Source organism: Tyto alba, unplaced genomic scaffold (genome assembly GCF_018691265.1).
Source record: "Tyto alba isolate M040663 unplaced genomic scaffold, T.alba_DEE_v4.0 Super-Scaffold_9, whole genome shotgun sequence".
NCBI lineage: Eukaryota > Metazoa > Chordata > Aves > Strigiformes > Tytonidae > Tyto > Tyto alba.
This window is the reverse complement of record NW_024881330.1, coordinates 24,555,611-24,675,759: the sequence shown is the minus strand read 5'-3', so window position 1 is coordinate 24,675,759 and position 120,149 is coordinate 24,555,611. Positions and strand designations below refer to the sequence as shown.

At 40.7% G+C, this 120,149-nt stretch overlaps 3 protein-coding genes, 1 long non-coding RNA gene and 1 other non-coding gene across 10 annotated transcripts; 2 read left to right on the top strand and 3 right to left on the bottom strand.

The window, feature by feature from the left end:
* Positions 1-12,977: 12,977 nt before the first annotated feature.
* MATN2 (matrilin 2) lies at positions 12,978-89,513 on the top strand. 6 transcript variants are annotated; one of them, XM_042785861.1, is made up of 27 exons: positions 12,979-13,079; positions 22,482-22,650; positions 36,548-37,117; positions 42,619-42,741; positions 46,630-46,752; positions 53,422-53,544; positions 60,620-60,742; positions 64,636-64,758; positions 66,763-66,885; positions 69,243-69,365; positions 69,522-69,644; positions 70,003-70,125; positions 70,218-70,340; positions 70,551-70,673; positions 73,749-73,871; positions 73,966-74,088; positions 74,179-74,301; positions 74,474-74,596; positions 74,801-74,923; positions 75,066-75,188; positions 75,355-75,477; positions 77,578-77,991; positions 80,568-80,720; positions 84,788-84,859; positions 85,410-85,514; positions 85,761-85,856; positions 88,892-89,513. In XM_042785861.1, exons 2-27 carry the CDS (start codon positions 22,518-22,520, stop codon positions 88,942-88,944), a joined length of 3,810 nt encoding a protein of 1,269 aa, XP_042641795.1. In that variant the 5' UTR covers positions 12,979-13,079; positions 22,482-22,517; the 3' UTR covers positions 88,945-89,513. The 6 variants fall into 6 exon arrangements, with proteins under 6 accessions (XP_042641798.1, XP_042641800.1, XP_042641799.1 ...); XM_042785864.1 differs by lacking the exon at positions 74,801-74,923 and having other exon boundaries at positions 12,978-13,079; XM_042785863.1 differs by lacking the exon at positions 64,636-64,758.
* A 1,340-nt stretch (positions 89,514-90,853) lies between these two features.
* RPL30 (ribosomal protein L30) lies at positions 90,854-94,783 on the bottom strand. Its single transcript, XM_042785867.1, has 5 exons — positions 94,638-94,783; positions 94,475-94,528; positions 93,434-93,579; positions 92,189-92,319; positions 90,854-90,961 (listed from the first exon to the last, which is right to left on the bottom strand). Exons 2-5 carry the CDS (start codon positions 94,493-94,495, stop codon positions 90,912-90,914), a joined length of 348 nt encoding a protein of 115 aa, XP_042641801.1. The 5' UTR covers positions 94,496-94,528; positions 94,638-94,783; the 3' UTR covers positions 90,854-90,911.
* On the bottom strand, positions 91,192-91,326 carry LOC116960473. Its single transcript, XR_004406423.1, has one exon. It is a non-coding gene; the product is annotated as a small nucleolar RNA SNORA72 (small nucleolar RNA).
* Positions 94,784-103,256: 8,473 nt separating the features above from the next.
* LOC116960468 lies at positions 103,257-104,383 on the bottom strand. The gene is made up of 2 exons (XR_004406420.2): positions 104,003-104,383; positions 103,257-103,455 (listed from the first exon to the last, which is right to left on the bottom strand). It is a non-coding gene; the product is annotated as an uncharacterized LOC116960468 (long non-coding RNA).
* A 122-nt stretch (positions 104,384-104,505) lies between these two features.
* On the top strand, positions 104,506-114,714 carry ERICH5 (glutamate rich 5). The gene is made up of 4 exons (XM_032987949.2): positions 104,506-104,511; positions 107,964-108,377; positions 110,365-110,478; positions 113,283-114,714. Exons 2-4 carry the CDS (start codon positions 108,107-108,109, stop codon positions 113,303-113,305), a joined length of 408 nt encoding a protein of 135 aa, XP_032843840.2. The 5' UTR covers positions 104,506-104,511; positions 107,964-108,106; the 3' UTR covers positions 113,306-114,714.
* The last annotated feature ends 5,435 nt before the right edge of the window (positions 114,715-120,149 follow it).

Genomic DNA, 120,149 nt, shown 5'->3' with positions numbered 1-120,149 from the left:
GAGATAATTCAAGCTTTTAGTTCATTGTACAGAACTGCAGGCAGTTTTCCAGGTCTGATGAAGTGTGTGATACAAAACAAGGCCAGACTGAGCTACGATGAAAGCTGGGGCTTCTTTTTCTCCACATCATTATAGGGATAATGTTGTGCTAATTCACATGAAATTTCTGTAGACTTTAGCTTGTCTAACTAAAGAATCAAGACTTCTTCACACACACCATACGTGCACAAGTGTGAGTACATGTGTCCTGCCAGTACTCCTAATACCTTTTGGATTTTGTCCAATTTGAGTTAAAGAGGGCAAGGAGGTTATGGTATCAAGCCCATGACATTCCTGCATATGTTGTAGATAGACAGCTGGGTAGGGGGAGCAGATAATGATGTTCAGCTCCGCTGATGTATCAGACAATACACGTGGGAGATGAGTTGCCCCACTCCCAAATAAAATTAGATTCTCTGGGTTACATGAAGAGACATGAATTCCAGCTGAACGTTTTTTATCCTCAGTTGTTGAATTCATTCTCCATTTCCATGTCTAATCCTGGGGAATTTACACCACAGCTTTTCTGCAATTCATTTTTAATAGTCATCTGTGACACAGAAACCCATTAAAAATCTGGCTTCTTAACAATGTTCCTAACAGTGCTTTTTTTCACTGTTTCTTGCATTTTTTGCCTTTCTCCCAGATAGCATGTGCTTACTCAAATTATCTCCTGTTTTCTTATCTTTAATATATCAGTTTAATAATAATAACTTCTAGTAACTTGAGTGGAAAGAAAATATTTTCAAGGTATTTTGACATGGAACATCATAAATATGGGGCTAAAACCAGCAAGTAGGAATCTAAACCTTGATAGTACCAGAAATCTAAGTATTTCTTTTGCTGAAAAATCTAATTTTTTGAAATATCTGGTTTAAGGCATTGAAGGCTTCACAAAGCCTACACACACTAAGGCACAAATCCCATTTCTCTCATCTGTGCCTGATGCTTTTATTCCTGATGGAACAATGCAACTTCCCTTCATTGTCCACTCATTCATGCATCGTATTGGAGAAAGCAAAGAGGAATTCACAGTGGTGACCCAACAGTGTGGCACTCATGCTTCTAAGTACATTAAATTTTCTAAAACAATTATTAATGACCATTATTTTAGGTGTTAGCCTATCCACACTTCTTTGGGAAAACTTCTGTTTGGTAAAAACAATCCAGATGTGATATGTTACCAAAGGCCACATCAGATTGATTTATGGCCAGAGAAAACTTGGCAAGGAAGCAGAGGGGATGATAACTAGTCTGAAACAAATTCCACATTCTGTGCTTTCAAAATAGGCCATTCCTCACCACTTCCCTGTTGGCCAAAGTATAGGAACAAGGGACACCATGGACAGTTTTAACAATTTTTTGCTAATATCAACAAGTCCGCAAACTGGTGCTTGGAATTTTCCAGATGGAAGACTTCTCTACGAATAAGGGCAAAATGGAGAGAAGAGCGGCAACAGGGACAGAGCATGGGAGGGCAACACTCATGCATGTCCTTTAAACAGCACAGCGGGACAGATGTCAATGCATTGACAGGGTTCACTGCTACAAACCTGGTTGGCTTATGTGCTCTCTTTCTCCCGTGCTATGGTCAGGAGGAAATATATTGCTCCTGTAAGCTGTTATGTTAGCTGTTATGCCAGCTCTGGATTTTTATCACTGGAGTGAATGATATGTTGGTCTTACTTGTTGTAAGGCAAAGATATCTGCAGATTTATTTTTCTAAATCTGAAGAAGTATTGGTTAAATTCCTCCCAAACTGTCTAGCTTGACAAAAGACTCCAAACTGCTTCTCTGGAGCTAAATTATATCCTTAGAGGCTACTCTCCTTAGAAGCTCTTTCCTTAGAGGCCGTTCCTCTGGAGTTAAGTTATATTATTCCTATTTACATGTCTCTATTAGATACAGAAATTGCAGTCAGGTACCACGAAAAATTCTTTCAAATTTCAGTGCATATGGCTTCAAAGATGTTCCAGCACTATCTCAGTTCACAGCTCTGAGAAACCCAAAACAGCAGCCATAGCTATCTAAAGGAAGCTTGGCTCTGATAAATCAGTACTAGAGCTCTCTCAGAGAAGGACTCTGGTATTTGTAAGTGATGTCTCCACACCCATGGATTTGACCCAAAATGGTTCTGCAACGTGGCCAGTTTTTCAGCTGAATAGCTCATCAGGGTGTGGAAGCCAGATCTGTGACCTTCTGCCTGCAGCCTCTGTCTACCTCCAGCAGAAGAGGATATCAAAGCAACAGGACTGAAAACCTCATTGTCACCCAGCAGATACAAAGTTATTTCAAAACAAAAAGGCAGTTCTACAACTATATCCTGGGCAATGAGCTACAACAGTAGTTTATTTTAATGAAGAACTTATGTGAAATTTAATGCAGTAAATTACTTTTTTTTCTTTCAGATTATTTAAACCTTTCAAACAGGAGGGTTTTCAGAAAGTCATGAAAGGTTTGTCCTTTATAGGCAGAGCTGGACTTAACTAATTAGTCTGAGCAGAGGACACAGGGTCACTTGGAAGGCTGAATAAACAGCAAGGACATGAATCAGAGATGCAGCAGGGATGGCTACTTGGCTTACACGAGGAAGCTAGCTAGCCAGCAGGGACAGAAGAGCTGTGAAGCTACTCTGAGAGAGGGAGCTGCAGCATGGTGGAATCTCTGCAGGCACTTCAGAGGACTTCTGTTTGCTCTTTTTGGTCAGTGTGACCAGCAATAGCAGGGATGAGCCACACACAGCTTTTTAGCCCAGAACTTGGGCTCCATTACAGTACCAAAGTGCATCCAGCTAATAACTCTAACAGGTTTCTGTTTTCATATAAACTTTGCCCAGGTATCCGAGTACTTCTGGGTTTTGGAGGGGTTGATAGATTTTTTTTTTAAATTCCTTCTACTTCATCATCAGGAACTCTGGGGAGTTGATCACCTGTAATTTTGAAACTGTTTCCCTCTACAAACTGCCCCATTTCATATCCTTTCATGATAGCAGAGGCAAGAATGCTATTAGAGACAGAGGTCCAACACTGGCAGACTTAACATCGAATCCTCTGAGCACATTCAGTGTCAGGATGGGCAAGGTGTTCTTAAAAATACAGATACCATCCTAATAAGACAGACAGGTTCTACTTTACAAATAGCAGATCTTTTGGGCTCCTCTCTGAGCCAGAGGCAAGTACAAACAGGTGTCCTGTCTCTTATGGAGAAAAGGTGACTGGACAGACAATTACTTTTATAGTTATATTTTGTGTATCACCAATACACCAGTATAAGACTGCTAGATAAACAATAAATAGGCGGACAATCAGAGAGATTGGTACTACTTATATAAATGCAGTCATTCTTGGCAGTATCAGATGCACCCACCTGAGGGCAGTAAGGACAGTGCAAGTAAAGGAGCAAATGGAAGAGCTGGCAATTAGTTACAAATATTTATCTTTCATGAGTTCATAAAGTCTTCTCAACATCAAATTGTTAGAAGATTGGAACGGGTTTCATTTCCTTCATCACATTAGAGCTGAGGATTAAATTAGCTTTATCGGCTTCACAGGCCAGCTTAAATTTCCTGCTATTGTGTGATCCTGCTTCTTTGTTTCTCACAATGAAAAAGCAACTAAAGAAGTTTAAAATGCTTTTAATGAACTGAACTAGTTGATATGGTAGTTTTGGGAGTATTTTTCTCCAAAAATATGGAAGTTTTATTCTTTTTTTAATGGAAATGTTTTTCTCTTTAAATACAGATATTTAGTAAAGGCATCTGTGGCAACAGTTTCATCTTAGACACTGGCTGGTTTCTATTTCAAATGTATCTTGTGAATTAGCAGCAAAAAAAAACCCCAAAGTATAACATAATACTTTGTTATCTTTTGGTTGCTTCTTCCTCTCTTTGCAATTCCATTTTTCAGCCTGGATAAAAAGTCCCGACACAGTAGTTTGAAAAAATAAAGTACAGTAAAGGCAAAGTATCATTGTGCTGAACGAACACCGTAAACACTCCAGAGGTCTAGAAAAGTAGACCCCCTGTGAAAAAGCGAAGCTCAGAAAAACTCATCTGTAACTGTTGTTCTCCTATTAGCACCGAGCAACACAACATATGTTTCTATAATTGCCTCTGTGCAGCTGTGCAGCAGCACCATTTAGATGTGGGGCACATTTAACTGCTGGAGCTGCCTTAGCTGTGGCCCTTGTACAAGAGGCTGCACGGGCAGCAGAGTCCCAGCTGAGCTGGGACCAGTTCATTTTATGTGAGCAGCCCGAGGATGAGCTAGAAAAACGTGTGTCTGAGAAAAACAGGTGTCTGAGAAAAGGAGGGAGGTGAATGTTTGAGGGCGAATGGGTTTGTCTCAGGGGTTATGAGACCAGATAGAGTCACAAGCTGGAAAAGTTTCAATATGTGATCCCTGATCATGTTTATGATGTCTACATACACCCAACATGTGATGTCTTTGGACATTTTTTAATTTCTAACCAGCATTCCTGCATTATACTTATCACAGATAACAAAGTAGACAATTGATTCTTCTTTGCTTTTTGAAGCAAAAAGAGTTTATTCAACTTATTGTGAGTGTAACCTTTTCCTTTGGGTTGGATTCAGTGGCAGTATTAGCAGTATTGTTTTACTACCTAACCAGGTTTAACTCAGCTAAAAACAGCACCGAGCTTACTGCAGATCTTCTTTGGCATCTCATACTTTTTCTTGTATTGCAGGTTTGCTCTGATGATTTTCTCTGTGAAACAGCATCTTACATTTGGATGGATTTTCCAGATATTTAGGGGCAGAGAGGGTTGAGGACTTTTTTTTTTTTTAACATTACTAGGAACACATTAAATTATTTAACATATTGTATATCTACAATATCTACTACTATATCTAGTAGCATTTTCAAGAATCATTTCACCCTTTGTCCTTTCACTACTTCTTTTTCTAAGTTTTCTTCCTCTTTGGTCTTTAAAAGTACAGTGATCTGCTGCAGAGCCAAAAAATTGGCAAATGCCTCCACAACCATCAGTGGTGGTACTCAAAAAGCAAGTTTTGGAGAGTTCATGAATTCAAATGTTTAGACTTCAGGTATAACAGAAGATTCATCATACAAGGCTGCGACTTGGTGAGGCTGAACACCATCCTTAGGGATTTTGTTCAGGTAATTTCCTACTTAATTTTTTCCATAATTCTGTCATTTAGTGCACTACTCAGAAAACTGATAATAGAACACAGGACTGCTTGGGGAAACAGACTTTGTCAAACTATCCTTTTTTCTTTTTTTAAAGGGGCTATGAAATAGATCAATATGGGGTAAGGTGTAAACATTATACACTTGGACATTTCTTAGGCACTTTACCTGATACAGCACAATATTTTGACTAGGGAACTAGAATGGTATAGCAACGGTGTTTCACACATGAAATAGTTTGCAAAACAGCCAATAAATCTCAGCTGTATGTGAGCAAAGAATACCCAGTAAGTGAGTGTGTTTCAAGAGAAATTCTGCAAGGATAAGTTTTTGACTCCATGGTGCTTAACATTCTTCATCCATGACTGTAAAGAAAGCATAAATCATCAATAAAAATTAAAAAAACATCTATTTTGCCTATACCTTAAATCTGCAAATAATTCTAGCAGAATGCTTAAAAACTTTGCAGTGGGTTAGCAAAGAGCTGAAAGAACCATTAGAGAGATGGAAAATATGCCATCAAGCAAAAAACTCAGGAAACGCAATGCCCCTAACAACTCAGATTTAGGAGGTGACTTAAGGACACCATATAAGTACATAGGGAACAAAACTTCAGTGAAGAGTATCTTCAAGGCAGCCAACAGAAGTGTGACAGCACCTAATGATAGAAACCTGCAGATAGAAAAATCTGACTAGAAACAAGATGGTTTTCTGCTATTTTACATCTCTGTCCTTCATATCTGATAATGTTTTGTAAGGGTTTTTTTTTCTCCTTGGTAATTTTTTGAGTAATAAAGGACTGTTTTTATAAGGCAATCCATAAATTAATTCAGGAATTAATTAAATGAGGGAAATTATGTATCTTTTGGTATATAGAAGGCTTAAAAATTATTTTGGATGTTTAATTCCAAAACTGATGTCTAGACCGCATGCTCAATGGCTGCCCAAACTTACAAATGCTTCAACTTGCTCCCTTGGTGCCTGCAGTTCCACATTGTGGACCAGGTTTTTCTTCAGCCTGTGGAGCTTGGCATTCACCTCCTGCCTTGGCCCCAGGGGGATCTGGTATGGAGAAGAACGTGGTAATTATATTTAACACGTCACCAGTTTGGACAGGGCTGAGCAGGCTGGTGCCCAGCTCATGCACAAGCTCCATGAAGCCGTTCAACCACCTGTTGCTCTCACAGCACACCCAGCACAAACCAGCAGAAATCTGCTCCTCACAAAATGCAGAAGTGGCTCCTAGTGTCTTGCAGTACAGTCTGAGGTGCAGGTGTGGCTTGGCTGTTACTAACTGCTGTTTGCACAAGGCTTGGAGCATCTGCCCTGGAAGTGTGCCCGAGAGCGAGTACAGGGTGACCAGCACAAGGACTCGCAGAGAGCCAGGCAGACCTGCCGCCCTTTCTTGGCTCCCAAAGTCCTCTGTACAGCCCTGGCAGCAAGGACCAGACTTCTTGTCTTACGGCTGTTGGAACAGGATTGGCAACAAAGGGAACTAACATCTACATTTCCTTATGGACTTCATGAAGCACTAAATTTTCCCGGGGCCACTGCCACAAATCTAGGTGTTGCACGGCCAAACTTTCAGGAGTCAAATATTTTTTAAGGTGACGATTTTTTTAAGAAACCACCAAAACATCTGAACACATGCTTAACTTGAAGACCACGAGTAATCTCCTTTAAATCTAAGTTCAGCGCAGGCTTTTGTGACTCCTATTATCTCCTCAATATGGTTCACAAGTCACACTTAACTGGGTGTCAGCATCATAGCTGTACCATAGCCGAAAGAAAAGATGCTTCCAGTATGCAACATTTAATCAACACCAGATTGGTTCATAACAGCCACAGTTCTCTCTATTAATTAATATACATTACCATAATAGCCTTTTAACAGAGGTATTTCAGCTCAGTCATTCAGAGGCTGGCAAGATTCACTAATCACATTTTTTGTATTAATTTTTTTTTAAAATACAGACCAGTGTATGTGTTTAAGTACTGCGCTTTTGTTGAAATCTGCTATGAGACAGTCTGCTTCCTTTTTAAAGTAGCAATATCATCAGCTAATTTCACTAAAGGTGAAATCAGGTTAAATCTCAAGTCAGGAACCACAGCAATGACAGATCAGTCAAGCAGGTATTTCTGCTGCAAATGATACCACAAGAGCACCCAGGGATCTGGCTGGATTGGCTACCATTTGGTTGCTTGGCATCTGAATCACTAAAATTTAAATGTTGATGTCATTTCTTTTTTTAACCTTTTATCTACAGAGTTCTCTATGAACACCACTAGGTCAAGAGCCAGACTCTCTAAATTCTGCCAAAACTGTAGCTCAGATGAAATTTGGGTGCCTATTTTGAGCACAATACGGACATTACCTAAGATTCAAAAAGAACCTTGTTATTTCACTTAAGATTCGGACATAGGTGAAAATTCAAACACATCATTACATTTTTCATTGTGCAAGGATTGATTTAGTGCTAGCAACTTGTGTGCTTTCAGGACCACATTCAGATCTCAGTTCAGCTCCTTGTGTATGTGATCTCAATTTTGTCCTAAGAACTGAGTGAAAAAACATTGACTTGGATTTTGAAGGAAAGGAGAGTAGAATTTAAGTGTGGCATGGCTCAAATTACCAAGGGGAATGCTGAAAATGCAATTTTACTGTCCACATGTTGAAAGTTACAGCAAAAGTAAAGCCTGTGAATATACTTGGCAGAATGACAATCCCAGGACAATTTTTCAGCTACTTAAAGTAGGTGAGTGCTGTCCACAAACGAATTCAGTATGTATTTTATCAACAGTATATAACTTCATTGAGTCCTGCCTCTGATGATATATAATTTTTTTTTTTTCAGTAGTAAACATTTTCCAGTCTGAACAGTAATCATAAGATACCACACAATTATTCTGAGGAAAATGAAGAAAGGATGTAACCTATATATAAGGTAAATGTTTGCTTTTCAGGTACCAGCTGCAAGAGTTCTCTGAGTCAAATGGAGTTTCCATGAGAATTTCAGTAGGAGAAATTTTGTTAATTGCAACATCTGGGCTTCAATAAGCAAAACTTTTGTCTTTTGCCCATTTCTGTGAGCCACTGGAGGAGACTTTAGCTGCTGTCCATGGCAACCAGAAAGTTTGAAGTCTGCAGTGGTACAGAGACAGCAAAGCAAAAAGGGCTGAACTGAGGCTGTATATTGTCTGGCCATGAACACCAGTGAGTTATTCGCCTTTTTCAGATGCCTTAAGAATATGAAGTGATTCTTAGAATTAAGTACAGAGCCAGCCAAGATCATAATCCTCAAACATCTGGAACTAAAACACAGCAAAATCAACACAGAAGTGTGGAAGAAAAGTACACGCTCTTTACAAATCCCTAGTCCTTCAAACCCTTTGATCTGTTTCAGTTCCCCTGGTTTTATTTATCTATAGTGAAGTTCACAAACCACGAACTGTGAACAGAACTGTGCAATTCATGTATCGCTGGTCCATCACTAACGCTCAGGTGAGTCCTTTTTACCACAAGTGAGAAATAAACACTTTGTCATCTTATCTGTGTTTGAAACTGTAATGAATTTGTTTTTAACCACCAGCATGTTCCTGGAATTATGGAAAGTGTCAGCTGAACAGAAAGGAACCATGTATTCTGTTTTCAAAAAAATATCTCTCTTCATTTATTTTCAGAGGCCATATAATGTACTGTGTACAGATTAGAATCATGTCAGTGTTAAGGAGGTGGCTAGCTATGGAAGAGATGCTCAAAACAGCAATGAAAAGAAGTTAAGCGTATGCCTGAAGTAGGAAGGACTTGTGGACATAGCAAAAGGATAATGTTTTGGGGGGGATGATGAGATATAGCATATTATCTACCTACTTCTTCAAGAAAACAGATTAGATATAGCCTTGAACCCTATATATTCATCTTTTATTTAAGTGATTTTAAGGGATAACAGTGAAGAATCATAAAGTAATTGACAGCTAGAGACCAATCGTAACATACCTTCTTTACATGACAGTAGTTTTAATAATGACAGACATCTAAGCTCAAAAAAAAAAAATCTTTCTCTTTTGGAAAGAACTGAAAAGAATGAAAGAACTAGAAGAGAGATGAAATATCATAGTATAAAATGAAAGGTCGTATACTAGTTAGCATTTATCCACTGCCAAACAGGTGCAGCTGTATATATAATCTGAACACAAAGATGACCAACAGCCATCAACGGCAATGCGGACACTGAAAATTAAAATTAAATCCTAGACTGCATCAGGCAAAGTTTTTTTCTACAAAAATAAATGTTCTGGTGAGAGCTCGTATGGCATATCATGTTCAGTTCTGCCACACGCACCCATAGGAACCAGCTCAGCACATATAAGTGAGAACTTGCTTGTTGAGCGAAACAAGTGAAGACTGAAAGAGAAGATGATTGCTGTCACTAAATACACTAGCTAATCAAGCCTTGGAGAAAAAAAAAAAAAAAAAGAAAAAAAGAGCTGTTTATGTTGAAAGACAACATTAGTACTAGAAAATAACTATAAAATGGCCATAAATACATTTAGGCCAGAAATTAGCAGGAAGTGTCTAACTACCAGGAAGGTCTGAAACAGTCCTCTAACAGCAGGAAGAAAACCAATTCACTGATGTTTTACTAAAGTAAAAAAAAGTAAAGTAAAAGCCTTTAAGATGGAATGTACTTTCTGAAATGTGTTTTTTATGTTATGAAGTTGCCTGTGATAATTCAAAAGCAGCCCCTACATCACTGGAAGTTTCTTCCAGACCAAGAACTATCCTTCCAGGTACTGAGAGAAGCCAGGAAAGGAAAGAGGAGACTCAGAAAGCCTCTGGTATCCAGTTAGCGATCTTCAAGAAGCTTAATAATTGCCTGCAGATTAAAGCATGGCTTGATAGAAGCCTCCAGTTTTTCCTAACTTAATATAGTTCACCTTTTTTCTACCCATTCTCCCAAATGTTGACAGACTGAACAATGTCTCTCCCAACCTGAAAAGTCACACCATGGGAGCAGAGGACAGCAGCTCGTCGTTTGAGGAAGGACAAGTGGCAAAGAGACAGCAAGACTGTAATGTGGGAAATACACAGAACTTCTGGTACAGTATTAAATAAATAGCAAAGTTGATTAATCAAGTCAAATGAAAATCCCCCCCATCTTCTAAGCTGTCTCTTATGAAACAAATAGATGCCTTATTGTGCTGACTCACTGCCATCATACCCCTTCCTCCAGTCTCCAGCTGGGATACCCTCCGTGTGTTCAACCCGCCAAGCGCGGCAGGCTGCATGGCCTCTGGGAAGGGGATTTCTTATGTCTGAGTTGGAGCTGAAGCCACCAAACAGAGCCTCTGGGCGCTCACATCATCTTCTCATCACCACACTTTCTCTCCTGCCTCTTGTTGTCCTCTGGCAACTCAGCTGGTGCCTCAAGCACAGTGAAATCTTCAGGGGTACAGATTCTGTATTTTGAGATGATGGAGCATTACCTGGGACTGTGGCTGGGGCCTTGTCCTATGCTACATTACAAAGGATGGAACAGAATGGGGGAAGTGTTCTGCACTTGGCTCTGCTGGGTTTGATATAATGTCTATCAGTGTTCATCTGCCTTTTAATTTTTTCCCCTTTCCTCTAGCTACAGGAGAGGTTGAGGAGCTGTTGCTCAGAATGAAAGTTGGGGTGAATCCAGCCCCTCCTAGTTTGAGATTTTCTCATTGTTTATGCCTCCCTTTTCAGGGATTAGATTTTGTACACCCACCTCACAAACAATTAATTGTGTCTTACAAAACATACCCAAATTATCTCTGATGATTTCCAAAGTTGGCTCACCACCTCAGCAACCCTGGAGGGTACAAATTTCCTCTCTTGGAGCCCACTGGCACCTGATGCACTGGAATTGGCAAGACTTGGTGATTTTATCCCTTTCCTGTTGGGAAGTGAGAGTGAGCCCAGCTCACCTCTGCTGTTTGGAATGGCTTTCACTGTTGTTTTTTTTTTTTTTTTTCCAGGAAACAGAAATTGTAATTGCTTTGGAGTTTTATTTTTTCTTCTTCATACATGGTAAAACCATAAATGTTGATATAAACCCCACACAGCTTCTCCCACCTGGACTACTGACTGTGCCACTACCGCTGCTATCCCAAAAGAAGGGTTCTTTCACCCAGTATGCATACCAATACACACAGGGTCCAGGTATTTATTTTATGTCTGTGCAGAAATGCGTGCTGGGTGCTAACTCCACAAAGCTAGCACACCACACAAAAGAACTTCAGTGTATTTATACACTTCAAACTACAGAAATGTACATTTACTGTAATGACCACTGGTTAGTTTCTTATCACTTTGTCCCTCATTGGTTAGTTGTATTTAGACTCACTCACTATGTAAATTAGCACACATGCTTCTTACAGGGGTGGGGGGGCAAGCCTTTCTGGTCTTTAATTAAGTCGGTGGTCTCAATCTGTCCCTGCTGCCTTTACCTTTCTCCCCGTTTTTGCTTCTTGGGCAATCATCCAGCCTCTGGCGCCTTCTGGGGCAGGATGTGCCTTTTTAATTAATCTTTTAGCTTCTCTTCAGGGACACAGTTGTTAGCAAGGCCTGCATTGTTTATACAAAGCATTAGGCTTACACAATAAAGCCAATGTTTAGTGGTCCTCCTTAGCAGATTTAAATGTGGTATATCTAATTCTAACTTGAATAGTGTCACTATAACTTGGGCATTAACCCAAACATATGGTTTTACTCAGCCTACACCGCTACAGCTGAGAAACGATGGTCCCTGCTACCTGGCCCATTTATTTCACGCTTCCCTCAGGGTGTTCCCCACGACGGAGGTTCCCACAGTCTCGCCGCGGTGGCAGACACACGCATGATTCACCAGGGACTGTTTGCCTTGGCCCGGAGGTCCTCCGCGAGGGGAATGGGATTTCCATTCCCCGACGTTTCCCTTGGTCGGCTTCCCTGGAAGGGAGCGCGGGCCGGGCCCGGGGAGCAGGGCGCTGGCCGGGGAAGGCTTGCCGCCGGCCCGCCGCCAGACCCAAACCACGCCGCCTTCCACCAGCGGGGACCCCACGGCCCTCTCCTGCGGGGAGAGACCCCTCAGCCGGGGCAGGCACTCCCCGTCGGGGCTGCAGGAGCTCCCCTCGCCCCGCCGCCGGGCCAGGTCTGAGAGGGAGGAACCGACGGCGGGGCCGGGTTGTGCGGCGGGGCCGGGACCGGGCCACCGCAGCCGGGAGCCCGGCGGGGTGGGAGGGAGCGGGGCCGGCATCCCGCGTCCCTGGCGGGGTTGAGGGGAGGGAGCGGGTCCCGCGTCCCTCGGGGGGCAGGCGGGAAGGTGTGAGGCCCGCGGCCCGTGTCCCGCGACGGCCGTCGGTCCCGCTCCTTCCCTCACAGCGGGCGGGAGGGAGCGGGAGGACAGTCCGCGTCCCTCCCGCGGGGCAGGAGGAAAGGAGCGGGACCGCGTCCCTTACACGGGGCAGGCGGGCGGGAGCGGGGCAACAGCCTGGGTCCCTCACGGGGCAGGAGGGAAGGAGCGGGACCGCGTCCCTGACGGCGGAGGCGGCTGAGGAGAGAGGGGCCCGGCCACCCGCGGCTGCCTTCCGGGGCAGAGCCGGCTTTGGCGCTGCGGGCAGGGTGGCCTGTGTCCCCCCCCCAGAGGGACCAGCCCCCGCTCTCCCTCCCCTCAGCGCGGCTGAGCTCGGGGACGGGGCTGGCGGGAGGCGGCAGCTCCCCTCGCCCCGCGGCGCTCCCGGGGGGGCGGGAGGGGAAGCGCCGTCCGGGGCCGCGCTGAGGGGGGAGGAGGCGCTCCCGCGCTCGCTCCCGGTCGCCGCCGCTGCCCGCCGCCGAGCGGAGCGGCCCCGCCAGCCCCTCAGGTAAGCCCGGCTCTGCTGCTCTGCCCCGCCTCGCCTCTCCCCGCCCGAGGGCCCCGGCAGCCCCGCCGCTTCCCCCGCCGCCCGGCGGGGCTCGGCATCGCCGACACCTCCGGGGCATGGCACAGCCTGCGGTCACCCGGGGCCCCGGCTCGGCGGGGGGACGGTCCTTCCCCCGCGGCGGCGGTGCCCCGGGAGCCCCTCCGGGTGAGGGGGGGCGGCCGGGGAAGGGCCCCGCGGCCGGCGGGGCTGCAGCGCGGCCGGCGGGGGCCTGGCGGGGAGCGGGAGGCCGAGGCAAGGGGCCGCGGCGGGGTCCGGGGCTGGGATGGATGCTCGCTTGCTGGGTCCTGCCGGAGCGGTTTGCTGCTCGTGTTTCGGCCGCAGGAGAAATGTTTCCCCGTGGACTGCATGGGTCTGAGCAAACTCCCAGCATAGCCTCTTCCCCGTGCATGCTTCAGTAACTCATTGAACAGTGCGTGTGCTGTAAGGAAAAAAAAAAAAAAAAACACTATGTTTTAAAATCAGTGCAGAATCGGAGCCAAACTTCACCTAGAAACATTTGTTAGTGAGTAGCCTGCAGGTGTCTTTACCAGCTTCCAGCAGGAGAGGATGCGGCGTATCCCCGGGCAGTGGGTACAGCCCTGCAGGTACCCCTGCGCTGGAGCGGTCCCCTCGGACACGCAGCGTGGGAGCCGCCGAGATTCCTGAGAGCAGGGCGTTTGCTGGAGATGGGAGGAGTGGGGGACGGTTTGCTGCGTGTAATATATTTACCCTGGAAACCCAACCTAGATGGTGCTCTTTAATCTTATAAAAATTGTTGTGGCATCTTTAACGGCCACATACTGCTTCAGAAGGCAGTTCTTTCCATGTCAGACTAGTTGCTGTCACTGCTTAACCGTAAGTTAGTGTTGATTGAGAGGGAAGAATGCAACCTACTGATTTATGTGATAATTCCTAAATGCTTGGGTTTTCTTTTGGGCCATCAATCAAGGGATAAATGATCCAGACTGAGACCTGAAAAGGTGACATGCTGTGTTACACGTTATAGTTGTTCTACTGGCAGGCAGCAGACTACTTCAGAAGAAATTATCATACTGATTCCCATCATAAATTCTCCTTAAATCAAAAGCTGAATAAAATACACATATGGCTTTTCCATAAAATCCTACAAAATCTACAAAATAATTTTTGAATTATACACTTTTCACATAGATGTATCAGCTTTAAGCACTGGATTTTTTAAACTTCTCATTTACTGCATATCACTATAACTATATTCATCAAATTCAATTTTACTTATATCCTAAGAAAATGTATCATTCAGTTACCCAGGGCTGCAGCTAAGATCCTCAATCTTGCACTCAGTATTCACACCTAATTATTTTCCGTGAGTCTTTCCATTGACTTCACTGGGATTTCTCACAAACAAACTAATGCACGTTCTAGTGATTATGAGCTGGGACCCTGGGACTCAGCTGTAATAAATAGTAAAAGATGTTTTAGTCAGTCCAGGCAAGCTAGGGAAGGGCTAATCAGATCTAAATACTCTCCCATGACTTATAAACTAACTCCATGGAAGGGTAAACCACTAAACACTGCTATTTAATTATAATCTGGACATCATTAACAAGCTCCTTTTATATTGTGTACTCATTGTTAGATCGTGTTTTCCTTATGAGCAAGGAGTATTTGGAATGGAGTGCTTTTAATCCCCAAATTACTGTTTTACACTGGTGCTCGTACTAGGGTCAGTGTGGGTTTGCAAATAAGTTTCAGAACTGCTGTATCCTTCTTTCATAAAAAAAAAAAAAAAAAAAAAAGCGCCTTTCTGTTTGGAATTAAGCCTGTTATGGTTTGTGACTGTACTTCACAGAGACAAAACTAAGCAGCTCACACATGTATTGTATGTCATATAATATATGCTTTCATATAAATACCTACTCTTCATGGTAAAAGTGAAGTTTCTCAGTTTTCCCATGCTCTTCTTTTGGGAACTTTGTGGAAACTCTGATGTCTAGATCAGATTCAGAACCAGAAAGTGCAAAGAGTCTTCCCCAAAAGAACAAGATAATGAAAAGGTCTATAGTCCAAGTGGCAACTGAAGAAAATCATAACATGGAGATTGGTGTTGTCATAAAATAAGAATTCCCACTGCTAAAGCTTGCTGTCTGACCACTGGAAACTCTGGTGAGTAAACCATACTATGGGTGCACTGTTTTACAGCATCACTGTTAACTTTTATGTGGCGAGTTTCTGAAATTACTGAAATGGTCAGCTTCAGCTCTGAGCAGGGGTTGGACCTGATTACCTGCAGAGGTTCTTTCTGACCTAAATTATTCTGTGATTCTATGATTTAGTAGTAGTTAGTTTTACAACAGTGATACCAGGAAGCCTATATGTGATTTAGAGGAATGACTTAAAAATAACAAATAGATCCCTTAACGTTCTTTGTTTCATTAGAGTTGTAGTAAATTAAATTATACATGTAGTACATATACTCTAAGCCCTTTAGATAACTGAGTCCATTGTGTAAGAGTCCTACCATGATATTTACACCTCACAATAAAATTTAATGCTGATCTTTGCTCTTTCTGATACTCTGTATGCTTTGGTGTGTATACTCATGAAGATGTGTGTGTGCATATCTGACCTTTGTGGTTGGACGGACAAACTGTTCTTCCCCCATCCCCAGTGCTCTTCTGATGGTTTCCAGAAAGTGCTTGCCCTCATGTATCCTATAGCACCTTCAGCTGCACTCTGCATACACATACTCATGTACAGTGTTGGGTTTGTGGGAATATTTGGCTGACTACCAAATATCATCCACTTCCCTTTTAGGAACTGCTCCATGCTGGATTTTGGGTCTTCCCTTTACTGTTTCAGAATCTGAGTTTGTTTAGTCCACTGTCACATTTGATTTTATTAGTCCAAGACACAACTCAGCTGCGGGCATTTGTAGCAGCAGCCAGAATAATTAGGTAGTGGTGGAGTTTGTTTCAGCTGCAGCCCAATTGCTGTACAAGGCAGGGGGATCTCTCAGAGAACACTGGAATATCCTTTTAGCTGCAGAAGTGGGGATGCGTGCCGCACAGGGCAGACCGTGTGAAAGCATAGGAAATAAAGCTGGAAGACTTTGTGAATCTGTCGTTGTTGTCCTGTCCCCATCACTATGCAGACATGTCTGGAACAGGCCAGTTGCCATCACGTGCCAGGATTGTACCCTTCTGCAGACACAAACCAATGTGTGGCCATAAAACTTCCTGTCAGTAAGTAGACCTTTGTGGACCCATCCAAAGGATTTATCCCAGTCTTCTTGTGCTGGAGTACACCACTGCTGGTCCTAAACCCCCTGCAGATTTGGGTTATTCTTAATGTCTGGACATTTATTGAGATTGATAAAAGACTGATTTGCCAAGTCAATGGTTAGTTTTGTTATGGTGGTGGTTTGCTGTGCTACTATGAAAGCTGTATTTGGGTTGTGTGTCTCAAAATACACCTGAATTACTAATTGACTTTTAGATAATGAGTTTCCTAGATTGATCTGATACTACTGACAGCATGAATGGCCCAAGTTAGCCTCTTAAAAGGAGCTAAAGAATGTGTTAACAAGGGAGTACCACTCTGCTGCTTTGCAGAACCTGGTGTGTTGATGGGTAGGTTCATGTGCAGGTAGTGCCTGCCTTCAGGGTTGAAGAGCAGATGATGAATTTACAGACGTAGAGCGCCTGCAACCTGTTTTTCCTCATGATTTAACCATATCAGTGAAAAGCAGTTAACAGCCATGATTTAGGGGAGTTCTACCTGTCCTGTGCTGCTGAGCCTCGTGAAGCCCTCCTTGTGCAGCAAGGAGTCACAGAAAATCCAGTGCATCCTCTGGTGGAACAAGATGACAACAGAGTGATCTTTTGTAAGGATAAAGGCAAGATGTTGCTTCTTGCTGATGTGCTAAATATCATCCTCCTGACTGTGGCCAGCTGCCCCCACATGCCACCTGCATAGTCAGGGACGGATATCTAATGATGTTGGACTCTGTGGGTCTCTGTAGCTATTTTTCAGAACTGGAAAATGGCTGTGTCAGCAAGTGGTCCAGAGAGATGGAGGAAATTATTAATATACTATGTTCTGATGCCTATGCCACACACAGTGATTTTAATGAGTAATGGATTAGTAATGCATGTGCTGGCTTGTGGATGGTAAAGTACTTTGGAACATGTTATAACTGATAGTTAACAGGGCTTTACAGTGCCTGCTGTCCTTATTTTTTTAATTTTAGAGGTGATAGGGTTGTAAATGAGATATTTTGTGGCTCGTTTAATAAGAGCTCATTGGTTTTCCAAGTAACTCACTGTGCTTGCTGACTTGGGGACACAGACTCTGATTTTATTGACTTATATAGATCACTTGCAGTTCCTTTAACTTCAGTAAAAGCTTTTGATTTGATCGCAGTTTCCTCTTATCTTAGAAATGGGTAGATAATGAGGAGTGCTGAAAGAACTTCAGAACGTTTTCCCTTTTATGCTCTTATGTTCTTTATAACTTAAAAACACTGAAGTTAGATCTGCTGGCAGCTTAATGAAAGTAAATGGCTGTCTCTTTTAACTGTCAAACAGGGAAAGCTGAAGGCAGCTCTCTAGTGTTAATAACTGCTGCCTCTGGTGCTATTTTTGTCTTCCCTTTCCCTCCCATCTACGATGGGAAATCATATAGGGTTCAGGAGAGGGAATATGATCTGCCGCTACTGAAGGTGTTGATGTTCCAGGTAACTGCTGAGAATTTCTCCTTCTGTGTATTGTGTCAGTTTTGGTGGCAGCTGGAAAAGGTGGAGAGTTTAAGGGTTTGTGGAGTTCATGCTTCTGATTTAGCCTTGGAAGGGAACTTGTACTGCAAGTTGAGGAAGGAGACCACCCAGAGGAGCATGAGATATGAGCTGAAACATATTACTACCCTGGTTTTCCAATTTCTTTTTCAGCATGATTTGCCCAGCAAAGACAGGTACATTTCTAAAGTACCTGAATGAAAAAAAGGTGGCCTTCCAGACCAGTGGAAGGATTTCCCAATTCTACGTGAAAGAAATTTTCCTGAAGTGGTGGGGTAAGAGATAGAGGGATGCTGACTTCAGCATGAGCCACAGAGCATCTCCTCTCCCTTGACATTATTTAAGAGTTATCACAGTGAAGAGGACAAATCTTATTAACATGCACTGTGCAGTGGTGGAGGTCATTGATCTATCACCACTGACACTGAATATTCAGTAGTGTCTCTGTCCAAAACAGCCAACAATCCCTTATGAGGAGACTTCCATGGAAAGATATTTGAAAGAGTAGGAACAGGCGTGTGTTGCTTGAGTGCTGTCCAACAAAGGAAATAGGTATTTTAAAGGTGAAGTCACAATTTCATTTTAAGCATTCTTATACTGTAATTCATGAAAATTTAAAATCCATAACTGCATCAGAAAAATGATTCTGTTGCATGGGTATATGGCTAAGCAAGAACAGGTAACATGCATAAGAAAACACCACGGAAATATTTAGCTCTTGAATAGCAGCCAGTTAGGGAGCAAGGGATGCCTGAAAAGAACAAGAAAGCCTGTCTGTTTACTTGCTGTCTTCTAGGAGAATCTCCTCCTTTTTACCAAACTTCTTCAAGACAGCTGCAGATATTGCAAGCAGCCCTCACCAGATTGTACTTCTGTGAGCAGCAGTTGCCTGTTCTCTGTTAGGAGCTCCTGCACACATCCAGCAGAGCAGTGTGCTGCACTGACTGCTCCAAGGTTGCTTTGAAAGCCCTGCATAGGACCCTCTTTTTCCTTTCTCCATGGGTAGAAGAACGTAGCAGTGGAAGCCAGTGCATCTGGTGCTCAACCTGGTTGAGCACCACGGATTGTCACACCTTCTCTTGGTGTCTTTTGCTTTTGAGGTGTTTGGGATGTTTGTCATATAGTGACTTGGTCTTGGGTCTGTCCAGGGGAGTTGGCTCCCAATGGTATAATGCTGAATACTCCTGCTGCCACAGCTGGAATCAAAGTGCTTGAAACATATTTTCCAGGTAGCCACAAAAATACGTGTTTGTAAGTTTGGTACTTTGGGAATGTGTTCTCAGCTGGTAGAGCAACGGTTAGCCAGCAATGGGAAGCTACAAAGGGTTGTGCCAGCAGCCTGGAATAGCCTGCTGGGAAAATGAGGTGTTAAATACCAAATGTGGTGCAATAAACACCATCTGACTTCTGGAGCGAAGACAGCGGACCTTGCAGAAGACCCAGAAAATAAACAGAACTGCCGGAGGACTGTATGCAGAGAAGCTGTGCAACCACAATACAAACTGGTCATGTAAAAATACAAGCAGCAGTGAATGCAAATATGTACCTGGAGCTAGAGCAAAGAACGCAAGTCCAGATTCTCATCACCTCAGGAAAGCGGCACAGAAGCTTTCAGTGTGGATGACAGCGTGGCTTGGCTCAGTGGCTTCTGTTATCACATAGACAGCCTTTGGCTTTGGGAACTTCTTTTCTTTTCTCATTGAAAATTGATGCAATTACAGTTTAATTTTTATTTTAGATTACCTTATATATCAAAACTTGTAAGAAGAGGCAACTAAAGCTCTCCGCTGTTAAGCACTGTTTTCTTTTGAAGCAGTATTTCGAAACACTGTTTGTGGGGGTAGGAGTGTGTTGATAATCTTTTTTTAATAAGAATTTGATCTTTTTTGGTGGAACTATTAATAAGCTTATTTTCTGGTTATCAGGCTGATAAAGATATTGAGATCTATGGGCATAAAGTTTCTGAATCAAGACGAAATACTGTTGAACAATAGAAGTGATCTTAAGTTTGAATAAAAAGGTCCCCAGAAAACTAGGCCCTGTTATTCAATGCTTCTGTTGCTGTAGTACTCCCAACCTTACTTTTCAAAGGGACTGGTAAATTCACACAAAACTGAAAATGTACTGCTTTCATATGTTTCAGAATTCAGTGACAGCTAATGAATGATTATGTAGGCATTTCGGTTTATATGGTCAGCTAATCATATGATATTTGCATGCTATATAAATATTTTTCTAACAGAGTTCAAAGACTTAAAATCACAGCAAACAAACACTTTTTTTTTTTTTCTTATTTCTGAAGTTGTTTGGGGACATTTGTGAGCTTAGTGAATTTGAAATTGCAACCAAATATCAAAAATTGCTATAAGTGCCAGAATGTAAGAGGGTTTAGTTTGGGTACTTTGCAGAACTGGTAGGACTGTCCTGAGTTACTTCTTTATCACAGTTTCCTTTGGCACTCTGCTGTTACAGGATGGTTCAGCAACACGTTGTGAAGGTGCTCTGCCACTGTATCATTGGTTCTCCATTAACGTGGCATCAGGAACAGGTGAAATGGCTTTACTTAGAGATTAGCCCAATCTTCACAGCTTTTTGGGATGGATAGGAAGGAGGGAAGAGTTAGGCCACTGATAACAGAGTAACAGCCAGACAGCCCTCTTGAACAAACTGTTCATGCCTGGTTCCTGTGACAGCCTTGTAAGGAGCATATTTCTCTATGCTCCTTAACATTCTGAGCATGGCTTCCATGTTTCTAAAACATTGGTACCAGAACTGGCATGTATCCTTGAGGTCCTGTTGACTCGTGCTGAAGGAACAGGCCAGAGAGAGAGGAGGCCCCCTTGCACAGCCCTGTGTTTGTTGATGATGTTCTGAGAAGTGAGGAGACAACCTGGGAGAAGCTTTCATCAGTAATCTTCAGCAGCAGCAACAACTGTTGCCTCCAGCAAAATTTGTTCCATTTTCAGTGGTGTGTGCTGCTTGCAGTGTCCATCTGTTTCTCACTAGAGCACTGGAAGTACTCTACCAATAATACCAACCACTTGTCTATGCTGCTGGGGCTTCAAAAATTTATTTTTTTGTGACCAGTATTATAAGCACCAACTATTTACAGCTCTTTCATAGTTTGAATGTCCTTTAATCATGTATTGCCTGTTACTGGATGATATTGAGCATTTAATGAAGGCTGGGCATTTTGAGTGCAAAGACACAGTTCATTTTGCTCTCCGGCATATACAGCAGAACATTGTGTTCACATTTGGGGATGCTGACTAGGATGCACAGAAGGAAAGATAGATTGATAGACAGAAAAAGAGATCAATGTGTAATGGTTGTGCAGGACAGATTGAAGAATAATGTATAAAATCTCTTTATTAGAGAAAAAAAATATTTACTCAGAATGTTATTTTCTGCCAGAGAGTATATCATGATGGGGAAAAAAAAAATCAATTCTCTTTTTGAACTGGGGCATTTAGTTGCCTTCTGTTACAGATCTGTGGCTCTATCTGCTTATCATGTTTAGAACCCCATTAAAGTTATTTTCAACATCATACTTACTTAACCAAGAATTAATATTAAAATTTGCACTGCTTCTAAAGTTTCCACTCAGTTTCAGGTAGAACAGTTCTTTGTTGTGAAAGTAGGTAGTTTTATCCATCTCTTGTGCACCTAGGGGAGCTCTTGACTAAGCTTCATCATATCACCGGTTCCAAGGCTGAATCAAGCTCCTGTGAGATGCTCTCTTCACAACCTGCAACAATAAAGTTTTGGGAGAAGGTGGAAGGAATTGGCATCTGAGGAAGCCCACCAACGAGGGACATGGCCAGAAGATGAGCCTCTGGCGTGTCTTAGCTTTCTGGTTATGGGCAGTCAGCCATGGCTTTTGATGGTGCCTTAACAAACTCCTGGGCAGAAATCATCTCTCAGTGTAGGAATTTTGCCTATCAGTTTGTTCTTCTTATGAGAAAACTTCTCCTATGGCAAGCTCATTGCCACTTCTCAGAAGTCTCCTTGAGTAAACAAGGTTCATTCTGCACTGTTATCTTCATGCTAGCAGCCACAGACAGTCTTTTGGAAAGGAAGCACAAGCTGTTGCCAGTTCTCATTTATAGTTGCTGGTTTTGGAATATATTCCCTTCTCTTGTTTTAATTCTCCAAGACTTTCTGAAGCAAGTATCCCTCAGACTACAAGAATCATTAAACTTCTGAAAAAATGCAACGGAGTGCTGAGTAAAATAAAGAAAATACATCTGTGTCCTCTTTGAACCTGTTTATGCTGGCAGGCTGACTGAAACAAAGTTCCTTTTCTTGCTTTAAAAATACTTGATTATTATGAATGATTGTAAAAGTTGATATAGTTTAAGTGTTAACTATGAGTTTCAACTAACAATATTGCTAAACACTATGCAGGGTCTGCTAACTGCTTCTTCATTACATAGATCTTTCTTGCAGGTGTAGGTGTTATTCCATGCCAATATATCTGCATGTTCGGATGTGATGGAAGGGAGGCAATGCAGCTGGGTGGCTGACATGATTACAGTGTATCTTTTTGTGTAATCAAAGAGCTCATTTCCTTCTCTCCTTTATTGCAGTTTCACATCCTTGAATGTCCCTCTATTTCTTGGAAGATGAAGAAAATAATTGCAGGCTTCTTTCTGTTATTTGGACACACTCTGCTTTCCACTGTATCTGTCATGGCAAAAGATCTCTCTGGAGGACATTTCACCCGAAGAAGAGATGTTAACTCACAATATCTACTAGGTAAGTTACAAAAAAACCCCAATAAACCCAAGCACCACCACCAAAAGACATCTAAAATACAAGTGATAAAAGACATGAGCAGCTGGCCAAACCTTGGCTGAGTTAGTTTATAATAAGAAGGAGACTGTCATTTGCAAGCAGGAATATGAGAAAGCTTGTTGACCAGTTAGCAACTGTTGAAAGAAGGTGTTTACTTTATGTAAGTGCTATGAAATAAATATTTGATACAGGACTGATGTCTTGGGAAAAAATACTTTAGTATCCCTGTTTAGAGAAAATACATATTGGTCCATGGAGGTTCAGTCAAAGCTGCTTTTTACCATGCCAGCAAATTTTAGCTGTCTATATGTATGTGCTCTGCATAAGGATGATTGAATGGAAATCAGTAGCTATCAAAATGAGGCTTGTCATTACATTATTTGATGCTAATGCCTTTATTTTGTCAGGTTAATTTTATTTATGAATAGCTCATTTTTCCTCTTGACAAAAATCTGAGGACAGGATCTAGCAGTTTTAGCTTGTGGCTGTAATATTTTAAAATATAGGGTTCATCTCTCTCTTGTTGATCACTGCCTGTACATCATCAGGCAGTTTGCTGGTCAACTTTTTCATCTGCTAACAGTGTGTGACTTAGAATAATTTTCTTCTGCTCATTGTTTAAAGTAATTGTCAGATTATGAAAACATAGCATGGATGGGGTTTGGACACAGCCCATCGCTAGGGATTCGTGATACACATCAATAGTAGATCTAATCAGAAATCTCTCTCCACCTACTGGGAGATGTTAAGTGGCTTGCCTTCCCATAAAAGCCACCTAATCTAGGTGAACATGAGGAATGTGAAATGTCCTGCAGAAGATGTATTGGGAAGAGAGAAGAATAAAGCAAGCCAGAACATGGGAGAATGGGTGACAGAGAGGGGAGCACCAAGTATTATCAGTGAAACTCTTTTTCCAGACAAAACATAATCCTTTAAATATGTAAAATTCCATGAAGTAACATTCACAGTCTGTCCTTTTTTAACTTAAAAAATTTGGTTTTAGTTCCTATAGAACAAATTTAAGCCAAATGACAACAGATTTCCCTTTCTTATTCATCTTTCTCAAAACTAATAGATGTGGTCTTGAGAGACTTGGGGTTCTGCAACTGAAGGTGGAAAACCACAGCTCTGGAGGTCTAGTCCACAAAAAAACATGGATGTGGAACAGCAAAGAGAAATACCCATATTCACACATTACTAAACAAGACTCTCAAACTTTCTAAAATACTAAATTCTAAAATGTGATTAAATAGCAGCCCCTCCTGAATATTTTAAGGTCCTCAGCAAACACCCTAAGTGACCTTATTACTTTAAGAAATAATCTACTTGTCTGTCTAGAAAATTAACAGAATTGCAAGGTGTTATGTGGAAAAACTAGAAGGTGTCACACTTCTCAGTTTGCCTTTTTTCCCTATGATTTTTTAAATTGCTTTTATAGCCTCTTTTTCATATTTTAAATAGTGGAGAATATATAAAAATAATTAGCACTTGATATAAATTAAAATGTGTGGATTAAATTATTTCTTTCTTCTTTGAAAACCCAAGTGACTTGTGTTTCCTGCATTTGGAAAATTCTGGATCACTATTCAGTTTGGCCTGTGCAGGATGCAAACAATTCTGGCAGCTCTGGCTGAAAGAACTTTTTCAAGACATTAAACGATGCAAGGAACTTGGGACATTCTCTGGTCCAGCCCATAAAAGTACGTGGCAATTTGGAGTCAGACACTTGGGCCTTGCATTCTGTTACAATAAATTAGGTCACCTGTTTCAGATTCAGCAGTGCATATAAACAGTGGCATGGTTAAAACGTGCCTTTCTGTAAAGAACTGAATGTGTAAAATGCATGCCACTGCAGGAAAGCTGTAGTGTTTCTTAAATGACATGAGAAAGAATGGGGCCAAACCATCATCTCAGTGACGTCAAGTCTATTAACTTAATAAAATCACTGCAGAATTACAGCAATTTAACAGGGATTAGAAGCTGTCCCGTTCTATATAATACATATATTATAAACAGTAGTGGCAATGACAGTTGCTGCTATTGTGGAAAGACTTGGCTGGCAGGCAGAAGTGAGCAGTATCACTGCAAAGAACCAAGAGATACCTGGAAAAGTAATAAAAGTTCAGGTTGGGATTTTTTGGGTGGAGGTATCTATGTTTTTAGGACTAAAATGAAGAATTATGCTATGTGAATATTAGTAACATTAACATATTTTTATTAATTTCTACTTCATTTTACCAATTTTTAAAACAAAAGTGTACTGCTGTGGTAACTATTTACTAGTAAAATACTAGTAGTGTGCACGTACAGAAGTAAAGTTCTTGCTCCAGGAAACTGACAGCGTAAATAAGCAAAATGGAATGGATGAAAAATCCTGTGGGATTGTCCACATAGAGATAAGAGTACTTCGGGATCCAGCTTTAGAAGGATTTAATTTTTCAGCAGCCATGCACTAATACTTCATGGATTTCTTAATTGTTTTCTTAGGGCTAATAGCCTATACATTTTAACAAAGCTTTCAGAAGGAATGAGCTATGTCTTTTCCTATGTTTTTCTTATCTCTAGTCTTTCTGCTAAACCTCAATGTGTGTTGTTTTAATTTGGCAAATCTTTGCATTGCTTATTATTGCTTAAAATTATTATTGCTATAGCCAGTAATTTCCATTAAAGATCTGAAATCTTTTGTACAGGGATCAACTGGACATAAAGTTTTTGGAACTCCGTCTGTGTCCCTTGAAAGCCAAACTGCTCTGCAAGTTTTCACTTCTTTAAACACTGAATCAAACTTCAAAGTACTTAAAACTTGTCAATTGTGCCAATTTAATTAAATTTGTTAACATTTTATTAATTCTTTCTTGTAGCATATTAGTTGCAGAACACGTAGGTGCTTTAGGGATAGAAAATATACATGTATTTCTTGTAATAACAGAATTTGTATTAGATTGCTGTAAAAAATATTGTTTTAATGTAGGTATATTTATGTTTTAAAGGATCGTTTCCATAGTCCTGCAAGATCTTGTGAAATAACAGAAAGAAATAGGGTGGTTTGTCTTTCCTGTAGCAGAGAGCAGTCACCTCTCCCCTTATTGCCTTTTCTTTCCCCTCATCAGTAATTTGATCCTGAATATTGGATCTCTGGCCTTATCCCAATTCCTTAAAGTAAATTAATAATTTGCTTTAGAATCTTCTCTTTTAAAGGTTTTATCAGAACTCTGAATAGTTTTTAGTTAGCTCTGACAAAATCATTACCCCTGCTGAGCACAGCTGCTTTGTTAGATTACACACAGATCACTGAAAGTACAGTTTGCCAATTTAGCATTGCTTTTTGGATACTAAAGAAAAGCAGTAATGGAAATATACTTGGCTACATGGTTATAAAGATAAAATTATGTTTGTTACATTAGCTAATTCCCTTCAAATATAACTGAAATGGACTTCTGCGGCTAAACAGACTGGTGAAGAGCTGCATCAGTTGTCCAGAGTGGTGATTTCCATACTGTGATTTCAAGGCCACAGTCCTTTCATCAGTACCTTTCATCGCGTTCCATGTTCAGAAGCAACACATGCCCAGTCCTTGCAAGATACAGCTTTTTTTGGTGTTTGATGTTGTCAGTTTTTTGGTGGAGCGGATTTGGGACTAACGCCCTACTGCATCTTAATCATTTATTATAAAACAAAGCAAAGCCAAATTTCAACATTGTGGAAAAAAAACCAAGGTGGGGTGGTTGGTTTTTTTTTTGGTTGTGTTTTTTTTTACTTGGTGAACTTTTGTAAACTGGGCATGTATTTCGTGTCACATGAGCATATTTCTTTGGAGAGCTCTGAAGCGGGTGCATGGGAATAATTGGATAAGCTGTAGAATAATATTTTAAGCAATAACATTCCTTCTTTTCCTTAGCAATATAAAACAGGCACCTACCTGTATTTGAAAATACTATTTATGAAGCTAATTAAGGGGGCATTCCTCTGGATACTATGTGGTACCAGAAGAAAGAAACTATAAGAGATTAACTGATATTGCACAAAATTGAAACAGAGAGGGGAAAGGAGGCCAAGAAGGAAATGTACTTGGCTCCTGTTCAGTAGAAACTGCTGCTAAACACAAATGTCCTTGTCTGTGTTAAGTTATATTTTGCAACAAAATATATAATGATTTATCTCTTGGTTATATATATATGATTCCACTAATAACATGAAGGGAAGTAATATGAAATGCACAGAGTGCTCACTAAATTTATGAATCCCTCACTACGGTCAGTTAAAATTATTCCAAACATTCTTATATCCAACACAGTTCTTAAAATTGTGTGTACGTAACTTTAGGGCTCAAGAACATTATCAGATTAATCATTCTGGTTAAATTTTAGCCATAAATCAGAGGGGAAAATACGTGACAAAAGTGAGTATGGTCCATATGCTTCTGTTGAGTACAGATAACATTTCTGTTTAGTTTTGCTTGAAGTCATTGTACATTTATACACTAAGAGCTGGCCAGAGATCTCTAAATCCTGCTAATGTGGACTGCTGAACCAACACGGGATGATAACTGCTGTAAGAAACTCATTCACAGCCTCAACATAAAATGGTTTGGGTTGGAAGGAAGCTTAAAGATCATCTAGTTCCAATCCCCCTGCCACGGGCAGGGACACCTTCCCCCAGCCCAGGTTGCTCCCAGCCCCGTCCAGCCTGGCCTTGAACCCTTCCAGGGAGGGGGCAGCCACAGCTGCTCTGAGCACCCTGTGCCAGTGTCTCACCACTTTCACACTAAAGAATTTCTTCCTTATATCTAAATCTCCCCTCTTTTAGTTTAAAACCATGACCCTTCATCCTATCCCTACACCCACTGATCAAGAGTCCCTCCCCATGTTTCCTGTAGCCCCCTCTAAGTACTGGAAGGCCACTAGAAGGTCTCCCTGGAGCCTTCTCTCCTCCAGGCTGAACAACCCCAACTCTCTCAGCCCGGCCTCATAAGGGAGGTGCTCCAGCCCCCCGAGCATCTTTGTGGCCTCCTCTGGATCCTCTTGAGGAGGTCCATGTCCTTCTTATGTTGAGGGTCCCAGAGCTGGACACAGCACGGCAAATGGGGTCTCACAAGCACAGAGTAGAACATGTAGCATATGTGTGTATGTTATTTCTCCACAGAAATGCAACCTGCCAAGTTTTTTTGTTCTCAGACGTGCTGAGTAACTCATTGTAGCTGAAGTCTGCATTGCAGCTGAAGTCAGAATTTGCGTCATGATAACTACACTGTGTGTTTGACATACTATGCTGGTATAGTTTTTGAGGAAGTCAAAATTATTCCAGGCAGTAGGTAAATGTAGGAAGAGGTAAATTACATCTTCTGAATTATCTCATATTTAGTTAAAATATAAGCAAATTCCTAACCAAACTTTTATAATGATACAAGGTCATCAAATATGTATCAGTTTAGAATCTCTCTCATCAAAACATAAAACTGTCAGGTAAATAAATAGGTGTTATATTTTGAAAGAGAGAAAGCAAAACATTTTACAGTCTGTGAAATCACCTGTTTCTGCCTTCTGAGGTGTGTAGGTACACCTTGCAATAGTTGTGCCTCAAGGCAATATTAGTAATTGTGGGCTTTGCTTCTCAGTAGTGATTGTCTCAGTAGATGAGACCTCTCCTCTGGCCTTTATGCCAAGTCTTGAAACTTCAGCTTTCATCTTAATCTCTCAGCTGTCGGCCTCTCCCCTGCAATAGCAGTTGTCCATTATCTACCTGCCTGAGGTCTAAAAGAGTAGCAGGAAGGTTGCACTTGCTCAGACCACCCTGCTCTTTCAGGTTTCTGGGTTTTGTTCTCAGTGGGAGACCCTCTCTCTGCAGCTCTGAGTCTTGGTAGCCTGGCTTGTGCTGAGGCTGTGCCTCCCCAGCCCCTAACAGGGGACCTGGAGTCTGAGGTGGTGAGAGCCGAACAGCAACCATACCCCCGCCTGGCTGGTTGGTCCCTGCAGAAGCTGTTATCCTTTAAGCAGGCCCAACTTGATGAGCCATGAGGGCTAGCTGGGACCATGACAGACTCCAGGGATTCGTGTCCTATTCTGAGTACACTCATCTGCAGCCAGTTATCACGGAGATCAGAAAGTTTGGATTTTGGTCTCTGTTAGCAATTTTTAACCACATAACAACACCATGCTTGCCAACTGTCATATTTAGTATTCATTATTAATTTTCAAGTCATGTATCAAAATAGCATTCACTTTTAATCTGCTTAAAGGGCAATTCAGTAATTAATGATATATGGGATATAATTCTATTTCTAGCAGCACAAGAAATTTACTTGTATTTCTTTAATGTACATTCCCTCTAAAAGAGCCTTTTCTTTTCCCTCCTTCATCCTTCCTCTCTTCTCTCCTTGTTTTGTTTTCTTATTGTTTTATCTCTTCCCCCTTTTTTCCTTTTCCCTTTTTCCTTCACTTTTCCTTTTTTTTTTTTTTTAGCGACTCATAAGTTTTCCATATGGAGGAAAGAGTATCTGCTGCTACAGTAAAACTGAGTCATGCACTAAACTGCAAAAGCTCTTTGTATTTCTGAAATTGTTTGTTACAACCCCCACAAATTACTGTGAAATACCATTTCTGTTTGAAAAAGAGTTTGCCTTGACAGTAATTCACTGAGTAAAATTACAAACTGTTTTTATGTGTCTGTTCTCAAAGAGCTCAAAGCCTCCTCTGTGTATTTTGTCTTGAAGGAAGATCAGGACAAAAGAACGAACACTAAATGTTCAAAAGTGTAGTGTTTTATGCTTCATTGTGAGTGCTTTAGCTTAATAATTTAAAAAGCACGTATGTGCAAAATTAACTTGAAAATCCTGGAAACAGCATTTGCTTAACTTAAGGAACGTCTCACTTTATAGGCATGAAGTGGGTAATCAGACACTATTGTGAATGAAGACAACATGCCTTTAAATTGCTTTGGGAGCTAGAAGGCACTGTCTCCTTATTTAAGTACTGCTGAAGTAGTAGAGCTAATGGTTTTCGAGTGGGCATGATGTTCCACATATTTTGAGGGGCAAGGGGAAATGGTATACAGCACTATCCCATGGTGCTGTTTCTGAAACTATTCTGGAAAAGAGTCTGATACTTAGACCGTTACAAATGGATAGAAATATTTGGTTTCAGGTCAGCTGATCAATGAGTAATGTTGAAGTTGCTAACAGCTTTCTCTGTAAACAAAGACATGGGTGACTTTAAAAAAAAGTATGGTTAGACGTTTTTAAAATGTTAAGCTAATGTCCTGAAAGCAGAACAGCACAAACTCATTAACGTAAAATTTTTTCACTAGATTTTTGATGCTGTTACTAACAGTTACTTTCTCTATCTGATCCTTCTCTAGTAATTTCTGTGTCCTTCCAACAGCACCCCAAGTAGCTCATGCAAGATAGGAGTTTCAGATCTTCAAGGAGAAAGATACAAAGATCATCTTCTCCCGTACAATCACCATTTTTGTTTTCGTTGTTTTACAGATGTGTGCAGGAAAAGAGTCACAAGCAGAGTAAATGCCTCCAGGCTGTTTGTGGGAACTGGATCGAAAGTAGCGTTAACTGTGTTTACAACAAGGTTTCTCCATCATGGCTCAGAAACTGAACTCCTCCTCTCTTGGGGGTGTGAGCTATGCTCAGCTGAGAGCACATAACATTTGTTTCTGTCAGGAACCAGTGGGCATATGTTGATGCTGCTGGGACAGGTATGGGGATATCAGGACGCTTCATCCCTCTGTCTATGTGTTCCCATACCTGTAAGGGAAAGCGACCTGCTCCCTGGTCCTCCTGACTGTGAAAGCAGCTTTGCCTCCTGTCAGAAAACTCAACAGTTTCCATCTCAGAACAGCTGAAACATGCAAAAAGAACTAAGAAGCTTGGGACTATCCCTACACCATGCTTTGGCTTCATGCCAGAGATAGCACCAGTCTCAGTAACGAACTGGAGAAATATTAGGAGTCAGTTTTGGGACTCTGGAATTAGAGACACTTGATATTAACAATAGCATTATTTTGGAAGGGATGACATGAAAGGAATAGAAATAGTGAGGTGAAATTAGAACAAGTTAATGGACCCTCCTCCAGTGACTGATAATGGAGCATCTGCATGTAGAAGGAAATGGAAATCTGTGGACAAGAGCCTCCTGCTGTACAGTTCCCCCAGAAATGTTGGAAGTTCAGAAAAGATTTTGTAAGAGGCAATAAAGAAATGTCTGGAGGCTGTGTTGCATTTAGAGATTGTTCCCAGATGAAGAAATTTGTAAGGAGGAGTGAGTATGCTGCCAAACTCATAATGAATCTTTGGGTTAGGGCCAGAAGTCTGTAAGTTTGGGAAAAGGCTCAGAGCAAGAATGGGGCCAGGGAGTACGGGGGCAGGTCTTGGACCCAGGGTCTGTCCCAGGTCTGGCAAGAGGTGGAGTCACCTGCAGAACCAAGTGTACCAACATCTACGTGCCAGGGAAGGGGTACTGAGCATTTCTAACATTGACTTCAGGAACTGGGTATAATTATATCTGAAATGCACCATACCACCCTTTGCCCTTCTTTGAATTAAAATGAGGAAAAAGAAAAGGAGTGGAAGCTAGCTTGCACAAAATGTCTTACTAGAGCCAAGAAGGGCTTGGAATTACTGCTATTCTTCATTTACTCTTTCCAACAGCCACAAAATGTGGAACAATGTTACATTAACTGGCAGTCCATGCTTGATCTTTGCAAATTAAGCTGCTGCAGTTTCCTAGAAGTGTATGTAGGTAATTCATAGATATGTCTTTCTTCCCATCCAAGTGTTTTGCTCTTAGTATATTTATGAATAACTTGTAAATTTGAGTATTTTTATGATTGTATGGCAAGAAGATTAAACCTTCTTGATGAACTAAGAAATCACTTGGAAATATCTGATAACCTGTCAAATCCGATCTTTCTGGCTGGATATTTTGCTAGGGAAAACCAGAATTCTGGACTAGAAGAACAAATATTTGACACCAAGCAAGTTCATATATTTTGAAACAAATTTGGTAAGAGTTATACCAAGATTTATAAAGAAAGAAGTTGTAAAGAAAAGAGAAGTGAGTAAGGTTGAAGGCTAGGGGGAAATTTAAGTAATAAAATGGCAAAGAAAAAAGATAAATTTAAGACCTTTTGTATTGTGCTAGCTGGGAGAATAGTTTTCTCCTTTATTTAATTCTGAGTGAAGACTTTCATTCTGTTACTCAAAGATAAAATCTAAAAATAAACCTGGTGTTATTGCTGGCAGTGTTGCAGGACATGTAATTTTTTGTATATACGTTACTGTGGAGTGAGCTAAGAAACACAATATATTGAGTGTTAAAATTGCCATTAATTCATTGCCTGCTCAGGCAGTAATTTTTCTATGATCTCATTTTTTCTTAACTGATCTCATTCTTCCTTTTTGCTTAAATTGTCTTCATCTATAACAAGCATCTTCATGGAACTAATATTTACTTGTTATAAATTACTTTTTCAGTGTTTTAACTTTACTGTAGTGTTTACCAAATTGAGCTAATCTCCTTTTGCTTTGCATACAGCAATAGGCTTCTTTAACATTTATCCATTCTCATGTGTTAGGATAAAGACCTACATAACCAAATAAATAATATCCAGATTAAAAAAAAAAAAAAAAGGAGTCATAAAGATGTAGGACAACAATAGAAAATAAATAGCTAATTTTTAAACAATCAATCTTTTTAAGGGAGCTGGCTTGCAAAAATTTTTGAAAAATCACCATCTAAAACTTGGGTCCTTTGAATGTGTTCAGTTTGAATATCCCAAAATGGAAATGTTTGAGGAAATTAAACAGTGCCAGGGGACATTCTTGGGCATTGGGACTCCACCATTATTGTTACTGTTAAATTGCTGGAGCTGTCTTTGGCCCACAGTGATTAGCACTCCCCAAGCAATCCCCGAGCATGGTTCAGAGGCTACAGGAGGACAGAGATTATTCCCAGTAGACAGCTTGCATACAGCCACTCTATTTTAGCAGGAAGGTGAGTTTAATACTGTGGTGCAGGCCAGCTGGCCCCTGAGCTTAGCTCCTTAGACTTCTCTCTGGCACTGAGACCAGCAGTATAAGACAGCCTGCTTTTCTACTACTAAATACCCTGAGTTTACAGAGTGGTTGCATCCACATTGCTTATTAGGATGGGTTCCTGGCTCATGCTACTTCCCATATTGTGCCTGAGAATTGTTTGAGAAAATATTATTTGTCCTAGGACAAACAATACTAGGAACTGTTCTAATGATTTTACAGCCTAGAAGAGTCAATTCTAATGCCCAGGAAAACTCCCTGGTGCTGCTTTAGTTATATTAAGGCAATATAGCGTTAATTAGAAATAAGCTGAGAGGATACAAACACATTCTCTGACAGAGACCCTGGGTGGGTGAGCAAAGTGAAAGCAGTGTGAGCTTGGTCAAAGCCAAAGTAGGGTTTCAGGCCTGAGCATAGTTTGCTTTGAGAAAGTAGTAGAAGGAAACCTGCAGGGATCAGAGAAAATAATTTAATAAAATTTTCAGCTTTAGAGGAGATTAAGATGCTCAATGTGAAGTATTCTTTTAAGCTTTGTTTTATGTATCCCTCAGTAATTGGATCCCAGCTGGATTCTTCCAAATAGAACAGAAATTTTGTTGCATTGTTAATTTTGCAAAGGTGGTCTCACTGTAACTGCCACTTACAGACAAACTGGATATTGAGTGGAGGAGGAGAACATACTTGATATTGACTTGACCTTTCCTTCCCTTGCTTTGTCTCTCTTTGTCTTGCCTCTCCTGGCCTTGCCTTTGGATAATAAAACTCATACTGAGGGGTTTCTTAACTTTTGGATTGGCGATACAAAACCTCTGCTGACTTAGAAGCAGGTTTATGGATGAGTAGCTCTTCTTAATGAGTATGTCACTTTTCATAAGAAGAGTGGAAGGGAATGACTTTTGGGTACAAGAATGTTTGCTAAAGTTGTGGGAAAATTCCCTATTTAAAATGAGAGCTCATAAGAGGAAGAGATTATAGTTTGCAGGGCAAGTGCAAAAGTATGCAACTGTTAAAAAGGTGCACTGAAGGTTTATCTGAGGGGATGAGTATTCAGATCTGTTAGTCATTACTGATTGCCACTCCTCAAAATACTATCCCGTTGGAGTTTTGCTTATTAAAAGGGTTATATTTTATTTTTTGTGGAACCCATCTCAGCAAAATCAACTTTAATAATTACAAGGTTATTAAAAATCCTCACCAAGTCAGAGGACAAAGATTTTAAATACATTTTAATTTGGTAATATTTTGTATTGCTATGGATAGAATTTTGCTAGTGAAAGTAGTTTTGAACTATACTGTATTACATCCAGACTGAGATTTTTCTTAAGTAATTTAGCACAACGGGGTGTGTTTCTGGTAGTACTATCCACTAATGCCGTCCAGGTTTTTTCCCATCAAGATTCATGCCTCACTTCAAAATACATAACTGCGTCTCTTCAGACTACAAACCAAATCTTTATATTCAGATTAAAAGGATTCAACACCATCGTTCTAGTTTTGACTTGTTTTAAGGGAAATACAATAGCAGTCTTTTACTTTTCTCCCTTCTCTGTCCTTCCCCTCATATTCAAACACATATTTGTAGCTTTTTTTCTGTAATTATCTTTTTTCCTTTTTGCTCTACTCCCACAAATCATATCTTAGTGTTATTTTTGTATTACAATTGTGCTGGAACATTTCATGTTATATTATTAAAAATAATTAATAATTAGATATGCCACTAAGATAATAAGATGGAAAATAAAATAGTTAATATGTCAGATATCTGTATCTCATTAGATCTGGAATTTTGTTTCTGCTGAATTTGGCTTGCATTTCATATCCTCTGATTTTTAAAGAATCAGCAATCCAAGCATATTCCTACGCTTATGAATAAAGCCATACTGTAGACTGCACATGAATAAATCCAGACAGTCATTTTTATTGTCATCAAAGAGCATTTTTATTCTGTGCCCACAAATGTTCTTGGTAATCTATGAAAGAGGCCTCTGAGATTAGAAGTGAAAACAGGCATCTTTCTCACTCCTTGCCTTGGCAGAAGTACATGATTAGCATTCATCAGCAGTCACAAGTGAACTCATGTAAAGGCTCGTCTACAGACAGATGTTTTTGCAATTGAGTCTTTGATTGGCCCACTTGTACTTGTGCAGGATGACATGACCTTTAATTATATAGTCAAATACTACTTTTCCACGGAGCATTTGCCTCATTCAGAGCACAAAATGGATGAGATGCACTGGGAATTGAATTTAGTTGGGTAACAAGGGAGATTATTGCTTAGGGGTATCTCGATTTAGTAAGATGAGGATGCCACTGAAGTTTGTTGAGCATTCTTGCTACCTTTAATTTTTCAAGCCAGGCAGACAAATGGGCAACTAGCTGCTTCACAGGTTTATTCAAAGCCACAGGAGTTTAAGAACATGAGCGGACACACTGATTTAAGCCATACGTCTATAGTGTCCTGTCTCTGATGGCAGTCAAAAGTGGATGCATATGAAAAACTTTAAGGACTACCTGCAGGTGTTCCCTCAACTGCCACGCTTTTGTGGCTCAAGGATTTCCTAATCTGGAGGGTCTTTAAGGTAAATATTAAGCCTCAGTTGGTTTCTCTTCACCACCATCCCATTAAGCCCTTTAAAATCCTTTTAATCTTTTGCCATATACTGTCTTCTGTGGCAAGGCTTGTGGCTCACCTCCCCCTGCTTGCCTTAAGCCTGCCGTGTGCTGGCTTTCTGTGAATGGTCAGTCCCTCTCCATTCTCATCATGCAACTCATGCATATGTCTCGTATCCTTTAAAAAAAGAAGGATGTTGAGCAGAAGCCAGAGGATGTACCTGGGGTCCCAGAAAGCTTGTAGCATGCCCAGAAGGGAGCCAGCCTTCACTTCTGCTGTTACCCATGGTAGCTTGGCCTGCCCGCCTGTGCAGTTGTCAGATATAGACATACCCTGTGTTGTTTCTGCTTCAGAGGCTCTTGGTAAAAAAGACTGCTGATGGCTGAAATAGAAGATTTCAGGAAGTGTATGAGTGTTTTTTTAGCCAAGTTGAGCACCAATGTAGACAACAGGATTTTCTCTCTCATGCAGACACAGAATTTCTGTGTGATGCTGAGCTAGTCCAACAGATGAGACTTTTCCCAGATGTCCATTAATTATATGTTTGAAATCGTGGGGTTTGATTTGCAGAAGTGCTGAGGAGCACTCACAGCTGCAGCTGATGTCATTGAGAGCTGTACTTTGTACATTGAAAGTGCTGCTTAATGCCAAGTTCCCTGAAAAATCAGTCCCTTTACATCTCATGTCGGTCACTGCAATTACCAGATGCTTTTGACCTGAATTCCTTTGTTTTCTGTTTTCCCTGATTGTAACAGAGGACTGATACTACCCTGCCTCATCGGAGTGTTAGATTTCTAAGTTCTCAGGCACTACCACAAAAAGCATTGCAGTGCAGTCCACTCAAATAGTAACTATGTAATTCTGAAGGGGTTTCCATCCCCTGTGGGTTATGAGGTCAAAATCTCAACAGCAATGACAAAACAAGGTATGGCACCCGTTCCATTTCCATTAGTTACTCTGGGCACAAATCTCACCAAAAAGAAAAAAAATATATATATATACTGGTCATGTAACAGGCAAATTTTTTATTTACTGGAGGCCAAATTTATATTGCTCAAGTAGCCTTTGTTCTGGCATTTCTTATTTTTCCTGTATTTTCCCAGCAGTTGTCAGGGTGTTCGTTTAGAGAGCATGTTTGAGACATCAGGTCAACCCGAACCGATTCACATTTTTAAAAGCATTTTTGTTTGCATTTTTCCTTCCAGAAAATACTTGCAACAACAAACGTCTGGATCTCGTCTTCATCATTGACAGCTCTCGCAGCGTACGTCCTTATGATTTTGAAAAAGTGAAGGAGTTCATTTTAACCATCCTGCAGTTTCTGGACATCAGTCCTGATGCTACCCGTGTAGGTCTGATTCAGTACGGCAGCACAGTCAAACACGAGTTTTCACTGAAGACATTCAGGAGAAAGCAGGATATTGAAAGAGCAGTGAAGAGGATGATGCACCTGGCAACTGGCACCATGACTGGGCTGGCTATTCAGTATGCAGTGAACATCGCATTTTCGGAGTCAGAAGGAGCTCGACCTCTGAAGCAGAATGTGCCCCGAATTATCATGATAGTGACAGATGGGAGACCTCAGGATCCAGTGGCAGAGATTGCCACTAAAGCACGTAACTCAGGAATCCTGATTTTTGCCATTGGAGTGGGAAGAGTAGATATGAACACGCTGAAGTCAATTGGGAGTGAACCACATGAGGAGCATGTGTTTCTGGTTGCTAATTTCAGTCAGATTGAAACACTGACCTCTGCCTTCCAGACTAAACTTTGTGGTAAGGTTTTTTTCTATAGATTTGAATGCATAGGTGAAAGTAAAACACAGAAAAAATATGCAACATAATTTTTTTTTTTTGCATGGAACCTTATCTGTCAGAATATGTATATTGAAGAAAAGGGAGACTAGCCAGACAACGTTCAGAACAGCAGACGTATATATGGGGAGAAACTAACTCTACTGCTAAGTGCCATAAAATGTAATCTAATTTCTAGTGGTCATAAGCAGTGAGGCAAAACCACATATCATGATTTTCCTATTCATTGTATAATAGCAATAACTTTACAATCCTCTGCTATTTGAATATTAGATAAGTTGTTTCATCTATTGATTTTAAATGTGAACACCCTCAGTACTGAAACTTCAAACTGATAAACAGTCTTTTGGTTATTTAAATAATTCAGTGGAGTTCATGGATTCCTCTCCAAAGCTTACATATTAATTATATGCACACTATTATCTCTATACATGCCTTGGGTCTGGAAGTGAGACACAGAGACATGGTAGTGTGTTTATTCCATCCATTTTAAATGCAGAGTTAGGAAAAGTCATTACAGTGATATTATTCATTCGTACGATATATTTAATAATGTTTTAATAAGTATTCATTTACAACAGAGAAATCACCTTACCAGTTGTAATTCCCTGATAAGCAATTACCTTTTACAAATATTGTGGCATACATAATTCATTTTATTCCAATCTGTGTACTTAATATAATTTTCTTTTTTAGTTTTTCCTGAGATAAATATGAAAGATCTTCATACAGATTTGGCATTAAGCTGAGGCATTTTCAGCAGAGGCCAAAAAAAAGAATGCACAGTGAGATTGAATGCTCACTCATCTCTAGGTATGCTTTTGCCAGAAAAGAACTGAGGCTTATTGTCAGGATAGTCTGGAGAATTTTCCTTACTTGGTCTTTTCCCAGATTGTTTCAAAGAGCAACAGGGCTCCAGCTGAACTGCATCAGCACAAAACACCATCACAGACATTCATCAGATAATAGATTTTTTTCCTGTTTCTTTCTTGCTGTATTATTAGCTGGCATAGAAAGATACACTTAAAAACCAAGAAACAGTAAACTAAACATGGATTGAGAGTTTAAATAGAATTAATAGTAAATACTTCGAAATTTCATCTTACTGGATTTTCTTAATTGCATTTTAGAACCAAATCCAGTATAAATACCACCTTTTTTTTTTTTTTTTTTTTTTTCTGACTAGGCAGTGCCCAGTAAACGTATTAGAGTTTCATATCTCACTTTTAGTCCACATACATGTGATCCCCTATAAAATCACCCCTCCTGCAGATGGAGGAGTATGGAGGTGACAAGGATTGCTGCTGCCTCCTTTTCTCAGGGAATGCCTTCACAGCATTTGCTGTGTCAGGAATTGAAGGTGAGATCCAAAAACATACTTGAAAACCCCGGCCCAGATGCAACAGAGAATTTCAGCTGTTAGATTCTTATGGATTTCAATTTAAGGGACTAAACTGCAGATAGGATCCTTAATATTTTATTGAGTCTGACCTGTAAATCAGCATTCAGCTTGATGAATTTCAAGAGAGCAATCTAAGCATCCATAGTCTCCGTTTCTTAGAGCACCCATATTCCTCCAGTGAAACGTGGTTAGTTTTTTTAAGTCCTCCTCAGTGTGGACCCAGAGGCAATATTATTGTAGCTGAGTTGAACATCTGGACACCTTTTTTCTTTGCTAGAGCAACTGAAAGCACCCCTCTGGTCAAGTCTTCTGGCATGCAGTCTGCTAGGCTTCATGCTGTGGGAAAATGCCTTGGCACCTGAGCTGTCCTTGTGTCTGAATTGCCCTTATGTCTGTGGGAATGTGTCTTCATGGTTCCTGTGAAGATTATTAACATTAACCACTGTTTACCTGTGGATGGCAGAGATTACCCAGTGCCTAGCAACTATATTCTCAGAAGAATCCGTATAAACCGTCAGTGCTCCATCGTCTGCTAAGTCAGACTTTCCCTACAGTTGCTGCCTCTGGCTGCTAAAGATTTGGGAGTGCCTGAAACAGCAGTTGAAGCCAGAGGATCCCAGGGACCTCTTTATTACCAGTCAGCAAGGTAAAACACAAGCAAACTATCCTGAGAAATCAGAGACATGAAGAATGAGACAAGAGTTGAAAACTCAGGAGAAACTGAAATGGGGACAGAATCCAGGAAAGGATGGGGACATTGAATAGAAGAAGAGTGAGAAAGACAGAAGCTGGGATGGAGCAGTCAGGAGCAAAGTCTCTATTATTCTCTTGTAAAGTAAATAGTGGTGTAATCCTCATTTTACATTGGAGAAACAGAGACGTAGAAACAGGGTTAAGACTATGAAGATTGCCCACTAACTTTAAATATTTGACTCAGTGCAATTCCTGGGCTGATTTTCTGGGGAAATTAGCATTTTTAGACTAATATAACATACTAGTCACAGCTCTGCAGTCTTCACTTGCAGCTGAAAGCACATTGCATTCTTGTAAATGCAGATTCAGATGTCTCTTGAACACAAACAGCATGATAGTTGATTCTTGCTTAAAGGTACTGATATTAATGTCTTCGCCAAAATCAAATAAGGACCCTGTGGCATAGGCAGAGATAAACCCTATTTTACAAGACTCATATCCAAGTTTCTTAACTATGAGATCACTCTTTCTATTACTTCGGTCCCTGTCAACCAAACACCTCCTGCAACAAGTGAGGTTGCAGAAATCTTACAGACAGCAGCCTCCCTCACCACAGAAATCTGACTGATGAGCAGAATACCAATGATTCTTTCAAATGGGTGCAACAGAGACACTTTGAAAAACATTTTATGTGATGGTATATTGGAAGATTGGTAACAAATTATAAAAATATATTAGAATCATAGAATCATAGAATGGTTTGTGTTGGAAGGGACCTTAAAGATCATTTAGCTCCATCCCCCCCTGCCATGGGACAGGGACACCTTCCACCAGCCCAGGGTGCTCCCAGCCCCGTCCAGCCTGGCCTTGAACCCTTCCAGGGAGGGGGCAGCCACAGCTCCTCTGGGCACCCTGTGCCAGTGTCTCACCATCCTCACAGGAAAGAATTTCTTCCTGATATTTAATCTAAGTCCACCCTCTTTCAGTTTAAAATCGTGACCCCTCATCCTATCACTACAGTCCTTGACAAAGTCCTTCCCCATCTTTCCTGTAGCCCCCTTTAAGCACTGGGAAGCCGCTATAAAGTCTCCTTGGAGCCTTCTCTTCTCCAGGCTGAACACCCCCAACTCTCTCAGCCTGTCCTCATAGGGGAGGTGCTCCAGCCCCCTGATCATCTTTGTGGCCTCCTCTGGACCCACTTGAGCAGGTCCATGTCTTTCTTATGTTGCGGGTCCCAGAGCTGGACACAGTGCTCCTAGTGGGATCTCAAAAGAGTGGAGTAGAGGGGGAGAATCAGCTCCCTCAACTTGCTGGCCACACTTGTCTTGATGCAGCCCAGGATACGGTTGGCTTTATGGGCTGTGAGCACATATGGCTGGCTCATAGTCAGTTTTCCATCCACTAATACCCCCGAGTCCTTCTCTGCAGGGCTGCTCTCAATCCACTCATTCCTCAGCCTGGATTTGTGATTGGGATTGTCCCAACCCGTGTGCAGGACCTTGCACTTGGCCTTGTTGAATTTCATGAGGTTCACACAGGCCCACCCCTCAAGCCTGTCAAGGTCCCTCTGGATGGCATCCCTGCCCTCCAGGGTGTCAGCCGCACCACACAGCTTCTTGGTGTCACTGGCAAACTTGCTGAGGGTGCACTTGATCCCACTGTCCATGTCACCAACAAAGATGTTAAACAGCACCGGCCCCAATACCAACCCCTGAGGAACACCGCCTGTCACTGGTCTCCACTTGGGCATTAAGCTGTTGACTGAAACTCTTTGAGTGTGACCATCCAGCCAATTCCTTATCCACCGAGTGGTCCATCCATCAAATCCATGTGTCTCCAATTTAGAGACAAGGGTGTCATGCGAGACAGTGTCAAATGCTTTGCACAAGTCCAGGTAGATGATGTCAGTTGCTCTTCACTTACCCACCAATGCTGTAACCCCATTTTAGAAGGCCACCAAATTTGTCAGGCATGATTTGTCCTTAGTGAAGCCATGTTCTCAAAAGGCACCGAGTTATTGGAATGCCTATCATTGAATGCTTCTTTTTTCTTTTTTTTTTTTTTTTTTTTCATTTTTTAGTACTCAGTTTTGCAACGTTATGTTCTTTTGCTATGGGATGACTGACTGATTTTGTAATAATGTTCTGTAGATTCACATTCTGTACCATTAGTACATGGTAAGATTTTCTGATGCTTTAACTACTGAAATTAGTATATTTTTCATTTGTCATATTTGAAAGTGCTTCTTTGGTCATAACAAGCTATACCTGATGTTGAAAGCTACTGAAATATAGCCAGGAGGAAACCTCTGTTTAGAAAGTATCAGAGGTCATAAATTTAATTTTCAGAATGATTTTTTTTTTTTCCCACAAGTACCACATTTACCACATATTAAGTTATTTATCAGGCTTCTGTTGTGGCTGCTAGAAGATTACTGTTAATATATAATCCAGAAATTTTGAGCTTTGTCAACCTAGCACAATAAGGAGCACATCAATCCCTAATTATTGTTGAGCAAAACAGATTATTTTCCACACAGTTTTCTCTGAGAATTCACCTATATAATATAGTAATTAAGTACAAGCAATGCTCCAGTGGAAAGAAAACATCTGGGAGATTTCTTAATTCCCAAATACTGATGTGGAGAAAAGTAGTTCGGCAATGAGTTTGACAGAATGGTCCCACTATTTTTTTTCTTTCTTACTGTCTCAGTCTGTTGCATTTTGCTACTTGGTATTAGAGACATAAGATACAAACATTTCAAATAGATACAGAAAGACTTATACTCTGGAGTGTAGCACAACTCAGCTCCCACTTAGTGAATCTTGGAGATGCATGACCTCAGTTTCATCATGTATTGTTTGTATGTTCCTCAACATTAGTAACTAAGCAAGCAAGATTCCTCATCAAGTTATTTTCTAGTCATTCTTTAGTATTGTGCCGTGTGGTGATTTTCTTCATTCAAGAAACTGAATGTCCTCTAGAACCATTTGTACATAAATTCCACTTATTTTCTGAATTTGAATGTGGTAGGTTTCTTCATTGTCTTCTTGAGACTATCAAGTAATTAGTGTTTCCAAATACTCTATTGTATATTTTTATTTTGTTTATATCTCCATTCCACATGTAGTTTCATGTCCAAAAACATGCTACCTATGTCAACCAGACAGAAAATATCTAAATTTCTACTTTTTAAGGATTTTTTTACAATCTTATAGGCATAAGCTTCCATTTTTGTCTTTACTGTGAAGACTTAATTTGAAATTTCTAAATTACTTCAGTAAAATTTTCTACACCTTTTTTTTTTAGTTGTGACTGCAAATAAGTAAGGCTAGCAGTTAATGATGCTTTACTTTTTTTCTTTCAGTGCCCCATATGTGCAGTACAGTTGAACATCACTGTGATCACTTCTGCATAAACACGCCTGGCTCCTATGTATGCAGATGTAAACAAGGGTACATTCTGAATGCTGACCAGAAGACTTGCAGCAGTATGTTATCTTTCTTAGCTTTCATGGTTTCTTAACTTTCATGCTCCCAAAAAGTACTGTAGTTTGTTTCCAACAAACTGTATTTCACTTTAATTGTGATCTTTATAAGCAGTATTTCTTTTGTCCATTTAAACTTGCTTCCTAGTAATTAACAGCAGACTACATTAGATGGATATGCCAAATTCATTTCTGTATCCACCATTATTTTAAATAAATTAGGTAATACTATTTTTAATTATTTGTGGAAAAGGTACTTGCTAAAAATGCAGTTTCTTATTCTGTGACAGTGCATAGATTCAAGTGAAATTTGCCAGACTGATTTTAACCAGAAGGAAAGTTTTGGAAAACATCTTTTCAAAAACTTGAGGAGACAGTCGTGGTGAGAGCATAAGATGTACCCCTCACAACTGATAATTTAGAATTAAGGTGAAGGATCCAGACTCAGATCCTATCCTTGTGTTTGAACTTGCATGTTCCACATCTCAGGAGAGTGCCATAACACAATCAGGTAGCTTGGGGTTAGTGGGTTCTTAGTCTCTCTTGCTTAGTGCTGTATTTTATAACAAATACTTAATGACCACTAAAACAGTGAGAGTATCTGAGGCAACTCTGCCACTTGGGGATTACAGTCCTTACATGTGCGGTGGGACACATGGTTTCAGTCAGAGCCTCAGTAGGAATCTGAACAAAAGAATGTCAGCACCAGCTTGATCTGGACATTCTTGCAGCTGCATGGAAGCATCTTGAGACCCTTTGGACTACAGCGAGAAACTGCTTTTGAGCTGTTCACCTCCTATGCTGTTGAGCCATGGGATGAGTTACTTTTAGGAACTTCTGTTTTCTAGTCCTTCTCCCTAGCATCTTTCACCAAATGTAGACATTTGTCATATGCATGTGTGTGAATTATAGGGGAATGTTTTGTGTAAAATGGAATAAATGTAACACTTTATTCATGGTTTTGTTTCCTCAAGAAGATGCAAAAAAATTAAATTCAATCTGGAATATTTCCTAGTTATTACTTGGTTTGGCAGCTGACCCAAGACAAGAATAGTGACAAGAACAATTTTTCACACAGCCTGTTTTCTCTGCTTCCACATTTTTGCTATAGCTCTTCAGAAAGTGAGCAGTCTGGATCCCAAATGATGGTTCCAACTATGCAATCACATTTCAATATTATTCTCTAACCTGTTCATATCATTGTGTCCCTCTTAAAATGCTTCTCGTTTAAAACTTTTGTATCCTTTAAAAGTTTCTTTTACACCCTCCTCATGCTATTACTTTTCTTAAATAATTTTAAAGAAAGAATTCTTTTGCTTTCAGTTTTCTGGAAATTATTTGAAATTAAAAATTTTTCTCACACATTTTCCCTATACTCACCCCTAACATCAGTTTTGACAATTTAAATTTTTTTTGTGAGTCAAATAAAAAAGTCTTATGCAAGTGTGAAAAATTCTTTTTTTATTGTTTCTTCTTTTTTATTGTGATACATTTCCATAGTTTTTAGCAGCCAGTACTTCATCTTTTGGGCACTGCAGTGCTTCACATTACAGATTCATTTCCAAGAGAGTCTTGGAATTGTGTGGTTTTCCTATTAGTGACCCATGCACAGTAGCCCTAAATATGTTCCCTCTCTACTGGTTTTTGAAGCCTATTGCTGCATTGCTTTACTTTTTTTTTTAGCTATGACTCAGTCCTATATTAGTTTTCCCCACTGACTTGTCACACATGATTTGCTTCACTATGTACTTGCTTTGATCATCAGTCAGATGATACTAGATTGCAGTTTGCTAAACATGAAAAGGGACTGAGTAATTCAGTTTGTTTGTAGCCTATTTCTAATGGACTTTTTTCTACATCACCAAACTATAAACTAGTTTTAGCAAATAGCACTGGAAATCTAATACTGAGAGCCATCCAAGTGGCCTTAAATGTGCTAGGGTGGTGCAAATCGTTGGTGAGGGGGGGAGATGACATAATAGCAGTCTAGACAAGTTCAGACCATTATGTCTGAAAAGTCCCTGGAGAAGTAACAGAAATCATGAGGAAAGGGGACCAAGCCTGGACAAACTGGACAGCTTATTTCTGGAGGTAAGGGGAAGCATGGCAAGAGAAAAACCCACAGTCTGTGACCACTTTAATTACCTTCATAGGCTGCTGATTGTCCACAAGTGCACAGAGGCATCATGTTCCTCACTTCATCTCTAAGTAAAATAATTCTTCATCATGTTTATCTTTAGTGCAATACATGATCAATGTAAATCAGATGTATTTATCAAAGATTTGGATGTATCTGTCAGCTCTTTCATGAACAAATAGTTTCCTTACATATATATTTTAACACTTCCTAAATTAAACAGTGCAGAAAAGATGAATGGCATGTACATAAAGTTATACTTTCTTTTAATCCTTCTGTATCTAAAGTTATACTCTCTTTTCATTCTTCTGTTCCCTTTTTTCTCATGTTGTGAGAATACACCATATCAATATTCACTTCTTAAAAGCCCTTAACCAAAAGGCTTCAATCATCAGTGAATTGACAACTTTGCTTGAGTCTGGAAAAGGGCACATTTCTCTTTTGAATGGCTGATAGTTTTGTTCCTTGATACATTCCATTATAGCATTATTTCTGAAAAAAATATTTCCTTGCATTGAAGGAAGAAAATTTGCCATACTTGTGATTTGCTATCCACATAAAAACAAAAAAAAAAAAAAAAAAAAAAAGGCAACTCGGCTATCTTCCAGAACAAAACTAGGGGAAAAAAAGTTATTTTGTTTAACTTTAAATTTCTTACATTTATTTCATTAAGATGGGTTTGCATCCATGTGAAGGATGCTCCTTTCACATACTCTGGTCTAACTTTTCTAGAGAAGACTGGTTGTGTCAGATAATTACTATTATTTACTTTTGCACTGTATTTGCTTATTTAATGTAATCTCTTCCATTATTCTCTAGAGATGTTCAAATCTTACATTAAGATGGAGAATAGTACAAAAGAGGAAGTGTGGCAGAAACAAGCTGAAAAATTATCTGTTTGTGGGTGTTTATACTGGAACAAGAGAGTTAAATGACTGTTTATGCTGTTCATCATGCCACTTGATATGAAGCAGACAGCAATAAAAGAAAATTCATATTTGCTTGGCTAGTTCCCTCAAACATGTTCCAAATGCCTTTTTTTTAGCTGTAAATGATCATTATGTGTTGAGCAGTCTTTGGGCCTGATTCTGAGCAACACAAAGTACTCTGCTTTCCAGAGATTTCACTGGGGAAATTTGGAATTCTTAGAAAGCTTTAGTCTATTGAAAAGAAAGCCCAATGTGCTTCATTTGGCCAGGTACCGAACTGACCATATTTGTTGTAATAATTTTTCTAATGAGATCTTTTGCTTGGGAGGGGTAACTTGCTATGGTGTTTTGCACAAAACTGAAAAATTATAAAACTCAGAAATGAAATATCCCCAAGTCTTCTGGTGTTGCGTTTACCTTTTCTTTCCATTTCTAACCTCATCATAATTTATCTGGGAGGGTTATGCAAAAAAGAAAAAAAAAAAAAAGAGAGACAAATAAACACTTTTTTTTTCCCCCGAAAAAAACTGAAGAATGCCCTTCAAAACTTTTCAAGAAACACATGCTCAAGCAACTCCGCTAAGCACCATTGGCCAATCAATTGTCATTGCCCTCTACTGGAGGAATGAGCTCCTCAGCTTTGAGTAGTTGTTCCTGCTGGCATAAGACTTTCACTATTTGACAGAACATTGTCATGATCTGTGTTAAAATAAGTTTGTCTCTAAAAAGCTGTTCATAGCTTCCTGAAATTTATTTTTGATCTGTAGTCAACCCATGCATTATAGGTCAAAGGATTTCATATTCATATGTAATTTTGTTTCATAGCTCAGGACCTTTGTGCTGTGGAGAAACATGCATGTGAGCAGATTTGTGTGAACACACCTGGGTCTTACGTCTGTCAGTGTTATGAAGGGTATGAGCTTGATGCAAATGGAAAGAACTGTATTGGTGAGTATGAGTTTAGCAGTTCCTTTGACTTCACTTGAGCAGTTCACTTTATCTCTTGACACAAACCAAAGGGAAATTCAATGTAAATTGACATCCAGTTTAGCCATAGACAACAATGGAAAGCTCTCTTCTCCTATATGGATTGTAGATAAGGAAGAATACATATTGGCATGTTCATAGGCCTTTACTGATAATGAATGGTGACTTGGGAAAATTATCCCAACTAATTTCACAGAGAAAGTAACACTGATATTTTGAGTCAGCACACCAGATGTTTTATTCTAGATCCATGCAGCTGTCGTGCAATGTATTGGCATGATATATGTGGCCATTAAAAGACAAAGCAAGCCAGACAAACTCAGTAGCTTCTCTTCATACAGAAGCTATACATGAAAAAACTTGAAAGTGGACAATTTCTTGCCATTTCTCACTTGGTTTTATGGTCATGCCAGGAGAGATTTCAAACTCTTTTTGGGAAGATGACTTTAAGGAAAGTTTAGCCCCCCCTTAAGAACCCGTCCATGCTGTGTGTTTAATTTTCACTATGCAATAAAGAAGCAAACAGCTCTAAGAATTACAACTCAAGAGTGAGTGTGGAAATAAAGTATAATAATTTTTTAACACAAAACATAATTCCTTCTCTATTACCATGTAAGTATCTCACTCTTCTTCCCCATTTATATACAATACTTTTAGGATAATCTTTTTCACTAGCCTATTACCCTCCTTGTAAACTTTTCATCCCATTCTGCATTTTGGGAAAATACTGTCGTCTGGTATCCACTACAAAAAAACCTTAGCAAGTTCTTGAAAATAAATGACCTTATTTGTTAGGTATTCTCTTCAGGCAAGAACTTAAATGTGTGCTTAATTTCAAACACATGCTGAAATCCACTGAAAGTGAATCCAAGTGAATCCTTGGCCCCAAATCTGCCACAGGCCACCACAGTGCTTTTGTCCAACGGTTTACTATTTCTTGTCATTTTAAACAACTCTAACATAATATAATCTGTCTCTTGGTACCCTCACAGAGCTATTACCTTGCAGGATAATACTATTTTGAGATGCAAAATAGATGGCGGTTTTTGGAACTGAACTTCTGCGTGTAGTTTCACATGGGACACACAAAGAAAGTTTTGAGGTTTTTTAGATGTAAGATAACATATATGGTTTTGAAGAATATTTACTCTGTACTTACTCATCAGAAATGTTTCCATTACTTGTACCTTCATGATCTCAGTATAGGAGTGTTTAAATTTCTCAATGTAATTTATCCTCAGCACAGTCTGGCCACTAATATACCATTTTAAGAACCTGCTTTCTGAAGCTGACTTGTTTTGAAAATGCAGTTAATAATGGCTAGTTAGGCGAGAAGACATGCTACATGTTCTGGCCCGAATTTCTACATCTAACACTATACAGAAGTTCATCCAATAACCTTAGCTAATTCTCATGACCTTTACCTGTGTTAGGATAAAGCATATATTTTTCTGCTATTGATTTGAGTATATCCTGAAACAGAAAATCTGTGACTTCTGTGGTAGGTGCTTTCATCCCCAATTCTTTCCTACCATATATTCTAATGCAAAATATTCATGCTTAGTGTCATCATCTGTAGTTACTATTTTCTCTCTGTTAAGTTGAAAGGTCCTTTACAGCCCATGATATTCTTACTGGGAAGCTAGCTACCATAGCATCATAGGGATAGAAATAAATTTTAGTGAAATTCTTTGTATGTCAAACCTAATATTATCCTCTATAATAAATTTGAAGTCTATTTTTCTTATTAAAAGCTTAAAAATATTTTTATGTCAGTCATTAAATTTCTTAGTGTTACTTGTTTTTTTGCCTGTTAATAATTTCTCTGCCAAGCCTGAACAATGCTATTTGGAGGTGTGATACATCTTTAACATTTTTTTTCTACATCCTCACTGACTCTCTTTGTTATGGAGAGATACAGACCTATTATAAGGTCCATTGATGACATTTGAAGCTTTCATATTCTCAGTTATTTTCAGTTATTTTCAAAATACAGTTTATACATGGGTTCACTATGATATCTTGCTTTTTATAGCTTTCTCTCCTCTCAACTTGATTTTTATTCATTTATACCTAGTTAAGCAAAAAACTTGAACTCATGATATTCATACCACTGCAATAATTAGTAGTATTAATTGTGATTTTAAAGCACATTATTAGCACTTCTGTTTTTCAATTTTCTTTTGCATTTATTTGACCATTTATTTTTTTAATTTATTACTGAGGCGTGTGAATGGCTCAACATATATTAATTATGTTATACCCATGCAGAACTTAGCCTTTCTACATTTCCTGAACAGGAAAAGATTGTCTGGGTAATTTGCAGTTTTGATGATAATTTGTCTGCAAATCCTGTTAGTTGTCACTCTCCAGAATTGCCTTTTCAGATTTGAACAATTTGATATTTTTGAGGAATATGCTACTACCAAGAATGTACAGCTTCTGCAGATGTGGTCACAAATGAATAATCATCCTTGATGGAAAATCTTGTAAAGGAGGCTATGTATGGTATTGAATCAGTAGTGATAACTCCCAGTTTTCATTACTCCTAAGCTAGTTAACCATTCCTTTCTGTGAAATACTTATTATCAAATGAGCAGGATCAGGAGAAAGATCTTGATGTACACATATAACAGAGACCACTGAGTACAACAACAATTTTGCAAAAAGCAGTGACTTTATTAAGGTAATTCTCTCCCCTTCATCCAGAGAACGAAGAGAGAATTTCAGTAGGACATACACATTGCAGTTCTCTCAAAGAGCCAAAGGTTTCTGTCTAATATATCTAAGACTTCTAAAATTTTAACTGCAGCAAAAGTAAATGAGAAAGTGCAGAAAACTCATTTCACAGGCAGGTTTATTAAGTTCTCTTCTGTTCTGATGGGTTAATTTCTTTGGTTAAGGATCAAAGGCAATACTAATTGCTTTATTGACACATGTCAGCCAGTCATCTGAATGGCAATAATTAAATAAAATCTCACAACCAGCAGCTCACAACTTATCCATTCAAAGTGACCACTGAATGGCCAACCACTCTGAGTGCAACACACAGTTTATGAATAAATTTGTAGACTAAGCACTATTTGAAATCGTCTGCTCGGTGAGAAGTATGGCTGGCAGAGCACTATCACTTTGCCCTTTTAAACAGCTTTTCATCTTAACTGCCCTCCTTTCACATGAACAAAATCCTGTCAGTTAAAATTTGGTGGTAATGAGCCATTCTTTCTCCATCATGCTGCTGGACACTCAGTCTCTCCACCTTCTTGGTGTTGCTGAACATACTGTCCTCTCTTTCCTGGCGCTGGTGCTAGACTGCCTCTGTATTGCTGCAGCTGTTGGACTTGGGACCTCTTCTCCTGGCAGTGGTCTGGCTGCTGGCACTTCACTGCAGTCCTGGCACTGCTAGATTTTTTTGGCTGCTTTCTAGGTTCTTACAAGTCTTCCATGAGTCTGCTCTACTCTTCTCCCACATTCTTTCTCATCCTCCTTATGCCTTTACTTATTCTGTTACCTTTTCTTCCTACCTTTTCTTCTACCTTCTCCTTAGCTTTGTTCTCCTAAACCTGAATAATCTATATAAACATCGTAAGAGTAGAACAACAATGCAAGAGAAAGGTGACCCATGCTGTCTACAATTCAGAGAGGGCAATGTAAGTGTCCAGGGTGCAGAAGTGGTAACTGGGAGTAAAAGATGGGTCTCGTGACTTACCAGCTAATTCCAAGCAAGAAAAGAAAGGCGGAACAAGCATGGGGAGATGACAACTGAATTATTTGCTTGCTCACTAAAAAGATCATTAATTCATCTTTTAGAATTGTTTCTTACTGAAATAGGCAATAGGCTAACATTAAAAACATTGAGATCTCTTAAGTGTTCGCACTCTAGTGAATATCTCATGACAGTACAGAAATATGAAAATCATAAAACTTTTAAAAATTAGGAAAATATTATTCTGCTTTGATCTTATACAAAATATGTATATTTTCTGCATGCCAAGTAAAGGATTAGAATACTTCAACATAAGAAATACAGATTTATAATTTTTTTCAGTCTTTTCAGAGCAATTTAACTCCATGGACAACTTACCTACTTGCTGACTGGAATGCTATTGAGAAGTTTCCCTTTTAAGCAAGTACCACCAAAATGAAACATGCAGCTAAAAGTTAAATGAATTTGTAGGTTAATTACTAGTGCTAGTCTGCAAGTCTAAGCCTGCCTAGAATTAGGGCAATTTGTATACAAAAAATACTGAAAAAAGGGAATAATACTTATCTCTAAAAGCAACTGTCAAGAGAATGTTCTCACTTCTTAACTGTGTTAGTGGAAAGGCATTATACTCACAGGCCAACAGACCTACTTCTGTGAGTAAGAGGTCCCCAGAAAGCTATAAATGGAAAAAAACAAGACTGGAAAAATTAGTTATTTATTTCATTGGGTTTTTTTCCTTCCTGTCCACAGTACATTAGCAGCTGCATAGCCATAAGAAGGCACAGTTCCTCCCTCAAGAGATTGTAATCTGGAAGTGCTTAGTGTCATAGGTACTTAGATGTTGATAATAAAGCATTCTAAGACCTGTTTAGTTTGTCTTTTCACCAAGACTGGTGAAAGGCCTGAAAGACATGTCCTATGAAGAGCCTTGGAGATAAGGAGGCTGAGGGATGACCTCGTTGCTCTCTACAGCTTCCTAAGAAGAGGAAATGGAGAGGAAGGTGCTGATCTCTTCTCCCTGGTATCCAGGGACAGGACACTTGGGAATGCTTCAGAGCTGCACCAGGGGAGGTTTAGACTGGACACGAGGAAGCATTTCTTTACTGAGAGGGTGGTCAAACACTGGAACAGGCTTTCTAGAGAGGTGGTCAATGCCCCAAGCCTGTTAGTGTTTAAGAGGCATTTGGACAATGCCCTTAACAACATGCTTTAACTTTTGGTGAGCCCTGAAGTGGTCAGGCAGTTGGACTAGATGATTGTTGTAGGTCCCTTCCAACTGGAACTGTTCTATTCTATTCTGTTCTGTTCTATTCTATTATAGTCTCAACTTCCTAATCATTAGTCGGGCAGTTGCAGATATTGTGCTAGAAATGCATTTCATTAGGGTTTAAATGCAGAGGAGGAAGTGACTTTATGGAGCTATCCATATGGGCTGTTTCCCAGGTATGCTGCTAGATAGAAAAAACAATATATTTTTTGGCCTACTTACTTCTTAATGTATCTTTTAAAACACTTTATAATGTGCATGTGGTTAGAATTAATTTAAGAGGAAAGCTGACTAATTGTATGACACATTATATCCTTGAAATATATATTCAGTAAATATTTTTTATATGAAGCTATTCAGTCTGGAAACAGGAAAGTGCTTGCCAGGAAAATGGTCTCACATAGTAGCCAGTAAGTAGTCTAATTTGACTTGATTCAACACAAATATTCTGAAGGGTTAAAAGAAGCTCTTTCAAAGTAACTAAATAACTAGATAACCTTGACTAGGTAACTTGGCACACCTGAGTATATGCATGATTTGCAAAGGCAGGGCTATTGAAGAAGGAACTGATTTAATTAAAAGAAATTACTGCCTCTGAAAGTAATCTGGGAGGCTCTGCAGTATAAAGTAATGAAAAAATTACTCAGTTGGCAAAGAAAGGGAGCTTGTCTTGTTAAATGTCTGCGTGAAGCTGAGCACATTACTGTCTTCTGCAGAAAGAATCAGGTAAATTTGCCTAATGTGGACCTGGCAACTCTCTGGGGATAGAATACCTGCTTTGTGACTTATCTTTAATTTCTTCTAAGACTTTCTTTGTGATGAAAGAGCTTAACCTGCAAAGAAATTGGAAAAAAAAAAAAATCATTTAACTTCTTTAGCACTTTTGAATTGGCTTGACTGAGTAAGCTCTCTAAAGTATTACCTTATTAACCTTTGGCAATCTATCTTTTAAATATGGGTTTGCATAAAAAGTGACTGGACTTATGAAATAAGTGACTGGACTAGCTATGATATTTTATTTCTCTTATACAAAAGGCATTATATAAGCAAAATATCGGTGGTGAATATCAGCCTCAAGCTCTCGGGCTTCGTAGCTGCAGCTGCTTTGTGCAGGACGAATCTGGAACACATCAGAGGGAATGAATGTACTGTGATAGTACTTGGTGTAGAAGGTATTGCCATGGGTCTTCTATACACTTAGGCTAGAGGAACAGCTCTTGAGAAACTAATGCAGCTGGGAGGGAACTAAGGAAAAGTAAAGCAATTCCAGGACTGGGACTGGAGAGGCAGAAAACAGAACTAAATCAATCACACTTTGCTATGCCCTGGTCTATAGTGTGAACATCTGGACAGAGTTACTGTCTCAGGCATGGTTTCCAGATCTGATAAAACACATTGAGAAGTGCTCCTGACAATCCAAAAGCTGATAAATGTTCAAAAGGTAAGAGAAATGATCCAGGACTCATATCAAACCTGATCTACCAACTGGTATTGCAAGTGCACTAATCTTTGCAGAAAGGCTCTGCAGGATAAGAACTATGTCATGTTTTCCTTTTTTTTTTTATTGCTACTCTGTGTAACTAGTACCGTAATATCTATGCATGTTAGTTCTAATTTTGTTTTTCTAATTGTACTTGTTGGTCTTGTTATTTTTCAGTTGTAGACTACTGTGCTTTGGATAACCAAGGTTGCCAACACGAATGTGTTAACACTGAGGACTCCTATTACTGTAGATGCCACCCAGGGTTCATTTTAAATCCAGACAAAAGAACTTGCAGAAGTAAGTTGTGATAAGGTTTAATTATGAACAGTTTGTACTTCTTCTGTCTTCCAGTTCTCAACAGTAATATTCTCACTGGTCCTGAGAGCAGTGAATGATATGTCAGGTATAGAAAATCAATGTTGGAGTGCCCTTGAAACCAAAGGTGTTGAAAGCAATGCAAGTTGTTTTGGGAGGTAGTTTGGCTTTTTGGGGGGAGAGACTAAGGGGACGGGTCCCTCCGATGAACAGGAAACTTTTAACATGAAACCAGTCTCCTCTTAACTGTTGAAAAGTCCAAAGCTTTGTCTTGCATAGTCTCTTTGATTATCCAGAATTTTCAGTTAGAATATCATCTCCCTAGCGTGATAAACAAACAAGTCTGTACAAGACCATTTATAATCAGCTTGGTTCGTAAGACAAACTAAAATTAAACAGAGTAGTTCCACAATCAGAAAACATTGCAGCCTGTTTTTCTATGGGTTTTTCTCAAGAGTGGGTTCTTTGATAGTGTGCTAAAGCTCTGGCAACATCAGTATCTTCTGCCAAGCTTCCATGTTTCCACAAGGTCATAACAACTTTGTGGCTTTGCTTGTTTGTTGTTTGTCAGATTTGAATGATACCAGGCTAACAAGTTCAAAAATGATCAGAGTTAGGAGTGGATATAAAGCGGAGGGGAACTGACATACCAGAAAGTATTCTTGCCAAGGCTTCCTATAATTGGGAAAACAAGCTAAAACCTCCACGGTGTTTAATGTCATAACTCACTTTAAGGTTTTCCTTTCACGTTTCCTGAATGTACCCTCCTAGTTACTTTCCTTCATAAATATGGGCCTTGAAAAAGAGATGTTACTGTTGTGTCTGTAAGCAGACAAACTCTGTTAGTTTTAGATGAGTGGAACTGTTGATGCCAGTGGTGAATTTACCTATATACTGTAACTTGTATTATGCTTGGTATCTATTTGACTTAAATTTAACATTTAGAAAGAAAGCATCTAAACCAGGCTGTACATCTGACCTTATGATCAAGGGAAAGAGACACACACTTCTAGAAGGTGATTGCTCGCGGCTCTGACAAAAATTTATGGAAGTGCCTGTATTTTCCTTGTCTGTTCAGGGAGCCTGAATGACTTGCCAGAGTAGACACCTAATTTTCAGATGGTCAGAGTCAGGGGAGATGAATTTCCTACCTCCCCAAGGGCCAGAATACAGTTTGTACTGATTCACATTGCTTGTAGATTGTATGAATTTACCCGTTTATCAAGTATCTGTCAGCTAAGGGCTGGCTAAATTCTCTTATACTTCCACATCCATATATTTTTGAAATCTTGAAATCTTATTATAGTGTAAGTGACACTGCCCAAACACACTTTTTGTTAATTCATTCAGTTTAAGAATGTGGATTTAAGCAGTGTTTTTTTCCCCCAGTTTGAACTGAACAAAGACCTTAAAACTGCATAAACATTTTACATGCCTTGAATAATTTTTAATTTATGATCTAACTGTATGAATTATTTCAACCTGTTTAAATCAAATGCTGGTTAAACAGGATTTCTGGAAGTCATCTACTCTAGCCTCCTCTTCAAAGTGGAGCTGCCACAGACTGTGGATTGAGTCAGCTATGGTTTTGTCTAGTTGAGTCTCGGAAAGCTCCAGTGGAGAGTCCACAACCTCTCTGGGCAACCTGTTCCACTGCTGCACTATCCTGCTAGTGAAAAACATTTTCCTCATGTCCAATGCAAATCACCTAAGCCACAGGTGGTGACCACTGTTCCTTGTTACATCATCTGGCACTACCAAGAAGAGTTTAGCTCCATCACCTTTGTAATGGCCTACACTAAGTTACTGGAGGCTGCAAGTAGGTACCTCCTTTTCACCAAACTCAGTAAGACCAGATTCCTCAGGACCTCTGCACAAGTCAGGTTCCCTATGTCCCAGCAGTAGGTCTCTGTTGAGCCCTCTACAGCTTATTCCCTTTAACTGGGGGCAGAAGGGAAGGGATTGTTCCAGAACTGCACAAAGTATGTTAAGTGTGGTCTCCAGCTGGGCCTGGCAATAGCCTTTGTTGATCCAGAACCCGACTTGCCAACTGAGTTCCCAGCTTGATCATGGCCTTGCCCTGCCACTGTGGACCTGCCCAACAATCACTGGGCTGTGTCAGATCCTGGCCCTCACCAGGAGTAGCCTCACACCATCCTGACCTGCAGGCTGGCCTCCTAGCTTGACCTCAGACCTGCCCCAGCAGCAGGTACTTTTCTGATGATCTGGACTTTTGGTTAAATCTGGCTGCTGTTTCCAGGCCTGCCCTGTGCACCTTGCTTGGGTATTGCAGGGCAGTGCCTCTGGCAAGGCCGCTTCCCTGCTCTGCTGTATTATTACCCTCGGCTCCTGGCTCTTCTTCTTTTAGGGATCAGCTGGTCCATGCTGCCCCCTGACAGTGGGTCACTTCCCAGTCTGTACAAGCTCTGGGGTGTTTCCAACCCAGGTGCAGGACTTTTCAATTCTTGCTGAACTTCACAAGACATCTTCTGGTCCAGTCGTCAAGTTTATCGAGGTTTGTCTATATTGAAGATCTGAAGATGGAGACTGTCCCTAATTTAGTGTCACCCATAGATTTGCTGAGGGTGCGCTTCGTATCATCATCTATGTCACTGATGAAGATGTTTAGCAATGTGACTCCCAGTACTGTTCATTGTGGTCTTCTGGTCGTTATCAGTAACCAGCCAGATGATGAAGCCATTGATCACTATCCTTTCAATCTGGTGGTCTGGTAAATTTTCACCCCACCTAACAGTTCTTTCTTCTGGCCTATACTTCCTTAGCGTCCAAATGAGAATGCTGTGGGAGGCAGCATCAAGAGATATACTAGTGTCAAGGTCTATTATATCCACCAATCTTACCTTGTCCACAGATGCAGTAATTTCATCACTGAAGGTGAATGGTGTGGTCAGGCATGGTTTGGCCTTGGTAAATCCATGTTGACTGTTCCGAATAATCTTCTTGTCCTTCATGTATTTGATAATTGATTCTGAGAGGATGAGCCCCATGATCCTGGGACTGAAAGATGTGAACTGGTCTATAATTCCCTGATCTTTCTTCTTGTCTTTTTAAAAAAATTAGTGTAACATTATCATTTTTCAGTTATGAGGGACCTCTCTCAGACCCTGTGATTTTTCATATGTGATAGACAGTGGTGTCACATCACCTAACTCTTTCAGCACCCACAGGAGACTACCAATCCTCCCATGAATCTGTATATGTCCAGTTTCTCTAAGTAGTCTCTAACTGATGTTGCTAGCCCTTTTCCCTCCCAAACTGTGCTAGTACACATGGAAATCTGGGAGTAGGCTTTGTCTGTGACAACCAGGAATAAAAAGGGCTTTATTTTTTTCAGATGTTTATGTATTGGTCATCACTAGGTTGTTCCCCCAGCCAAAAGACCCACATTTTCTGTGACTTTCTTTTTGCTGCCAGCATATCTGTAGGCTTCCTTCTTATTACCCTTAGTGTACCTCAGTAGTAATAGATTCAGCTGGGCCTTGTTTTTGTCTCAAAGTACCTAAGCAATGCTTTTATACTCCTTTTCTTGGTCTTTCTTTTTCCCTCTATTATTTTTCCCTCTGTGTTTTAGTTCACTGAGAAGCTGTTTGATCTAAGCAGATTTTCCAGTACAACGGGATCGTTTGTTCCTGAGATCTTAGCAAATTTTCTTTTAAAATCATCTAACTCTCCTGGGCATGCTTTCTGTTCTTGGCTCTTTCCCAGGGGATTCTGCCTAGCAATTCCCTGAATAAGCCGAAATCTGAACTTGTAAAATATGAAGTTCAAATTCTGCTGTTTTCCTTCCCAGCCTTCTGGATTGTGAATTCAGTCATCTCATGGTGACAGCAGCAAGTCAAGAGGAAAATCACCCCTCAAGAATTCATAGTAGGGAGTTGTCACCAAGTCTGTGCAGAAACTTCCTGAGTTGCCTGCACAATGGTGTCTTACCCTACCAGTAGGTGTTTGGCTGGTTGAAATTTCTAACGTGAACAAAAGCCTGTGAGTTGGAGACTTCTGCTGTTTGTAGAAAGCCTTACTCACTACAGCCTTTTGGTCAGATAACAGACTCCACCACCACATTCTCAGTGTCATTTCTCCTCTGATGTTGACCAGAAACTCTCAGCAGGCACATTTGTGGTTTCAAATTGAATCTCTGTAGAATGGAGGAGATCTTTAACATGTAACACAAAAGTACACTGCTCCACAAGGAAATGCAAGCTGGGAGCCAAGGATGGCTACAAGGCAGGCAAGGTCAGTAATCTCTCTGACAAGGCCTTTGATCCCACAGTACCCAAAGAAGAACAAAATAGGTCATAATGACAGTAGCCAAGCTCAGTGAGCAGTCCAGTGATCACCAGACAAGTCCATGGTGTCAAGAGAGGTCTAAGGTCAGTTCAGGAAATCAAGTCAACAGGTCAGGATCAGCAAAATGCAAGGCTAGGCACAGGCATAGTTATAACACGGCTCAGGTAAGAACCAAGCATAAGAGCCTAACATTAAATGAAGTTCCTAAGTCAAGGGGCAGAGGTCACAGACAAGGCTTCTCACAGATCTGTGGTTCTCTGTCATATTAACTGAATTCTATTTTGTTGTGAATGCTCTAAATTAGTGTAAAATCAAGGGAGAAAATTCCATGAGGTTGTAACTAGGGAAAAATCAGAGTGACTGGACATGGTAGGCCATAGAGATTGATTCAGAAAGAGCAGTTGGGGAGGAATGAGCAACTACTGTGTCAAATCACTCTCTTTCAAGATACGTATCTTGAATCTGAGCATAAATAAAAGCTACTTAGCCGCTTTTCCTTACACTTGGTATCTTCTGAGCCTTTCTAATAAAATAAAGCATGAATGAAAGAACTGTGTAGCTCTTAATGCTGCGAAAGTCAAGACAGCATGAGAATTCTTCAGAGTCAAGGTGTCCCCTAGCTCCCATATGTTATGAATCACACTGCCTTTGAGTCAGCATAAACAACATGAAGAAACAAACTTCAGATCACTGGATTTAAAATGTTTGTAAATTTAAAACCTTTAAAATGGATTTCTACATATTTGGCTTATGTACTGAATCTCAGGGATGATTGCCAACTAGCCAAGACTCATACCCATGCCTGACCAGATCTCTGCATCATCAAGCAGGCATAGGCCTGGGGCACTAGCTCCTGAGATCTCGTGATTGTCTCAGAGTCCTGGCTTTCCTTTCAAAAATAGAAAGTAAGCTTTCATGCTCATGGCTACAAAGAAAAGCTTGAAAATGTAAATGTTATCACTACAGTCATGCATATCTGACAAATGTTTTCTCTGGGAATTATTCCAAACTTCTTGGAATGAAATACAGGGAACACAGCTCATGGGGGCAACCCGGCCAACACCAGCAGCGTATTCTATATGTGGCTGGAAGAGAGCAGAAAATTCAGGTTTTCAGTGCGGCAGGTAGAGGTCATTACTAGCTACTAAGTTAACAGTTAAGAGGACTTTTGCCACTCTTGCTGCTCCCCTTAAGAGATCAGGTGATAGCTTCTGCTTATACTTAAGCATGCTGAGCCTCAACCGTTGTTCTTTAGGGAAGGCCCCTGTTTGAGCAGTGGGTGGGTTCACATGACCTGTAGCTAGTAGAGGCCTTCAGTTAACATCCATAATCTGGGCTGTGTTAATGAAGCCCTGTGAAATGTGTTTTTAGTGTTCCCAACATAATAGCCTCAAGATTCCAAAACAGATAATACTACAAATTTTTTAACTCTTGTGGTCATTTTCAGAATCAGTTACCCAGGAAAAGTCTTGCCTGCATACTTGAGTTAGCAAGGATTTGAGCAGGTGAATGCAACACAGCACGGAGGAGGTCCAGAAGGCATACAGCTACGTTCCTCTGGTGCACACAAGTGGCTTTATGGTTTATGTCTCTTCGGTGCACTCTTGAACAAACCATATTTTCTAATTATTTTTTTTTGCTAAACAGCTAAGATATCCCTGTGTTGTATAGATGTGTGTGTGCATATGCTGTCATAAATAGCTTTGGTAAAGGAAGTGCTCTATAAATATATGAAATTGAGTTCATAAATGATAAAATGCTCCTCTCAGCTTTTCTTAGAAAGTCACATTTCACTTTGTTTGTCCTGAAAATATAGGTGATTTATTATTGCTAAGGGCTTTCATCATATCTAAAGGCTCAATTGCATTAGCCTGCCACACATACAAGGCAAGAACAGTTCTTGCCTCAAGAAGCCAATTACCTCTGGGAATAATAATTAACCTCTGAATGTCAGTTTTCAGGTTGTAAAGTGCCTAGATGTCTTTAAAAATGTGACTCACTTGATTTGTGATTTGCTTTATTTATTTTTAGCAGTGCTGAGGGGTTGAGACCATTCTTTTACTAGTATAAATTAATTAAACCCACTGATATAAGACTAACTGATGACCAGACACTGCATCTAAGTGAATGTCAGGTTCTTTGACTTCATCAATAGTGGTAAACACTGTGTGGTAAATATCCCAGTGCTTACTACACAATTACTTTCCTTGTTAAGGTACTTTATACACAAGCAGTAGCTGTTTCTAGACTTTGCTCATCTTCCCTTTCATGAGCATTTTAAATGGAAGAACTATGTAGCAAACACCCAGAGCTGTTAAAACACCAATGCTGCTGATGCAGCACCTGATAGTCCTGCTGTGATTTAATGAATGGCATTCAAAAGCCTGTTTGTGTATTTATTACAGCTCATATTTAACTTGCTCTGAGGACAACAAAGAGGCAATTTTGGTGAGGCAATGTATAGGACTTAGCTGCAAAATGTTAAGAAATATTTTAAATTCTAACCTTACTGCATGTAATATATGTATTCTCAAAGAATTAATTGAAGTATACAAATCACATATACCTAAAAGTATAGCAGATATTTGGAAAAAAGGAACATTTTATTTTCATAGTTTGAAGCAATACGGTAAAAAGTCAGAATAGTGCCTAGAAAAAAAAAGTCTGAAGAGAAGACAAAGCAACTGTTTTTTATCTAGCTTACTTCTGAAGATTATATTCCTCACTGACACAATTTTTTCTGATTTAGGACCAGACTACTGTGCTCTTCAGGACCATGGTTGTGAACAGGAATGTGTTAATGCAGATGATTCCTATTTTTGTCGATGCCAAGAAGGGTTTAGACTTAATCCAGATAAGAAAACATGCAAAAGTGAGTAATCCTTTGGACATAACAAAGTTCATCTGCTTTTATTTCTTAAACCTGCTGTGAATGGTTTCCCTTCTGAAAGGATGAACATTTTCTGTATAATTAAGGCTGAAACAAATGTTTCTTTATAAACTTGAATTTTAATGAGCCAGTCATGCTGGAAAAATATACTGTTTGCTGTTTTGTAGACTACATTGTATATTATACATTTTCTGAAGAGATTTATGGAAACCTGAGGAGTAATATAGGAACCAGAGTGGCTCAAAAACAATAAGTTCATTACTTATTTGAAATTTTCTGACCTTGTCTTGTAGTGACACAAACAGCTTTTTAAAAAAAAATAAAAATCACCTTGCTTTGGCCAGTTGGCTTAGCCAAGGACAGATGTATTTCATTATATTGGGAAAGTATGGGTTAGGTAATGTAGCTATTAAAATCAACTTAAGGTCACACACAAAACCTCACAGTTTCCTAAAAAAAAAATGTAAAAGCAGCCTCAGCAATGTCAGGGTTCTAAACCAATCGCACATACTATTTATTTTAAAAAGACTTCTGTGTTACAACTCTTCCTGAGTGGCAGTCTGGAATTACAGCAGATTTTCAATGTAATGTTGTTAAAGTTTAAGGAGAATATATTCAGCAAAATTAATTAACCTGATCTAGTGACTCAGTTCTTGGGGGGGAGAATTGTACTGCTGATATTTTATGAATAAGAAACTTGCCTGGAGCAACATAGTTATATTTCTAGATGCTCATAAAATTTATCTGCTTTTGGAACTGTATTTTCTTTCAGTCTTAAAGATGCATTCTCATGAAGCATCTTTGTCTACACAGTACTGTCTTTACAGCAATTCATGCTATTCTGGTTTTTATTATCTATATGGTATTTTAATACATTTATCTTTTTATAGATTGGATGAGCCTTCATGAGTATAGGAGCAAAAGAACAGTATTGTGTAGAATATTTATTGCCAAGGATGTAATTGTGAATTAAAGGCACATTGTAATTCCCATTTGGGGTATTTTTCCTTAACCTTAGAAGAATGTGTATTTGACTGTAAACCTGGTAACATTTCCAGGATTAAGCTCTTATTCCAAATCTTGTTAAAACAAGTCTCATGTTAGATAGGAAGATTTGCATATATGCCTTCTTTATAAATCAGGGAGAATGCATCACTGGTGACTAGCACCAGCCATTCCTCGTTCACCACCATGCATGACTTGTGATGACTACAGGAGCAGGTCTGTGGGAGTCAAACTGAGGTCTTGCATAGCCAAGTATTTTCAATCCGCTCTCAGTTCCTCAGTTCACTATCAGCCTTAACAGGTGTCCAAAGCACCGAGTCCAGTATCGTTTAAGAAAAGGGAGTTTTTCTAAGCCATTTTACTTCAGAAATCCTCTTGGGTGGCTTGAATTCTTGACTGTTTTTCTCTCCACAAAAGTAAACTTCTGTGCTTTAGGGCAGCATGACTGTGACCATGAATGTGTTAACATGGAAGGGTCATTTGTGTGCAAATGTCATCCTGGATACGCCCAACGACATGATGGCAATACGTGCAGAAATGAGCGTGTCTCGTGAACTGCAGTGACTAGTTACTGCAGTGGGGCGAGGTGTGAACAGAATGAGAAAACGATCCTGGGTCCCTTTTGAGATCTTTCTGAGCTATGCAAACCTATGTTACTGTAACATCTACCACGAGCCAGGCCTGGTGAAGTAATGCTATAGTGAGATCCCTGATCCAATAGAGAACTAAAGCATCATCTTCTCCAGTCCAGATAACTGGGAAAAAGTGCTTAGCCAAGGTGTCTGACACAAAGACAGTGATTACTGTTGAACATCTGTATGATTGCCATGGGCTGTGTAAAATGCAGCACACCTGGTAATGATGTATGCTGATATGTGGAGATATGTAGAGACTTCCCCCTTCTACATGTTTACAATTTCAGTGATCTGTTTGATAAAATGTCCTCTTTTAATAAGAATGTGACTAAACAAAGGATCAGTGTTGCACCAGAAAAAAACAATGATATTGCCCACTTGACATCACCCAGTTTTTAGAAGATACTTTTATTGCAGACAACCATTTTGCACATCATTTTAAATATTGGCAGCATTTTTCCCTGATGTTCTTACAACATAGTTTTCCAAAGGAACACTCAGTTACTGAAAGTAAAAAAAAGTTGATAGGCCAAGGAGTGATTATTTTTAAATAAACTGTTTGTGATAAAGCCATATTTAGGAAAACTTGATTGTGTTGCAAGAGCTGAGAACTTTTAAACAATTAGGTTTTAGGCTATCGCAAGTTGAATATCTAAAAATTATTTTATCCCAAGACACACACTGTTTTTAAAAATTCTGATTCTTCCTCTTCCTGTGTCCCTTCCCATTCTTCATTTTTTTTACACATGTAATGAAGCACACATGATGACCAAATTTACAGTTATACTAATTTCTAAAGCCTGATAATTAGCAGCTTTGTGATTACACCACTCCATGAGAGTGTGTTACAAGATTCTGCATGAGAACCCAAAGTATTTAAATCTTAAAATTCACATTAGTGTGGGTGTTTATATTGTAAAAGATGCTGCCAAACAGATGCAATTTTTCACAGAGAATACTGGGGTTTGTTTTTTTTTTTTTTTTCCACATTTTTTATGTGCTCTGAGAAGTTACACAAGCCTCTTCATGATGATGTAAACTCTTGGAAAAAGGAGAATGTTCCAGCTGGAGCTTGCTTTAGCTAGTAAAAACTGACACCTCAGTTTGACTTGTTCAAGCCAACTTTATCTCCATCTATGTATAATGGTAAATCTGGACCAATTAGTGCAAACTCAGTTAAATAAACTAATAAACAGCAATATTTAGAACTAAGTAATTTTACATTAAGCACAGAATTTTTTTTTAATTTTAAAAAATAGCTGTGGACATGCCTATTCACGTCTGTAAATGATTTGTAAATAGAGACATATGAGACCGTGTTTGTGTCTGAGGGAACTCCACTACTATGATCAAGTTAAGCAAAAGTGATCTGGGCCTGTGTGACTAAAAATAGCCATTAATAAGTTGGCAATAAAATATTGTGAGGAAGTTCAGTGTAAGGCTTTTTTCCTAAAATGTGCTTTTTCTATACTTACAGAGTCAGTAGATTACATAGTACATATTGAAGTGCATGTACCTCACCCTACTGCTTTACTGTCCGTTCTGTTCAACCTAATTCACACCTCTTTCTCTCTTCCCCCACCCTTCATCTTTCACACAACCAGTTGCATACAAGACTAAAAAAAATTTTACGTTTTCTCTTACTTGGAATAGGAATAGGAAAATCAAAGAAAAGGAACATATTAAGACATCTTTGCACTCCTAATTTGTATCTCTCGTGCACTAGGCTTTAACTGCTTGAACCTGTTGGCAGGTTGAAGTTTTAAATTAGTGACTTCTCATCCTGTTGAAAAAGAATTTACTGTTTATGAAATAATCTGAAAGCCATAATTTTTATTTCAAAAGTTTCTAATATTCATAGAAAACTTTATGGTGAACAAAAGAGAGTGTCTTGCTTTTTAAAGAACAAGAGCATGATTCTGCAGGTAAGACCAGGTGGGACTTTGAGGTTCCCCCTTCACTCTGCTTTGAGTTAGTTTCCCTTTGTGATTTTTGGCAAGGGAGACCTGCACTTCATCAGGTTTGTTATCTGCCAAGTGGAGTGGCTGTATTAATTTCACTTACATGTTGTCAATTAACTCAGGTTACTCAAATAGGTGGGGATTCTGATAAATAAAAAGCTCTACTGATCTTTTTCCCTCGCTCTGCAAAGGCATTGTGTACTAAGTACAGTGTCACAGTGCATGTATCTAAGGCTCCAATGTGACTTCTTCAATTATTAACACAAATCAATAGGAGTGGACCACTGTGCTGAAAACAACCATGGCTGCGAGCAACTGTGCCTAAATACTGATAGCTCCTATGTCTGTCAGTGCTCTGAAGGATTTGTCATCAATGAGGACCTAAAAACCTGCACACGTAAGTCTTCTGTGAACCTCCTTGGTCTCAGCTCACCTGGGAAAGGTTTCTCTTTTCATACAGGGAAGAGGACACACCTTCAATTCTTACAGTCTGCATTTTGATAATGATTTGAAAGCACAAACAGACAGAAGAAGGACTTAGGAAAGGATAGTTGTCAAGATAACTGTAAATCTTCACATATTCAGAAAAGTTTTGGAAGATCTGTTCAGCCCCAGGTATTGAGGACAGTTTTTCAGTCACATGACAAATGTGTCCAACTGACAGGTCATCTTGACAGCAGTGTCCCCCAGGCAAACTGCATCAGCTTACCTGGGGCAGGAGCAGGGAGACTCCCACACCGAGCCTTACATTTTGCATGGGAACCCTTAATAACTGAACAAAAGTTGTCCTGACAGCTCCCCACTCTTTATAAATGTAATGATCATTGAGAATCATTGCAGTTTCACAAATAGCCAAATTGCCTCCTTCACTGGAAAAATAATATATAGAAAGGGCCAGGAGAAGAGGAATGTGAATGCATTTTGCCTGTTGACTTTTCCTGGACCTCTTTGATGAGAGGTGTTTGGCTGCTTTTTCTACATATCCTGGAAGTACGTTATTTTTCAAGCCTGTTGAATGTTGGAGCTGCTTCAGAGTTCGCTGCTTTTCTCGGACTTGAGCAACACAGTTTTATCAGAATTCAAACTGCAAGTGCTCAGTGACAAAAATGAGCTAGGGAGAAGTGAGGCAAATCAGCAAAGGCAATTCATCTTTGTCTTTAACCTTGTCTTTGCCTCCATGCTAACCTTTTTAGCCCCATCGAATACCTTGACAGACTTTGCTTCTGTCTGCCACTGCAGCTCTAGGAAGGGGCAGACAGTAATGCAAAAGCAGAACTAGTGTACATGTAACAGTAGGGTCTACTAGAAACAATTTATCTAGACATTTATCTAAAAGAACCACTGGAAATTTAGAAACAGACAAACTATGGAGTTTTATCAATTTGCAAATGGAAAATCCCTTTTCCTTTTTAGTAAGAAGAGGTGGGTTTTTTCACTCTTGAGTTACTTTTTTCCACCCTGTATTTGGGAGAAGTATTGAAACAGTGCTGTGGCTTCTGGAATCCCTCTGTGCAATGAAACTGAGTCCTTTTGAATAGCTCCTCTTCTTGCCAGCATACCCCTTTCCTCATATATAATTAGGAAAGAGATTTGTCCTATTCCTGAGCTCCAGATGAGTTGTTGAAACCTCATGGACATTTTTAGGCTATCATGAAAAGAGTTTTGGCATTTGGGGATTTCCTGAATGAGCAGCTGGATAGAACAGATTAGCGTTTAACATATACCACTCCTAATGGGAAAACATCTGGGAATTACAATTCTGGTGTCATATAGACAGGCACAGGTATCTTAAGACAGCTGTGGAAACACCTCTAATGGTAAACAGATTCCTACTCTGACAATTAATTACAAAAAAATGAGTGACACTGTGTGTGTAGCAAATAGACAGTAGCAAGTGCTCCCTGCAGGATCCCAGTGGCCCTGTGTCTTTATATTACTGAGAAGAAATACTTAGGAAATTGGAGATGAGAAATGGAACATATTTGACAGTGCTTGTCATTTGCAATTCTTTGCAAAAGCTTGCATAGTCTGAGCCAAAGCCTACTGAGGTCCCCAAGAGGTTTTCTGCTTGCAAGTGCAAGTCAGGTGCATAAGTGAGTTCTGGGGACTGTCACCTTCACATTGAGCTATTTAGACACTGTATTTAAAGAAGGGTGCTCACAAGATAGCTTTTATGTCTTTGCCACTGTCATATAAAATCATTGCTGAAGTGTTTTGGTTTTGTTTTGTCTTTTAAAAGTTCAATTTGTAATACTGAGACATGAACTCTGTTGAGTTAAGCATAGGAAAGTATGATTTCTCAACTGCTTAGAGCAACCAATGGAAAGTACACACCAAAGCCCTCTTATATAATTGATTCATTATTTGTTATTTTTTTTAATAACTTCAATTGCTCCTACAGGAGTTGACTATTGTGCTTTGAATGATCATGGCTGCGAACATTTGTGTGTAAATGGTGACAGATCTTACACTTGTCAGTGTTTTGAAGGATACAGGCTTCGTAATGATGGGAGAACATGTAAACGTAAGTTATTTTTCAGCAGCTCAGAGTCAGATAGAAGAAATATGAAGGGTAGAGTTTGATTGCCTAAATGTTGCTGTCCAGTGTCATTTTAAATGCTCAAGGATTCCAAATGTTGATAGTTTCCTCTTTGGTGTCATATTTGCCAGCAGTACATCAATATCTTGGATATGCTAAGGCATCTAAAGTGGTACTGGATGCATGCTTTTAGGCACACCCTAAATTTCTGTGCCATTTAAAAAGTAGCCCTGAAATTGGACTGCTGTAGATCCAAGACTATTTTATTCTGACTTACAAATGTATATGGGAGAACTGTAATTTTCTTCTCAAATCATGACAAAAATATATAATGTTTCTAAAGTCTTATGCAGAATGAAGCTTGCAATATTATTAATGGAAAGTTAATTGTGTCCAGCATGGATGATTGCAAAAGAGATATCATAATAGCATTACATATTTAACCACAATATGCAGTTATGATGAGTGGCAGATATCAAGAAAAAATTAATTGCAAATTTTTATCCATTTTTATAGCTTTGATCACTAAGTGATCAAAGAAGAATCATAGATAAGTCTCTGAAAAACACATAGGCATTAAGTATTTTTTAACTGTAATCCCAATAATATCCATAGATCTCATCGATATCCGCTGTTAAAAAATATTTATAGGAAAAAAACCCCTAAAGTCATCCAGATATTACCATGACAAATGAAAAGCTCCTTGTTCTCAGTTTGTATATCACAATACCATCCTACTTTGTTATTCCATGCAAACAGAGACAAATTCTGCTTGTCTCAAAAAGTACTGACACTCTAAAAGCAAGTGAAATGATCTGTCCGTACAGAAGTCCAGAGGGATCTCGATAGACTGGGGCACTGGGCAGTGATTAATGGGATGCAATTTAACAAGTCCAAATGTCAGATTCTGCACCTGGGACAGAGTAACGCCAGGCACAAGTGTAAACTGGGAGAGGGGTGGCTGGAGAGCAGCCCTGCAGAAAGGGATCTGGGGGTGCTGGTGACAGCAGACTCCATGTGAGTCAGCAGTGTGCCCTGGCAGCCAGGAGGGCAAACACTATCCTGGGGTGCCCCAAACACACCGTAACCAGCCGGTCGAGAGAGGTGACTGTCCTGCCGTACACAGCACTGGTGGGGCCTCACCGAGTGCTGTGGGCAGTTCTGGGCCCCACAATTTAAGAAGGATGTGAAGGTCCTTGAATGCATCCAAAGGAGGGCAACAAAGCGGGTGACAGGGATGGAAGGCATGTCCTGTGAGGTGTGGCTGAGGACTTCGGGCTTGTCTAGTTTGGAGAAAAGGGGGCTGAGGACTGGTGACCTCATTGCTCTCTACAGCTTCCCGAGGAGGGGAAGCAGAGGGGGAAGTGTTGATCTCTTCTGCCTGGTATCCAGTGACAGGACACATGGGAATGGTTCAAAGTTGCCCCAGGGGATGTTTAGACTTGATGTTAGGAAGCATTTCTTTACCAAGAGAGTGATCAAACACTGGAACAGGCGTCCTGGAGAGGTGGTCAGCATTTAAGAGGCATTTGGACAATGCCCTTAAGAGCATGCTTTAACTTTTGGTCAACCCTGAATTGGTCAGGCACTTGGACTAGGTGATTGTTGTAGGACCCCTTCAACTGAAATAGTCTATTCTATTCTCTTCTGAGTCCTTGCAGGAAAATAAAGGGTGTGGGGAGAAAAGTGAAAGCAAGAGATTAGTATATCTAACATTAATTAATAGATTTGATTTGATTTTGAAATATGAATTGTATCTAAATTCTGTATCAGAAAACCCCAGTGACCATCTGCTTGCCCAATCATAGCTGACAATTTTCTAGAATTTTACATCAGGATCATATCATTTTCCTTTCTCACTACCCTTAAATACTATATACACCGAACTTTTGTTATCCTACTTTTCAGAAAAATGGCAAACACCTTCTGAACTTAAACACAGATTTAAAAAGAAAGCGTAACTATTTCAGGTTTGAGAAAGTTCATTATTGAAGATAAAAGGATGATGATAGAAAGATATGTTTCTCACCAGAAAGTTTACTTGAAATGTGGATGTGGGATTTAGGTGCCTGTGGAAATCCCTTTGGGTCACTAATCTGCATACTATGGACACAAGAAATTCTACAAACTCTAGAACTGTAACAGTGCACTCTTCCTTAAGAGTAAGGCTGTAACATTAGCAGATGTACCTTTTTGTTACAACAAAAAAAGACAGCAGGTGCTATAAATGATTTGCAGGATTGAATTAGCAAGGGCAAGAACATTCAGTAGCTGGGAATTTTAAGACTTTGAACATCTTGCCCTTAACTAACACAATTTTTTATCTATTAAATTATTCCAAGGTAAAAACGTCTGCAAATCAGTCAACCATGGCTGTGAGCATATTTGTGTTAGCGCTGACAATTCCTATGTCTGCAAGTGTCATGAGGGATTCACATTGAGAGAAGATGGCAAGACATGCAGAAGTGAGTGACCAATATCTATCGAACATTTTTGTATGTGCATCAGGCAAGGAAAGAAGGGGTTTTTTCACTTCTTACTGGAAAAAACTTCCTTCTGATATCTACATTTTTTTTAACATGTTCTCATTTGAAATCTGTATTTATATCAATCACTCCCAGGACGGGACATCTGCAAATCAGTCAGCCATGGCTGTGAGCATATTTGTGTTAACGAAGCTGACTCATATGTTTGCAAGTGTCACGAGGGTTTTCTGCTGAGAGAAGATGGCAAAACATGCAGAAGTAAGTACTCTGATAATTACTCATAGACTTTTATCTACAGTATGTAGATTTGTGGAAGTGTTCGAAGAAATACAACCACCATGGTTTACTGTTATAATATAGGAGTAGTATTGTTATATCTGCCAGAAGCTTGCAAGACACGGTGGACAGAAATAGTGTATTTTAATAGCCAAACTGTTACGACTGGACACAAAGAAGACTCAGAATTTTTTTCAGGTACCAAGAGTTAGAAGTGTTTGCTGCCTAAATTTTTGCCCATTTCTTCCAGTGATATCAGTGGACTAATAAAAGCTATTACTTCTCCCTGCACGATACATTCGCTGTAGATGTGCTTTAACCAAATATCAACTATTCTCAGATAAAGACGTTTGCAGTTCAGTTGACCATGGCTGTGAACATGTTTGTGTTAATGCTGATGAGTCATACATCTGCCAGTGTTATGAGGGATTTGCACTAAGGGAAGATGGAAAAACATGTAGAAGTAAGTATCCTTATCTTTAATAGAAGATTTCCTTTCTAATCTGTGTATTCATAGACATGTTTTAAACACCGACAACCTTATTTTTTTTCCAGATAAAAACGTTTGCAATTCTGTTGACCATGGCTGTGAGCATGTTTGTGTGAACACTGATAGTTCATACATTTGCCAGTGCTATGAGGGTTTTGTATTGAGGGAAGATAAGAAAACATGTAAAAGTAAGTAATTTTACGTTGCTGTATTTTTTTGCACTCAGAGATCTACTGAAGAAGCATTGTGTTAGAGGTAGGTCTCCTTATGGGGAATTTTGCCTGACAAAAAGGAGGATAATATTTTTTTTACTAGGAGCTTATTACTTTTAGTCTTTACATTTTTTGAAATGTTCTCATTTGTCAAACTGTAGTAAATAAATTCTGAATTATTCCTAGATAAGGACATCTGCAAGTCAGTCAGTCATGGCTGTGAACATCTTTGTGTTAATAATGACGATTCATATACTTGCCAGTGCCATGATGGATTTGTACTAAGGCAAGATGGGAAAACATGCCGAAGTAAGTAGCTTATGATTAAAAGAAGAAATTTCATTTTCCTTTTATTAGGAGATTATTCACTGATTCATAGTGGTTAGAACGGAGTATTGCTCTCTACAGATTGTAAGACCTCTATGAATTAGTTATTGTTTGAACTAAGGACACATTTCAGAAAATCAGCCAATTTAAGGTTTGAATGTAACTTTTGAAATGTGAACTTCATTTCTAGATTATGTTGAGTTTTAATCTTGAGGATGTTGCTGTATTTTAGTTTGATGGGTTGAAGTTCTACTTGCCACTGTGTTGTTCTGTGTATATTCATGCAGATCACGATTTAAGCCGTTCCTTAACCTCTTCACATGTCCTTTTTTAAATGATAAGCAGATGAAACTCCTTCAGGCTATTTATATGTTTTCTAATCTTTTACTGTCTCTTCTTGCTCCCCTAAAACCTCTGCTATTTATCAGCATCCTTGTGGGGTACCACAGTGGTACAAAGTCTTCTAATAGGAGACACAGCAGGGTCCAGGGTAGAGGAGCTATAACTCACCTAATTCTTATTTGAATCTACCTATCTTTTTTATTTTTATCTTTTGTTTTTTAATCTATCTTTTTATATGATCAAAGATAGTATTAGTCTGTGACCAAGATATTCTGCTAGCACTTGTGTTCAGTTAGTTATCTACCATTATCATAAGCTGTTTAAGACTCTTAGTAACACAGATGTCCCGTATCCTGTAAGTACAGCCTTCATTCTTTGTTTCTAAATATATAAGCTTAGTTCTGGGTATTTTAAAATACATATGCTTTGCTGTTGTCCAGCTTGTAAGAAGATTCATGTCTCCTTGTATCAGCAGCTGCTCTATTTTTATTTGCCATTCTCTTAAAACTGGAGTAACCTACAAACTTTGTCGGTGATTATTCTGTATTTTCTCTTGGGTTGTTCATAAAAACGTTAAGTAGTAGAGGAGCAGGGCAAATTCTTAGAAAGAAAGCCACTTGTTCCCTCATTTACAATTTATTCTGAAGACCTTTCTAGCCAGTGTTATTCCATATAATGTTGATTCTGTTCTCTTAATCAAAATAAATACCAAGACTGCTGCCTTACTGAATGCTCCATTGTATGAATGGCATGAGCTTTACAATCCAGCCTCATAATTAATTAAAAAAATATTTTAGTTTTCCAGAATCTATTTTTCCATAACACCAAGTTGTTTAATATTCATTCTCTTTCTTTGATTTTACTCTGAATCAAGTTCCACATTATCTATTCCATTACTTTAATGCAGATCAATGTCAAGCTGACAGGCTCACAATGAACTACTCATCCTTTTCAAACACTGGAACAATAGTGTTTTTTCAGTGTGTGTACATACACTGGGGATGCACTCAGTGTTTTGGGGCTTCCTTGGAGTTCTAGGAGTTACTGAAAAATAGCACTAAGCGTCCAAGTTGTTCTTCAGCCAGTTCTTTCAAACTCTTCACTGCAAGTTACGGATTTAAAAATATGTGTTCCGTAGGTGGTGTATGACCTACTTCTCAGCTGATGAAACGCTTCACTCCAATGTCATCAGTAGCCTATTTCATAAGTTCAGATCTGACTACACTAAATATTTTTAACATTTCTGCAGTAAGATTGGCAATTCTACCATTTCTATCTATTAATTAACAATATATTATTATAGTGCTTCTTGTTCCTAATAGTCTTTAAATAACTTACTCATAGTATCCTTTATTTTGTTGGCTATGAACCCCCTTGTCCTTTATCTTATTATTTCAGTGTTTTCAAATTCCTAATACTTTCATGTTCAGTAAATACTGTGAATGATCCTTTCTTTTAATCATTATTCAAATCTTACAGCTGTTTTCAAGTTCAATTTCTAAATGACATTGTTTTTTTAACTACTCTGGCATTTCTTTTAGATTATGGGACTACATTTTTGGAGGGTATCTAGTAAAATAACCGTAAATAGTGCCATCATTCACTTCTTTTATTTTTTTATTATTTCCCCCCATCCCAAAATACTCTGGCTCATAGTTGCTTTCAGCTATGTAAAATTTATCATTTTGAAGTAATAGTCATGTCTGCTGCTGATGTGTATTTGTTTCTGTTTATAAAAAACAAATGTGTCTGAATTGCATACAGCTGTGTATAAAGAGATGTTAATTTTTACATACATGACAATTTCTTCTTTATCTGCTATAATGGGATCTAGTTTAGATTGCCATGTCTTAAATGTAATGCTTGTTGACTTAGAAGACTGTCCTCTGCAGTAGTTTTTGGAATTTTTTTATTGGCAGCATGAGGCTTCCAGGTAATTTGGCTCAAAATGAGTTCTTGTAAAAATAAAAATTTTCCTTCCCTACACATTAAACCTAAGTAGTTTGCTGAAGAGTCAGTCTGAACTTGGCTGTCAGTACTGTTTTACTTTCTATGTAAGGATAATTCCTTTAGCATTTGAGAATATTTTCTTTGGTCTTGCAGTGAAAAAGAAACAGGGAATGCTGATAGACGGCTCCACTTCCTTCTGTACTTTCTCTCCATTTATCCTTCCTGAAGAGGTTTTAACCAACTGGTTTTAACATAGCAGTCATACAAATCCTCCCATCAATTTTTAGCAATACCAGTTAGATTTTATTTATCCTCTTAAATGAGTATTTCCTATTCTTCTGGTGTTTGTTTATGCAGACTCTTGACACTGATGTAAGGATGGTAAAGAATTCTTTTTCTTCATGTCCTGTGGTGTTTTGCTTAATTTTGGTTTTACCAGCATGACTTTGTGCTAAATGACTGTACTGAATTATTCCCTCCTTTGACTCTTACTGCTCTTAATGTAAAGTCCTCCTCCTTGATCTCATCAGATTAATCCTAAAATGATTTATTGTCAGTGGGAGGCCATCCAAACTATGCAATTCTTTCTGCTCAGATGGCAGAGAACTCATGCTCCATATAAGCTGTCTATCATTTAACTAGCCAGAGATTTGCTTTCAGTTTACAGGCTTCCATCTTTGCTTATGGGATTACCCCCACTGCATTTGTATTTATAAAAAAAGTTTATCTAGCAAACCACATTAAATATTATCTAACTGTTCCCAGGCGAGGATGTCTGCAAATCCATCAACCATGGCTGTGAACATGCTTGTGTTAATGCTGGTGATTCGTTTGTTTGTAAGTGTCAGGAGGGATTCCTGCTAAGAGAAGATGGAAAAACGTGCAAAAGTAAGTAGTCTGGTATTTATCGGCATACTTTCTTTCTGCAGCTTATGCTTGTGTAGAAATGCATTAAACAGCAAGAGCTGTCATCTGTTTTCAGATAAAGATCTTTGCAAATCAGTCAGCCATGGCTGTGAACAAGTTTGTGTTAATATTGATGATTCGTATATCTGCAAGTGCCATGATGGGTTCCTACTGAGAGAAGATGGGAAAACCTGCAGAAGTAAGTAGCATAAGAACTTAATTTGATGAATTACACATATAATCGAGGCCTCTGCTGGTGTATGCTGACTACCAACTCTTCTGTTTGCAGACAGTGATATTTGCAATTCAGTCAACCACGGCTGTGAACAAGTTTGTGTGAATACTGAAGATTCCTACATCTGCGAGTGTCATGAAAAATTCGTGCTGAAGGAAGATGGAAAGACATGTAGATGTGAGTAGCCTGAACTATAAAAGTATGTTTTTATTTGAGGCTTTTAAGTGTTGTGACTGTGAGTGTTTGCACATGTGTATGTTTGTGATTTCCAACTATTTGAGCTGGTTAATAAAAGATATTATCTCTCCCTAATGAACCTCACCTCACAAACTCCATCCCCTCTTCTCAGATAAAGATGTTTGCAACTCAGTTGACCATGGCTGTGAACATATTTGTGTTAATACTCATGATTCCTATATCTGCAAGTGTCATGAGGACTTCATACTGAGGGAAGATGGGAAAACCTGTAGGAGTAAGTTGTTTAATCTTTGTTTTGTACTTCCTGATCTGTTAATGAAACACACTATGCAACAGTGTTGTGTTCTTTGTGACTTTAATATAGAATCAACTTCATGGAAGTGACCTCTTTCATGGAAAGCTATTGCCATAATTTTTACAATTTGTGAAAGTTATTTACCTATTTAACTGTGCTAAATATGATTTTCATTATTCCAAGGTAAAAATATCTGCAAAAGAGTCAACCATGGTTGTGAACACATCTGTGTTCCAACTGGAGATTCATACAGGTGTCAGTGTCAGAAGGGATTTGTATTGAGGCGAGACAGGAAAACATGCAGGAGTGAGTAGCTGATACTTTTATGGGGAATATGTTTTTTCAGTCATAAAAAAAAATAACAGACTTAATTTCACTCAAAGCTTGTTCATACCAGTTTTGCATTTCAGAAATGTTCTCATAAGGAAATTCTCTTAACAATTTTCAGGTAAAGACCTGTGTAAATCCATTGACCATGGTTGTGAACATGTGTGCATTAATAATAACAATTCATACAGCTGTCAGTGCCATGAGGGTTTTGTCCTGCGACAAGATGGGAAAACATGTCGAAGTAAGTAACTCGGTACATCTGTTAGACACTCTTCTCTGGCATTGCTACATGAACAAACAAAGGTGTTATACGCCTTTGTCATACATTCTTCAAGTATCATGTTTGGAGTCTCTGGATTTATAAATATGTTAAATTGAATACACATAAATATTTCAATTTTTCCTAGATAAAGATGTCTGCAAATCAGTTGCCCATGGTTGTGAATATATTTGTGTTAATAATGAAGATTCATACATCTGCAAATGCCAGGAGGGATATGTACTAAAAGAGGATCAGAAAACATGCAGAAGTAAGTACATTTTCTTTAGAAAGCATGTGTTACTTTGATTTATAAAATTACTTGACCTCACTTTAAATGCCTCACTTCAAAAATGATACAATATTTGAAAACCCAAAGCATGTGAGTGTGTGGAAAATGTCTTGAATAATTAACTTGATGCTCTCGTAAGCAAAAAACCATCAAAGTGGAACAGTTGTTTTGGTATAGCATCACGTATGATAATAGTTATTTCCAAACATCAGGAAAAAAGCCAAAGTGAAATCTTAGTATCAAGAAATGTGTTCTTTAATCAGATTCATATACTGTGGAGCTTTTGTCTTTATATACTCTATTTTAAAATATCATTAATTCTATTTGCTTATCTTCCAACATGATATGCTTAGAATATGACATGCATTTATCTCATCACCCCTTAATATTTAGAGGAGAAATTCTTCTACTGGAACTCAGTAAAAACATTTGTTCTGCAAAAACAGATGCCTTCACTGGGGAGACTGTCATTACCAAAAGAATGGTAACATGTTCATGGCTGATCTCAATCCCATCTAAAACCATTCACTGTGAACTGCTGCCCTATCTTCACTTATGCAACAATACTGAGATGGTTCCAATATTCACATTCATTGCATTTCCATTGCCTTAGTACGTGTGACATCTTTTCCTCAGATGACTGCAGCAAGAAATTCTTGGATGGCAGTTTTAAAATAGAGCTGTTGTCTAAGAATAAAAGCCCAAGCTTTAAAGCTGAAAATTCCTTATTCCTACACTGACGTGGTAACAGACATCTTCAGTAATTTCTGCAGTCAAAGTGATTTCTGCTGCACAGTTCTCTCTTGCATAGTGCTAACAGCATTCTTACTATACAATCATCAGAGATGAGCAGAGGTCAAAGTTCATTTGGTCCAGACTAAGATGCAAATCTTACATTCCTTAGCATGCCAAATTCTCCCTGGAAGTTACATTGATCAAATAGGAGCTGAGCATCTCTGCAGCCAGCCCCTTGCACAAAGCACACTAGTCTATGACTGCTGGAGGCAGTTGCTTTCCAGAGTAAAAAAACCCCACCTGGCAGAACTAGTCTGCAGCTTCATAGGCATTCTCTAGTCCCTAAATTCTCTAACCTTGTCATGGATGCATGATGCCTACAAACTGCTTTGATTTTTGCATGTGCACTTGCCAAAAAGTATTAGAACTTCAAATCTGTTAGTCTCCTGACAAACTCCCAGCTTTAATAGGTAAACTAGAAAAGGTTAATTTAAGCAATACATAGGCCTCCTGATTACAAGGTTCTTAGAGAGTTACAAGGAAAAAAAACTTACATAAACAATTCTGATCCATGTTTAGCAGCTAGGCACATTTCTAGCATTCACTCTCTCACCTATAGTTTTTTAGCTGTTTTTCTGCCACTAGAGGTTTAAGTTTGTGCTATAAAAACATGTGCGTTGTCTGAATTTTGTCCCCAGACTTGAACCTCATCCTAAGCTCTAGGCCAGGCTACCTAACCCTTCTCTTCTAGCTCAGCCTTCCCCAAACTCTTTGGCTTTTGCCTCACTCTACCCTGCCTCTCCAATTATGACTCCTAGATTTTCATCTTACATACGAGTGTGGCTTCACTGACTCATTTCTTTGTACTACCTTTACCCTTTTTGCTACTTCTGCAACACAGATGCAGCTCCAATAATGCTCTTCCATGTCTTTCAGTGCTGGTCATCTACACAAATTTAAAGTTAACATACTGGCCTATCCCTGGAATAAAATGATGGCAACTCTGTCTCTATATCCTCTTCAGTTACACAGTTTTCTCCCCTTAACAGTCATTCTTAAAATTTGCTGATTGTTGCTGTATTTTTAAGGGTTGTAGTATTCTGCAAAGCAGTATGTCTCACTGTGATTATATTTTAGTTAAACTCGTGGTCATAGACACACTCTTAGCTTTTGATGTAGACTGTACAAAACATCTTTAGACACACTGGCAAAGCTTGGACGAGCCAGGAACAAGGTACTCTAGATGATCCCTGAGTTTATGCAGTCCTTAGGTATCTAGATCCCTTTTTCAGCTTTGTGGAGGTTTTTTTTTGTGAGCTGAACACTCTGCTGCTTATTTCACAGGATGCACTGAAGGCCCACTTGACCTCGTGTTTGTGATTGATGGATCAAAAAGTCTTGGAGAGGATAATTTTGAAATCGTAAAACAATTTGTCTCACAAATCTTGGATGCACTTGAGATTTCACCCAAAGCTGCTCGAGTTGGTTTGCTTCAGTATTCTACTGAAGTTCGCACAGAGTTTACGCTAGGGCAGTTCAGCTCAGCCAAGGACATGAAGAAAGCTGTATCGCAAATGAAATACATGGGGCGAGGTTCCATGACAGGACTGGCTCTGAAGCAAATGTTTGAGAGAAGCTTCACAGAAACAGAAGGAGCAAGACCATTTTCAGCAAACGTCCCTCGAATCTCCATCGTGTTTACGGATGGACGAGCCCAAGATGAAGTCTCTGAGTGGGCTGCTAGAGCAAAGCGAAATGGTAAGTGGAGATGGTTTTGACTCATTCTAAATGACAAATATTGTTACAAATAAGATGTAGTAGTAATGCAGATGTGCTACAGTGTGTGTTAATCAAGAGAGCGTTTGCCATAGCAGCCTGGCTAGTAGTGACTACTGCAGCAGAGCATCGGATCTTTGGTGTTCAGAGGAGCCTCTGCTGCAGGGCATGTATGTCATCCCTGGTGCGGGACCCGTGACAAGTGTCTCACCACTGGGGCTCTGTGCCATCCGCAGGCAGTGGTACTACCCACCTGGCATGCCAGGCAGTGCCCTGAACATACCCACTAAGGGTAGACATTTGATACAGAGATTTGGGAACACTAGGAACTTCATAAAAAATTCTAAGAAAACAACAAAATAAACCCGCAACCTGTCTCTTCAAAACAGAAATCTATCTTCCCGAGAAATATTATGGTAATATTTGGTTGTGTTATATTTTTATTTAAATATATTCTGTATTTTTAACCAGTTTTATAGTGCTGACGGTGTTCTGGAAGGAAAATGGGTCCTCTTTACAAAAGGATATAGCTGTAGTGCTGTCTGTCTTTCTGTTTGTACGTGCCTTATCAGATGATATGCTGAAACGTAACTGAAAACTGGTAATTTTTAATTTAGAATATGTCTGGGCAGAAATCCATCCTTGAGGTCACCTGTACCACAAATCAGAAACTTTTCAGCTGTGTAGCAGAGTCAACTGAAAATTTTCAAAACTTTTCAAGAAACAAAGGATCCCTTTTTTCTTTGCAAACCATTTTCTGTTTTATGAGAAACTGCTTTAAGAACCATGGCTGATGGATCACAACAAAGAGAAAATAGGCAGATGCTGCACATCTTTTTTCTGTTCTTGTTATATTGATTTGATATACTAATCATAACTTGATACATGATTAGTATGCTGTTGGTGAGGACTGATACCTCTCTGTAATAAGAAAAGGGGAAAATGTCCAAGGATATGAGAAGAACACGTGTTAACGAGGGTGCCATTACAATGAAATACAACCAATTGTTTTTTAAAATATTAAAAACAAAGCAAAGGTTTATACGCTAACTAGTGAGATCTGGGAAAGTACATGGAGGATTTACAGGACTGAAGAAGGAAAGAAGTACAAGCCAACCTTGCTCACTTGATGAATGAAACCTCAGCTCGGGACTGCTTACACTGATATTTGTAGTGATACAAGCCAAATCCATCCCCCGTGTAATTGTGGCGTAGGCAATGTAGTAATGCTGAATATGAAATTGGCCTTGAATGCTTTATCACTGGTATCTCCAAGTCTTTAAAAAGCAACAGGCCTCAGTATGAGTGGTCTGTTCATTAAACTGGATCAGCTTCTGGTAAATATTTTACTTTCCTAGCTAAAGTGCAATGGTAGGCAGATTCATGACAAAAAGTAAGGAGATGCTTATGTTAAATGTTAGAGTTGGAAAATGTGTGAGTTGGAAAACATGTGTTTTATGATGTTACCAGGTCCAGAATTCTTCAACAAAAAGGTTAAAGTTGCAACTTAGTGACCAACAATTTAGTGACCGTATAGCTGTTATTACCCAGCGATGATGAAGAGATATCAAACCTCCTCAGCCTAAGTTTCATCTGAAACCAGGCAGTTGGTTTGAAATCTTAAAAAAAGAGCTTGAAATACTATGAAGCTAATAGTTGTATTATGAATCACAAAATCAGTACTAGTTGTGGACACTTTCTAAGCCAGAATTGATGCAAAGAGAAATGCTGTATCAGATCACATGTTCACAAGAATAAAAAAATAACTGCCAAAAAGGGGGATATTGAAGATCATAATGTTTCGTATTCATTGCTTGTTTAAAAATCTGTCTGGTGACAACACTGTGAACCATGTCTTCCTTCTCTGTTAAAAAAACTACAAATCCTCATTTACTTTTGCCCTAGCACTTCTGCTGGGGAAATGCTTGTCCCAAGTATCCCTGGTGTAAGGCTCTTTCTCTCCTAGCCCCACAAAATATTTATTTTCCCCTGTGGGAATATACAGGTTATATAACTATATAGGTCTATATATAACTATATAATATATAACTAATAGGTCTGCGTGTCTTTGCAGTGCCTCCCAGCCCACTGGTGTCCCCTTAAGAGTACAAGAATCTAGTCTCAATGTGCTCTAACAATTTTGATGAAACACTAAGTATTTGTAGTCTTCTAAAAAAAAAAAAAATGCTGCCATCTTTTAGGATGCTGCCTCATTTGCTAATATATAACAGGTCTTCCCATCAATCTGGTCATTAGCTTTTGTGTATGTATGGTGTGTACAATAGACAAACAAACCAGGAACTTTCAGTGCAACTGTGAGGCTGACTTCTATAATTCTCTTGGAAGCTTTGCAGTACTCTTTCTGGGTTCATTTACTATCAGTAGTAGCCAGGAAAATGTCATCTCTTTATCCTAAATTCTGAAGTTACACAGCATATACATTTCTTGTGCTCTCCCTTTCTCTCTAAAATGACTAATGCTCATATTTCCCTTTCATGAAGGAACAAGGGTTTAGAACTGCTGATGTAATAATTATGTGCAATTTCTTTTGAATCTAGGTATAATTATCTATGCTATTGGAATAGGAAAAGCAATTGAGGAAGAACTGCTAGAAATTGCTTCTGAGCCACCATATAAACATCTCTTCTATGCTGAGGATTTCACAGCTCTGGAGGACATAAGTGAAGAGCTAAGAGCCCAAATCTGTGAAGGTAACAGTATTCCACTTTCACTGAGCTAGAAGAAGAATGAATACTTAAAGATTTTTTTGCAGCCCTAAAAGGACAACTAGTGTCATAGTATACACCATAGTTCATTGGTGTCAGACACTGCAAGGCATAAATCACTCACAGTAATTTTTCTGCCCTTTAGTGTGTGAGGAATATATAACCTTAATCCATCATCAGGTAAAGATATATAATAAATGTCTTTATTTTCATAAAAGTTGCATAAAACAGACACTTCTGTGCCCAGAAGAATCAATTGCTCCGTCCCTTTTCTTTTTCTACAGCTAAGTCAGCCATGCACTGAACCCCACCCTGACAAAGAAGCATGATCTATTTCATCAAGAATGTGGGAAAATAATCAGGGATTTGTAATGTCTTAATAAGAATAAAAAATTACTCTAAAGACCAGTGGCAAAAAACCTAAACCATAGCAAAACAAATCATCAAGAGCTGTTGTACATATTATTTATAGAAGACTAGAAATAGTTCATTGAACATACATTCACAGCTACAAAGAGTGGATCTCAGTTATGCATAAGCTCCAAGTTTTGCTTCACAAGTGTGGAAGGTTTATTCCAGAAAGCACCCTTCCTCACTCTGGCACAAACAGCCACTATATAAACATTCCCAGCTGAAGTTTTGCAAGGAGAAGAGGGAATGTGAGCTGGGACGAAAGCTGTTCAGCCAGAGAGAGGACAGCATGTATCTCCCACTCACACATTCCCAGGGCTCGGTATTATTTGTACATTCAAATTGGTACCTGAAGCAAAATTCAGAAACGCCACTGTGAGTATTAGTCACAGCACTAGAATCGTGCAAGATTATTTAATTTTCACTAGCTTTTATTTGGTTATTTTTCTTGGAATTAAATGCAAACAGGTTTCATTTCCTTCTTTAACATTACTGTGTAAAATAGGCTGGCAATCAGCACTGCATTTCTTCCTCATATAGATGTCAAGGAAGAATCTGAAAAAAAGAATCTGAGAACGTTTCTTACCTTGTATAGTCTTTGTGTTTCGGTCCTAAGAAGTCCTATCTTTACAAAATACAAAATACTATGATAACATGAAACCAAGTCTGTTCAATTAACCTTCTTATTAGGCAGATAATCTGCTGATGACAGCATGTCATCTTAAAAGCTTGGGGAGATGCCAAAGCCAAAACTATCTGGCAACTGGTATAGTACTCACTAGCAAACCCCAGAGCTCAGTGATAGAAATGCATCCTTCAGCTACCCACAGCAGCATTTAACAATCACGGTTTTCTTTTCCCCCTTTTTTTTTTTTTTAACTATGTTACGTTATGAAAAGTAAGTAAATCCTGCCCCTCTGTGGCAGTTTCTAGACTACACCTCTAGTAACAGCAGAGCTGGTGCCCCTCAGCTTCTGTCCTCCTCTCTCGCCGATAAGCAATGCCTCATACCTGTGAACTAAGGACTGACCCAGCCCTGTTTTTCTGGACACTTCAGGACTACCTACTGATCATCAACTCAAGCCACCAGACATTCTGCCTCCAAGCCTGTTACACAAGCTGAAAGTTCATTTTTTTCCCCCCCTCTGTTTTGGTTTACAGCCTAAATTTTTCCCCTCCTTTGCAGCAGCAGTAATTTCATTTTAACTCCAGTTGTGGTCTTTAGCTTAACACTTCTGAGGCTCCAGCCTGCGAGGGCAGTGGGAGACACTCTGAACCTCCTGGACCCCCTTAACAAAGCCTCTCAGCCCCAATACCAAGCTGTGGCTGGGCTGCATGTTTCCAAGTAAAGCAGGACCCTTCCACATTACTTTTGGGTAAGTCTTTTTTCCTTTTATTCTGCAAGCAAGCATCAGCCTTATAGAAGAGCTGCTGATCAATTATTCTTGATGACTAGTAGTAAAAAAAAAAAAAAAAAAAAAAAAAATCAGGAATTCAGTTGAATGTTCCCAGTCGTTGCCTTGGTTAATGTTCATTTCTCATCTGACTGGAAGAACTAACGAGGCTACAGCAATGCCATAGATAACACACACTCATCATGATTGCCTCTTCACCCCTGTTCTGATCATGTGCATTATGGGAGCCTTTAATTACATGGTCACATACTATTTTTATGACAAGACCCCGGCCCTGATCAGATGACAGTACTCAGCAGTCTGCTGGTTAACACTCTGTTCTCCTTCCAAATTGTGGATCATTATCACTGCTGCAAATAGTCAGCCACTGCTTTTGAAGACATGCTTTTTTGAAGACACTTTCTCACAAGTTTTTCCTAACAAAATGCTTAGATTTTGTTACAAAACAGAACGCTAAAAACAAACACCCAACAAATTTCAGTACTGCACTGACTTCATCAAGGGATTCTGTTAGGGTTATCAGCTGCTGTTGCTTACCTAATTATTTACGGATTTACAGAAGTGATGAGATCAAAAATCTCTGGGCCCTAACCAGCTTCTGAAGCCCGAAGAGGAGTTTCTGAAATTCCCGATTCCCATCCCAAACTGGAGACAGCCTGCCACACCTCTACCAGTACCTATCAATCTTCTTTCCTGTCCCTTACATCTAAATCTTAATTACTTGTCTACACCAACTCAGTGTCCAAAGCTCAGACTTTTACAGGTCAGTTCCTCTGCCCTTCCTAGACAGCCTCATTAGCCTACAGCTCTTAAACAGCTTCTAGAGCAAGTCATTACCTAGGATCAAACACTCAGGGTTCATCTTACCTCTCACACTGGAAATCCCACCATCCATGCTCCCAGTTGATCATTCTTCTGCTAAACACACCCAGTTTGTTTCATTCCCTACCTTGCAATCTCATCCCACACCTCTCTGCCCTGACCTCTTCTCCAAAATCAGTGTTCCTTCTACCAGCTGGCTCCCAGACTTTTTGGTATATATACTATAGTTCTGACCACTGAACTCTGGTCATCTTACTCAACCACTCATCTCCGTTCATTCCCTGTTCCTCATGTTCAGTCATCCCAGTCCCCACAGAGGGTCTCATCTCCTTCCCAGTGCAACGTCACACAGCTGTGTATTATCATGCATCTGTCAAAATTCACTAGACCAAGAGACATCCCAATAGCTGTAACAAACCTGTGGGGCCTAGAAGCACCTTCCATCTCCCTACTGCATCTTCACAGCATGTATCAGGGGAGTTTGCACCGTCACCTTTCACTCCCACACATTCACTTTCAGTGAAGGAACTCTGGGTATGTCTGCAGGGAAGATGTTCCAGATGCTCCATCCACTCCCCTGGCATAGTTAATCAAGTCGTGCAGTAGTTAAGTGTATATTCTTCAGCTCAGCTGGGCCATTAAGGGTTCCACAGTTGACTGAAGGTTATTTACTTTATAGACAAGAACCCACCCTTAAGGCACCAAAGTTGCCTCTACATTATCCTCTTGCGGCAAGAAAGGAGTAGTGCACAGAATGACTCCTGACGTGGTTATACACCTACATATAAAACAGGTTTCCATTTCTTCCTAGACACCCTTTGACTAAAAGGATGAGTATATGGAGTTTGAAGTAAACTTCTACATTTTAAAGGCTGTACTTCATTAATTACAAACTGGTATTTTTGCTTATAACTGTAGCGCATCAAATAAACTGTACTGCACCTTTCTCACCTAAACACTCCAGACTCCCTGATCAATATTTCCCATTATAAAGCAGAAAACTGAAGGACAGTAAAAAATTTCTAACTTCTCCAAGTAGTTTTTATTCTTATTCCGTTCACCCCAAAGGACCGATGGGTGACAATGAAATATGCAAGAATTTTCACTAAGGGACACAAAGTAGGATGCTGTCATTTCACATTGCTTCACTACTATTAATCTATTTGTAAATAGATTAAAATCTGGTTTTGGAATAGTTCCTCTGATAGTCTGAGTTGAAGGGTGAGTCCTGGAGTTTCCATGATCACTGGACCTCTTCTAACTGCACAGGTATGAGACATTCTCCATGTGTTGGGAGATACAAACACCAAGTTCTGGTAAGAAATATCTCCTTTTCTAGGGAACATGAACATTTTTACTGCTCCTTTTGTAATCTCATTTCCTTTGGCAATTTCTTTCTACCAGCCTTGAAAAAGCCAGCTCACCAGCAGGATCCATCATCTGGGAGGCTTCATAAGATGGGTCCACAGCCTTCAGGTTGGCTATTTTAACTCGGTGTTCTGCTGTATCTCCAGATCACTGCCAAGTTGCCTCTTCATGCTGCCTTCTGTAGAGAAGGCTAGCAATTCACCTTTGAGAACTGTTCCTTCCCATTCCCCTTCCCACTCCCCTCTCTGCAATTCAAATCTGATTTGTACGAAAAAGTCTGAGATTCACTAACAAACGCATGGCTGCATGCTTCTTACACCATCCAAATGAATTACTTCACGGGGAAACTTGTATTTCAACACTGTTGCTTGATATTTTAAAGCATGTTCAGCTTTCAATCACTTATGTTTCTCACAGGAACCTTCACAACTCCCTTTCAGTTCTGCAACCCACAACTTGTATCATGTATACAGTAAACGCAGCCTAACAGCTCGGTTCCTTCACATCTTTGTATCCCTAGTCCTCTCCATGAATGATCCTCACTGCAATCAGTGAGATTACTAATTAAGGAGAACTCTGTGCATGTGAGTAGAAAAAAAATACTGTATAATTAAATGAAGTGGGTTTGATTTTTAGACTTTTGGGGGGTTTCCTGCAGGACCTGAATCAACAACGATAGACATCACAGATGTCATTGCCTGTCCCAATCTTGCAATCCATCACCAGTATCTTTTTGAAGACAGTCACACTCACTCAACAACAGGTAATCAGGTTACCTTTGTTTAAATTAATCCAGACTGCTCTTTGAATATATAGACCTAAGTGTTGTGTATTATTTTCCAATATTTACAAAATCTGCCCCAGAGCATTCCTTTGGATGTTGACCTGTTTTGAGAACAGGAAGCGGTATTTAATCTGCTCTGCATTTCTAAGTCCTTGTCATCTCCTCCCCCATCCCATTCAATTTATTCAGCATTTAGCCTATGCTTGTCTTGTTTCTGTTTTTCAGCAAAAGCTTCAAAAGATAAAGACCAGTGCAAATGTGAAAACCTTGTGACATTCCAGAACTATGCAACAAACGAAGTAAGAAAACTCACCCAGCGATATATCCTTTCAAAATAATTGCTTCTTACATGTAAGACAAGATTACAAGAAACTGTAACACATCAAGTCTAAGCTGTCTCCATAGCTCAAATCAATCTACTGTAATGAAAAACTAAATTACTTAATAGATGTTAATCTCCAAGAAGCAAGGCTTTTAAGGCTTGAAATCTGCCTCTCCTTCATAGAGTTGACCAAAATTAATTAGGATATTAGCTTTTAATAATCCCTAACAGTAAACACCTTCAGGGACAGCAAAGAAATGACAGGTCAAATTCAAGACTAACTTTTTGCTTTGTGTTATTTCTTCAGATGGTATCAAAATAGCATTTACTGGCAACAGGAGTCAGAATGCAAGAGATGTTTCCCTTCTGAACTGAATGGTGAAACACCAGATGCAGTGAGTCATTTAAAATAATACTCTAAATTAAGAGGAATTCAGGGGACTGAGGTCTGATTAATTTTGCATAAATTTTATCATACACTGATAAAAATTATTTAAGTGCAGATCAATAGCTTCCTCCCCCAATTAGTCCGTCTCTTCCAGGGAGCTGTTAGTACAGTAGCCTTTACACCAGATGCCTCAGGAGTGAACAGGAACAAATTGGCAATACAACTTTCTGCAATATTTTGCATGATGCAGTATGATGCATCAAATTTTTTTTTTTTTTTCATGAAAGCCACTTCTGCCTAATCAAATAAACAGTAAGAAGATATCACATCTTCTATTTAAGTTTTGTAACTGTGTGCAAGATCAACAGGCACTTACGTTCCGCACAGAAGAGTGAAGCGATACCAACAGCTCATAACTGTGTGCTTCCTAGACAGGAACAGCTTCAGGCTGAGGAACCTGTGGAGTTAACTGTCTGTCCAGTCAGGCTAACAGAGCGCTCGGTGGTCGTGAGAGCAGGCAAGACCACAGAGGACTTTGATAACCCGATGCAAAATACCGCCTACCAGTTCAGACCTTACCTCTAGCTATTTTGTGTAACTGCAGTAGCCAGCCTCACTTTCTCACCTTCCCAAGTGAACCCTTCAGCAGGTAGCTTAAGGAATCACACTCTGATCACTTGAATAATTTTAAATTATTCCATGCAAAGTAGAATTACTTCATAAAGGGAGAGAAAGCCATCATGTAAGTTATTGCTAGGTGCTTCAAATGTTCATCAACATTTATACTGCTCTGAAGGGATTTCTCCAGTCTCTAAATGACTTAGGAGAAAAAAAAAAATCTAGGTAATTTCCCCATATCCTTAAGAGCATTATCCAGACACACACAGTTCCAACCTAGATGCTGACAAGAAAGGAGACCATTCCTTCCCCCTTCAGCTGAAGCCTTAGCCTCTCTACTGTAACCTCCTGCAGCTTGGCTATGAGAAACTGAGCTTACTCAGAACAGAACAGACCTTAGCAGCATATGGTTTTTTGCTTTACAATTTGAGTAGGCAACCCTGTGATTTTTAAAGAGTCTGAGAAGGACTCAAGGTGATGGAAAAGCAGCTGAGACTGAGCCAAAGACCTATGCATTTTGATAGGAACAGTGCCAAGCACTTCCCCAAAGCACTGTGCAACCACTGCTTTGATCAGAGTAAGAAATATGCAGTTTACTCTCCATTATAAATTTAATTTCTCTGCCTTATCTGAAGAGCAGCTCAGGTAGTGATATACTAGTTCTTGATAACTGTGTAGGACTTGCTGGTCAGTCCCCATACCAGGGATCTGGAGGGCAAGGGAGAACTGGCTACAAAACCAGCTCCAGTTACAGAATATAAATTCAGAGGAACCAATCCAAACTGTTGATGATTTGTATCCAACTTCTAACTAACCCGTAGATGAGTGCAGTTTCAACTGCTTGAACCTTACCTCTGTAAACACTTGAGAAACATTAATGCTGCATAGAAATCAGCTCAAATGATGCCAGCATTCATAATCATCCCCTCTGCGTGACAGACAGTTGAGGAATTACCAGACATAAACCTGCTGTATGGGCAGCACGGAAGCAGACTCCCACTCTTGCTCCTTACAAGCGAGAGGGTAGGTTCTCCCGCTGTCAATGGGATGGGGGGGCACGCAGCACAGGGTGCATGGCTGTTCTGGCCAGACTCAGAGGCTGAATTCAATTTGCCTATCTGCCCAAAGCAATTTCAAACAGCCCTTTACCAAAGATCCCACTTTTACATGCCAAGTTTCCCATTTTTCCTTCTGCAAGGTCTCAGAATCAAGATACTAGACAAATGAGCCAAGAGTGGGGCGCAGCAACCTCATCCTTTTAAGATGGGCCTCAATGCCTCCAATTCTCTTGATGCTAGGTCCCCTCTTCCTCTCAGCTTCCCCTAGCTCAAGCTTTACCATGGCTCTTAGAGAGGTGCTCCGGTAAACCGCACGGATCCAACCTCTTCCTGCAACAGGCATAGCATCCCTCTCAGCTGGAGAGGATTATCAGGAAAGCGATGCTGTGCACTGCTTTACATTGCTACAGCTTCTTACTTTCAATGGAGCCAGCCACAGATCCAGTGGAGCTGCTCGTGATCTGCTCCACATCTGTCTGGAACTGCTGGCTCTGTAAAAACAGTACCTACACCACACCACCATAGGGCAGGAATGCAAGACCATCATCGGACATTCTCACTGCAGTCATGGAGCTCCGTACAGTTTTTTAAGCTACTGTTAGATGACATGTAGTTTTCCATGTGATTAAGTGAAACATTTTTTAAACAGCATTAACTAGGATATTTAGGTTCCCTTTAAAACAGAGAAAAATGCCCAGTTTTCAGAATCACCAGCCCTTTTAATAAGCTATAACCTGAACTCCCTGTCAAGGTATGCCTGCCAATGAATGAGGCTTCGCACAGCTTTCAACTCAGCTGATCAAAGCAGAACAAGAAAATACAGGGGAATATGGTATCAGAAACTACTGGGAGTCAAAGAGGGTAACAAAGAGAAGTAAGAGCAAGTTTATGGACCACAGCAATCAGGCAGCTGACACTTTTTCTATTAATGCATCCTATCAGTAGCTCTCTTTCCTTAACTTGTGTCTACTAGAAGAAATGACAAAGAGAATGGAAGACTTGGAAAACAGGCTAAAATACTGATCAAAATTTAAAGTGTATACTACACTGTATATTTATACATACAAAATTGTCAGAGCTATTTTCTTAAACTGGTTCAGAGTAAAATAACAAATCCTTGTGTCTGAAAAGAGTATTTTGGATCTCTGCATCTATATACACTATGTGTTCTGTCTTGCATTGATTGCCGATAAGAAATGTTAAAAATTTTATATACATAAACAATTTAGTAACTAGCAAAAATTCTAATTAAGCAGAACTAAACAACTGAAATAAGCTATGCAAAATAATAAAACGCTGTTATTTTTTTTTGAAGTGAAACCTCCATGTTTTGAAAGTACTTTTAGGGTATGAATTTATTTGGCTTTTCTGTTATTTCCCTCCTCCACTCACTACTAGTATTTTAAGCACCCTATCTGTGTGGATACATATGGTTCTATATATACATATACAAGCAGGCCAAGTGGGACAGCATTCATGGCAGTTACGTTTCACATATTCTTCAAACGAGTACTGAAATCGGTTGGAAGTAAAAATACAAATTTATACATTTGCATTGAAACTGTGATGAAAGTAAATGCGCAAAATGGAAAGTCTGCTGGATTATCAGCGTTTCACAATCCAAAGTTTCAAGTACTTTTTCTCTTCCTACATCCAGACCATGTAACTTCTCCCTACTGTTCCTTGGTCAGCATTCAGTGATTCTCTAACTCTCCTAAATGCAACTAGTATTTTAACAATGAAAACATTCTTTGGGCAATACAACTAGCTGCACACCTGTCTGTCAAACACTAAGACACAAAGAAAGCAAATTGCTTTCAGGCATTCTGGCCAACTAAAATGCCTTGAAGTTTTACTCCTTTCCCTTGGCAGCAATAGCATGCTTCTGCTAGCTTTACCTTCACACTAACAGATAGTTTAGATACTGCTGTTAAACTGATCCAAATCTGTGGTTTAATAGGTAGAGATACCAGCACTTCCTCCTTTGCTTTGACACACTTGGTTTGCCTCTTCACTATCTCCAAATGGAAATACTCAACTTCATGCATTCTATACCAGAAGCAGAGGTAGCTGCAGCAGAATTAGATTAATCTCAGATAAACTAACGAGTGTGCATAGATATGTAGCAGCAAGCATTAAAAGGTACCTTGTACTTTGGCATACTTTGGCAAACAATGAAAGTCCTGCAAAGATACCGGTACTTACTGATTTTCATTAGTGGCTTCTTTTACTCTATGTCAGCAAAGCACTGGCACCTCAACTAATAACCACTAAGGAACATCCTGCAGTCATGGGCTTTCACAAAACAAGCACAAAACTGTAAAGATAACAGTGTCCTCAGCCATGGTGACATGAGAACACCAACTCATCCATCTCCAACATGGTATCTTCAGAAAACTAAAAAATGGGACTAACTAAAAATCAGTTTTCATAAGTTAATTGGTATGTTAGGATGTAAAACATCATACTTTCAATGTCTAGCAGCTATCCTATTTGCCATTTGACAGATACATATTATCTTGGAAGGAAAAGACAAAGGGGATCATTTGCATTAGTACTTTGTGATTGACTTGGTAAAAACAGAGTGAATTTTTTAAATGTAAGTAAACCCTTTTGGGGTTTATAAGTAAATCCCTTTTGGGATTCCCCACCAACATCCCAAATTTGCTACTGCACCTCACATTATGCCTTGGTTTTGCTTTAGCACTCCAAAACTGAAAACCAAAGCCCTAGTCTGTTGGGATTTGGCACCATACTTGCCACGATCAAGTCTTCCTTCACCTACCTCTCAAGATCCACAATTTATTGAGAAAGAAACAGGCAAGTTTTGTCCTGTGAAGGTTATTTATAACAGAACAGGAAACACAGGAGTGATAATGAATCTTCATTTATATAGTTTGTTCCCTAAAACCAGCAAAAGTATAATACAAAATTTTTCTCAAAACAGATCTGTAACCAGTTTTATTGTAGAAATAACACCTTTACAGCATTTACTTCTCACTGGTCTGCTCTGGCATGCTTCTGATGATGTCAGAGTCACCTGTAAAACAAAAATACATTGTCACAAAAGGACCCACAGAAAGATACGGTTTTGGGAATAAGCCACAAAGTAAAAAAGAAACCTAACACACTGATTCTACAAATAAAAAACAACTTTAAAGCAATACAATCTGTCTAGAAAAAAAAGCAAGTCATTATGATGGCTTGATAAAAAAATACTTTTAGCTGTATTTTACTAATCCACACACAATATTTTTACAGTAACTATGTACCTGTCACTAGCATTTACAAAGCCAGTACTAGAGCAACAATCTAGTCCTGGAGGACACAATGCATAGTTTTAATATAGCGAATGTCTAGCCTCCCCTGATCACGGAAGTATCAGGACAGCGAGAATATTCGCATTGCATTACATAGTGGTAAGATTTACTTGCAGTTCCTTCCCCACCCAAAATGGAACCTAAAAGTAACATTCTGAAAATTAAGCTTACTGCTAGTATTTGAATACAAGCACACTAAATAAAGTTTTCTGAAGAAATGGTGAATTCAGACCGACATCACTTGGGGAACATTTGGTGAAAGTTATTACAGAAATTGTTAAATCTATGCGTATGCATTTTGGTCAACAGAACAACAGATTGACTCCTCTTAGAAGAGTCTGGAAAAGAGGAGGAGAAGTCACCTAATTAGCAGTCTATATAAGCAACTGTCAGGGACAAAGAGTGCTACCTAACCACAGTAATTATACAAACACAGTTTTAAAATGGAAAGTTTAATATCATTTTCAACCCTGCATTACTATCCACCTGCATAAGGTTATTTTTATATATATCATTCTAGAAAGCAGAACAACTCAGTCCTTTGTCTTAGATTGAGAACAGTCAAACAAGGTTGATACAAACAGTGTGTTGCACAAGCTCATATTCTAAAAGATAGACTCAAAAACATATACCATAAAGTTGCTTCCCAACCACTGAAACCTCATTAGACCAACAGGTAAACAAACTCCACATTCACAAGGCTTAGCAGTAAAAGGAGCTATGTGCAAACATAACCAGTTGTAATTCCAGGTTGTACGAACCTAGGACTCACAAAAGAACAGATCTTGGTCAGAGAAAATTACAATGAAGAGCTCAACCTGACAGAACAGGACAGCAAAGTGTGTCATCACCCCTGTGTGTTACTCTCTCAGTGCTGCTACTCACAGGTGGATGGAGGAACCACTGATACGTACTCGTTTGGTCACTATACTGTAACAGAGACATACCTGGGTCAATGATAGCCAGTGTGCACACTCTGTAGTATTTCCCGCAGGCTGTGCCCAATTCAATGTTGTTGCCACTATAATGATGGACACCAGTCTTGGCAAGCATAGCGTAGTACTCAATCTCCGATTTTCTGAAATTCAGAAGCTAGGTGTTACGGTACTGACAGACAATTCTGATTTGACTGTAAAACAGCGAGAGCAGCTTTAACTCCAATCACACTTAAACCTTACAGTCTTCCTTCCCCCCCCCCCCCCCAGAAAAACACATCTGTTCCTTGTCAGACAACATCACTATGGTGGTGTGGCTCAGGAACCCTCGTGGAAAAGTATGCTGAAGTTATGTAACAGCAAACCCATTTCTGAAGTGAAAATCCTTGAGGTTGCTCCTACACATGCTTACTTCTACAGGAAAGAAGGGGATTCAGGACTTCCAAAAGGTTGTAGGAGCTAAGCCAAAGTACATAAGTGATGACCATTATTAATGCTGATACCCAGTGGCTGAACAGACATCTGGCTGCCCCTAGCTGTGACAAAAACTGTACTTTTCATAAAAAAGAAGTCAGTCTATATGCCCTTCTCTTCTGACTTTCACCAGAAGATTCTAGTGGTCAGTACTGTTCCTTAAGAACTTTTGGGATCCCCACTAACATTGCCTACTGTAACAGCCCTGCCATCTCTCAAGCATCTTATTTTGCTTTTCTGCATTTATGGTTTCTTGAATCTGTCAATTTCCCTTGGTGGCAAAAAGGGTCCAGAAATTCAACACTGAAAATGTGAGTAAGTTAGCAAAGCTATCATTCTTAAAAAAGCAATTTCACTGGCCAGGAACCTAAGTTTATAACCTTCCTGGACAGCAAATTGTGTACTTCAAATATTTTAAATCAGTGTCAATTACCAGCTTTCTTACCTGTAAAATTATTTTCCAATACAGTACTTTGAAAAAATACAGGAATTCTGCCCCATTATACTTTTTACGAATGCTATCACAGTGTGAAAAGCTTCCAGTATCTTTACTAGCGCAAACTCTTTGAATTGGAAAGCTAGGAAAACATTAGGAAGCATTTCAACACATCCAGACCCGAAATCATTATATACCAACTTCTATTTCATAGCATTCTGGAATACGCCAGTAAAGTACTCTGCACTAATAATTCACTGTAGCAATTAACACGACATACACACTGTATTGGTACAAAGAACCTGCCCTGGTTTTAGACAGAATCGTTTCTTCATACATCTGCTTACCTCAAAGCAGGACAGTTGTTGGCTAGGATGACCAGCTTGGCTTTGCCCTGCCGAATCATTTTCAGAGTCTGTTTGTATCCTAGCACATATTTACCACTTTTCATAACCAGCTGAAGCCTAGAGTTTATGGACTCTAAGGACTTTTTCTGAAAAAGATGTAGACGTATGTTATTTTACATTTTGCAAAATGGCAGAGAACATAAGAAAATGAAAAAATTCCAAATTATTTAATAATTCCCCTACAATTTGAAACATGGAGTAAGAAAAGCCAGCCTACCATATGAGCATGAGAAAGCTTGTGGCAAGGGGGTTGCAAGTTTTCCCAACTTCATAAAAATATCTCTTACCCATGTACCTTGTAATAGGAAAACGCATCTTAAAGCCCTGCTGCTGCTATCTACATTAATAAGTAACATCCGGGTGTATTTGACAGGCCTTTATCAGAGCTCAGCTAGTTAAGTCCAAATAAATACTACTTCTGCCTTGCAAATTTAAGCCAGGTTCGGAGGATGTCTCTTCCTCGGGTGCACACTAACAGTGGCGCATCGGTCAGCAGAAACAAGTAACCGCACGCTGTGAGCTGACACTCCAAGAGGAGCACGGCGCTATTGACAACAGGTAAGTTCACTTGCGAGGACGAACACCACCACCTAACGAGAAACCCGTTCCTCGCCAGAGTCGCTCGAAGAGAAAGGCAAGAACGCGGTAGGAAATAGAAAAGCGGGGCTCCACCCGCAGCGGAAACTCAGCACCAGCTCCCCCCTTCCTCCAGCCAGCGCGGGGGCCCGGGGAGCGGCCGGGGATAGCGCACAGGAGGGCACCGAGGCCCGAGGCGCCGGTGGGAGGCGGCGGCCGGCAGCCTCTGCAAGGAGAGCACGGCCCGAGCTCTGAGGGCCGCGACGGGCGTCCCCGGCTGTGCCCAGGGCCCCCCGCCGCCCCCACTCTCCCTCAGGGCGGCGCGACCCGCCCCGCTCGGCGCCCGCGGCTGGCGGAGGCCGGGCCGCCGCCACGTGAGCCCGGCGCGGCCCCGCGCCCACTCACCGTCTTCTTCGCGGCCACCATGCTGCTGCTGCCTCGCGCCGGGTCGGGCGGTAACTGGAACACAGGGGTCGAACGGGGAGGAGAGGTCTGGTTAGCGCACGGCAGCGGCCTGGCCCACCCCGGCCCCGGTCCCGGTCCCGGCCCCGGCCCCGGCCCCACTCACCGGAGACGCGCCGCCAAGATGGCCGGGCCGCCAGAAAGGACCGAGCTCCCACAAGGCATCGCGGATCCCCCCCACCGCAGCTCTCGCGACAGCCGTGCGCAGCCTCCCCGCCCCACCCGCCGGCTACCAATGCGCCTGCGCCCGACCGGGGGCGTGGCCTGGCTGGAGGGGGCGGGTCCCTGCAGGGGGAGGGGCGGGGCCTGGCTGGGGGCGGGGCGCCGCCATGGCCGAGGGCGGCTGAGGGGCTGCGGCGCCCCCCGCCACCCTTCGCCCTCCCCTGCCCCGGCCTCACAGTCTCCCTTGTTTCACTGAGCGATTTTAAATCCCCTTTCCAACCCCCGCAGCCTTGCGGGAGACTTCAGGGTGCTGATCAAGGGTGCTCCTTGCGGGGAAAGTCCCAAAGGGCCTGAGCTTCCCGTCCGCTGTGGGGATTGTCACGTTTGCCGTAGGGCTGAAGGGGAACATGGTGGTATGGAGAAAATAAATCTCTTCGGCATCACAAGCCACTGGAGCAATAGACATGCAGGCGGGTCTGGCTCCACGTTTCCCTGCTCTAAGTGCTGACCACGCCAACTTTCTGTAAAGCAGCAGTGCCTATGTTTCCCCAGGCCCTGCCGGCGCCTAAATCTGCAATACGGTCATAAATAAACTGTCCTGATGAGCAGCAGCCCCGGCTTGAGCAAGCGTTTCAAGTGTTAAGTGTGCCACTGAGTTTGGGAATAGCTCTGTGCCAGAGGCTGCCTGCGTTAGCGGGTTCAGTTTGGGCACCCTTAGAAAAGCTCCCGGGTTTGCGGGGGGCGATGGCTGCGTGGTGGCCTCAGCCTGCGCAAGAGCAGCTCAGTCACCTTGAAACCATCACCTTGAAAGTGAACTTGCTGAACACACACACGGACACACACGCACCATCTGTGAACGCGGGCTGCGACATGAGGGGTCTCAGTTTCTGGCTGTTTGTTGCAGTCAATCTCGTGGTGGTGTCCAGCCTAGGACACGCACCCCAGGCTGGGGCAGGGAGGAGCAGCGAGCATCGCTCCAGCGGGCACCTGCCTGGGTGTTGCAGGGGTGAGCAAGGGGTTTGGGGGTGAGTTTGGGGGGTTACCTTGTGACACCTCTCAGGAGGAGGCCTGGGGGATCCACCCACAGGACAAGTCTTCTGCTGATACGACTCCAAGCTATTAGAACACACCCCACCAGAAAGACACCCCAGCTTATACATTTTCTTATGAAATTACAAAGCTAGGATAAAAGCTTTTTTAGAATTGCCTGGGTTAGCACAAGCATGGGAAGGCGTCGTGCTTGTTGGCTTTAGGAAGTTTGATGCCTTTGCTAATATGGGATATGTACCAACAAATTAAAAAGCCAATCCAAAACATGTATTCAGTTATTCTAGTATGCCTGTCTAAATAGAGCTTCTTCCAAATAAGGGAAATAATTTATAGCAATATACTGTTATGCCTTTCTACAGGTATGGCTGCCTCCATGCTAACTTTTTTCTGGTATATGTTCACACATTTTACCAAAATATTTATAATAGGATAACCTCAGTGACAATCAGCCTTTGGTCAAAACGTAAACTATGATCCCAACCATTTTTTCTGATCCCAACCATTTTTTCTGTGCAGACACTGTGTAACAACCTTAGGTTTTAACAGATCAGTTTAAGCACTGAGATTAAGATCTAAGGTGCTAACACTGAGATAAAGATGATATAAAGGTATGTTAGAAAAAATATCACCAAACTTAAGTGGAGCTTAAATATCCCAGGTGAAACTCAGACATTGGTCCATCTGTTATTGTAAAGTGCTCTGGAATAATTTATGGATTAAGCACATATAAATATGTACTATATAAATAATAATATTAAAATGTTACATTTTGATGTGTCTCCATAGTCCAATTTCACTTAGTGAAAATAATTTTCAGCCCTTTACAGAATATAATTAAACCAATTTCAAAGTATGCTTCAAACTTTTATTTTCTTTGGTGGCTGAAGAGTAAACGCCATTCTACATCTCATTCTTTTCTTGTTCCTCCTCCTCGCTGTGTTGCAGCGCCCAGGTGCATTGCTGTTATTCCTACTGTCAAATTGTGACTTTGCTTTTCATTCTTTAAACTTGTACCTGGTTGGTTCTGGTCAGGTGAAACATTCATCTTTTCTTGCTTGCTGAAATTATTGGCAAGAGAATATAAAGCTCAGTGGGCCTCATGAAGTCCTCGGTGAGATTCCTTTCGACTATGACATGTTTTACGTTATTTTGCAAAATGTGGGAGCCGCGCTTGGCTCCAGAAGAGGGAGCTGTTTTCAAGGGTACCCTTGCGACCTCTGCTCAAATTACGAGAGAATGGAATACTTTTCATAAGAATTTATAAAACTAGTTCTTTCCAGTGATGTGTTCTTAAAATAACCCTGCATTTCCTAAAGAACTTTCTGGCAGACATTTTGGTCATTGGACCCCAAATTCTGTCCTTAAATCTGGGTGGAATAAGGATCGGGGGGGGGGGGGGGGGGGGGAGGGCTGAGGGGGGAGAATGGGTGCAGAAGTGGCATTATTGTCTCTCACCCCCCAAATTTCCTTTCTGTGGCTGTGAAGGCCTCTCCTAGGGGTCTGCGGTCCATAAAATGTCTTTTAGAAAGGCAAAGGGCCAGTCCAAGTCAGATGAAAGCAACACTAGAAGGAAGAAAAGGCTTTGGCCCCACCCAAATTCCTTAAACAGTACTATACAGCCACTGTTTTGTTAAAAATCGGCAGTTGGGAGTGGGTGGGCATTTACAGTGCAGGTGTTTGAGAATTAAAGCATGGGGGGAGGCACGTCAGGCAGAGCTTGGCACCCAGGCACCCTCGGCCAGGGGATGATGAGCTCCCCTCCACAACGAGGACATGATAAAACAGAAAGAAAGGGAGAGAGGCAGCAGAAATCATCTCCAACAAACAAGTCTCAAGATGGAGAAACCCAGGGAGCCTCTGGCAACCTCGGGAAAAGCAGCATTACTTCTCCCAGCACTAACAGCAGGTACTGTGGCCACATCCAGCCCTCCCGCTTGCCCCGCTGGCCACGCTCAGCCACGGAGATCAACTCCTTCACGGGCTGAGTCGGGCATTACTCCGGGCCAGGGGCTCTGCATGCTGGTGCTCCGCTTGGCAGTGAAGATACGCCTGAAGGGAGCGGAGAGTGATTGGGGAGAAGCAGGGCCACTCCTCCTCCCTTACTGTTTCTCCCACCCTGGCCTTACTCTGCACTTGCCTAGTGAGAGGGCGGGGGCAGAGTTTCCAATGAAGAGGGAGATAATTTGATTCAAGTCTGGAGAGCAGTGCTCTTGAAGGAGGACTCTTACCACCTTCCCGCCGTTAAATGCCGATAAGGTTGTGTAAGAAAGCATCAGTTAAAGGTATGAATCAGAAGAGTGAGAGCACTGTGAGAAAAGTCACTGGTGGAGCATCCCAAAAATTGGAGAGCAACTTCATCATTTTGGGTCTGGAGGAAAATTAAATCAATTCAGTGTATCTGATAGATTCTGAGTGATCTAGAAGATGGAAAATATATAAGATCTTAAAGAAGCCTTATTTTTCTTTGAGTCTGGACATGCGATCACAGATACCTGAGTCATGACTGGAGTAACAATCTAATGGCCATCCTTTAGCTGGGGTCGTAACTTCATGATACATGGACTTAAGTAGAGACGGCAGCTGAAGGAATTCCCACCCTGATCCCCCCGTTTTTGTTTGTTTGTTTGTTTGTTTGTTTTTTTCTTTCCAGAGTTGTTTTTAAGCCAGGTCAGTGCTTCGCTTGCAAATGCATCCCACAGCAGTACTGACACAGCCAGGGGGATGTCCTGCTGGGGGGGCACATGTGCGGCTGGGGAGACAAAAGTGCAAGGCAGGAACGTCCTACGGCAGCACTGACACCGATGCCAGCACATCAGCAAACGACAGTGCAAGCCAGGGTGGCTGGGTACACTCATACTTGAGGATGGACGAGCACATTTATGCGTTTTCCTTCACAGCTGAGGCTGGCTGGGATTGCCCATGGGTTCTCTTGCAGCATTTCAGCTGCAGGGAATAAACACTGGGCATACTGCAGATGCAGGCACGTCTGTGCAGCACTGGCACGCATGTTTCTGCAGAGAAATCCCAAAGCAACTGTTTCTCCATGTTATGGAACCCCAAACATCACCTCCTCAAATGCAATGGCAATAATACTGTCGTCTTGTTAACAGGATGGTCTCATTGCTCATCAAAAAATGATATGTAATCTGATGACAGTAAAATGAGGCACTAAGAAAAAAGGTATGTGTGCTAATTATGTGTGCTGTTGTGGATGGCGCATAGTTAACTGAGAGAAAAGGTGGAAAGAAGAAGAGAAAGAGGAAAGAAGAAAGAGAAAAAAATATACTGAAGTCTAAAAAAATGAGCAGTACATGAAAACTCTGTGGCACAGCCTGGCATGGATCACTCTGTTAAATTCTCTAAACTTCTGAGATCTTTATACAACTGAAGCAGCAGCACTGCTGACCCTGAGAGAAAGTGGGGATCACCCTGACAGCCAGGGACACAGAGGAACATCTGTAGCTGTACATCTTCTTACCCCCCATCCCTGAGCATCAGCAGGCAAAAGGGAGAGCTCAGGACTTGCTCCTTGTCAGAGCTGCTGCGTGCCTGAGACAGTAACAGGTACTGAGCCATTACCAGCAGAGAACCAGGAAACGTTGTGTGATGTGTTGGGGGGGGGGGGGGGGCCTTTCAAGTTGTGACCTCTGGTAGAGCCACTGTAAGGGAGAGGCAGCGTATCTTTAGCTATCCTACATGTGCCAGAGGTCACACGCTAACCCTGAAAGACAAGATTCAATTAAAAGCTAGGCCTGCATCTTTATTTTACCAATACGACCAAAGCATACTATTTTGCTAGGATGAAATACAGTCTGGTTCTCTCTTACATTTTTAGTCCCATCAGAATCTCTTTACAATTACACAACAATGTTGTATGAACATCTGCAGCCATTATTTTCTCCTTTTGCACTTGTCAGGGCTATTAAAAGTGACAGACTGCGTTCTTTGATAATCATCACATTTACAGCAAATGCAAACATGTTCATCTGATTTTCACACGGTCGTGCACCAAATTATCCCCTGTATTATCAGACAGACAAATGCAGATCTTTGTTTCAGATCACTGAGAATTTGGAATCCCAGTAGTGCACAAGTCCACTGGATATGGGTGCAAACCTCTCCTCAGCCACCCTTCCAGTGGCTTTAGTGTGAGAAAGGAAGGAAGGAAGGAAATAAAAGAGCTGTAGAGGAAAATGGGCCAAATGCAGGAAGGTTATCTCATTAGGGAGCAGGGAAAATCTTAAGGTTAAATACTGTCTATTATGAATACCTGGATATCTGCACACCTTGGGTATATTTTCAGCCAGTAAAAGGATACTAAGGAATATGTGTGTATGCACACATATAAGTACATACATTTGTATATCTGCACATGTAGCCAGCTTAAATATAGTGCCAGTACAACAAGACACTTACATTTTCTAAGGGCCAAATTGTGCAGAAATCCACAGGTGAAGATTTCTAAAGATAGCAATTAGTTTGATAAGAAGATCTTCATATTCCCTCTTTTCCTGGCAATTACAAGATATGTCCTAGGAGATAAGTTTCAAGTTCATTGCCATCCCAGGCAAAACAAAAATAGTGGTTTCAGAAGGCAGTTCTCTACAGTTCATAAATCAGCATTACAGAGCAGCCTTCAGTGAAGCTACACAAATCAGTGGAACATCTGGCCTGAATTATCTGCCACAATAAACAATTTAGAATATTTTATTTCTTGGTCAGTACTGGTCTTTCTGTACAGAATAGTCAAAGAGTTGAGGAAAGGAGTCACAGTTTAAAAAAGAAACTCATGATTAATATAATGTTTTGAAAAGTCTGCTGTGATTTGGAAAGTCCCGAGATGTGGGTCTATCAGAAAGTAGATATAAATTTAATAGCTGCAGTAGAAATCATATCTAAAATATTCAAAATTACTAACAGCCAGCAAGCTCTAGAATGAGTGAAACAAGTCTGATCATGTAGTAATGGTCTGGGGAACTTAAAAATTGCCAAGAACTTAGAGAAATCTTTACAAAGTTTGTTTCTGGAAGTATATTTCTGCTTGTGTATCAGAGGACATAAGGTATTTGTTGCCTTACCTCTGGCCATACAGCTAATCCTGAACACTCACTGTTTACATTTTATTTTAATTTCTCAATTTATATTCCTGAGTAAAATAGCTTTCCTAGGTAAAAATAACTAATTCAAGATGATTGTTTAGTTTGTCTGTTGTTCAAGGTTATTCTTAGCTACTTTGGTACTGCCTCCATTTGGGACAGCACCAGGGTGGTTCAGATTAGAGAAGGCAGGCAGTCTGTGGAGACGTGCCCTGCCCAGGGGAAGGAGTGGGAAGGCTACCAAGGATTTTCATCTACCAACATCATGCTGCAGCCGCTGGATGACTTACAGTCATTTTGGGGGGACTCTGTACCAGCACGGGGCATAGCTAGCGAGTGCCGCTGCCGCAGCCCCTGCTCCCATACCCTCCCACTCCCTGCCCCTGCCTTCTCCCACCGCCTGTCACACACCCAGGAACCTCGTCTCATTTTCAGTCTCACACCTATGTCTCACTTCCCCAATCCTGAGACTCCTACTTCCAAAGCTCTTCATCCTGCACCTTCATGGGAAAGCGCACGTCACTGCTGCTTACCCTGGCCAGTAGGTGAGCCTGCTAACACAGTGACACACACTATCTAGAACGCGGAAATAAAATGTTTGAGCCTAACTGGCATCAGCCCCAGCCCTGTCTTGGCCTCACTGGTGTTTACTTGGACATACAGAGGCTTCAAGAAGGGAGCGTGCACCAGTTCGTATTTGCACAGTGAGCTATTGATCTCCATCAGCACCTGTAACCTGCACCCCATGGTAAACCCATGGAGTTACCGCTTTTTGGTGGAGGGGTGATCATCTTGGTGCTCCCAGCAAGGTAGGACAGTGGCACAGAGGCAGATATGGAGCAGCTTTATCCCGTGGGAGTGTCTCTGTGCTGAATGATCTGCAGAGGGCACGCGTTGTCCAAGCCCGACCTGGTACATGACAATACAGCTGATAGACTGAGGTGCAGCCTTGTCCTACCACGGCCTTATCTATGTCCAGCTCTGGCAATGGCTCTGTTGTGTCCAGTCTTCCTGCTGAAAAGATGCAACTTTTCCTTTACTCGTGGGAGGAGAGAAGAAGACCATGAAATTGTTATTCAGTGATTCTGCAAGACACCTGCCAAATGGTCCTTGGGCTCTCATTCCTATTTCTGTACCTTGTCCAAGGCCTGTTTAAAGAACATGAAGTACAGAGCAGCCCTGACCCTCCTGGTGAGCGCCCTTGGCTGCTGATGCATGCCCACACGTGCTCCCTCTCTCTGCTCTCGTAAATCTTGAATTGCTTTCTCCACTGCTTCAGTAAGATGAATGGTAGGTGCACTCTTTACAACTTACCCTTTGGTTAGGATGTGGGGAGAAGCAGGTGCAAAGCTCTGCAGGCAAGAGAAGGAACTGAATGTAGCTTTCCCTGTTTTATTTTCCTCAGTGCCCAGTGCCCGATGACCCTGTCCTGGTGGCCCAGCCTCCTTGCTTTGTTCTCTCAAAGAACATCATAGAAGACAGGTGGGATATCAGATACGTTTGCCATCCCTTCCTTGCATATGTGCTGTTTGCAGGCAGCTCCCTCAGCTGTCAGGACTCCTTCTCAAGCACAGATGCTTCTACTTTGCTGTCTGTGGCAGCAGAGCCTGTCCCAGTTGGTAGGCAATAGCTCTGTGCTCCCCACGGAGCACGCACGTCCGCCTCTGCCGCTGAGGCGCCCACCATCCGTGCTGTACAGGGAACCAACACAGATCCCGCCACAGCGCTGTCGGGATTTCACACCAGCAGCATCAATGTTAGATATTTGTGAAATTAACCTTTAGGCTGCTAAGCCCTTCATTGCATTTCTGCTTTTGTGCTTACACAGCAGCATGCTTTGCTAATGCTAAAGTTGCCAGCATTTCACTGTCTAGTGTCTGGTAGAAATGCTATATATAGCCACAGAGAAATCTATACAGCCTATAGTTTTTTTCTGTTTTGTTTGTTTGTTTGTTTGTTTGTTGTTTTTTTTCGTTTGTTTGGGTTTTTTTTGTTTGTTTGTTTTTTAAAAAAAAGTGTCCTAAAAATGAACTCAAGGGAAGCAGAAGTTAACATGTTTAGGTTTGCGTAGTGTATTCCCTCCTGTGTTGTTCCTTGTATGTTTGCCAGGTGATTTCCCTGAGTGACACAGGTACACTCAGTGTGCATTGCACACACAGCAAGTCTGACATTTCCAGGGCACACCTTATATCCATTCAATACATACCTTACCTGTGTCAGTCTTTCCTGGGCACACCAGAGTTCGACACTTGTGCTGCAGTGACAGCACACATACCATATGGAATACCACATGTCCATGACTTCCATATGTCCTGCAGCCTGGCTGGAGTTATTGCTACTGCTCCACCTTGGCTGCAGGACATCAACACACCCTGGACAAACATCCAACAACAATATGATTTGTCTGGACAAGTTCCTGGATGGATAAAACCCGTTTATTTAGAAGAATGGGTGATTACTCAATTTGAAAGGCATAGTGAAACCATGTCTTGGGTGCAATCAATAAAATACACTGGACCTGTTTATGCAAGCTAATATATGGCAAACATTCTTCATTCTTACTCCTTGGAAAGCTTCTAAAGCCACCTGGACTTTCCTGGACATCTGCTGATTTGCCTGTATGGAAATATAAAAAAAGTATTATATTTATTTTACCTTCAAGGCTGATGGTAAGGATGTTATGGGTGCCTGCTGAATCCAGAGGACTCTGCAACACGGGGATTCCTCCTTGCCTCCCAGCTGCTGAGAGCCCAGCGGTGTCCCCATCCCAGTCCCACGGAGGCAGCCGCTGCTGTTCCCATTTGCAGGGGGGGGCCAGCAGCAAGGCTGAACCCCTTTGTGTGTACAGGCACCCCACACCCCCCCCCCCCCCCCAGGTGCTAAGACAGAGCACTGCATTTAGCAGCACCTACATATACCCCATACACCGTAAGTGCAGATAACCCAGTCCAGCTGCTTCTCTCCAGCTGGTCGGGACTGGGCTTCCCTACGGAACCCCCACAACTTCAGTCTCAGGTTCACAAGCACCACCACATCTACGGACCCTCAAACATCAGCACGGCCACCGATATCCCTGCCCAGGAGCCTGGATCCCCCATTCCCGGTGCACGGGTCTCCCTCTACTCGGCGCCAATCCGGCTCGAAGTTCGCCAGCGAGTCTTACCTACGCTACCTGGGTCTTTCACGCACCCAGGATTAAATTCATGGGCCTCCAGCAGCTGTCACACACACCTGCAGTACTTTCCTCGGCGGCCGCCCCTTAGACCTTGCGGCTCCCGCACTTAACACACAAAAAAACCCGCCTCAAGGCCGGGAATGAAGAAGGCGGGTGGCCCGGGGTGAGCAGGGCCGCCCCGAGGGGGGAGCTTTTTAAGGGACCATCTCCAGGGCCCCCCCGGCGCCGTCCCTCGGAGCTGCACGGCGGCACCTCCCGCCCCTCCTCACCTCGCCCCGGGTCGGGCACTCGGGAAGCGGCTGCAGCGCCGGCGCCCGGCCATGGGCTGCGCCAGCAGCGCCCGCGGCCGCCCCCGGGGGCCGCCGCCGCCGCGGGGTGAGCGGGGCCGGGGCCGGGGCCGGGGCTGGGGCCTGGGCCTGGGCCTGGGCCTGGGCCGGGGTGAGCGGGGCTCGGGGGGTGCCCACGGAGCGTGCTGAGGGTGGGAAGCAAATCCTGCGGTTGGTCCTTTTGTATAATACCTTATAAATCCAATGCTTACCCCCCCCCTCCCTTAAAAATAGTAGTGATCTGGCAATACCTGACCCCGCGATCCTTCCTTTTACTTACAAAATCTGTGCATCCACCCGACACCCGGTTTGGAGCACCGGCAGTGCCCTTGTGGCTTTGATTTGCCTCAAGTCACAGAGGATTTATTTTGGGTGCAAGGCAGATTTGTAGGATGCTCCCTAAAAATATCGGTGCTAATCAGCAGGAGTTAAATAAGACTTTGTTTCCGTGTTCATCGTATTTAGCTCGTTGCTCTAGGGGAGGTTTGGAAACACTTTTACAAGGACCTGAATGCTGCAGTTACAGATGTTAGCTTCTCCAGAAAGATACATCTTGAAGATAGATAGATAGATACGAGTTGTTTGCATTTCATTTTACTGTGTTTAATTCCTGTATTCTTGAGTTATAAGTATCATCTGTTGCTGTTATTCTGGCTGCAGCATCCGTGTTTTCTGTATAGGTTTATTTTCCATTCATTGCCTTGTGGTGATGTGGGGTGTGACTACAGAGATGACAGCCGGTTGTACGGGGTGAGCGTTGGCTGTGTCACGATAGAGCCAGCATGCATTCGCAAACCTCTGAAAATACCAGCAGAAATCTCTTTATACTGTACCTGCTGTCCTGTTCACCTGATCAGTTTCCCAAATTCCTCTGCCTTTCCATCCTCTACTGAAAGATATTTGCACAGGAGCACTGAAAGGCTCAGGAAAACAACTGAAGTAATTTATTCTGAGTATTTTAGGACTTATGTCTAAATGCCTGCTCATGTTAGGATAGGTTATAAAATGTACTAAATACATAAACTAGTGTCATGGTAATGATAAAGTGCAGTTTCTAATTACAGCTGAAAGATCTCTGTTAATTGGGCAGTTACTGGCCAGATATGTTAGTTATTTTCCAATTGAGTTTAATAAGAGAAGATAATTTGAAAGGAACTTCTCTAAATGTGTTAATAGGGAAAAAAAAATATTTAATTTCATTCCATTGATGTGTAACTCACAAAAATGTGAGGCTTTTATGAAAGGAAAGGAGTCAAAGGGAAAAATACTGTAGCCGTGGCCCACTTAAATTCACTGTGCTTTTCATTGTTTCTCCAGCTGAAATTGTCTACAGCAGGGAAAATAAAAATTACAAATTTTAAAATAAAACACAACTAGAAGACATCTTAGGAATGTTGACTGCCACATGATGTTCATTCTTCTTGGGGATAACGGTATTGTGAACAGATTACTGGGAGGATTTATTTTTTTTCCATATTAGAGAATTCTTTGCATTTCAGATGAGAGCAAAGGAATGTTTCCAGGACTTTCAGCAGTGCAGGTCTTGCATTACATGGCAGTATTTTATAATCCGATTTACATAAAACATCTTGATGAAGAGGGGGCTAGCTGGAAATTACAGGGCTGATGTTTATAGAAACTGCAGGAGATCCCTAGTAATAATGGGTTTGAATTGTTTCTTTTGTTGGTAACACCAGCTGAAAACTCTGTATAACATGCTAGTTTTCATGGCTCATTTATTTCTGTCTGTAGGTTTTAAATGTTCCCTGCCCACCTGGTACCAAGTAAGGTGAAGGCATGAGAAGTGTCTAAAGGGATAAAAAATGAAACATTGAAAGACCAAGTCTCTGGTCTCTGAGCGTACACTGCTTTTTTTCCAGTTAATGCTTAGAGTAGCTTAAGTTTAAGACTTACTTGCTATTATTCTGATTGGGTATCTGTTTCACATTGAGCTTCGTGTTAGGAAACGGAGTGCCTGGAAGACAAGGTGTGAGAGAGATCTAGAGAAGGTAAACAGGGACGTATATTTGCTGTTTCTTGTAACACAAGAACTATGTCACTTGATGAAATCACTAGCAGCAGGCTAGAATGTGTTTTACAGAGGGTGTATGTGGGCTGTAGACCTCATTGCCACTGGCCATGATGGAGGCTAAGTGTGTAAATGGACTGAAAAGGGAGCTGGGCAGGTTCACAGGGGAATGCCCACTGACAGACTGACACCTGGCCCTGTGGACAGGGTCCCACTGGCCCTCGGGTGCCGCCCTGGGTGGGTCTGTGGTCTGACATGCGTAGCTGAGCTTACCTCCCTTTTTTGAGTTGCATTGTGAATAGCTATACCTCTTTGAATTTGAAGGGGTTGGTTGGACCTTTGATGGTTTTGCAGTTCCAGGGTCAAATGAGATTTTACATGTCCTATAGTCAAAGTTGCTTTCTGTCTGTCTTGTCAGTCCAGATTCCCTGTTCTTGAACTTCTCCTGGTTTAGTTGTCCTTCCCTGGGTCTGTAGGAACATGCTAACTAGGTGACGCTTGCCAGGGAGGTGTTTTTCTTGAATGCTTCAAAAGAACTGTGGAGTTTTCTTAAGAGTTGCAGTATTCAAGCAGCTGTTTTAAGGGCAGGATATATTACATTTTTTTGCTGTTCATCTAGGTGTGTATGGAGTATCATATGGTTCTGCTCACCGGCTTTGACACTGCAATCATCATTTGCTCATAAAAATACAATTTGTCCAGTTTTGTAATTATTATATAAACAGATTTCACACATGAATTCCCAGGGTTTTCATCTTGACATTCCTTTGGAGAAGGTTAAGTTCAAACTCTTGTCAAAATTAATTTAATCAGAAAGTTATTAAGTCAGTCTGATAGGTAGGTATAGCTCATTTTGAGTCTTCAACTTTTATCCTTAAATACCTGTCAGATTAATTTTTCCATTTTTTTCTTCATAAATTTTGTCTGCCAAAATGGCCCATCTCTTTACGTAGCCAATAAGTTGGTGAAAGATGAAAGAATAAGTTTTAATTTGTTTAGTCTTCCTGTTGTTGAACGTTTAATTAGACAAAGTGTACTATGAATGATAGTTTGTCAGCCTTTTTAAATATTAAACTGTTTTTTATTTTAAGAAATGGGCACTGCACACCCTCTAGCATGAGAAAGTTATTCTTGGTGTTCTTTGTTCAGCCCCCTGAGAAGCACGACCAGAAGTTTCCCAGGGCAGCAGCTCCCTCCTGCTCAGCACGCTGGTTCTGTGCAAGGTTGGGGGCAGGAAAAGGGTCTTCCTTGCCTAGCACCCCATCACCAGCAAACCTTCTGCATACTTCAGATCCGCAAGGCAAAATGTAATAGGACATTGACCTGTAAATAGGTCAGCTCTCTTCATATAAAAATACATTATGTACATCAAGTCAAAACTTATTTTTTAATGTAAGAGCAGCACCATCCTCTATTGGATATGTGTAAGAGCAGCAGATTGTGAAGGATTATTGCCTGTAGCCAGGTGGGAGCTCTTTGGCAGGTGGTGCTTGGGCGGTCCCCTGTGCGCCTGCTTCTCATCTAGCTTACATACCCACTCACCAGTTATCTGTAATTCTCTCTTTTTCTTTCCTTGCCCTCCCATAATGAAAAGCATCATCAGGTGAAAACACCCCAACTGCAGACAATTATGAAACCATAGTTGACCAAACACAGTTGGACCTAGTGGAGGATGTGAGTCTTGCCTCTGAGGAGACAAACCCAGGCAAGCATCTGCCAGGAGAGGAGGCTGCTGCCATGATTCTGGCCATAGAGGGGAAGATCGATTCAGTCAGTAAAAGGCAAGAGCCAGAGGGCACCGAGCCCCTGCCTTCAGGAGTGGAGGAGAGCTCTGAGCTGCCGTCTGCGTGGCGAGAGGAGAGCCATGGGCCTTCACCTCCAGCACCGGCAGAAGATGCTGGAGCACCAGCACCAGCGGAGGACAGTGGGCTGGTGGAGGGCAGTGACAGCTCTGTAGAGGAAATCATCGAGAAAGTACATATTACTGAAGAGGACCACCTCGTTGCTGGTAATATTTGTGCTTTCATAAATTCAGGAGACCAAATTCTGCCCCTAGGGACTTGTGCGTGGGTCCTTCTGACTTTAGTGAAAGCCTCGCATGAGCTTCTGGAGTCAGAATTTGGTCCAGGGAGTCTGTACAACATGGGGTGTAGAAGAATGTGGCTGGGGAAGCCTCAGACTCACAAGTCCAAGCTCTAATAAATTTAATCAGCATTTCCAGTCATTATCTCTGCTATTTCGTGTTCTTTTTGTTACTAGAAGGTAAAATGCCTCACCATACCCCTCATTTAAAACGTGTTTCTGTGTAGCTCAGACATATCCCTTAATATTTGCAGAGACCAAAGGGTCTATTACTTAGTCACATGTATTAATTATGAAGCAGCTGTCCCTGTGCACATGAAGTTGGAGGGTGCGTGCCTGGATATAGAAGAAAAAACATTTCTTTGCACCCTTGGCATATCCAGTCTGTCCCTGGAGTTTGGCTACAACACAAGCAGAATAGTAGTAGTAGTGGAAGTACATAGGGCTGAGCTTTCCAAAAATGTTTGGAGATAACTAGCTGGAGAGGAAGGCTGCGTGAGGAAGCAGTGGTGTCTGAGACAGCAGGTATTCCCATGTGCCGTGAGAGGGACTTTCAGCCGGAGGCGTGCTCATTCCCAGAGATTGCAGCTTGTGCCTATCTTTGGGTTAGTGCCCAGAGGACATGTCTCCCATGGACTGCACATGCAGAAGGTGAACACTTCACAGGAGGAATCAGATTTCTCCTAAATGGTACAAAGCAGCTTGGTGAGGAATCAGATACTTCCTGGGGGAGCATTTCTTAAGGGAATAAGCAGGTGAAACACATGAGAAGTATTTCTCTGTAGGGAAACGTGGTATCAGCAGCCTTCCTCACTCCACATTTGTCTCGAATAAGTGTGAGATGCAGGAGAAGGACTGATCTGTACGAAGACCAGAGCCAGTTACATGCACTACCACTAACCCTGTGGCTTTGCTGTGCACATCTCTGAACTGGCTATATAAATCTGACACTTTGCATCCCAGTAGCCAAGTATGGTGGTTGGCTTGTCCTCTGTGCCTCTTCACAAAAGAATTTTGAGGTTTCCTCTACGTAAAATGGGCATCTATCCTTTGGAATAAAGTCTCATTTTATGTAAGCAGTAAATGACTGGATGCTCACCTGTAAAACGTGTAGTCTTACCCAGCTGGAAACTCCAATTTCATTAATCACCATTTCTAAGCTTCAGGGCATAGTGCTGGAGGCAGAGCAGCACACTCTGAATGTTGTGGTCTGACCTCATGTCCATGGAAACACGTTTACAATTGACTGTTTGCCTGAAGATCAGTTACAGGGCTTTGACCATCAAGAAATTCATGCTGCTTGCAGAGTGAGTAAACAAGGCTTTTGGGAAAAAGAGTTTTGCTATTTGTTCCAAGATAGAAGTAATATCTTAACTTGTGTGTGTTATCTTTCCATGAGGCATTTGAAGAAGAAGGGACCTTCCATTTTTATGCTGTGGTGCATATGATACTTAGCATTTGTTTTGCTTTCCTTTATTCTTTGGTAGCTGTGTGAGTAAATTAATTAGGTAGCTGCTTCCCAGGGAATGCAGAGTTTCATCCAGACTAGCATGTTGCCCTGTTTTCTATTTCTGTTTTGCTCCAATTGCAAATAAAACTGCACATACATAAAATCAAATCCAGGAAAAATAATTTGAACAGAAATAGTACCCATGATGTGTATTGAATAAAGCTTCAAAAGGATTTTGTGAAAGCATCAGGGGGGAACTTCATGGGCGTGAGTCACGCATGTAGCAGGATGATGGAAAGTGATGGGGAGCATGCTGTTTGTTCCCTATGGATTCATTCAGGGAGTACCTTGGTACGGGGCATTGGAGAGCTGGCAAAGCAAAATAAGGTTTACAGAAAGGAGATGGGCACTTGGTGCTTTTCTCAGTGTATCCTAATTTGATCTCCATGGTTGCCGTTCCCAGGTGAGACTGGAGAAGAGGTGGAAACTGAGCTGCTCAGTGAGATGGTAGGTGGAGGGCCTGAAACAAAAGAAGAAACAGGAGAAGCTGTGGATAGTGCAGCAGCAACAGAGATAGGTACGTTGACAGAGGAGGGAAGGACCACATGGGTTATTGTTTAGGAGACAGAAAAGACTGTCCTTAATGAGCACATCTTGTCATCCCCCTGCCAGCTGCTTTCTGCATTTCAACACAAGGGAGAGAGTTGTAAATATTTTTGTTTATGTTAAGAGATGTTTTTGGAAGCAATTAATTGGTAAGTCATGCCTTTTACATGGGTCGGCTTTATATAATACATGAGTCTTACTGGTGATAAAGCACCCCTCTCTAGACTGTAACATACAGTCTTGGAAAATAAAACCTATGTTAAAATCATGACTCTTCTCATTATTATTTGCAGGCATGTTTTTATGAGATAATGCCTTAATGCTGCTTTGTGCTTTCCATTCTATGCCAAACAGCCATTTTAGATCCCCTCGTCTTCCTTATCAGCTGAAATCAGCAGTGTAGCACTGGGATGAAAGCACATTGCACAGCAAATGCAGTTACATGGTGGGAAGGAAAAATCACAGGCCATATAAAGTGCCTTTGGAAAAACACCATACCAGTGAAGAGAACTTGAGGGGTTAGGATTGTCCCTCTAGCAGACTTGGAAAGTCTATTCACAATTCTGTCATCATTGTCTTCCTGCGGAAGTTATTTCCTCCTCTTCCACATTCACTAAGAATCCCACACATGTATTTTGAGTCCATCACGAGGTATTTGCGTGCCCCAGAAGGCAGTAGTTATTGCCAGAATGTGGAAAAAGATGAGCAGGCAATGCAGACACCGCCTCCCTTCCCCCAGTGAATGTTACTGCAGTGACTGAAACCACTTTCCCCTCTCCCCTCCCTTCTAACCACTGACCTACCTAACTGTGCTCAAAATCTCTCTGGGCTAGTGAGTATTTCTGTGATTCAGAAGAGGACAGCTTCAGCAGGAGGGGTGGGCGATATCTTACACCAGCATCTTTCATGACTTCCAGACTCTTGCACCTGGGATGAGAGGTCTTTGGTTTCTTCCCAGGGCTAGTATGTGCTCCGGCCTTTGAGCTGACAGCAGCAAGCCAGCATGTCCCACCTGTGCTACAGGATTAAGGAAAATGGTTTGTAGCATGAGCACTGAAGCCTGCAAGACCAGTGGTGGTGGTCAAGCAGTTTGATCAAGGCATATGTGCCTTTATGACCTTCTGATTACCCAAGTAGAATTAAATAAGTGATGATTAAAAAAAAAAAAAAAAAAAAAGCACTCACTTTCCTTAAATTATCATGTGTTTAACAGTTGATCACCTTTATAACCTTTCTATTGCTACTGTTTAAGCTAGACTGTGAAGACAAGCTATTGTTGGCCATTGGCAACTGTGCTCTTGCAGGATCTTTAAATTTATGCCGTATAGTTTTGCTTATGAAGTCTGAAGAAGTTTATTCGCTCAAATTGGTTTTGATGTGTTGCCCCTATGCTTTTGCAGAGTTATCTGTGCTGTGAGTTCAGCAAAACACTTAATTTGCTTCTGTGAAACCTTAAAGAGCAGCGTCCTGCTCCTGATGAGTAAGATATTTCATCATGTGAGGATTACAGCTTTATTGAAATACTTTCTGCATTTACCTGACTTGACAATATTCTCCCCAACAGTTTTGTGGGGAAGCAGAAAGAGCAGCCCTGCTTCTATGTCTACAATGCATTTCAGATGATAGGAGTGTACTGATGGAGACAGCTCAGAGAACAGCTGTGGGCAAGAAAAGCAAACAATATCTGGGATGCTGTTGTGTAAGGGAGCAATTCTTCCATCTTGAAAAGAAATTGAAGAACTAAAACAAGATTCTGGGCAGGGCAGCAAGATTGCTAGAGGGAATGAAAAAATTCTTACTTTGAGAGAGATCAAAACTATTCAGAGCCTTGCCTCTGAGAGGGTACGACTAAGAGGATATGAGCTGATCCTAGTACAAAATAAATACCGCTCTAAAGGTAGCTGAGGTCCATCTCTGAACAAGGGAATGCTCAGTGACACACCAAGTGTGTTGAATTCAAAACCACTACATGGAATTTTTTTTTTCACACTATATAAACAGTGTTCATGCAAATTAACTGTCAGACTCTGTCACAGAGAGTCACGGCAGTTGGATGGCTCTCTCCTGTCACTTGCATTCCCATGCAAAACTCGCACCTTCCCTGTGTTCCCTACCCAGCCTTGTGGAGTATCACCATTCACTACAAGGAATTCCCATGTTCTCATGTTCCCGACCTATCCTTGCAGGATCTTCTGGCTGGGAAAGAAGTGCTTTGAGATGGGATGGCCTGGCACCATGATTTCTGCCCGTCATTCCCTCAGACACCATCTTTAGGCTATCAAGGAAGGCACTGAGATTCATAGCTATATTTACTGATTATAAAAAGGTTTTCTTACGTTTTAATGTAATACCCTGTACTTGAATTTATGCCCTTTGTCTCTTGTCCTTGTTTAAGATTTAAAGTTCATGAGATCTTTGCTCCTGTGTCAAATATGACCAAAATGATCTAGTGATTTCAAAAGTTGTTAAGAGAAAAGACAGGAGGGTGGGGAGGAGCATAACACTGTTGCAGCATAACTGGATTTCATATAGGTGATGTTAATGTCTGTAGGAGGAAGACTGTGTATGAATGGGATGAGGGAAGAGGAAGCAGGGCCAGTAACTGCTTGTAGCTGCTTCAGGTTCACACAGAACTTCTTTACAGATCTGGGAGATACCCCCTTCATCCTGTGATGCTTCCAGGGAACTTGTGCTTTGAATTCCTGTTAAGATTTAGTGACTATCAAGTTGTACCCTCAATTAATTGTTAAAATATTTTTTTTCCCTGTGTTTCAGAGACAGCTAATAACAAGGAATAGAAGTTATGTCTCTATGAACATCCTCTTCTGGGCCTGCTCTTCTGTCCACATGAACATTTTTTAATTTTATTGGGTTGGGAAAACAGAAAAGCTTTTATGGATTGTACCACAAGCCAGACATGAATAAGAGACATCAGAAAAAGTTTTATATAATATATTTTTTTTTGAAGTCAAGCTGCCAAGACTTCAAGTGTTTGAAATACCTGAACTTTCACCTCCCCTCCACAGAGTGCCTTCTGTACACAGCTAGCACAGTGGGATAGTTTTCCAACAGCAGCATAAACATTCAGTTTTCAATTAGGATTTTTTTTCCAGGTTCGGATAACTAACTTCAAACCTTTGAAACCTTCAACCAGCACTATATAGGATGAAGAATACAGTGTAGCTTTTGTGTTTTTTTTAATGATAGTATGTAGGCAATTTCTCTGAGTGCCTGGACTACCAGTGTATGGAGCTGTGTAGAGGACTGGAAGATGAAAGTGCTCATTTACCAGGCTGTAACTAAATGCAGAGGTGAATCTTCTAGTAAATGAAGGTTATACAGTATGCAGTGTCCAGGACCTGAGTGAGTGTCTTACTCTCCATTTTTAAACATAAAATCATTGAAAGGCTGGTAGCACAATGTATGTGATGACTTCTGCAAAAACACGGAGAAGAGGGCATTTTTAACTATGAGTAGGATGTTTTAGTCTTCTAAATCCTAGAACACTTAAAATATAAAGATAACTTCACAGCTGTTAACATTCATGATGATTAATAATCTGTCTTTAGCTGTGTAGCTCTTCATATGCATTTGTGGTTTCTAAAATAGATTTCTAATCGGAGACATATATAAGCCTGTTCCCAAAGGAGAGGCCATCTATTATATGTCCCTGTAGTGCTGTCCTCCAGGAGAAGTATGCTATTAGGGACTGTCTGGGTTATTTTCCAAAATGCTAAATAATTGTTCTGGAGCTGAAGCTGAATGGCAAAGCTTTCAAACAAATTTCCTGTGAAAACGGGTCCTGAATATAACTGCTGTTCTGAATCAGATAGAGAGTAGAAATTTGTTCTGATGGTGAATGTTGCAAAGGGACTATATATGATATATTATTGGGGACTGTGTTTACAGGATTCTCTGGCATAGGGAAGTAGAATATGGAGAAAAGGTCAGTTATCTAAAAAGGGCAAGCACACGTTGCTGTTTTATTAGCTTTATTGTACAAAAGGACTTCACAAAAATGTTTACTGTCACCAGCAAATTATACAAATCCCCTCTAAGAGCTAAATTTTGTGCTGCATGTGCACATCTGAGTCCAGCTGCCTTTGTGTTAAATAATCTAATTGATATCCTTGGCCCATCAGCCTTTTATGTAAGCTGATTTTCCTTGGCTATATCACTAAACCACCATAAACTTTTAGAACCAAAATGCATACTTTCTATTTTTGGTTTTTTTTGGGGGGGGGATTTTTGGGGTAGGTTGATGTTGCAGAGTTTTAGTTTTTATTTTTACTAGCCTTCTATAATAGAGAAGTTAAAATGACCAACTAATTCTATTAAAACTCTAATGACATTAAAGTGAGAATTAAAAATTCAAACAGAACTAATCAAACTTCTTGTCCACATTCCCAGATCATTCCATGACAAAAAGCCATGAGAGACTTAGGAGGGCTGAGGAGTGGGGAAACAGGTACTGAGTGGGATGAGGACTCCCCAGGGAGATACAGGACTAGACTGGGCATATAGCCAGGGCCCAGAGTGCCCCAAGAACTTCCACCTTCAGCTGCATCTCATGGCTGGTAAACTCCTGCGAGCTGGGAATTTGGTTCAGCCACCAGCACTTGTGCCAGCACAGCCCCGCTCCCAAAGACGGATTAAATCAGTGGGGGAGCCATGGCGACTACTTGCAAGTTGTGTGTTAGATCATGAGCTGCAGGCTGACCAGCTGTATTAAGCAATTTTCAAGCATGAACCAAGAGGAGTTCTGTGACAGAGAACTGTAGTATTTAGAGCAACAGAGGAGGCTGCACTTGGAAATACAATATGAAGATACAAGGGAGTCGAGATAACCTGCTCACCTCAGAGTCACGCTTTCTACCAGTGTTGGTCTAAGGAAGACAGGTGACCACAGGTGTTCTTAGCTCACCATTCAACTTTTTCAGGCCGTTGAGCAAAGCTAATGAAAGCAAAAGGAAGATGAGCCAGTCAATGATTCAACAGTATCAGCCCACCTCAGCCATCTTCAGTCCTTATGTATTCTATAATTACGACAGATGAAAGCTATTTTCCCTTTTCCTTTCTAAAAGATGAAATAGGCTTGATGCTGTGTTAAACTTGAAATGTTAAATCACCAAAATTACCACAAGATCAGAATGTGGCTGCTAGATATATGCTGCCTTGAGAAGTAAGACATCCCTACCTTGAGAAATATATTGGGGTCTGGTATTCCTGGTTTATAAGCTACCAAAGCATATACTATGCATGAAGGGCCAAAATACATGCAGTTATTTGCCTCTGAATACCTGGGATATCACAGAGGTTGCCAAAGGCAGGAATTGGTCTGTGGTTCAATGTTAAAGGCTTTCTCACGTTAAAGGCTGAGAAGATGATATGCCTCCAGAGATAGGGCAATATACTCTAGTTTGCCTTTTTTTTTTTTTTTTTTTTTCTTCTTTACCATAATCCTAATCCAAATACAAGACCATCTTCAGAACTGTTTATCAAAAACTAGACAATCTTCATGTTTTAACTTCATCCAAGGTAAAAGTAATCATTCCAGGCTGCAGGGTGTGCTGGGCAGGACAGCTGAAGGAACAAACTTAATTTCCAAGCTAACAAGAAAGTTCTGGTAGGAATTTTGTTTCAATTACCAATAAATACAGCCCTAGAAGAGGTTAAATTTGCACCCTGTCAGCTCTATGCAGACACATATGTATGTTAGGATCCCAGAAGATAGTTGGCAAACTGGCTGGCCAGGGTTGGCTCTTTCACTCAATATATAACTGCGTTTAGGTAAAGACTGCAGCAACAGCAAAGTGCTTGTAGCAGAAAATTAGGGCAGTTTAAGTTTGTTTATATGTTTTAGCAGAAGAAAAAGTTTTATTAAAATTATGTACTGAGCTTTATTTTTGCATTAATTAATCTGTAGGGAATATAATCATTTGTTGAAAAAAAAAAAAACCTGCTAAAAGAAACAGCTGCTAGATCATTCAAATTTAAGTATTGCTTTACTTTCACAGAAATAGAGGACCTGCTTCATTGGGTCTTTTAAATTTATATGAGATTGAAACAAATTTTAAATGGTGAAATTCACTTGCCGCAAGCTGAATTGCAACTTCATATTTTGCATGTTAGCAGCTCATTCTAGCAAACAAAGAAATCTAAGTTTAACTTAGCTCTAGTTAAAACAGGATTTCTTAAAAGTTCATGTACTTTGCTGAATTAAGACCTAAGAGCCACAATACTTGCTTTTTATATTGGAGAATTATGGGACTTAGCCTTTTAATCTTAAATAATAGAATGAAATAATACAAACCTACTTAAAAAAATAAAAGTTTTAAACATCTTTATGGAAGGCTGATTGTTTATGTTAGGAACTGCTACATTATACCTGTAAATAAGAGAGTCTATTTCAGTCATTCTTAAATTCCTGTACCTGAAAAATACATATGTAAGCCTGAGGCATGCAAGAAACTGCGCAACTGGTTTCCAGATAAAAGCTAAAGAGTCATAGAGCTAAAAGTGGATTTTACTTGCTGACTTTTTTTAAAGTGGCACCCACTTACTGGTACAAACATTTTTAATGGCAGTAGCATGTTGTGTCTTGTTGTCTGCACTCCAGCATGCGTTTATTTTGGGTGCTTCACTTACATTTCAGTCTCAGACTGTACCTTGCTGCAGAAAGCAATGGTATATTCACACCCTTTTGTACCAGTGAAGACACGCAAAGGAGTTTTCTAAAGGACTTACATCAGCAACTGGACAAGTCAGCACAAAGAGAAAAAATCCAAGCTGCCATCTAGTGTTAGGTTCAAGGTTGGCAAAGAAGCAGTATAGCACAAGTAAGGTGTTGGAAAGTAATGTGAGGTAAGAAGTGACCATAGCGATGATACAAGGCTGAACTTAGCTCCTGTTTAACACTACTGAAATCTGATGCAGGTGTACTTCAACCGAATCTGCTACAAATAAGTTAAATACATTCCAAAGTAATTATATGTAAGCAAAGCTGTAACAGAACCATAAATACAAGTTGGGAATCTGTTCAAATTAACACAATTCAATTATATTAATTATTCTTAACTTATGAAGTAAAGCAACATTTGCTCCACAGTTCCTAGAAAGTCACATTCATGTTAGTGCTACCTCCTTCCTGAGAAATCTGGTCTTGTTTTTCCTTAGATGGGATTGCTTCTTGAGTCAGAGCTGTAGATCATAGACATTAATAGTATAGCCATGAAGAGAGAACAAGAGCAGAAGCCAATACTAATAATGTTTATGTATAGGAAGTTTATATGCAGAAAAGCCAGGTACTTTTTCAAGGTTGTTGCTTGGAAGTTCAGTTTGAAGCACTAAAAGCATTACCTTGCTTCTAATAAAAATAAATAAATCTTCTGTCAAGGGAAAGCAATATAATGCTGTAAAACATCCATATGTCTTACATACTTGCTGTCACAGTCTCATTATTAATCTGTACAGAAAAGAGACAATTTACAAGCTCAGTAAAAATCAGTAGAAATGGCCATTTCATGCTGTATCTAGAAGAGGTAAGTGGGACTGACTGTTCTCACAGCTTTCTAACTGCCAAAACAGTAGATGCTGCTGTATGCTAAAGTGGTACCAGGAATGCATGAAAAATATGAAATACAATTACTGTAATAGTGCAAGTGAAGTGTGAGGGCGGGAAAGCACACCTTACAAGCAGGAAGGTAAGAAACCACAAGTGGAACACTCTACAGCGTATCCTAGGATGGAAGATGATTCACACAGCATGGCTGTGGTATTGAATGCAGGGGGATTTTTCAGACAAGGCATTATCTGCGTGTGTCATGCAAACGTAGACAGCAACACGGTGCAGCCAGATTGGATTTTTGTTGCATGATTACCATGAAACTCATTAACCTATTAAAGGTATGCGAGATGATCATCGGTAGGCATTATACACAGGAGACAGATGATACACACGCAGAACCAAAGTCTGGATTAGAGTTGTTGGGACAGCTGAACCCACAGTACTGGGACTTAACCTGTGTGTGGCAAGCCAGCGTTATGCCCTCTCCTTGCTATACTGCCGCTTTTGGGGCTTATCAGATGTGCTGTGGTGGTTCCTTTGGTGGGGTTTTGGTAGCAGGGGAGGGGGCTACAGAGCTGGCCCCTGTGAGAAGCTTTTCGAAGCTCCCCCAGCTCCAAGTCAGACCCACCTCTGGCCAAGGCCGAGCCAATTAGCGATGGTGGCTGCACCTCTGCAATAAAGTATTTAAGAAGGGGAACCTGGGAGGGGGTTGAGACTTGTGAGGAAGAGTTACAAGAAGGATGAACACAGGTCAGTAGAAGGAAGAGGGGAGGTGTGCTAGAGCAGATCCCCCCTGTATCCCATGGTGAGATGGCAGGGCCACCACCCCGGGAGGTCTGTGGTGGGGCAGAAGCAGACCTGGGGTCTGTGGAGGAGCCCACACCAGGGCAGGTGTCTGCACTTAAAGGAGACCTGGACTCTGAGGGGATAAACAGCCCCTGCTGTTGTAGTTTGGTGCTTTGGGGACTGCAACATGCAGGGGTGACCCGCGCCAGATCAGCAGGGGAACAGCTGCATCCTGTGGGAAGGACTTACCAGAGAAGGTTCATGGAAGACCATCTCCTGTGAGAGGGAAGCCACATGGAGCAGGGGAGGAATGTGCAGCGTTCACCCCACCTCCCAAGAAGGAAGGAGTGGCAAGCTGACTATAACCCCCGCCCCCTGCGCCACTGGGGGAGGAGGTAGAGAGATCGGGAGCAGAGCTGAGCCTGGGAAGAAGGGAGGGGTGGGGGTGAGGTGTTTTTTGGATATGGTGGCACTTCACACTGTCCCACCTTGCCTGTTAAGTGTTGTTTTTTGTTAGTGTTTCAATTAAAGTGATGTTCTTTTCTTCCCCTACCGAGTCTGTCGTTTGCCTGTGACCATAATGGATGAGCCACCCCTCCCTGTCCTTATCTCAACTCCTGAGCCTTTTGCTTCATTTTCTCCTTCACAGCACTGGGAGGGAAAGGGAGAGTGAACAGCTGTGTAGTGCTCAGTTGCCCTCTGGGCTCAAACCACGACATCAAAATTGAGTGCGTTTGGTTACAAGATGGGACTAGAAAGAACTTCTGAAGCACTCAGTCATGGCACTTTCGCATACAAACAGCAGCATCTGGAAGAAGCAGCCTACAGGACTCCCTCTCAGTACATTTAGTAAAGCAGGTACATCTTCCTACCACTGAAATGGTATGTTCTCCGAGTTGCTGTACATAGCTGGTTTTACTTTCCACACAAAGGAAGGGGAAATACGGTGGTAGCTGCATCTCATATGTAATTGAATCAGCACCTTCACAGAAGAGAGCAAAACAAAGATGTTGAGGTAGACAGACTACAATAGAAAATAATTTCTGCTCATTTCCCCCCAAATAAACCAATACAGTGCTTAGTCATATGGCTGTGGGGAAGACAGGGAATCAGCTCTGCCATGAGGTAGCTGACTTTCAAGCCAGTTCCTTAAAAGCATGGTATCCATTTCTACTTTGTTAGAATATAAATGCAGAGTGCTGGGGTTACTTACTATCATTACCAGTCTGACTTTTCAATATTGCTTAATCACCCCATCAAGCAGATGCTTCTGCCCTTAATGGCAGAGA

Coding starts and splice junctions, on each gene's coding strand:
- MATN2 (XM_042785861.1), top strand. CDS start 22,518: ATGAAGAAAATAATTGCAGGCTTCTTTCTGTTATTTGGACACACTCTG. Junction 60,743..64,635: donor AGATAAGAAAACATGCAAAA/GTGAGTAATCCT, acceptor ACAAATCAATAG/GAGTGGACCACTGTGCTGAA. Junction 74,597..74,800: donor AGATGGGAAAACCTGTAGGA/GTAAGTTGTTTA, acceptor CATTATTCCAAG/GTAAAAATATCTGCAAAAGA.
- RPL30 (XM_042785867.1), bottom strand. CDS start 94,495: ATGGTGGCCGCGAAGAAGACG. Junction 93,580..94,474: donor TGGTGGCCGCGAAGAAGACG/GTGAGTGGGCGC, acceptor CATCTTTTTCAG/AAAAAGTCCTTAGAGTCCAT. Junction 92,320..93,433: donor AACAACTGTCCTGCTTTGAG/GTAAGCAGATGT, acceptor TCTGAATTTCAG/AAAATCGGAGATTGAGTACT.
- ERICH5 (XM_032987949.2), top strand. CDS start 108,107: ATGATTCTGGCCATAGAGGGGAAGATCGATTCAGTCAGTAAAAGGCAA. Junction 108,378..110,364: donor AGAGGACCACCTCGTTGCTG/GTAATATTTGTG, acceptor TGCCGTTCCCAG/GTGAGACTGGAGAAGAGGTG. Junction 110,479..113,282: donor TGCAGCAGCAACAGAGATAG/GTACGTTGACAG, acceptor CCTGTGTTTCAG/AGACAGCTAATAACAAGGAA.